At 31.7% G+C, this 120,980-nt stretch overlaps 4 protein-coding genes across 6 annotated transcripts; 2 read left to right on the top strand and 2 right to left on the bottom strand.

Moving 5' to 3' along the window:
- Nucleotides 1-10,224: 10,224 nt before the first annotated feature.
- LOC127735689 (allantoicase-like) lies at nucleotides 10,225-29,531 on the bottom strand. The gene is made up of 12 exons (XM_052245952.1): nucleotides 28,909-29,531; nucleotides 28,281-28,343; nucleotides 25,167-25,281; nucleotides 23,866-23,961; nucleotides 22,280-22,368; nucleotides 21,501-21,621; nucleotides 20,867-20,937; nucleotides 20,413-20,547; nucleotides 20,000-20,054; nucleotides 19,353-19,402; nucleotides 14,605-14,662; nucleotides 10,225-13,715 (listed from the first exon to the last, which is right to left on the bottom strand). Exons 1-12 carry the CDS (start codon nucleotides 28,981-28,983, stop codon nucleotides 13,477-13,479), a joined length of 1,167 nt encoding a protein of 388 aa, XP_052101912.1. The 5' UTR covers nucleotides 28,984-29,531; the 3' UTR covers nucleotides 10,225-13,476.
- A 1,483-nt stretch (nucleotides 29,532-31,014) lies between these two features.
- LOC127735687 (4-hydroxyphenylpyruvate dioxygenase-like protein) lies at nucleotides 31,015-40,579 on the top strand. Its single transcript, XM_052245951.1, has 5 exons — nucleotides 31,015-31,879; nucleotides 36,303-36,460; nucleotides 36,755-36,906; nucleotides 37,514-37,626; nucleotides 40,318-40,579. Exons 1-5 carry the CDS (start codon nucleotides 31,215-31,217, stop codon nucleotides 40,469-40,471), a joined length of 1,242 nt encoding a protein of 413 aa, XP_052101911.1. The 5' UTR covers nucleotides 31,015-31,214; the 3' UTR covers nucleotides 40,472-40,579.
- A 12,659-nt stretch (nucleotides 40,580-53,238) lies between these two features.
- LOC127735674 (poly [ADP-ribose] polymerase tankyrase-1-like) lies at nucleotides 53,239-92,729 on the bottom strand. 3 transcript variants are annotated; one of them, XR_007998554.1, is made up of 28 exons: nucleotides 92,507-92,729; nucleotides 91,908-92,132; nucleotides 87,758-87,853; nucleotides 84,983-85,095; nucleotides 84,298-84,392; nucleotides 83,725-83,791; nucleotides 82,998-83,184; nucleotides 82,136-82,251; nucleotides 78,577-78,668; nucleotides 76,558-76,636; nucleotides 75,344-75,515; nucleotides 69,421-69,500; nucleotides 68,860-69,011; nucleotides 68,518-68,584; nucleotides 67,515-67,613; nucleotides 66,757-66,976; nucleotides 66,266-66,375; nucleotides 64,542-64,664; nucleotides 63,969-64,034; nucleotides 62,863-62,984; nucleotides 61,832-62,157; nucleotides 61,234-61,325; nucleotides 60,652-60,720; nucleotides 59,989-60,172; nucleotides 59,431-59,539; nucleotides 57,822-57,978; nucleotides 54,582-57,268; nucleotides 53,239-54,421 (listed from the first exon to the last, which is right to left on the bottom strand). XR_007998554.1 is itself a non-coding variant. In XM_052245926.1 (27 exons), the coding sequence occupies exons 1-27, from the start codon at nucleotides 92,697-92,699 to the stop codon at nucleotides 57,194-57,196; spliced, it is 3,486 nt and encodes a 1,161-aa protein (XP_052101886.1). In that variant the 5' UTR covers nucleotides 92,700-92,729; the 3' UTR covers nucleotides 53,239-57,193. The 3 variants fall into 3 exon arrangements, 2 of the variants coding, with proteins under 2 accessions (XP_052101886.1, XP_052101887.1); XM_052245926.1 differs by having other exon boundaries at nucleotides 53,239-57,268; XM_052245927.1 differs by having other exon boundaries at nucleotides 53,239-57,268; nucleotides 69,430-69,500.
- Nucleotides 92,730-92,952: 223 nt separating this feature from the next.
- Nucleotides 92,953-119,958, top strand: LOC127735692 (trans-1,2-dihydrobenzene-1,2-diol dehydrogenase-like). Its single transcript, XM_052245955.1, has 8 exons — nucleotides 92,953-93,041; nucleotides 93,313-93,441; nucleotides 107,863-107,974; nucleotides 110,632-110,795; nucleotides 114,338-114,587; nucleotides 115,865-115,992; nucleotides 119,187-119,337; nucleotides 119,647-119,958. The coding sequence occupies exons 2-8, from the start codon at nucleotides 93,334-93,336 to the stop codon at nucleotides 119,739-119,741; spliced, it is 1,008 nt and encodes a 335-aa protein (XP_052101915.1). The 5' UTR covers nucleotides 92,953-93,041; nucleotides 93,313-93,333; the 3' UTR covers nucleotides 119,742-119,958.
- The last annotated feature ends 1,022 nt before the right edge of the window (nucleotides 119,959-120,980 follow it).

The following is a 120,980-nucleotide window of genomic DNA, read 5'->3' as shown; positions in this document are numbered from 1 at the left end:
AAAGGTGTTAAATAATTTCTCAGAGTGGCTTCTAGGAGGAGGTGCATAACGGTATCTTGTAAAAACAAATTGAAAGTAATTGACCAATAGCAAATTGTTTTATTCAGAAAAAGTGAAAAATATTTAATAAATCTGCATTTTTTCAAAATTTGAACATATTAGTTGGAAGCCATTCGGACTGAAAGCAATTGTTACTCAAAAACGTTTCTGTTACAAACAAATTTCTCAGATCATATAGGTAAGTTGTCTTTTTTATTTTTCTTTCTTACACTAATGCAGACTGTTGTGAAATAGCTATTCTTAAAAAATAACTAAAATAAAATATATTGAAATTTATTTACATACCTAAGTTGTTGATGACTGTTAGTTTGGGAGTGATACATATGCTTTTATAGCGAAAGTAAATAATGTCTTATAAATAATGTATCAGCAATTTATTAAACCTGTTAACATTTTACTGACAGCCCTTATAACAATGATAATGGTGTAATAACTCAAAATTTGTTTGCTGATTATTTAAAAAAATGGGAATTTTGATACAATCAAGGACTTATATTTGTTAGTTATACGTCCTAGATACAATGTATTACACTTTTTTAATTCAAGTTTTATATGGATAATATCATTTTGGAATAAAAACCACATATGGAAGCTCGACTACATACCAAATTTGATCTCGGAGGATGCGTGTTTAAAATGTCTACAATTTAATTCGGTTTCGTTTAAACTTATAACTCCATCGAAAACTCAAAAACATCTTATGGTAAGTATATTTGTATAGGCTTTCTTGAAATACATATTGGTTGTAATTTATTCTATTTGTTGTTTTTTTTTCAGATATGGAACTACCATACATGCCATTTTATTACCCGACATTTCCAGTCCAAGAACAAAGGTATGTGCATTAAAATACTTGGTACTGATCTAACAAACATCAACAAATACAAATTAAAATGTATGAACAAATCAAAAAGACCGTTCTGTGTGATAATCGGTGTCATATAAGAGTCGTTATACATGTATGCTATCTGTTTTGACTAAATTTCGCAAAATATAAAGAAAAAAAAACATTGATAATGTATAAGTTCCACAATTGCCTTTTAGTAACCTTAATGTGAACATTTTTTTTGTTCACCGTTGACTGAAACAAATGTGAATGGTATACGTCAATAAGAAAGCAATCTTACGACAAAAATAACCAAAAGACATCTAAAGGGCAACATACATATTCAACATTAAGCACGTGTCTATACAATACGTCAAGATCTAAATTGTTTAAGTCTACAAATGCCGTCGATAAACTTGGTGATGTGAAATAAGTTGAATTTATACCAACAATATTTTTAACTTGACAAATCATGACATTTATCAATTTGTCTAAATTTCATAAACATGCATGCGTTGTAACATTTATTTTATCCATTTTCAGACCAGCAGACATGTCCTCCCAGTATCTGCATCCAAGTGGAATGTTCTTTCCGTCACCAACCTACATACCATACGTTCAACCTACAATACTACCAAAGCCATTGACAGACGACAACAAACCACTATCATACAACAAGAATGAACTCAGGTCATCCATCTTTAGTCAGATTCTTGGTACCTTTCCAGAGCTCAGCAACATGATTGGCAACAACCAACAACAGAAACCACAACTCAGCTCTTGTTTGTACGATTCTAAAGCTATTAATAGTTACTCCGAACGTCAACCATACGAGACCAACATCGCTTCTGATATCATGCAAGAAGAATTTGACACCAGGTGTCCTTCATCATTGCAGCAACCCGTCTCTACACTTCATAACCCAGAACAGTCTCCATTGCAATGTTCATCTACACCAGTTGCTTATGACCGTGTGTCCGACTTACTGGAGCAAGCCTTGTCGTCTGCAGCTACACGTTCCAAGTCAACACAGAAACCAAAAGAGCCTATTGTATGTACCTACTGCAACAAGATTTTCAGCTCGAAACCAAACTTGAAAGTTCACCTTCAGTCTCACCAGGAGAACAAGCGTCCACATCAGTGCAATTACTGCGGAAAGCGTTTTACCCAGAAGTCAACACTCCGTACACACGTCCGTATCCATACTGGGGAGAAGCCATACAGTTGTACCTACTGTCCGAAAAGTTTTGCAGACTTCTCAACTTTCACCAAGCATTCCAGAATCCACACCGGTGAGCGTCCGTACGTCTGTTCGTTCTGTGGTAAATCCTTTGCACAGTCTGGTAACATGCTTCGTCACAAGGCATCGCACGGCTAGACTTTCATTCCTCTGATATTATTCGCTATACAGTGGCAATAAAAACTCATAAATATTGACAATATGATTGTAAACAGCTGAAAATATATGATAGTGCTACATTGTGTTTGTATAAAGCTAATTATTGTTAAATTGTTATGTCTGTAGAGTGAATGAAATATGCTTATAAAAGGTTTCATTCTAGTATTTTGATTTTGTTCAATTTCTTTGTACCCGTAGTTACTACATCTACACGAGATTATAAAACATGATTTGTATAATGTATGATAGTTAAAACAGTTTGACCAACATGACAGGTTTGGGATATACTTCGTTTTTTGATGCATTATGATATATGAATAAAAAGACAGGGTTTACGTCAATGATATAGCAACCCGACTATAAAAAAAACAAGAATGTGTCTATAGTACACGGATGCCCCACTCGCACTATCATTTTCTATGTTCAGTGGACCGTGAAATTGGGGTCAAAACTCTAATTTGGTATTAAAATTAGACAGATCATATCATAGGGAACATGTGTACCAAGTTTTAAGTTGATTGGATTTCAACTTCATTAAAAACTACCTTGACCAAAAACTTTAACCCATAGCGGGACAGACGAACGGACGTACAGACCGAAAAACATAATGGTCATAAATGGGGCATAAAAACATAGAGAGCACCATACAGTTTTCAACAATAAACATGTGTCCACACAATATGTCAAGCCCCAATCGTCCCGATTCTACATTTAAAAGTTATGAATAAAAACAGAAACAACCAAATATTTGCCATCAACACCCAAAAATATTGTTTCTCCATATTCCTCGTGTACGCTCAAGACATTTTATATCAAACAATACTAGAAAACTTTGACAGAGATCAATTCAAACAATGGTCAAAACACACATTACAAAATGATTTTTGGTGTTGTTATTGGTCAAAGTTCGGAAGCAAAGTTTGTGTTGCATCACAACTGCCACTGTCTGGTATCAACTATTCTACGTCTCCTATCCTCCATGTTGTAGTTATAGTAAAACTTCTTTCACATGTTTTTTTTTCTTTCTGTAATCAACACTTAGATAGCCTGAAATCATGACTCGGTGCTTACATGATATGATATGATATGATTATAACATGTACTTATTTAAAATAATCCGCTCATAAATGAAGAACTCCCTAAGGAAAAGTTGACCTTAAACGAATTTGGTCCTGTTTCCTCATAGCTCCTAACGTTGCAGCGTATTTACGCATCCCTGGCTTTCAAATGTTTTAACTGATCGTTCCCAATGAGGGTAAATACTAAATGCACTTGTGACGCACGGCATTTATAAAGTGTTAATTTCATTTTTCACACACTGACACATATTGAATTAGCATAAAATCCCTAACCCCACACGAGATAATAATCCCGACTAAAATAGATCACAATCTAATTGAAATATAGAACTCGGATTTCGTTATACTACATATATCCGAGTTCTATATTTTAATTAGATTGAATAGATCATATCCTTTCCGAATCCCTGTCTTTTAAAAATATGTTTGTGAATCATACTTCATGAGAACAATTATTTAAACTAACTGTTTAACGTATAACAATACAATCTAGGAAAACAAATATGATAGACCGAAAAACAAATATGACAGACATGAACCAACGACAACCACTGAATTATTGGCTTCTGACTTGGGACAGGTACACAATGAATGTGGAAGGGTTGACTTTGTTTGTGAGAGCACGACCATCCCCTAACCTCACTACAAAAGTCTAAAAGTCTGAAAAGACCAGTTTTTGTCTTAATTTGCATGAACTTTTACTCGACATTCTCCAAAAGTATGACTTGTGTCTTAATTTTTCTTGACAAATTCTCATTTATATTAAATTTGTATGAAATTTACTCGACATATTCTCGACATTCTGAATATGTTCTTAAAATTTCTTGACAAATTCTTGACATTTGAATACTGTCTTGAAATTTCTCGACATATTCTCGACATTCTTATTTTTTCTCAGTATGGCTTGACATATTCTGAACATTTTGAATCGTGTCTTAAATTTACTTGACAGTTCTGAGTTTTACAAATCATGACCAATATTCATGATATAACTTTAATCTTTATTTCTCTTTATATGATATACTGTTGTTTCAAGTTACACTTCTTTACAACAAAAATAAAAGTTGGGCATGTAAAATAATTGAAAATTTGGGTATATAAATATTTTTACAAATGCAAATATGGCTATGAAATCTAAAGTATAAAATAATTCAAATGTGGGTGTGTTGATATAAAACAATTTCAATGTGGGTTTTTAAATAATCACAAATTTTGATTCCTAAATCTTATAAATTAAATGATTCAAACCAATCATACTGTAGACATATTTCATTCTACATTCATAATATTCAATTGATATGGTAAATAATTATTATACCAAAATGTGGTTTATATAAATAGCAAATTATGATGATATACAAATCATTCATTTAACAGAAGAAAAATTTGTGTAATGTCATCTGTTGGAATATATTAAGTATTACACATGGACAGGATGTTCCCCATAAAATTAAGGTATTCCACACCCCAGAGTACACGCAACTGTCAAATAGAAGTTATTGCTTTACCTGTAATCAGCCATACAACTTCTAAGTTGACCGACCATGCCACTACAATTTAAAAAGTTTGTTGATAGATGAAAATGAAAATCATCATTTTGATGAAAAAAAATTTAATTGAAATGGATTTTCTTCATCAAAATTATGAAGTTAATTATTTTAACATAAAAACAAATTGAATAATTCCCAAAGATTAAAAGAAAATTATTATCTACTCAAGGAATAATAAAAAAAATGTATTTATAATGGGTCCCATCAATGATTTCTATAGAAATCATCAGTCTTATGAAATGGTTCTCAAACAGACATGCATAATATAGATCTTAACAATTTTTTCTTTTCAGGAAGGAGTTATCACAAATATTTATTTTTGATAAAAAATTATAAAATTCAACACTCAAATTTGAATAAAAAATGTTTTTGGGTTGTTCTAAAAAATGAATAAGGGTTTTGAATCAAGATGGGAACAAATTCTTTGACCTAAGCGAAAGCCCCCCCCCCCTCTTTTTTTAGCCACACAAACCCAAAAGATGAATTGTGGGGTCAAAAAGAGATACAAGACACCTATTTTAGTAAAGCCAATTTGACTGGCAGTTTTTTCAAACGGCAAAAATCTAAATGCTGTTTGTCAATACCTTCGACTTATATTCCAAGTGAAAACAATTACTTAAATGTTTAATAAAAATAAATCAAAATTAAACTACATGGGGGATTATTCAGGGTATTCCAACTTAGTTGCACCAAAAGGGTATCTTACTATACCAAATTACTCCTTGATTCTTCAAAGTTTAGTTTAGCCATAATAAAAAGGAGTATATAACAGCAATAGAATGTCATAAACAGTGCAGAATAAGTTCACATTTCAGGCGAAATTTATACTGTTGAGATAGTGTCAAGACATATTTAAGACTGTCAAGAATGTGTAGAGACATATTCAGACATTATTTAGAATGTCAAGAATATGTCGAGACATATTCAGACATTATTAAGAATGTCAAGAATATGTCAAGACAGATCGAGACAAATTTAAGACAGTCAAGAATTGGTCGAGACTAATCCAGACTCTTATCAGATGACACAGGAAGTGTCGAGAAATTTTAAGACAATGTTCATACTGTCAAGACACTTGTCAAGAAAAATCAAGAACCTTATTAGACAAATTCATACTATGTCAAGAATTTTTAAAAATTATTCAGACAAATTAAGAATGTCGAGTAAAAATTCATGCAAATTCAGACAAAAACTGGTCTTTTCAGACTTTTTGACTTTTGTAGTGCCTGCGACAGTGATGAACAGTACAACGCAAGAATAACAGTAAAAATCAGTTGCAAATGGCTTAACTCAATAGATCAATACGAAGCACCACCAAAAAAAAAACACCAAAAAAATAACTAACATAAAAACAAAATGCACAAAGAACCGATATAAGAATACTTGCAGTTAATAAAATCTAGCGCAAAGCCAATAACAACTAATAAACCATTTTCTCCTAGACTAAACGGTATCAATCAGTACACATCCAACGAATGTAAAGACGTCATAAACAGTCGGAGAAACACATGACCTTGTGTAAGTTTTGCTCCAGACTGGCCTTACAGTTTAAGAGAAAAAGATAAAAATGTGTATTGCAATAAAATGCAGCTGAATCTATAATTGATGCATGCTTTTCATAGCAAAAAAAGTAATGGGGGATTCCAACACGGTCCTATGGTAATCTATGCGAAATCATCGCTGCCACATATGTCACCTAATCAACATCAAATAGGGAATCTTTGTCGAATTTAGTATATTTTACTTAAAATGTCCACTATCTACAGAATTTTCGGACAAATTAGATACATTAACATCTTTTAATAAAACACTGTGTAGCAAAAATATCTTTTTGGGTAAGGCCTTTGTTCATGACATGAACTCAAAATGAGACTGTTTTTCAGGAGTAAATGCCACATAGTTTGAAGCCCTAATGCAAATAAATAAATACTGATATCCCACAGACTAATGTCTTGTAATATCTGAGGGACACTTCTTGGTAGATTAATGAAACTTGTTGATGTTTAAATTCAAGGGGGCAAACATGTGGCTTTATTATACCTGCATACCCTCTGTTTATATTAATAATGATTATCTTGGATGGCATGCATAAGAATTCTGACTAATTGCTTGCCATCAAGTGGCAAACAATAGCTTAAAAAGACCACAACTGTAGAGAAAACTATTATTATTTTGGATCTGATTTGGCTCTACAACTGTAGAGAAAACTATAATTATTTGGGATCTGATTTGGCTCTACAACTGTAGAGAAAACTATTATTATTTGGGATCTGATTTGGCTCTACAACTGTAGAGAAAACTATAATTATTTGGGATCTGATTTGGCTCTACAACTGTAGAGAAAACTATTATTATTTGGGATCTGATTTGGCTCTACAACTGTTTTGATAAGAGGACCACTGATGAGTCTTATGTAGATGACTGTGCATCTGGCATATCAACCATAAACCTGGTATCTTTGATGATTCTTATGTAGATGACTGTGCACCTGGCATATCAACCATAAACCTGGTATCTTTGATGATTCTTATGTAGATGACTGTGCATCTGGCATATCAACCATAAACCTGGTATCTTTGATGAGTCTTATGTAGATGACAGGCATCTGGCATATCAACCATAAACCTGGTATCTTTGATGAGTCTTATGTAGATGACAGGCATCTGGCATATCAACCATAAACCTGGTATCTTTGATGAGTCTTATGTAGATGACAGGCATCTGGCATATCAACCATAAACCTGGTATCTTTGATGAGTCTTATGTAGATGATTGTGCACCTGGCATATCAACCATAAACCTGGTATCTTTGATGAGTCTTATGTAGATGACTGTGCACCTGGCATATCAACCATAAACCTGGTATCTTTGATGAGTCTTATGTAGATGACTGTGCACCTGGCATATCAACCATAAACCTGGTATCTTTGATGAGTCTTATGTAGATGACTGTGCACCTGGCATATCAACCATAAACCTGGTATCTTTGATGAGTCTTATGTAGATGACTGTGCATCTGGCATATCAACCATAAACCTGGTATCTTTGATGAGTCTTATGTAGATGACTGTGCACCTGGCATATCAACCATAAACCTGGTATCTTTGATGAGTCTTATGTAGATGACTGTGCACCTGGCATATCAACCATAAACCTGGTATCTTTGATGAGTCTTATGTAGATGACTGTGCATCTGGCATATCAACCATAAACCTGGTATCTTTGATGAGTCTTATGTAGATGACTGTGCATCTGGCATATCAACCATAAACCTGGTATCTTTGATGAGTCTTATGTAGATGATTGTGCATCTGGCATATCAACCATAAACCTGGTATCTTTGATGATTCTTATGTAGATGACTGTGCATCTGGCATATCAACCATAAACTTGGTATCTTTGATGAGTCTTATGTAGATGACTGTGCATCTGGCATATCAACCATAAACCTGGTATCTTTGATGAGTCTTATGTAGATGACTGTGTATCTGGCATATCAACCATAAACCTGGTATCTTTGATGAGTCTTATGTAGATGACTGTGCACCTGGCATATCAACCATAAACCTGGTATCTTTGATGAGTCTTATGTAGATGACTGTGCATCTGGCATATCAACCATAAACCTGGTATCTTTGATGAGTCTTATGTAGATGACTGTGCACCTGGCATATCAACCATAAACCTGGTATCTTTGATGAGTCTTATGTAGATGACTGTGCACCTGGCATATCAACCATAAACCTGGTATCTTTGATGAGTCTTATGTAGATGACAGGCATCTGGCATATCAACCATAAACCTGGTATCTTTGATGAGTTTTTACCATGTTTTATTTAAGTGTTATGGCCATATGTTGTTTTGATATAATGTTGAAACTAAATACCAACTTTATTGGTTGTAAAAAAATCTGGTTCCAAGTGTCATAGTATTTTAAGAGGAAACGATTTTTTAAATAAATAACAAATTGTGAAGAAATGGCAAAAGTTCACACTGGTATTTCATGCCAGGTGATCAAACTAGTGGCTCCAAGGAGACAGTAAAGCTTGCCATTTTTTTTAATTTGTAATGGTGGCCATATTGATTTGTCATATGGAAGTATCCATAGCAATTCTGAAAGGGACTACCAAAGGGCTAACTAACTGTGACTCATAATCTACATAAGTTTCAGAAAATGTAGGGCAAGTTAAGCCTTATATATGTTTTATTTATAGTACATGCTGGTTGTTCAGCAACATCATGGAATATATTTATTTGAAGTAGATACCTTTAATATGGATGAAGTTGTTGAGTTTGGTTTGAATGGTTTGAACTGATTTTGTGACATCAGAAAGCTCACAAAATCTCCAACTCTTTTTTCAAATATTTTTCATTTCAACCTTTTTATACACATTTACAACAATATGTCATCAAGACACCATGCCCCACTCACACTTTCACATTACCAGCTTCTATGAAATCCAAATTCTAGGTCAAAACCTTAATCTGGCAGATATTTTAAAATGTTCACACTAAATTAAAATGATCATGTGTACTAAGTTTAAAGTTGATGTGATCAGGCCTTGACGTTTACTACCTTAACTAAAACTTTACCCGATACTTGATGGACAAACCAACAGACTAACAAACAGATTGATGGATGCAAAGACCAGAAAACATAATAACTTCATAATATTGGGGAAATAAAATGATACATGTATTACATATGTAATAATTGAATAGCAGAAAATTGAATAAGCAAGATCAAATACAAATTCATCCAATAACAGCAAATCAACTAATGTAACAGTTCTTAAATGTAATCAATTAGAATATACTCAGTTAATGTTATTTCAGTTTTATAAAATTTAGGGCAGAAATTTCACCCAAATCCTATTATCTTTTTTGGTTTTAAATGATAAATTTTCTTTCTGTCAAGTCTTCTGATATAAGAAATATTCATACCAAATAAATCCAAAGCAAGAACAAAATAAAATTTAGAATGGAAATGGGGAAAATGTCAAAGAGACAACAACCCGACCAAAGAGCAGACAACAGCCGAAGGCCACCAATGGGTCTTCAACGCAGCGAGAAAATCCCGCACCCGGAGGTGGTCCTCAGCTGGCCCCTAAATAAAAAAAGCTCATATTTGGCAAAAAGAGCTTAAGAATTTGGATGATTACAATGCAATCCTTCCGTTAATACTCTTTATAGACAAAAAAATGTCACTACCTGCAACCAAAATAAATATCAAGAAAAGTTTGAAAGGCATTGACAGATTTATGCAATAACATTGTGAATTGCCTCTATCTTTTCAATAAATACAATGAATATCTTTAGCAGATTTTATTATTGTTATTGAATAACAACTTCTATTTTTTTTTTGGTGAATCTATTAAATAAGAGTAACTCTTGTCTTCTTTAAATGAAAATTTTTAATCAATATGCCCTCATAAACAAGAAATAACAAATTAAAAATTATAAAAATAGTTTTATATTCATTTTCAAAACATTTTTCTATTAAAAAATTCAGAATCAGACAACAAGCACATATTTGAAGACATTTTTACATACTATTAGTATTATAGATCCATTAAAAAGTCAACAAATTCTCATTTATATATTCATTTTAACTTCTATTATGCACCCAATTACACACAGCACTGAAACTGAAAGAAATTTTACATAATTATGCATATTCAAAGATCTATGAATCCAAATGTGATAAGTGTTGTAAATGCTTGAACATATTTTTGTAAGAAAAGATGCCAAATGACTGAAATTAAATTTTGTAATAAACGTTTAGACTGTGGAGATAATGAAATTGATATCAAAATGCACTTAAAATATACTGTCTTGTAAACTTTGATTGTTTAGGGAATATACAGACAAAAAGGTTGATAAGTATTTGTTTAGGCTTACAATAACCCCATCCTGAGCCAATATTTTCGAACAAACATTTAAAAATTCTTTTTTTTTAGTAGCTTAATGTTTACATCTGAATATCAGTAAAAAGTGAATATCCTGACGTTACTAACATTATATCTGTTTCTCACAATTAAATAGAAGAAAAATTCATTAAAATTGAATTTTTACACACACATAAATGTAAAATTAGATAAATGAAGCAAAAACTATGCCTGCAATGACATCATTTGTAGAAATCCATTAAAGACCATACAGTGATATCTAGACATTTCAGTTTTTTGTTTCATTGTGATGTCTTCTTACCCATATTTCCCTTTATTTAAATTTGAAATGATACAACATATTCTTAGACATTTACATTGAAATCTCGATCAGCAAGCCTATAACAATGATACTGTTTGATTAAAGCTTTGTTTGAATAAAGTATATAAATACATGTGCATATATAAATTCAGATCTGGCAAATAAATAGAAATCCAAACATTAAATTCCAACTTACAAATGTGTTTACTTTGTCTTTCAACTGGTTAATTCCTAACTAAGAAGATCTGCATTTAAAAAAAAATTGCTCAAGTACTCAAGTAGAAATTCTTTAATAAAACTCCTGAATCACCTGAAACAAGCTATTTTACCATATATGAATATCAATGTTAATACCTGACATTTGTAAAAACTAAAATTTGACTGACCAATTGCAAGGATATCAGTAAACACCTGTATAATTTGGATGCAAGATATTCATTAAAATGATTAAACAAATAACATTAGTTACATAGTGCACTAGTGACCTATATCGTATTAGGTCACTAGAACACTATGTAACGAATTTATCTTACCGACTATCTTAACATGTGGTATTTAGACTAGTGGCCTATCAAAGTGATCAAGTCTTCAATACCGTTAGTATTCAGAACCTACTTCCATTGGCCTATACAAAAAACAAATGCCAGCAATAACAACTTGTTAGCTTTAAATGCGTCTTATGAATTTATTTCAATCGTTCATCCTCAATTTCTTCGTCTGTTGAAACCTATAAGATTGTCCCCAACACCGTGTTGTTTTTATAAAGGACGTAACACCACTACTAACCATATATTGAAATAAGCCCCGCCTACTAACCCAATATGGAATATACACAGTCTCTACAAGGTTGCTTTTAACCAATCATATTCCTAGAAATGTATAGGAGGTAAGATAATACTTCATAACAAAGGGATTGTCTTTATTTCAGTAAATGTCTAAATATTGGCAAGTTGAAAAAAGAGAGTCAAAGTAAAAAAAAAACTAAACTAAATGCCTCACAATATGAAATAAATATGAATTATAATTTATTAGACTATAATAAACAATTATTACAAATTAATAATAAGTAACAATAATTCAATAAAAAAACAAATAAATCCAGATCATAAAAGACTAGCAGATCATTTATTTGGTATAGATTATATAAAGCAACTGTATATATTATACACATGTAAAAAAAGCATCAAAGTTAATTTATAAATTGTGCATGTAATATCAATTATTCATATTAAACCAGGATTATGTCAATTAGGGACCAGCAATAACATAACTTTTTAGGAATCTATTTGAACAAAGAGCTACATCCCCTTCCCTTTTCCCTTTCACAAAAAAAACTAAAGATAAGTATATATAATGAATATAACAACGAATTCTCAATGCATTACCGTTTCCAACAAATGAAAATAACTCCATGTTCACATCTGAATGTTTTTGATACAGTTTTAGCTTTTAAAAAATCACAAAAGAATTTGGAGTTTTCCTTCAAATATCCACATTATCTTCTTTCACACTGTTCCTTGATGAGATGGATATGTGGGTAAAATATAAGTTGGAAAAGTAATAAACATTTCTTTTGTGTTTTTTTTTCCAATCTAAATATCCATAGAACAATGTAAATGAAATGACATAATTGTGTCCCATTCACCTGCAATACCATAACTAAGTTATTGTTGTAATGATAAGACAATTTTCTAAAACTTTTAAACTTAGTTCAATTTCACTCAATTAAAAAGAAAACTAAGTGTAGTATTTCTGCTATATTCAAATAAGTTCATTTTAGTTCAACAGAGAGAGGATAAAATGTAAGATTTCTATTTATATATTCAACTTGGTTCATTTAAGGTCAAAAGAAAAAGGGTAAAATATAGGATTTGTGTTTATATATTTAACTAAGTTTAATTCATTTTAACTATTACAGAATAAAATATAGTATTTATAAAAATAGATTGTTTCATTCTTTGTGATAAAATGTAAGATTTGTGTTTATATATCTAACTAAGTTTAATTCATTTTAACTATTATAGAATAAAATGTAGTATTTATAAAAATGGATTGATTCATTCTTTGGTAATAAAATGTAGAACATATAAATACAGATTGTTTCATCTTTGGTAAGTAGATATTATAGTAATGTAAAGAAGTTCACAATGAAGATAAAATTGAGCAAATATCCCCTTGTGTTATACAATTTGATCTTTGAGGAAGTTCTGAATCAGGGGAGGGGATGTGAAAACAAAACCTTGCGAGCAGGACGTACAGCAGATTCAGTCTTAGAAATTATGAATTTAAAACTCTGAGAAAATAATCACTTTACAGAAACGAGTTATCCTGACAATATGAGAAAACTGTGAATCACAACTTGGCTTGACGGTTGGATTGTTTATATCCCCATAGCCTCATCCTACTGATACCACCGTCTGGTGCCATTGAAAGTCGAACATGGGAGATTACTCCACAATTATTTAAATCTTTTCCTGAGAAAAACTGTCTATGGTGAGCTTTCAATTTTTTTGGTGCCAATAAAGTTTTCCAAGGCTGACTATTGAAAATTTGTTTTATTTCATTTTCTTTGTCATCATTTACATAACATGCTGAAATATAAAAAGAAAAATGATTAATTTCCTGTCCAGACTTAAAATGTTACATATTGTAAATGTTTTGTTGGAAGGATGACCGTTAAACATCCAGTAGCAACAATTTAAGAACATTGTAATGTAATATGAATATGAAGTAAGCTTTGTACTAGATACAGTAAATTCAGAAATTATTGCGATTTTGTCATTTTAGACTTAAATGCGATTTTAATTTTTTGCGGTATTGAGAAAAATCCTGTTTAATTCATATGAAAAATTTCAAAATGCGAGTTTAAATTATTGCGATTATAACCCTGTTGCATTTTTCGCAATAATAAAAACATCGCAATAATTTCTGAATTTACAGTATACATGTTCAATCTGACTTTTCATGAGCTAGTTCACAAGGTAACATAGAAAACATGTCACTCTCGCAAGATATATTAGTTGATCTCCAAGCCAAACAGTCTTTGCTCTTGTTCCTAATTGCCACATGCTTGGTTGAGAAACAGCAAATATCAATTTTCAATTCTTTTGTTTAAGTCAGCTTTGAGTCAACCCAACCCCTCTTGCACTCAAGGCAAGCACACAACCAAAAGACCTGTAAAATGTTTGTCATGAATTATAACTATTATTAGGATAATTCATCAACTCAATTTGAAAATTTGTCTAGTTGTCTTGTAAAAAGTTATTTGTTTGAACAAGTACACCAATATTTTTAACATTTTGACATCAGGCTGTTACTTTTCTCATAATTACAATTACATGATATAAACATTCTTAAAATGAAGAGTTGTTTTGTTAACATACGTTTATTTTTCAATATTAAAACGTTAAAGGCAGTTCCTCTTTATGAGCTTCAAAATAAAACATGAACTAACTACAGAAAAGGAAGGACAATTTTTACCTTCAATAGAGCAGGAGTCTGGATAATTTCCTTTGAAGTGGTTTGTGTCAATTTCAATCTGAAAAGAAACATCAAAGGGCCTTTATCTAATACATTAAAATACAAAGCATATATTGTGAAACATTCCTCTAGAAGATCACAGGTAAGAAATGGATTCCTTGCTCTCAACAGCTATGTTTTTAAAAATCAAAATTTTATCAATTTGAGAAAAGTAATCGACATTGAATGTTTTGTATTGATAGAAATATGTCAAAATAAATTATTATCTTATTTTATACATGTTTACTAATCCTTGAAATTGAATAAATATCTTACCAGCTATGATGAACATCTTCATTATGCAAATTTTAGCTATATAACATATAAGTAATGTCAAGAGGATTGCACTGATTTCAACTCACTAGACAATTCTAGTCGAAGTTTGTGTAAAAAGTTTTACTCTTATATTCAAAATGTTAATAACATACATGTCTTAACTGGAAGATCTGTATATATAATCAAAGCACCAAAGGCGCTATAGGCAGTTAATTAAAAAAATCAAAGGTAAACTTGGCAGAAGTTAAGATGAATATAGCGGAAGAATGGATGAAAATAATTTTCTCTAATTCTTCGTCAATTTATCCCTTTCTGCACCCATTGTATACAAAAAATTTAATCAACGTGTGGTTCGTTTGATGTCAGTTCTTCATTGGTTAAAATCCGATTATGACGTCGAATTTACTTGCTTTCCTCTGAATTTCCTATTGTGACGGCATGAAAAAAGGCGACCATGTCTGATGACGTCACATAGAAAGAACACATCTTTTTACAGATCATTCGAAAAAACGGAATAAGTTTGCCTGAATATTGTTTGAAAATCATTAGAGAAACAGATTCCACCACCAAATCTCGTGTAATACGATATTTATCCACTCTCGACAGTTAAATTTTAAATATTTAAAACGCTCGGCGAGCCTCGCGTTTTAAATTTGAAAATTTAACTGTCATTGACTGTCTCGAGTGGATAAATATCGTATCACACTCGATGCAGTGGTAGAATCTATATATCTCAGCTATTTCTCAAGTATCAAATAATGTTTGTACCGTAATGTTTCTGCTATCCAATCCTACCACTTTCAAAAGTTATTTCCAATTTATTTTTTAAAGATTCAATGTCTGAGATTAAGCACATACACTGTCCCATGTTAGGGGAGAGTTTTGTGCCAGCTAACATGTTTAACCCGCCACATTCTGTATGTACCTGTCCATAGTGAGGACCCAGTAATTTGGTGATTGTTGATTGTTGCTGTATATCATATTTATTTTTCATAATTGTTTTGTACATAAATCAGGCTGCTTTAGTTTTATTGTTTTACATTTGTCATTTCGTGGTCGTTTATATCTTACTATGCAGTATAGGTTTTGCTAATTGTTGCAGGCTGCATGGAGGAATATTCTTTTCAGAATAATAATTTCAATTATGGTGTCCAACAGTGGTGTATGGTTTAATTCCACTATGTTCTAGAGTTTGAATATGCCATATTAGCGCTTTTAGTTGGATCAGCTGGTGCCACTATGCACAATTATCAAATCATACCTGAAACTATCTGAAATGGTGTAATTTTCTTGTATACTAGTATTACAAGAAATGCTGATGTTGTTATAATGGCCTAGCAATGATGCAACATATATTTTTGAAGGCTGTACGGTTGCCTGTAATTGCTTACATCCACTTCATTTGAATTTTGGTGGATAGTTGTCTCATTGGCAATCATACCAATCTCCTTATTTTTATAATAATTACACATGTCTAATCTATAATAAGCTATTAACACAACGTAATGTTTTGCCTATTTGTTATTTTGATAATGCAAATGTTACACTTAAAATAGTAATACTTTAACATGTAAGTGATATTCAAAGTCAATGAACCATGACTGAAGGTACAAGGCTAAACAATCTCTATGGAAATGAAAGGTGCCAATGCTTGTTCAACTGCAAACCAAATACCATTGACTTTTCATAAGTCGTTCCCTTTAAACAAACCTTAACACAAATTCAATTTCTAAGTCAATGAACCATAATGAGGGGGTGGGGTTATATAATATCCATTGAAATGAAACTTTTGAATACCAATACGTTCGCATAACAAATAGCTTTGACTTAAGATTACTGGTAATTTTAAACTGACATAATCATAATAATCACAAACTCATTCATGTAAACTAAGTAAAAGTTTCAAAGTCAATAGATCATGCATATGACTGAGGGGTGAGGACCAAATATCCTCTATGGAAATGAGACGTACTAATGCTTCTACACCTACATGCCAATTATCATTGACCTACCACTATTGGTTTCCCTAATACTAACCTAATCGAAAACTAATAAATGAAATTTCAAAGTAACATAAGTTTTCAAGTAAAAAGAGCATGATTGAGGGGGCGGGGCCAAATAATCTCAATGGAAATTAGAAATGAAAAAGTTTATACAACTGCACACCAAATATCATTGACCTACCACTAGTGGTTCCCCCTAAACTGACCTAATCACAAACATATACATGTAAACTATGCAAAGTGTCAAAGTCAATAGACCATGACTCAGGGAGTGGGGCCAAATATTCTCTATGGTAATGAGATGTGCCTATGCTAACACAACTACTTACAAAATGTCATTGACCTACCAGAAACCAGACCTTACCACAAAATCACAAACTAATACATTGTTGATTCCGCCAAAACAGCATGCCTATATATATATATATGTCTCACTTTTTGACTCTGTCAAGGCAAGACAAAAATTGCAACAAAATTAATACAAATATTTTGTCCATCTTTTTTTAATATTCTTCATTTCTTAGATATATCAATGCTGCGTTCACACATAATTCGAATTCGATTCACATTATTAACTGATTTGAATTAGTTTAATACGCATTCGAAACGTTTAATGTCCAAAAGTAAATTCTACTTGGAATTGCAATACACGTCAAAATCGCTTTACTGTGAATGCAGGGGTTAAAATTAACATTTGGTACTGGACAGTCCAGGACCTTTGACACTCCAAACTGAAAGGTCCACAACCTAAATTCCAGGTCCTGCTTTTACTTGAAATAGTTCATAACTCAGTAAGATACTTTAATGTGCTTTTGGTGTTAAGTTAGCTTGTTTCATTGTCAGTGTCACTGTCGTTTAATTTGTTTAATAATAAATGTAATTGTCTTGTATATTAATTTATGAATTCAAATAATCTTTTTTTTTGTATTAGGAAGGCTGAGGGAGGCTGAGGGTATCACTGTGGGTGGATGTGTTGTCTCAACAATTGATTATTTATTACTAATTATACCATTATATTAAACAGTTCAAATTCAAAACTGTTTAAGTGTATCATATCTAGTTGCACTATATATTATATTAGCTAGTTCCTCTGTGAAAATAAAGTAAGAAACTTCCAGATTTTTATAGGCCCTTCAAAATTGAGAACAAATTACCTCATGGAATTGTAGTAATATGTTTAAACAATAAAAACATCTACATGTAATATCAATATTTATTAATGATAAGGAAAATACTGTCACATTTTATTGGTTTTTGACATGAAAATTTGTGAACTAAAAGTAATTTTGAGTTTCTGTATAAAATATTTCCTGCTTTTTCTTTCTTTTCAATATATCTTTGGTTTTCAATTCTAGAGTTTATATTTCATCATGATAGATGTATTTTGTCTCATGCCTGGAATTATTATATTTTTATTGTATTTGATCGGCAAACCCGGATTTTCCCTTATCCTCCCCCGGAATTAGATCCGGTATTATAATTGTCTTCATTTCCGGTTTATGGCATCCATTGTTTTTCGATGTTGTTTTTGTCAGTCAGATACGATTTACTCGGATTTACACATAACATGTTGGCGATTTTCGGTATAAAGCTAGCGGTTGAACAAAATGATTATTATCAGAAATCACCAAATTTAAAACGTCCTTGATTTACGTATTGTCGACGAAGTTAAAATTACCGCCAACTGAGACTTCAACTCCGTGTCATATTAGTCACAGCCGTTATACAATATTCCTGCGCTTTGTGCCATTTGGCAACTGTAAACGACTTGTAATTAGAGATTTTCGGCGATGAAATAATTCATGCAATTGTTCTTTGACATCTTGGCCAAAAGCACAGGGGATAATAAACTACATAAGGATTTCTATTGAGCACTACTTCCTATGTGCAACTTCAAAACTTTTGGGTGGTTCGACGATCATTTAAGGTTTTTCTAGTCATATTTTTTGTATTCCAGAATTAAAAGTATGAAAAAAGTGTTCAATTAGTTATAAATAACATAATAGCCAGCCAGATAATAACAATGGCACATATTTCAGCATTTATTGGGTAGAACACAAATCTAGGGTGCTCGCATAAAGCAGCTTAACTGCTTAAAAATTGTATGCTGCCATTTTGAATGTTTATACAAAATGAAAGCAAGTGATGATAAAATTTTAAACAGGAAGCACTTCTGCACTTCATCCAAAATGTAAAGTTTTTGAGAAAAATTGACAGAAAATAATTCTGTAGTAAACTTAAAAAGATGTTACCCTGTTAAACTTTTGTGATGGACAGTGCAAAACAATGTCCCCTCTCATACATTTGTTGAACACACAATATTCAAATCCTCAGACCTTACTTCACAAGTTACTGTTTTTTAAAGTATTTAATACTATATATTGATTGTGACTTATGAATATAAATTTTTACATGTGTGCTTTAACTGACCTTTGTGATTACTCCAGGATGTCCCAGTCGAAACATACTCCAATCCTGACCTAAAAGTAGCAAAATGACAGATAATTGATCATATACTTCAAATATTGAGAATGGAAATAAGAACATTCTATTTCTTTTCTTTTAAACTTAGCTTAAGCTTATATATTCAAAACTTTTTTTACAATATTGTTCTTCTGGAAACTATAACTGTTTCTGTACTTATACAATATTATGTTAATTCTTTATTTTTATCATTGACTGCTTACAGATTTCTTGTATTTTAACTATCTTTGATTTACAAGTAACATCAGATTCACAGAAAACAACTCATCAAACGATGATAGGAAACAAACATGTTGGTGAATATAAAAACCATAGGAGAGTTCAGAGTAATTGTTGGTTCAATTTAGAGGTTGAAAAAGTTGTATGATGTAACATTTTTCTATGCATCTTTCTAGTTTTCCAAAAGGTCAATTAAGCAAATGGATTCGACCCTCACTCTAATGAAAACCTACTGCACATATAAGTTGATGTTTTCATGAAAGACGACATTGTATTGATTTCTGACTTCATCACGTCACTTTTGTGTGAAAAATGAAATAAGACATGGCTAAACTGACTATCTCGGAACTAAAAGTATTGTATTTTGTACAGACCTGGAACCTGAAGAATTCCCTGAGAATCAGCCTCTAATATTGCTGGTCTTCCTGGCTGTAATATACAAAACCAAGAATCAAATGCAGATAAAGGACAATTATAATAAACACCCATTAAACAATTTCACAAGAAATCAAACTAGAGTGGAGGGAGGCAAATTTTTGACTAATTATGCTAAAAAATCATATATTTTCCAATTAAAGGGTGACTTACACCCTCTACGCCTCACCCTGAATGCACCACTAACAACAATGCATTTAATTTTTATTTGTCTGGAATTTGGTTTACCACTCTTTCTATAGTATGTTTTAAGATAATGAAATAATAAAATTGTCATATAAACCAGTTCAAATACAGGAAAAAATTAAGTATTCTTTCATCAATACTGTTGTAAAAATATAAATTATCCAACCTTTCTAGCAGTTTCCCATCCATCAGCCATGGTGTCTGCTCTTCCTGGTTGTATTAGATTTCTTGCATGGCCAAAATGAACATTGCTATAACCTACACAGATGCCACCATTCTCCATAGCAGCTAAGTCTACCATCTACAAAGAAAATAACTCATGTAAGGTTTTATGCTTTACCTTACACATACTTGTCAAATAAAGATAGTAAATCTGAAACTAAAATTGGTTCCTTAATCATTAAATCAATGTAGAAACATATCTTTCAGTGCAGTATCCGTGTTAACTGCAAATCAAATACCATAATGCATTTCAAAAATGTCCACCCTACGCTAAAAGTTAATTTTTCACATAAGCTCCATAATTCTGAAATATTTGTACCAGCCCTTACTTTTTTCTTCATTTGAAGGTTATTGGTCAGTTTTGTAGCTAATATTGACTGGAATTATGACAGTATTACCTGTTGATATGATATTTTTTTCCAGTCTGGAGATGCCCTTCCATAAACTCGTAATCTTGCTATTCCACCATCTGTAATAGAAGAATTAAAAGCTTATAGTGACCCAATGGCATAGCTTTTTTTTTGTTCCATTATACTGTCTTAAACAAATAAATTTTTAAACCAAGTAACCTCAAATATACAGGGATTTTTCTTTTATAAATATGTCCTTATATCCAAACAAGGTTGCAATAGCATATATGTTGCATTTCATTAAGCATTCTGAAACTTCAGTAACTTTGACCTTGACCTTGACATAAACATAGTAACCTAAAAATTGATATGGATCTTCCTCTCATTATATCTGACCATATATCCAAGAAAAGTTGCAATGGCATATGTAGTATTTGATTGGGCATCAGGAAACGACTTTTCTGCACAAACTTCAGTTTACCTTGAACTTTGACCTAATGAACTCAAAATCAATAGGGATCCTCCTCTCATTATATGTGACCATATATCCAGGTATAGCTACAATCCAATATAAAGTATTGGAGTAAGCATCCAAAAAAATTAAAATGACTGACATACTGACAAGTTAAAAACTATATACCCCCCCTTTACAACCTACCAAGCTAATTGGAAGTATAATTACCTGGAAACATATTTAGTCTGATATGAGTAATTCTTTTGTTGTATTTGATATCAAAGAAGTTATGACATGATGTTTTGTAGCCAGGTCTTAATGCTGTACTTGGTAGAATTTCATCCCAGTTCTGAAATAAAAATTCATCTAAAATGTATGATAAGTTCTCATAATTCAGTATTTCAATTTTATATAAGAACACATTAAACTATTATCTATTATCTTTTGAATTTCTAATTAAACATAATTCTTTTTGTATTTATTTTCCTATAAAAAGCATCTATTACCTATTTAGTATGTATTTATATTGATTTAGGGACTTGAGTAATGGGCCAATTTTTCTTCTTTAAGTTTAAAACCACTACAACCACTTTGTGTCAAAGTGGCGATAAACTATAGGGATTGCATAATCAACCATCAAAACCAACCACTATGGCCTAAGAGCATTTTTGTTCTCAGGGTGAGTCAATTGTGTGATATAACACATTAAGTCATGACATTTTCATTCATCATGGTTACTGTGCAGATATGCAAATAAATCAGGGAAGCCATAATAAACCATAGTTGTTACTAAAAAATTCCTCAACTGCTCCAATATTTTAAAAATTAATATAAAGTGATAAACAAAACTTATAGAAAGAGAAAAGAATTCATCAATCTAAATTTAGTTTGAAATGAGTACTGATGATAATGCATTACCCTTATCTTTTACCCTTCTGTTTATTTTAAAAAGAAAAACCATGTCTATATCATGAGTAAAACTTTTTTAACTGCATAAAAAAACATACCTGAGATCCCAGTCTACTAATCAGTTTAAGTTGACTTTCCGTTGCTGCAGTGCCCATCTTCCCCTTTCTGTCCGGCAATGATGGAAGATCTATACAGTGAGATAAAAATAGAACTGTGAGTGAACTCAAAAAAGGATACCCACCCTCCAATAACATTAGTATATTGAAGTAAGTAATTCGATTATCTCCCCTTTAACATGTTGGACTGGGATTATGTCCCTTTATGCACATCCTCAGGTAGTGTTCTATATTTTATAACTGTGTACAGTTTCAACAATATCCATCTAGCCTAATAACGCACATGGACCATGGGCAGATAGAGAGAACTTTTGGGTGGACAGGGTGATTACTATATATACATGTATATTCACCCTCTCCACTAAAAAAATAAATGGTTGCATGGGTATCATAATTAGATCAAAATACTCTTTGAAAGTTTTATATTTTATAACAAGATATTTTTTTCTCATACGCTGTGAACAATTGAGGCAAACTAACTTTATTACTACCTTGAAGGGACTATATATTTTGCACTCTGCCAAGAATTATAAAAGCTTAAAGACCTATATTTTTACCTTATAAATTAACAAATATCTTTTTCTTGAGTGTTCTTATCAAAATATATTTTGACCTTTGAGAGAAGGGGCTCATTGATCCCCCCTCCAATCCCTAATGTCATATGAGTAAAAATATCTTGTCATGTAGATTTGGTTAATTTTGCTTGCATGAAATTTCATTATTTGGAAGATTTAGAAGATACAACATATTTTAACATTTTTTAAAGCTTGCAAACATGTTTAAGTATTTTGTTTCCTAAAATACAATTACTAACAAGAGGCTCTCAAGAGCCTGAATCCTTACCTGAATTTTTTTGCTCAATTCATTCATCAATCATGATTTATATTGGTGTTTGCTTAAAAATGCCACTTAAAAATTCTTTGTTTTGGTCGTCTCCAATTGGCCTGAAAATTTCATAGCAGATAGATCTTGACCTATTCATCACTTTAACTCCCCTTCACATTTGCTGTAACTGCTTTAGTTTTTGAGATATCAGCCAAAAACTGCATTTGACCCCTATGTTCTAATTTTAGCAACAGTGGCCATGTTTGTTGATAGATCAAAACTTAAGATACAATTTATAAACTAGATACACTAAGGAACATTCAGTTAAAGTTTGAAGGTATTTTGCCCAGTAGTTTCAGAGGAGAAGATTTTTTAAATAGTTTACGACAGACAATGGACGCCAAGTGATGGCATAAGCTCACATGGCCCTTTGGGCCAGGTGAGCTGAAAAAGCATGTGTTATGTGTACTTAAAATGGTATCATACATTTGTTTAAAACAGAATCAGTCATTTTATCTCTTATTACTTAAATACATGTACCATCATAATTTTTACGATTATAAAAAACATTGCAAAAAAAATATTAATTTAACATAATGGAAAAAAAAAATTTAATGATTTTTGTTCCAAAGTTAAAATAGACATCTTAGGAAAATAGTTTGCTAAATGGTATTTTCATCATCAATAAATTTGTAGAAAGAATATCTAAAACAAACAACCTATTAAAGAACAAAATGACATACTTTCTAAACAAGCTGCCTGTATTGAGGCTTTTGGAGTGTAGTTCCCTGTAAAAAATGATGTGTCAATATCAACTCCTACTATTACACCAGGGACACCTGAAAGTATAAAAATACAATTTGATAATTACTGCAAATAATTTATTGTTATTTTTTACTATATTTAAATCTATAACAACTTTAAAGAAGGTTTTTTAAAATAAAATATAAAAGTAGTACCGGTAGTTGTTATTCTTATTGCATCAACAGCATTTACATCCAAATAGTTCATAGAGTAGAATTCCAATGATAGGAAGTAAAAATTCAACTTGAAGAAAGTCACTTGTCTTGATACTATAAATATTTCATAATCTTTTTTTGTATTTAATTCCACATCACATTTAAAAGATGAGTATCTGTATTACATTGTATTTATATGGTTTTTACATAAGAGACATGAGCTTTACAGATAAATAATGAGTAATTTTTTTTTAAATGGGCCAAAATATGAATACCGGTATAAAATGCTAGGGTGCTGAAATATAAAGAAAAGATAATAATGGGCGAAAAAATAAAGAAAAGAGAAAAATTAAAAATTAATGAACACAAAAACGAAGACCCCTTCCCCCATCCAGACCCTTATTTGTTGGAAAACAGGAACAATACTTTTATAACTGTTCCTTCATCTTGACAATTACTGATGAGCTTTAAGAAAAAACACCATACAAATAGATACAGACCACCTTTATAGTCAAGTTTAGCAAATTATTGTAACTTTATTGCTGATTTTTAAATTTGGAGTCATGCGACAGGTTTCACCAGTGGAGCAGGAACTATTAACACCTTTGGAGCATCTGAGTTCACTCAAGTTTTTATAGGGTTTGCATTGCTCAATCTTTAGCTGTCTGTGTAGGATTTTGATGACTGTTGTTTGTCTTTTTCTCTTATTTTGTTGGTCAATGGTGGTGTCTTACTTCCACTTTTAGTTTATTGCCCCTCTGTATCTTCTTTTATTTCTATGCAGTACACACTGATTACTGAGGCACACATTTTCTTGAAGGTACATGCCTATGTTTGTATACATGAAAATTAACATTAATTAATTGGTGAGGATTGTTTCTATGTAAATACCATGGCAGAAATTTTATATAAATCAACTTAAAAGGAGATTGAGGTTATTACAAGTTACAATGAAACAGAAATAGATGACACAAAATCTCAAAGGACATACCCTATACCTTTTTGAATTAATATGGATAAGTTTGCACCTTCCTCGGGACTGTGCATAACAACAAATTGTTATTTCTATAGTTTAAAAGACATACCAAGTTGTATAATGCACCAATCATGGCCTGGGATTCTCTTCCTTCTAGTTTCCCAACCATCCATCCATTTGCCATACTCTGTAAACACACCAACTTTGAATACCGGCTCATCTGCCTGTAAATAGATTGCATAACTAAAGGTAGGGAAAATCCCAAACTCACTTTCACGTTCTCTTAAAAAAGCAGAAAGCATGACGAGGTCAATTGTTGGCCCCTTGAATTGTGTAATCTAAATAAATGGAGAATGTGTCCATGGGACACAGATGATGCCACCGCTTGCATATAACGTTATAAAGGGCATAATTCCAGAACGGTATAAGTTACCCCACCCAAATTTGAACTTGACCTTAGTTTTGTGGTAAATTCATTGTGTATAAGTTTCATAACATTTGGGAGGGGCAAACTAAAGTTAGATAACAGAAACCAATTTCAGGACGTACATACGGACGGACGGACGAGACGAGACAAAGGGACATACAGACAAGGGTAAACCTTAATGCCCCCTCTGCTAAAGCGGGGGTAGTAAAATATCAAAATTCTATCAGACAGCACCTTTCAGAGGTTCACAAGAAATATACATGTATGGCTGTCAAATGTCAAAATTTATATTTCATATTTTGTTCAGTCCTTCAAAATTCGTATGTTAAGAAAAAACTGCCCAAGTAGCGATCTAGTTTAGCCCATTGCAATCATTGGGGGGTGGGGGGGGGGAAGAGTTTTAAAACTTTAAGGGGACTCTGAGTAGTTTATCTACAGTAATCACTAGCCTGTCACTGAGGTTGTCAGTTAGAACCTCATTTATGGCAGGGGCAGATTGCCAGTTTCCCTGCTTAAGGTCTACATTTCTAGTAATCTGGCTTCCTCAACCAAAAACAAAAAAGGCTTGTGATATAACCAATAGGGCTGAAAGTGGTGTTTAACTCCAACAATCAATCAATCTAAAACTTTATGTTTGCATCCTGTCTAACAGATTTTGACAGCTGAGTTAAGAAATTCGTAATTCATTTTTTCCATTAAACTAGATTTCTTTTGGTTGCTGTCTCATTGGTGTCTACCTCACATTCCCTTTTATTCATTTTAGTTGGATTTTTCCCTGAAGTTTCTATTTTAGTTTTCAGTTTCAGACCAATAATTAATAATGATATGTTATTAGAATGAAAAGGTTGAGTTTGTGAATTCTGATTAATAAGAACAGGGGCGTAGCTACCCGGAGGCATGGCAGCACGTGCATCCACGTCGTTTTCACAAAAAAAAAAAAAAAAAAAAACAGAGAGAGAGAGAGAGAGTGAGGGACAAAGTTAACATATAGGAATTGGTCTTTCTATGTATGCATTTTAAAAACTACACAAAGAATAAAAGCATGTTGCGGAATTTTTTAATCCTGTAAGACATGTATGTGTACGATAAATACATACAACTGGTGTAAACTTAGAGGAACTTTTTATATTACGGGTATTGTTTAGAAAATACCAGCTACATAGTTGTTGGTACCACAACCATACCGTATACTCGCTTTGAGTGCAAAAAAAAACATAATCCCTTTAAGGTTAACAAAAAAACTTGAAAATTATTATTTTCCTCTTCGCCCAAAAGCACACATCTTACTAGAATGAAGACTCTTCAACTCGTATTGATCCGGGAATAATGACTGTTACCTTGTGAACTAGTTCAATATTGACTAAGTATGTAGGTCTTGACAACACGAATACTGTAAATTCAGAAATTATTGCGATGTTTCTATTATTGCGAAAAATGCGACAGGGTAATAATCGCAATAATTTAAACTCGCATTTTGAAAATTTTATATGAATTAAACAGGATTTTTCTCAATATCGCAAAAATTAAAATCGCATTTTAGTCTAAAATAACAAAATTACAATAATAAATGCACGCAATAATTTCTGAATTTACAGTAGTTCATTTCCACATCACGTCAACGTATCTCGTCCTGTGTGCATGTAATATTTGCTACCGGACATTAATAACCATTCAATCAATCAATAGTTTCCGTATACTAGTAGATGAGAAGTTGGAACTGCTGTTATTATAAAAAAAAGTACACATTTTCCAGTACTTGTTTTACTTTTTTATTTATTTTACAAAAAAAATCTTTTATATAGATTCGATAATTCGAAGTCATTTCTATATGGACCAGCTATACGAATGGTTGATTGTAAAACCATTTAAATAAATTGTTAATTCTAACTCGTTTTACTGGACTATTAGGTCATTCAATTTTAAAAAGAACTGTCTGTCCTAGTAGGACACTAAACTGCTGATTCTTGTTCGAAAGATACACCAAACTTTTATTACACGTATCTTCACTGTTATCATCTAGATATTGCCATACAACTGGTCGAATGCATATGCATTTGTTAAGTAGCATAGCTGGCTAATTAAAAACGCAGATCATGAAAAAGATTGTGATCAAAGTACCATTTCCTCTGAAAAAGATCATTAATTTCAACTTCCAATATTCCTAACTACGTAAAAATTCAAAATTTCCATCTCTCTCTTGTAGAGTTTACCCACAAAAGTTTTAAACATATAAATACATATGTTAAGCAAAATATATGAGAATGTGTCCACCAAGTATTTGGTATCTATGATGTTTATGCTAACAGAAACTCCACATATAGTATTGTGTTTATGTTTATTGTGTGTTTTTTAAAATCTACTTTGCTCAATACAAATACTAGCATATGGAACAAATCTCCATGATTTTAAAAGCTTTCACGTAAAAAAAAAACGCAAGCGACAATGTTAAGTCTTCATTCGACTCGAAGTTAAACAAATAGTTGACCAAAAAACCACAACAAAAATGTCCAAGTTTTATTTCGGTTGTGATTGTTTTGAAACGCTATATATGTGGAGCTTCCGGGGGGCTTCGACCCCTGGCCCCCCTACCAGGGCTTTGCCCTGGACCTACTGGGGGCCTTACGCGGCCCCCAGACCCCTCGCCCTTTAGTTTGTGATTCCACTTCATTAAGAAGGTAGCTACGCCCCTGAAGAACATTGAATTCAATATGTAATACTAGCATCACAATTTATTTCCCAAGAAAGCATTCAGAAACAATAAAAATAAGCAAGGTTATCTCAGATATTTATATTTACTTTTAATAGATTTTCAGTTACAGCAAACCAATCATCTGTGGCAAATACGACTTTAGCACCAGTCTGAAAATAGAAAATAATTGATATGTGAACTAACATAAAATGCTGTAGAAGTTAATCTTCATGTATTTCAGGATAATAACAAATGTTTCATTATTGCAAAATGTTTGTCAGTTTTCCTGATGAAGGTCATGGTTCTCTCTCAAGACTCCACCTTCCTCCACCAATAAAAACTGACCACCAACTTATAGCCAATAGTGCTGAAAGTGGGGTTAAACACCAACAATCAATCAATCAATGTTATTCAAGACGTCATAGAAGACCATCTGTTGACCTCTTTGTGTTTTTTTTTGTCTTATTAATTTTTTTTTACTTTGACACTAGTCCACATCTCCTTTTATTCATATGTAATATCTATCAAGCCCCAAGATGCCAAAACTCATTTTATGAACAATTAAGCCTCATTATTTTAACTGTGTGGCACCATTCAGTCAATTCACTGAATTTGTGGATAAAAAATATAGACTGACATTAACTATTTGATATCTGATACTACTGGTAATTAATTGGATACCATTTCCGGATATGGAATTTTCAAATTAATAGATTAACATAAAATCAAAAATACCTGTTCTGCAACAAGATTGTTTAGATCTGTAAACTGTGGGAAATCCTGTAACTGGCTAGATGGTGGGTCAGCCATCTTTTAAAATCTGTAAGTAAATTTTTTTTGTAGGAATATACTGTTGTTTCTGTGGATAAGATTACTTTCATGGGTGTCAATTTTATCGATTAAGAAAAATTGTACTTTCATAGATAATTAATGTCATGGTTTGAAGAAATTCTGCATGCCAGTCTACTTGAAATTTGTTTTCGTCAAACACTTTAATCTGCGGTTGACCTTCACCTAATAAAACAAGTGGAACTATGAGCTATTTCTCAATAATGATACCCCTTTTTAAGCATGTTAAGTATTAGTTTGATAGGAAAGTGATAAATGATGAATGTAAAAACACATCACACAGTATACATATAGCATGTCACATGAAGGTTCTGTAATAGCACAATAGTGTTGAAAGTGGCGTTAAACACCAATCAATCAATCAATCACATGAAGGTTTTTCCAACTTTGAGAAAGCTTTGATTTGTTCCCGAGAAAAAGGTGACAAAAATTTCAAACATGGTCATTATGTGTTAAAATATAGAAGTATCGGTAAACAAGAACCAGATGAGCAATAGATCTAAAAATGCATTACACAGTATAACATGCTCACATGAAGCTTAATACAAAAATATCCGGAAGATCTGTTTGGAAGTTCCTTTGAAAAGAGTGACCAACATTTTATGGGACGGACTGCTGATAGACATATGGAGGGAAGGATGGACAGACGTAAACCAGTATACCCCCTCTCCTTTGAGAGCAGGAATATACATTTTTAATTAGTGCATTGTGCTCAATAATTATGAATCCATAGTATACTGTGGTTTCATTTATTTTCGTGGGTATCAATTTTCGAGGATTGAGGAAATATAGTATTTTCGTGGACATTTGATTTCGTGGTTTTGCCAAAGTCTGCATACAAGCCTTTAGGAATTTATACTTCGTCGAACCTTGAAATTCGTGGTTCACCTATACCCAAGAAATCAACGAAAATTGGTACCCCACGAATAATAATGAATCCACAGTATACATGTATGTATACAGATAAAGCTCATTTATGTTTTAGTAGATCACAAACATGACAAAGTGCTGTTGTACATGCATGAGGTATATATCGAAACAAATTGATTAACTGGTTACAGTTTTTTTTTTAATCACATCAATGTTATTCAATATCATACATATATCTGTCACATTATATGATACTGTAGAATGTATCATCAAATGCAGATCCAGGATTTTGAAAAAGGGGGCCTGGGACCCCAAACTAGGCATCGTTTGGAGTGGGATATGTAAAAATTCTATGCATTGACCATATATGTAGCTCCAAATGGAGGGGGGGCAGCCCCTCCCCTAAAAACGCCTCTGCTCATGTTTGTTGCTTATATTGTGTATGCATCTAATTACAATTGTTGCTTGTAAATGTCCACTGTTGGAATAATAAATATTTGATTTATATCACTTTCAACTTTGAAAAAATATCTTATATATAAAATGTATAACATTCTTTTTACAAATGAACTATTTAATTGTGCTTTAAGAGCATAAAATAACTTATTGAGTAAAAAGTGGCTACATATATATGATTTGCAATATGAAAAGTCAATAACATTAAGTTTTGTCAAAAGTTAAACAATGAAAAAAACTGTGCTTTTCTGGAAATTAATATCTTAAGTTTACATTGCAGCAGATTTCAATAGGGTCTGTGAAAATTATAACATAATTTAAACATATTGCAATATTAAATGTTAGTTCAATTATCTCCCCTGTAACATGAAGTGAAGGGATTATCTTTTAGAAAGTACTGTGCAAAGTTTATCAATGTCTGTCTAATCGTTACGCAAGGGTTGCACTTAATAGGCACATAGACAGATAGATAAAAAGACCAACAGACGGAGAGGACTGATCCTTAATATCACCCAAAACTTTATATTTGTGGTGGAGGGGAAAATGAAAAAAAAATAGCCTCCCAAAGTTTTATTTGTATTATCTTCATGTCCCCTCAAATCAGGTTACAAGTACAGAGACATATGTAATACGACATGAATAGAGATAAAAATAGTACTATTACATATATGGTGTAATAAATATTCGATTAATTTATGCAACAACCCCCTGGGCACAGTCTTGTTTACCTGAAAGCTTTGAAATGACAGAGATTTGATTATCAATGAAAACTCAATATTCTAAACATTCAAATGACTTAGAGATAGAAAAGAAGAGTACATCCGGTAGCAGCCGATATTTTATTTTCAGAAAAAAGCCGGCTTATAATGGATAGTTATAGCCTTCATCACGCAGAATTTTATGTCAGTGACGGCGAAAAATTAACTCGAGATCTTACAAGCAAATACAAATTTGCTTTGATTGCAAAACGTTCAATCAAATCGCATAATCAGTGGGTACTTTGTTCTGGAAATGCAAAATTTTTGATTACACAACCCAAGACATTTGACGTTTCTGATGCAATTACATGTACAGAAGATCACTTAGTAGATCCATATATTTCAAACCAGTATCTATCATTAGGCATAAACAGTGCTGTCAACATTGCAAATGCTCCAAAGACATTTGTGAACACAATTAGCAACATAGCCTTGAAGGTCAAAGATGTCAAGCATTGTGTACATAGAGTATGTCAGGCAGGTGGAGAGGTATTGAAGCCCCCAAATGTGATCTCAGACATTAACGGTTCAGTAGAAACAGCCATTATTAAGTCTTGTATCGGAAATGTTATACATACTATTGTTGATGACAGTAAATATAAGGGAAGCTTTTTACCAGGTTTTGAAGATGTGGACAATCCATGCAGTAGCTGTGAAAATCCTTTAGTCACTCATATTGATCATGTAACATTTGCATGTGCTCTTGGTGCTTCAGGAAAAGTATTAAAATGGTATGAGAACAATCTTGGAATGAACAGATTTTATATTAACAGGTAATTTTAGAATAACAATAAAAATCAAGGGGACTATGCTATACAAATCAAAGGTTGAAGAAAGCCAATCAACACAATTGCCAATAGAAAAAAGACAAACACAACACAGATAAGCATTAGAAAAGACAGATAACGCCATGCAAAAATATCTTGTATCGTAATAATTTATCAAAATATGTCAAACAAGTTTTTTTCAAGAATTTCAAAAATTTTTCTCCACACTGTGTGAATTGTCATGGCAAAAATTGTGAGTTCCTGGATTCCCCCTGGACAAAAATGGTGAGTCCCTGGACTTGCTGCCTACAAAAATCCTTGTGAGAACCCTAATTCTTCAGGGAGGTGTAAAATCAAAACATACAATGACACACATTTGTATAATTTACTGTCCAAGTCTTTAAAAGTACATTTTAAATCTTATAAACATGTATGTTATACATGTATTTGCCACCATGAAATTGTATGAGCCCCTCTGCAGTCAATATGGCAAGTTAAATGCCTTTTTCATTACACATGTTGCAAAAAAGAATAAATATGTGCTTTTCAAAGCTAGATGAAATGTTACAATACAGTTGTAATATAGAAGAACTTAGAATTTTAACTTATAATTAAGTTGAGTTACTAGATGGCTCACATACGTACATGACAGTTGAAATCATTGATTGATTGTTGCTTGCTGAAAAATATACGTTCAGAACAAGAACAATTTAAACAATTCATTAAGCTACAATGTAAGACTGGTAATTTGGAATACCACTGAGGCAATAGGGTATGTTGGATAGGAGCAGAAATTAAACCTTATAACAGGCAACCTGCAAATGTACAGATCTCTCTCAGAGTTTTTTCAAGGGTTCTTTAACATGCAGAGGGTATTGGACTCTCTCAACATACTATTTTTTTGTACATTATGTGGTGGAAAGTTGTCTTATTGGCAATTAAACCACATCTTCTTTTTTTCATATATAACAGATGCACTTTTATACCTATGCTCGACAGAATCAGGAGTATATAAGAATCATTGTATCCGTCTGTCCGTCCATCCATCACACTTTTCCAGATAATTAATAGAAAACCCATCTGAAATTAATTAATTAAAATCGAAGGTTTTTTACCACTAACTAAAGACAAGTTAAGTTTGATTTTTATTATTTTTACCTGTCCAGAGTTATGGAACTTGATTGTTAGAATTTTTTTTTTTATCCCAGATGATAAATTGAGAACCCCTTTTTCATGTTTTTATACGCCCGTTTACGGGACGTATTATGGTAAACCGTTGTCCGTCCGTCCGTCTGTCGTCAACATGTCGGACAATAACTCAAAAACGCTTTAACCAATTCGCATGAAACTTTAATGAAATGTTTATATCTATTGACATGAGCTCCCTTTCGTTTTTTGTAAATTTCGGTCTGTCCGTCCATCCATCACACTTTTCCAGATAATTAATAGAAAACCCATCTGAAATTAATTAATTAAAATGGAAGGTTTTTTACCACTAACTAAAGACAAGTTAAGTTTGATTTTTATTATTTTTACCTGTCCAGAGTTATGGAACTTGATTGTTGGAATTTTTTTTTTTATCCCAGATAATAAATTGAGAACCCCTTTTTCATGTTTTTATACGCCCGTTTACAGGACGTGTTATGGTATACCGTTGGCCATCCGTCCGTCTGTCGTCAACATGTCGGACAATAACTCAAAAATGCTTTAACCAATTCGCATGAAACTTTAATGAAATGTTTATATCTATTGACATGAGCTCCCTTTCGTTTTTTGTAAATTTCGGATTTATTGTTTCGGAGTTTTGGGGTTTTATTCATTAAAAAAGGGGTGATTTTCCAGTTTTCGGACAATAACTTAAAAACAATTTCACCAATTTGCAAGAAACTTTGGTGGATTGTTTATTTCTATTGACGTGAGCTCCCTTTCGTTTTTTATAAATTTCTGATGTACCGTTTCAGAGTTTTGGGGTTTTATTCATCAAAAAAGGGGGGATTTTCCAGTTTTCGGACAATAACTCAAAAACAATTTCACCAATTTGCAAGAAACTTTGGTGAATTGTTTATTTCTATCGACATGAGCTCCCTTTTGATTTTTATAAATTTTAGACTATAAGTTTACGATTTATGGGGTTTTATTCATTACAAAAAGGGGATTTATCAGTTTTTGGACAATATCCTTTAAGTGCTTAGAGCAGTTTTCATTAAACTTTGATGACTGATTTATATCTATTAAGATAACCTCCCTTTAGTTTTTTATAAATTTCTGATATAACATTGAGAAGTTATTAAACCTTATTTGTTTATAATATAGTCTGACAACAGATTTACTAAGTATTGAGCAACAGCACAGTGTATTGCACAAGAAGAAGAAATCTTAATTTGAATATAAACTCAATTCATATAACCAATTTCAAGTTCTTTGACTACATTTATTCAGAAACCTATAATATGTCAAGTATTTAATTACAATCCAAATTCAGACCTGTATCAAGCTTGAATATTGTGTCCATTTTTGCCCCAACTGTTCAGGGTTGGACCTCTGCGGGCGTATCCAGCTGCACTCAGCGAGGCAGTTTATTCAAAATTGAAATGAAATTTTAATGGAATGTTTTGGACCACTAAAGACAGGTTAATTATGATTTATGTCTTTTTAATTATTACTTTTCCAGAGTTATGGTATTTGATTGTTGGAAAAATTCAATTTTTTTGGTTTCTAGGTATTGAAATTGATTGAAAGAATTTGATTGCAATTTTAATAAAATATTTTGACCACTTAACAAAATCATGATCTCTGAGTTGCTGGGACGAGGTATCTGTGATCACTAAATCACCTTTCTAACTATTAATTGTAATACCTAATGAATTTGACAAAAAAAAAGTTTATCCACCATTAGATTATACTATATTTTTTTAGAAGAATAAGACATTAAGACACTGTATCTAAGTTTACATCATAAAGTGTGGATAAGTGGTAGATGTAAAAAAAATGAAATCAGAGCAAGCTGCTTTTGTAATTATATGCATTACATCATTTACATGTATGGGGTTTCTGAATATACAAATGTATTACATGTACAACCATATACATGTATACATGTATTAATCATTAATTTTTTTTTTTTTTTTTTTTTTGGAAAGCAGCATCTGTTATGATTGTTCACTGTGTATTTTAAATAGTACACATGGTAAATGTTTGCTTTGCATAAGTTATTGCCTTGGATAAGTTGATATACTTGTACTCATCAATTAAGGGAGATAAATGGTATGTGTTAATGAAACACATTACCAAATGACATACAGAGGGCAACATACAATCTACAACAATAGACAGGTGTGAGATGTAAATATAATACCACTTCAAATTTAAAAAGTTGTGAATAAATTAAACAGACTCGAAGATCTGCAATCAACACCTAATCCTCTAAATAAAAAAACATAAAACAACCATATCATTTTTTTTTTATTATAAGTTCAATTTCCTGGGCATATTGTTTCATAAAACGTATGTGATGTAAAATGAAAATCAATATTTTCCATTGAAATGAATTAATTGATTTAAGATCAAGAGATTGTCCGCATTTAGCAATATATGAATCAGGAATAAACGTTTAAATTAGAAAAAACCCTGTATTATTTCTCTTGTTTGCTTCATGTACACATGTTTTTTGTCCCCTACCGACGAAGTCGAAGGGGACTTTAGGTTTGCACTCTGTCCGTCTGTCTGTCCATCTGTCAGTCTGGCAAATCAGTTTTCCAGACGTTTTTTCTTCATGCTTGAAGATATTGATTTGATATTTGGTTTATAGATTTATCATGACAAGTTACAGGTCAAGTTCAATTTTCACGATTTTAGCTTTTCTCTTTGTTCAGTTAAAGCCCTTTCCCTAGAATTAAATTTTTGATAAAATACTTATTAATTAGAAGATTTCTGTTCAAAGGGAAATAACTAATTTTTTAAAAGACAAAATGACATTTTGGATTTTTTTCCTTTTCTTTGGTAAATTGTTTGAAGAATTTAGTGGTAGGTTTGTTTGTCATTCTTGAAGATATTGATTTGATAATTAGTATATAGTTTTATCATGACAAGTTACAGATCAAGTTGGAATTTTGTTCCAGTCTGATAATTTGTGCAAAGTTATGGTCTTTTGACATAGAAAATTCACTTAATTAATCAGTTTTCAACAGTTTTTTTCGTCATGATTGAAGATTTTGACTTGATATTTTTATGTAGTTTACACCATGACAAGTTATAGATTAAGTTAGAATTTCGTTCCATTACAATGAATTTATAACTGGTAGGGGACTATGTATTGCCATGCAATACTCACAGAATGCTTGTTATTTTAAGTTAAGATACATTTGTTTATTAGCAGTAAACATTTGTTGATACATGTTAACATCTTACTTGTACCGGTTTGTTTTTTTAGTGATGAAGATATAGATGACGGCTTTGTCATTGACACTGAGGATATTGGAATACGCTTGAAAGCCTTTGAGTACTGGAAATGTGCTGAAACAGGTCTATATTCGCAGGGTCCAGATAACAGTCTTAAATTTGTAATAGCTGAAGCACTTGAAGGACAAGGTAAAGTACAAATGTACAATGCAATAGTCAACGTACAAATGTACAATGCAATAGTCAACGTACAAATTCTTATTAGTACAAATGTACGATGCAATAGTCAATGTACAAATTCTCATTTAAAATATTCCAATATTTTTTGTCAAACTGCATGTATTTATGTATTATTTAGACATAAAATTTAGGATTTGTTTTTGGTCTCACAAGTAAAAAACATTCCATCCAACCCCTTTATCAATTGATTTCAGAAACTTTGGAAAATGGTTCACTCTAAATGAGTATTTTTAATATTTCTAGGGCCAAATCAGATTGACACTTTCTTAGAAGAACACAGGGGAGATGGTATACAACATATTGGTTTACATACAGAAAGTATTGTTAATGCTGTTTCAACATTACAAGAACAAGGTGTCAATTTTGTTGAACCACCATATACTTACTACACAGAGGTGAGATTTTGATAGAGTCATTATCTTGAACTCTTTTATTTTAGCTGAAAAGAGGGGGAGGGGTAAACTAAAGCTGCAGGTCTGTACCCCATCTCCTGGTGAAAATTCTATATGTAATTTGATTGTTTGATATTAAGATGGTTGGTCATCATTATCATTATTTGAAGAGTTATTGAGAAAAAAATTCTATAATTTATGTTGGTAAAGACTAACAATATCATTCTTCTTTTGTTAAAAATAGTCTATTTACAATATTCTAACATGCTTGCCAATACAAAAATTTAAATATTGGATTGTTCATTGATGAATATTTTACTCATTCTTCACAGCAATGATAACTGTGTCACAATACCTCTGAATATTTGATGAATATTGTATAGAACTAATACATATACATTTATTGCCATTTGATAATAGCCAGAACCTGGTCAAAATGCAAAGATAAAATAGTGAAATATTAGTATAATTGTATTTATTACATACTGACAACTTGTTGGTGAACATGGTGAACATATTATTCTTGTCAAAAACAGATTAAAGCATTAAAATAGATTAATAGATTTTAAACCAAATGTAGAACACCGTTTCTTTCCATTCATTAAAACAGGTTGGAAAACTGAAGGAAATGGAAGAAATAAATGAGGATGTAGAAGTACTTAAAAAGTATGGAATATTAGTTGACAATGAAGCTGATCCAGATACTGATTCCTCTGAACAAAGGTCAGTGTTTGTATGTAGCTGTATGCCCAGATATTTCAAAAATTTAATTTAGCCAGCCCTACATTTTTTCAACCCCTTTATATATAGATTCCCTAAACTGACATTTACTTGTATACTGACAGTGAATTATTTTATGTGAGGAATGTCAACGGATTAACATTTGCATAATACTCTTTACTATCGCAATAATAAACTGAGAAGAAAATTTACTTTTGTTTTAAAGCACATTTTCTGATATGGAATGTTGTCTTGATAGCCATAAAGCTTGGAACAGAAACGGATACCTGACTTGACAGAAATCCTTGTACTTTTGTCAAGCATCTTCAAGTTTAAGTAGTTTCTCAATTTTATTTCTTCAAGTATGAATGAATGAATGAATGAATGAAGATTTTATTGCTTAAGCAAACATAATGTTATAGCAAAACATAATATACAATGACAATAATGACAGAAGACAGAGAACAACACAATAAAGGCATAGCACAGAAATACAACTGTTATATAATTATAATTTTTGATCTTAGCATTCATGATGCATTTAGAATTTTAGATAAGTAAATACTTGAGATCAACACAAGATTATTGTTATAAATTATTTAGAATTATGATTTTTCGGCGACAGCGGCGTCGGCGTGGTCAACAATGTATTAGTTTGTGATTAGGTCTAGTTCATGGTGAACCACTAGTGGTAGGTCAATGATATTTGGTATGCAGTTGTATTAGCATTGGCACATCTCATTACCATGGAGGATATTTGGCCCTGTCCCCTCAGTCAAGGTCTATTGACTTTGAAACTTATCATAGTTTACATGTATTAGTTTGTGATTAGGTCAATTTATGGGGAACCACTAGTGGTAGGTCATTGATATTTGGTATGCAGTTGTATAAGCATTGGCATATCTCATTTCCATGGAGATTATTTGGCTCCGTCCCCTTAGTCATGGTCTATAGACTTTGAAAATTTTGCTAAGTTAACATGTATTAGTTTGTGATTAGGTCAGTTCAAGGGGAACCATTAGTGGTAGGCAAATGTTACTTGGTGTTCAGTTGTATAAGCATTAGCACATCTCATTTCCATGGAGAATATTTGGTCCCGCCCCCTCAGTCATGGTCTATCTACTTTGAAACTTTTGCTTAGTTTACATGTAGTAGTTTGTGATTATATCAGTTTAAGATGAACTGCTAATGTTAAGTCAATGATATTTGGTATGCAAATTTATTGGCATTTGCAATTTGGCTGGCAAGTATCGTTTCCATGGAAATTATATAGCCCCACCCCTGATCATGGTTCAATGACTTTGAAACTTTTACATAGTTTACAAGTTAATGTTTGTGTTAAGGTTTGTTTAAAGGGAACGACTTATAATAAGTCAATGGTATTTGGTATGCAGTTGTATTAGCATTGGCACATCTCATTTCCATGGAGATTTTTTAGCCATGTACCTTCAGTCATGGTTCATCGACTTTGAATATTTGCATAACTTACATGTGAAAGTATTGCCTTTTTTAATTTCAACATTTGCATTATCAAAATTACAAAAAGGCGAGACATATCTCTGTGATAACAGTTTATTTGATTTTACACCTGTGCACAATTTAAAATGAATACCATTTATCTTGGTATCTTTTTATTCATATTGCACCACATGAATATTTCTGATGTCATGAAGACAACTTCAGACATTGGTACCAGAATATATTAGATTTTTAATCAATTTGACTGACTGGACCTAATTTTTGATTATTAGTTACAGATCAAGTTCACATTTGTTTCCACTTCACCGATTTTTGTGGAAATTACGGGCTTTGGACTTTGAAAATTTCGTGAAAGTAACAGTTATACAGACTTTTTTTTCTAAACACCTTCACATATTGAGCTGATTTTTAGTATGTGAGTCTACTATGATGAGTTACAGATCAAGTTTATGTTTGGTTTCACTCAGCTAATTTTTGCCAAAATAATGGGCTTTGGACTTTGAAAATTTGCGAGCAGGGGCCATGTGTGTCATTTCAACACGTCTAGTTTAAAATAAAAACCCAACACAATGTGTATGTTGAAAATGAAAGTTTACTGATGAGTTCTTTTGAATTTTAAACATGTATTTTAATTATGATATTAAAACTTGTGTGTACAATGTACATTCTAAGTTCTGCAATAAGAAAATCAGCCTGGGTAGATTAATAACTCTTCAAAAAGTTAATGCTGATTGGTCTTTGATATTTAATGATTAATACAGAGTATAGAAAAATTACAGCTTAGCTCTATTGATTGGTTTTTAGTAATTGACTACAAAACTTGACAGGTAAAAGTACTTACAATGAAAAATCTACAGAAATACTGCTACAGTTAGTCCTGCTTCAAAATAAATTAAACGACTAGTTATGACATGTACATGTAAATGGTAGGTTTTAACACATTCTATCAATTACCCAAATGTATATATTTGAGTTAAGATGACACCGACATAAAAATCACATAAAACAAAGATAAGTCAGGTGAATGTTAAAAAATTTATAAATTGTTGACACAATGGGAGCTTGTAATCATTTGTCTCTAAATTACATGGATACTACTTTAAACATATTTTGATGTCAGAAAAAGAAAAATTAGAAAAGATAAGACATAAGTTTTCAACTTACAAAGTCTTCTCTACTTACATTGATTGACATACTAATTTTTTACTATTTCAGATATTTAATGCAAAAGTTTACACAGCCATTGTTTGATGAAAAGACATTTTTCCTTGAGATCATTCAAAGATTTGGAGCCAGAGGATTTGGATCAGGAAATATAACAGCATTATGGAGATCCATGCAAGCTTATTTATCTGAGGAAAAGAGTTGATGATGATCTAGTTTTAGGCTACTGGAATCTCAATCTTTTGTGATAAAAGTATTATAAATATTAAATGTTACCAGTGATTTTTGTAAAAAAATGTTTATTTTTACTAAAGTTTTGTTTCTTTATTTAAAGCTGAGGGATTCATACACATAATGAATCAGTCCTCTAGAAAAATACATTACAAAATCTTCTCTTCTAACATTACTGACCAAGTTACACAAAATTCAGCCACAATATTCTAAGTATATTTATATTTAACATGATGTCCAGTAGTGTGGCTGGTTGTCCAACATCACACAATTATTAGTTATTAGAACATGTTAAATCAACTTAAATGGGCTGTTTTTTTTAATTGTCAACTGACTCTTTTTCATACACCTATAAGCTGTATTGCTTCCGATCTGAAATAAACTTAAATAAAACAAACACTTTATAGCAGTTATTGACTCTAGTGGTAGGTCAATGATATTTGGTATGCAGTTGTATTAGCATTAAGTCATTTAACACATCTTATTTCCATGGAGAAAATTTGAACCAGCCCCCTTTGTCTTGGTCTATTGACTTTGAAACTTTTGCATAGTTGAGGGTGTGGATGGGGGTTTACATGATAGAGAATAATTGGCCAAAAATATAAAGAATAGAAAAAAATGGACTAAAAAATAAAGAATAGAGAATAATGAGGTGCAAAAATATAATGAATAGAAAATAATGGGCAAAAAGTATAAAGAATCGAGAAGAATGGCCAAAAAATTAAAGAATACAGAAATGAAGGACCCCATCCAGACCCTCATAGCTTACATGTTAAAAGTTTGAAATTAGGCAACTAAAGGTGAGGCAGTGATATTTGGAATGCAGTTGCATTAGCATTTGCAGGCTGATTTCTAGTTGAATTAAACAATAGAAATGGAACTCATTATTATAGAAAGAAAAATTGCCAAGTTGGTATATTTGAATTGTTTATATCTGTTTCTGTAGGCTTTAAAAATTTAACGTAGGTGCATAATTTAGGATTTTATGCATCTTATATGCTTGTTTATATGTAAATTATAGTATGGAGCTTCAAGATATTTGTTAACTTTTTAATTAAAAACAAATTTTGACAATATAATAGATTATGGTAGGTGCAAATACATGTGAATCTTTTTTTGTGCATAAGCATAAATTCCATTGAAAAAAATTCCAAAGAAAGATAAAAGATTGATCTTTTTAAAGCATTTATTTGCATCTCGGCCCCTGGCAACAGTTTCTTGGGAAAAAATCCTAAAAATTTGATGTTCGAGGCGAAAATATTTGTAAATCTAAATTTAGTACAAATGTTGAATTGCTAGTGTAACCGAAATTTTTATATTTTCTTTTTTATTAAATGGCAAAGGTGAAATTTGTCATATTTTGGACAGAATCTGTGTTTAATGGCCCCTTACATTTCCCAGATGCTTTAGTGGAGGCTTTATTCTTATGTTATTGTGCGGAAACCAACAACATAACCATTTTTCCTTTTAATTTCTCAAAGCAATTAATTCTAGATGGACAATAGGAAAATTTGTTGGAGTTTGGTCGATTGATATTTCAGCAGACAGCCTGTATTCCAAAGGGTACTATAATGTGCACCACTATATGCCGACTTGTTTGTGTATCCATATAAAGCAGATTTCATACAAAACCTTCTCGAACACAAAAAGAATAAAACTTACCAAAGGGTCAAGGCTTATGATTTTGTATGCCAGAATTGCGTATCGTCTACAAGACTCACCAGTGACGCTCGAATCAAAATAGTTAAAAGGCTAAATAAAGAACGAAGTTGAAGAGCATCTTGCAAAGTTCTTTTATTTCACTTTTAGATATATTGATGATGTTCTGTCACTTAGAACCCACATTTCAATGAGTTCTTACTTCTCATACAACTAAGTGAACTTGAGATAAAGGATACTACCGAAATTATGTCTGCTTCATATCTTGATCTTTCCTCCGATATTGACACAGATGAACGTCTTCAAACTAGAATCCATGACAAACGTGATGGTTTCAACTTTCAACTGTCAACTTTTCATTTCTCAGCAGTAACATACCTTGAATTCCATTGTATGGCGTTTACATATCTCGGACTTCATAAATTAACAAGGGTCTGTCCCACCAACAGCGTTATGAGGAAGAACGACTGAAATCGACACGACATAAGTTATACGGTCACCATCACGAATTGGTTGACCGATACTATGTGTAGATTTATCAACTCAGTAGCGACATGTTTTTGCGGTCTTAGATCTTTAGATACCAGTATACTAGTAGTCGTCTGATCTGTAATTTTACCAAATGTGTCTATTCACGATTTTGACGTTTTGGATGGGAGTGAATTTGTATGGCGTGTACAGGTGAAGCATGCATATCAAGAGATGCATGCTTGTTAACACATCCTGTCTTTTTTCCTTTTGGAGTTCATGCGATTCCTTTGGATTTGGTTTACCTTGATTTGTCAGGCTCTTCCTAATCGATTTACACGAGATTTGAACATCGATTAACGTAATATCGCCTTAATTAAGTGGTCCATAAATTACGACTATCCAAATTTCAAATGATTTAGTATAAGTGGGGTACTCAAGTTACTGTCTGGGTTCTTGGCACATTAATATTTATTTCTTTAGGGAGGGGCATTATTTATTTTTTAGCCTGATCATCAACGAAAGAAAGTCTGTCTATAGCAAGCTACATCTGAGACTACTATATGTGTTATAGTAGTCTCAGGCTACATCAATGAGACTGCTACATTCATTCGATCTAATTTGCATATAGGTTATCACTCAGTCTTCAATTAACGTTGCGAAAAAAAATGAACAAGTATATGTAGTTTCTACTACAGTGCAAATTCTGCTTCTATATGTAGAGCTGTATATCAAATGATCCTGCCAGGTATAAAAGCTAATAATATGATATGCACATCAAAAAAGGTTAAAGATTACTTGTTTTATTTTCGTGGTATTAAATTTTCTCTCTGGAAATCACTTTAGCTGCCATGGACTCTTGAGTAGCACCGTAATATCTTCTTGACTGATTATTGACAACTGCTATCAACTCGGTGAAAGGTTTATGAAGTCGAAATTCTAGGTGGTATCATTTCCTGGAAATAATCAGATTTCTGAAATTCGATTTCAGAGTCCTTGCATTAATATTTGCTTGGATAAGACTCATTCTGTTCGAAAGAGTTCTGTTTTTAACTGTTTGTTATTGAAGAGAATAATGAACGCTAACTTGCAAAACACGTGTGCAATATTATTCGTAGCCTTTGATGAAAATATGATATTATTATTTCAAATAGAAGTGGTCCTTACCTTTTTTGTTGAGTATATGAATTTGATCCAACACAAGTGAATAGATTACCACCAATACATAAGATGTATATATGTAACTGGCACATGGCATGTTATTTGAAAACAATGAATAATAATCAAGTAACTTTGAATTATGAGTCAAGTATACAAAGGTTAACTGTTCATACATGTATATACATGTATGCATAAAACAACTTGAAAATGAATAGAGGACTTATTTTCAAACTAGTATACTGAAGACATTAATCGAAAGAAACTTATGATATTTTGTACTTTGAATTAATCTTATCAGTATAGACAACAATAATCGTCTGTTCCTAGATTTAGAAATTTCAGTTTTACATGGGAAACTATACAAACAATTTCGACAAAACGGACATGTTTTCCCCTATTATTATTTTTTTTATTTTTGAAAGGTGATATAAAATAAGGAGATGTGGTATGAATGCCAATGCCAACAACTATCCAACAGGGTCCAAATAACGTGAATATAAGCAATTATAGGTGACCATACGGCCTTCAACAATGAGTGAAACCTATACCATATAGTCAGCTATTAAAGGCCCGATATGACGAAGTGTAAAACAATTGGAACGGGAAACATTATAAGGCCTGATAAAATGTGTCTAGCCAGGTTGGCAATGTTTTCTCGGGGTAACAATTTGCTCTGTCACCTTCTCAGCTGTGTGTTATGTATATAATGGCTAACTTGATAAAATTTTCGGTGAGTTTTTACTGCATTTGAAATATTTCCCCCTGAATATTGTAAAAATCTATTAAAATCAAATATATGTAAATGTCTCGAGAAATATTTTACCATTTTGTTAAAATGGTCATGGTGAGAAAAAGGGGTAATTTTTAGTAACAGTAAAGACATAAGTTCTTTTTTAAAGGAAAGGTTTTCAAGAATTATTGAACGATATTGAAATATATTTTGAGCTTGCATATACTTAATGTAATCAAGGATTTTAATAATAAAACTATACTATAAAAATCCTTGATGTTATTATATATATATATATCAGGTACTTAAAATCATACTTTTGAATGTGTGTCTATTAACCTCAGACGACAAACTAACTAAACAAACATTTCATCAAAATATGCATTTATCGTGTCTGAATAAGATATCTAAATCATACGGAGTATTATATATATCTCCTAGTTGATACGATATTCCAGAGTTCGCATTTACTATCGTGAGTTCCTTGATAGATGGTTGCTGCTTACATGGAAGCTATTATACCAAGATTTCCTAGTGGTGAAATTGAAATATCATCCCTTCGAAAATTTTACGGACGCCATCACAAGTTGGTTGAATATTTGTTTCACGTTGACGACGGACATGTTTCAAAATCAATCCCGTCCCATCTTTCTCGAATGTGACCTACCGAATTAGAATTATCACAGTCTTTAGCTTTCTATGTTCTGTTTTGTATACTGTTGTTTGTATTTTGGTCGTTTCAACCATGGATTGGTCAGTTTGTTTTTGATTTATGAGTGTGAGTATCACTTTGGTATCTTTCGCCTCTCTTCTACAGCAACTGATATTTTTGCGATATTTGGAAAGGCCTATCAGTATTTTATTAATCGGTTTTGTAATTATTTGAAATAAATGTAAGGTTTTGTACACCACCAATGTCATTTGCTGTTACAGTACAATAAACGTAAATTGTGTTGAACACAATCTCTTTGAAAAATAAAATGTGTAAGAAAATTTCACGAAATATGAAGTCACACTGTGATATTCTTATAAATTCATCTGAAAAAAACGAGAGTTGAATGTTTGGCCTGCGTTGCTGCGGATTATCTTACTCAAAATTTTCGGGTACACTGAGGTGCACAATGTTGTCAGTACAATACAAAATATTGTCTGTATGAAAATAAGAAGATGGAGTATGATTGCCAACGAGACAACTTTCCACAAACTTTGTTTGGTATTTGTTGACATAAAGAATTAAATCAACATACACAAGAAAAAAACAATTCCATAGCGTTAAACCCCATCAAATGAATATGGAAATGGAATGGTTTAAATTAATGAAAATTTTACCTTGCTTTGTACTATCTTTACCTCTTTGGTATCCAATTCCCGATACACTGGAGAGAATGAAAATTTAACTGGTTTTTAATTTCAAACATTTGTTATATTTTTATGTTAAAACCACCATTTATACACTAAGTTCTGCATTAACAATTCAGCCTGGTCAGACTAGTTACTTTCCAAAACGTTTATGCTGATACATACGGAATAAAGAAAAATATAGCTTAATTAGCTCTATTGCTTGTTTTTTCTTATTTAATTGAAAAAGTTACAAGCAAAAGTACTTCCAATGTAAAGTTTATTTAAATACTGATACAGTTCGTCCTTCTTAAGAATAAGTGATACCACTACTTATGATAGTTGAATTGTTGGTTTTTAACATATCCCATCAGTTATCCAAATGTATGTGTGTGGTAAAGGTGACACTGAGGTACAAATCTCATTAAAAAGACGAGTTACGTAATTGTTCAAATGTTTTAACATGTTGATAGAATGGTAGCGTTTAATCATTTGTCTCTAGATAACATGGATTGAAGTACTGTTTTTCTGCTTTTAATATTCAATGCTACAGTTTACACAACCTCTGTTTTATGAGAAGACATTTTTCGTGACGATAACTAAAAAAATGGAGCCAAGGATTAGGGTCAGAAAGAAATGTGAGCATTATGAAGATCTTTGTAAGCTCATTTATCTTTGGCAAATATTTTACAATCGACTTGTTTTGCTAAAAGAAAGTTTATTTCAAAATAAATAGTATTTCTTATTTAAGTTTGCGGAGGGATTATATGAAAAGTAGCTCCGTAACAAAAATATACACAACAAAATCTTCTCTAACACTACTGGCCCTATTTACACATAACACGCCGCCACAATCACTATTTATATTTTTATATTGCATTAATATGATGTGCAATAATGTGACTGACTGACCAACATATTACTTTAACTAAATATAAAACAGGGTAGAAAGTAAAATCACAAAAATACCGAACTCCTAGGAAAATTCTAAACGTTTGTAAAAATGTGATTGATGACGCCAATCATATTTAAAACTGCTGCTAAGAATTGATAAATAATTAAAAAATTACAATCATACTGAATGGAAATGATACTCTTAAAATCATTTTTAAGAGAAAAAAAATAATTGACGTTCCTTTTATTAATTAAATATCTACCATTCCTCAAACTAGAAAAGTTCACAAAAATTACGAAAATTCATATATAATGACTTTAAAAAAAATTATGGAAATGATAAAGTGTGATGACACGAACTACCATTAGACATTGGTTTTACTGTAACGCAAAAGAGAGAATTTAAAAAGTAAAATAACAAAAATACCGAACTCCAAGGAAATTTCAAAACGGAACATTTAAAAAGAAATCACAATAGACCATGCGACGATCCTATTGAAACCAAAGATATGACATCAAATGTGTTCAACACCACGGATATACATACTGAATATAACATTTATCTACGAAGTGATAAACAAAACTAAAAATGCTACAATAAAATGAATGGTTATCTTTTAAAATTGTTGTTGATAACCTTGACTGGTATAGATATGGCTTAAGCGAGGAAAATTTATCCAGTGTACATGTACTAACTTGAGCCAAAATGGTTGAGATCTTTCCTGTAAATTTCGCCAGCAAATATATATCTATCCTTCCAAATTCAAACTAACTGTCAAGGGGTCTGACTGACTAACACAATTAAAATTTATTTTCGAAATCATTAAACTAAAATTAACTTTAATTTTTTGGGGGGAATGTTCAGATTAATTGTACTATACCAAAACGGGCTTGAAGACATCACATGATTTTCAAAATACTAGTAGTTTAACTGCTTCTGTTGGCTAACACATTTCCAAATTGTGTACTGAAACTACGAGTTCACTTGAAAGCAACGCCATCAATCCTTTTAAAAATTCAATATGTTGTTTTTCGTGACAAAAGGAGGTAAGATTTTATTTTGACAACATCGACAATTTCCGTTTAGGGGTTTTAGATTAGTTCAGTAAAACTGGTTTGCTGTCAATTTGACAGAATAAAACTGGGGACCAAAATACTACGAATGGAATGTCCTTACTGCAGGTGGACGTTAATACTTCCAACATTAAATTGGCACTGGGTTCTGTTGCTTGAATGTCATTTTACACTATAACATGCACAATGGTGGGATGTTATTTTCAAAGAATCATATTAGGCTGATTTATCTAATTCCATGCAATATCTGTTTTCTCTCAATGAATAATACATGTTGATTAAAGGGTTATTTTCCCAATTATCAAGCATTTTCTATCCAGTCATTTCGGAAATCATATCATATTATAACTGTGTGACGAATTGAATGTTCCTGACAAGAATTCCGAAATGTTTTCCTGATACATAATTAATGACAAAAGAAACTTACTGAACATCTCATTCAAACAATTGGTATTGAAGAATACACAATGCGCCCGACCCCCCCCCCCCCCCCCCCAAAAAATAAAATAAAAACACACACACACACAGAATGTGTCCATGGGACTCAAATAATTATAATGAAGGTAGGAGCTACATCCGTACTTTCTTCAGTTTTTCTTAAACAAAAAAAAAAGAAAAAAAACTTTATGTGTGCATTACCATTCTCTGTATAAGCTACTATGGATTTGCAACTCCATCTCTGTAACCTGTAAACTATCAGCGAATTTTTTCACATTATCAAGTATTAGCCAAGAACAACAAGAAGGAAACCCGTCAAATTTGAAATTGATCAGTGTATAAGAAAACCCTCAAAACATTCCCAAATTTCAAATGATTTGGTCCATAATTTCCCCAGAAATTGTCGAAAACCAAAAAAGAAGCTTTTTTTCCTATTTATCAAGGGTCCTGATTATTGAAAACCTCAAATTGAAATCGGTCAATATCGAGCTGAATTTGAGTCTAGTGGTCCCAACATCAATTCCAAATTTTAAATGATTTGGAGAAGGTCTTTTAAAGATATTTTCTACTTTATGAAAGGACACAACTTTTGGAAGACAAGTGAAATGGATCATATTTGAACTGGATCTATGTTCAGTATTTCCTTACAACTTTTTTGGTGGAAGTTTAAACAGGTTGTCGTTCGGAATCCAAAAGGAAATGTGTTTTACTTCTTCTTTATCGAAGGCAAAACATAAGAAAGCCAAAATGAAATCACCACTTGGATGCGACATAAGTCTACCATCCAGACATCTGCTGTATGAAGTTGGTGCATAGCATGTTTTTGTTTTAGACAAGGGTACACAAAAATAATGAATGATACTCAAAAGATGAATGATCTCTGAATTTAAGTCAAGCATACCAAGGTTACCTTTACATACATGTATATGTGCATAAAACAAATTGTAAACAGATATAGGACTTATCCTTTTTAAACCAACCAACCAATTGATATGAGTAATCAAGATCATTTATACCAATGCAATGATCATATTGGGCCATTGATTCTTAATGATGAAGTTGAAGTCAATTCGAAAGTTTTACTGGTACTTTTATGTTTCGTTGATCTTTATGGAATATCATAGATGACCAGGAATATATGTTGCACTCGTCGTGTACACATTCCGATGTCTTTTTCGCGTTTGTGACATCACGGAATGCAACATCAAAAGAATTTTTACAATTGATCGCTAAATGTTTCATAAAAAAAGAATGGCCAATATCTTGTCTTTTGGAGTGATAAGTCGTATTTTGTAAAAGATTCCAACAAAAAATGCTCTGACAATGACACTATCAAGATGCTTGATTTTTTTTATTTATAATACGTTTGTTTCGCTTAGAGGACGTGTTTTTTCAACACAGTCGATATAGGATCCGACTGTACTTATCGTCTTGCCGACTTGTTCCTTTATTCGTACGAGGCTGAAATCATACAGGGGCTTCTTAGGAAGACCCAAAAGATAATAGAAGTATCCTTTAACTGCACGTTCCGCTATATTGATGATGTCCTCTCACTAAACAAATCAAAGTTTGGTTACTATGTTGAACGCATCTACCCAATCGCACTTGAAATTAAGGATACAATAGATACAGATAAGCCTGCCTCATATCTTGACTCACATCTAAAAATTGACAATAAGGGTCTATTGAGATCAAAACTTTACGACAAAAGAGATGACTTCAGCTTCCCAATTCTGAACTTTCCATGTCTATGTAGCAACATACCATCAGCGCCTGCATATGGAGTATATATCTCCCAGTTGATACTATATTCCAGAGATTGCATTTCCCTTTATGATTTCCTTGATAGAGTGTTGCTGCTTACAATGAAGCTTTTAAACCAAATTATTCCAAGTGTTGAAGTTGAAGTCATCCCTTTGAAAATTTTACGGACGCCATCACGAGTTGGTTTACCGTTATGGAATATCTGTTTCATAGATCGACCGACATGTTCTAATCTGGAATTCAGTTAAGTGTTTGCCTTTTTTCTTATAATCATGGTTTTCTCTGACTCTTTTTTTTTCTCTTTTGGTAGTTGATTGTCCCTTAAATTGTTGCATGTATATTTTGAATTTTGATTACGTCACAAGGCCAACGTTGGGTAAGAATCTCAGGTATTTGGTTTAGCAGTGTCAAGGAACCATTTGTGCATCGTATTGTAAACTTTATTGTCTCGCTTGCGACGAATGATACAGAAATAGATACATTAGGGATGTTAATATGGATGTAAACCATGTGTATATAGCTTTTATTCCAGAAGGTATGAAAGCTTGGTAATTCATATCTTGTATAAGGATGTCTTATGGTCTGAATTTTCCGTCTGGAGTATTACCTTTGTCCTTAACCTAATTTTCATGTTTAAACGACTGCTGAATAACAGGATAGGTTTTTTTTATCATGTGATAAATTCAGTTATTTTAGTACAGTAGTTTCATGGTTCCTAAACGTTAAGTTTTCGCAATTAGGTCTGTTTCTTAGATACTACTGGTAAACTATATTCGGTATTGAAGACTGCAATGTGTGCATGTCAGTCCGACAGGATTCATATCACCTTGACCTCATTGTGCTAAGACCTTGATTTAAAAGAGTTTCATAATCACAATGATCATTTAACCGTTTATTAAACATTGTGAAATGACTTTTTTATTACATTTTCAAACTTTAAAATTATAAGAATAACAAACAAGATGCACCCATTCTTGATACTTTTGGAGTTCATGTGGTTCCCTCGGTATGTGTTTGAATTTTCCTTGGAGTTCGGTATTTTTTGTTATTTTATTTTTTTCAAAACATTGAATTTTATCTTCGTAATCGGTTAATGAGATTTGAACATCGGTAAACTAATGTTGCCTCAATTTAAAAGACATTATAGTTACCGTTTAAATTTCTTAAGAACTATGTGACTGTTGACCATAACGTTACAAGAACATCATTCAGTGCAACTGTAAAATCGGGCAGTGGTTCACAAAGTTGAACTCATATCTACAACTGCTCTGGTATGAAACTTATAAAAAGAATCAGTACATGTATATGTAACGTTTTTAAAAGTCATAGAACATGTGTAGGACACAAGTTCCACCACTTAATCTGCAGATAACACTACATGTTTGGTTTAATTCAGGTGACAATGGAACAAATGAAAATGAGAGAGACAATGTCACATTCAAAAGATGCAACTTCATGAAAAGAGATGGACGTAGAATGTGAATGTAAGCTAAAAGCAATAGATATCTGTAAGCGATAACCAAATGAAAACAAAGATCAAGTCAGCCTTTTGAATATTAAAACTTATATAATATATACTGCTATTGAATGAGGCTTTTTGTACCGTTTTGCAGTGAACTGTCTATGGGAGATCTTCATCTGTTGCATTTCAATATTGAACTGTTTTTGAGTACTGTTTTGAATTAACTATTTATATGAGATCTTCATCAGTTGTATTTCTATATTATTGAACTGTTTTTTTTGTGTACCGTTTTCCATGAGCTGTCTATGCGAGATCTTCATTCGTTACATTTCTGTATTGAACTGTTTTGTGTACCGTTTTGCATTGAGCTGTTTAAGCAAGATCTTCATCCGTCACATTTCTATATTGAACCGGATTTTTGTGTACCATTTTGCATAAGAGATGTCTATGGGAGATCTTCATCTGTTACATTTCTATATTGAACTGTTTTTGTTTACCGTTTTGCATTGAGCTGTTTAAGCAAGATCTTCATCCATCACATTTCTATATTGAACCTATTTTTTGTGTACCATTTTGCATAGAGATGTCTATGGGAGATCTTCATCTGTTACACTTCTATATTAAAGTTTTTGTGTACCGTTTTGCATTGAGCTGCCTATGCAAGATCTTTATCCGTTGCATTTCTATATTGAACTGTTTTTTGTGTTCCGTTTGGCATTGAACTGTGTCCTGTGAGAGATCTAGATCTGCATCTTGTATTTTTACATTTAACCCTGCTTTGTGTACCTTGTGGCATTCAATTGTCGCATGCATGATCTTCATTTGAAAAAATTCTATATTGAACTGTGTTTTGTGTATTGTTTAGCTTTTAACTATGTCTAAGAGAGATCTTCATCTGTGATATTTCTACTTTGAATTTTGTTTTGTGTTATGTACCGTTTTACATTAAACTGTAATGTGTGTATTATTCTATTTATATTGTAGAAAATATTGTTTTATGGAAAAATGTGGCAAGTGTGTACTATGAAGAAATCTGTTAATGAAGCATAATAACAAGATATGAGTTTTAATCGGATTCACATTTAATGACAATAGATAATTTAGTTTACATTATATACAATGTATACAATTGTAACAAAGACTGGTTAACTAATATGTACAATTAAATACATGGCAAGCTCTAAAACATTAACCCAACAACTGGATAATTTGGTTTTCTATACATAAAAACATGGTTCAAGCAATATCTATGCTTGTCTGACATATCAAACTCACTTTTCAGAAGAAATGTTTGCTTTTTTAAACAAGTGAACTTTTAAGGTTTGATAGTATCATATCCACTCATTAGTATTATATGAGTAAAGCATTAAATAATTTTTTTTGTGACTGTTTAGTTTGTTTCAATTTCTTTTATTGTAGGCACATGAATTTTATCTGTTTTTAAAAATGGTTTCAATATATCTGAAAATAAAATGCTCCGCAGGGCGCAGCTTGATACGACCGCAGAGGTCGAACCCTGAACAGTTGGGCCAAGTATGGACACAACATTCAAGCTTGATACAGCTTTGCATTTGGATTGTGATTAAATATTTGACACAGCATAGGTTTCTAACACAGATTGAATGTGGTCTAAGAACTTAAAAATTTTAAATTGGACATTCACCTATTATGGTCCAATATCCAAAATCTAAATAATGGTTAGATTCAGCATATCAAAGAACCCCAAGAATTCAATTTTTGATGAAATCAAACAAAGTTTAATTTTGGACCCTTTTGACCTCAATGTGGACAAAGTTGATAACGGGGCCCAAAAATCAAAAATCTAAATACATGGTTAGATTCAGCATATCAAACAACCCCATATATTCAATTTTTGTTGAAATCAAACAAAGTTTAATTTTGGACCCCGATTTGGACCAGCTTGAAAACTGGGCCCATAATCAAAAATCTAAATACATTTTTAGATTCAGCATATCAAAGAACCCTAAGAATTCAATTTTTGTTAAAATCAAACTAAGTTTAATTTTGGACCCTTTGGACCTTAATGTAGACCAATTTGAAAATGGAACCAAAAATTAAGAATCTAAATACACGGTTAGATTCGGCATATCAAAGAACCCCAATAATTCAATTTTTGATGAAATCAAACAAAGTTTAATTTTGGACCCTTTGGACCTCAATGTGGACCAATTTAAAAACGGGGCCCAAAATCCAAAAACTAAATACACGGTTAGATTCAGCATATTATAGAACCCCAAGAATTCAAGAATAAAACCCCATTGAAATTGGTCAAGAAATAAGCAATTATACGAAGTTCTTTTGCACAATACTGTGCAATTAAATATTTCTTGCTATTGCGCAATACTGTACAATTGACAATTTCTTGCTATTGCGCAATATTGTGCTATTGAATATTTCTTGCTATTGCGCAATACTGTGCAATTGAAAATTTCTTGCTATTGCGCAATACTGTGCAATTGAAGATTTCTTGCTATTGTGCAATACTGTGCAATTGAAAATTTCTTGCTATTGCACAATACTTACTATATAATAATTTACACATCCTGTTTGGTGTGTATCTCCTACCATATTATTATTATTTGCTTTTAAATATAAATCAGAAATAACCAACTTTAAAGGAAAATTTTAAAAGAAAAAAAAAAGGAAAAAAAGAAAAAAAAGGAAAAAAAAAAAATCCCCCCCCCAAATTTTTTGAACCCCCTTATGATTCATCACCCCCAAACTCAATCCCAGCCTTCCCTTTGTGGTATGGTACCTTGCAGTACAATTTCAGAGAGATCCATACACTTGAACACAAGTTATTGTCTGGAATTTAGAAAAATGTGTTTTTTGGGCCCTTTTTGGCCCCAAATTCCTAAACATTTAGGGCAATTACCCCCAAACTCAAACCCAGCTTTCCCTTTGTGATATGGAACCTTGCAGTACAATTTCAGAAAGATCCATACACTTACACACAAGTTATTGTCCTGAAACTAGAAAAATGCTTATTTTTGGCCCCTTTTTGGCCCCCAATTCCTAAACGTTTCGGCAATTACCCCCAAACTCAATTCCAGCTTTCCTTTTGTGATATGGAACCTTGTAGTACAATTTCAGAAAGATCCATATACTTACACACAAGTTATTGTCATGAAACTAGAAAAATGCTTGTTTTTTGCCCCTTTTTTGGCCCCTAATTCCTAAAATGTTGAGGCAATTACCCCCAAAATCAATCCCAGCATTCCTTTTGTGATATGGAACCTTGTGGTACAATGTCAGAGAGATCCATACACTAACACACAAGTTATGTCTGGAAGTTACAAAAATGCTTATTTTTGGCCCCTTTTTGGCCCCTAATTCCTTTACTGTTAGTACCATAACCCCCAAAATCAATCCCAACCTTCCTTTTGTGGTATTGAACCTTGTGGTAAAATTTCATAGAGATCCATTCACTTAAACTAAAGTTAGAGTGCGAAAACCAATGTGTCTTCGGACGACGCCGGACGACGCCAGACGACGACGACGACGACGCCAACGTCATACCAATATACGACCACAAAAATTTTTTTGCGGTCGTATAAAAAAAACCAGCTGTCAAACTGATCATCTTTCAAAAGTGTTGTAATTTCTCTTCATCTTTAATTAAAATCTTTAATTTACGTTGAAAACTTATAAATTAAATAAATGACAAATAAAAAAAAAAAAAAATAACTGAGCTAAAACACATGTAAAACTTGATTCAACAGAAAATGAGTTAAAAACAGCCGTGTAGTTCTCTTATAACTTTTGTGTATTCAAACATTTTGTTAACACAACTAACCCATGAAATTGCCACTGAAGTTTTTGTTGTAAAATTATCTGTTTAAAATACAACCTTTTGCAGTAATAAGTTTTGTTTTTGTTGTTCTGTTTGAAATATCAAACAGCAAATCTCTTTATTCACTCTCAGTAAAAAAGGCAAGAAAATTTAATATTGATTGAAAATAAAAACCATTACTTAAAACAGTAACAAGAACAATTGTTTCCATTTCCAATCTGTATTTTTTGTAATATATATAATTGTTTTTCTAACTAAATGTTCAATTAGATCAACCAAGAAAACTAGTGAAAAATCTATGCATTATCTTACTGTTATTCTTAAAGTTTTCTTAAATTTGTCCTTATTTTAATTTTGTACCAAGGTTTTGACTCAAAGACAATGTAACACATTGTGCACACTTTATCATCATGAAATATTACAGATGGTTAATGGATATGTATAATAGTATTGCAAGTTGATATGAAATTTTTGAAAATGTTAAAATACTTTCTCTCATTTCAGTTTCACTCTTTTATTCAAACATGAAATACACAGATTAAACACAAAAAATATTGGGAATAACATTCAGAGCAAATAGGAAATAGAAAATAAGAGACAGAAATAAAGGCAAGATAATTATAAACAATGGATACAACACATATATTTTTGTTAAAACACCAAGACTTAGAGGGAAGTTAATAATACAATGTATCCCAAAACCAATATTTCAGCAATGTTATTTGGCATTTCTGAATAACCCATGAGAAACTGGTGTTGAACTTAAAATTCATACATTTTTTCACATGTTTGATATACAAAATAAATATGATGGTATGAAATTGCTAAAAAATATTGAAGATGAATTATATTTTTGTTATTTTTTTCACCATTTTTAGCAACAATGAAAACACCCCCTTAAATGTTGAAATATGGATTTGTAATCATGCATTAAGGCTTATGTGTCAGGGCTGTTGCAGAATTAAATGCATGGGGACACTTTTTTTTCGACACCCAAACATTCATAAAATAAAATTTTCATTTTACTTCAAATTCTTGCAAAATTATAAGAAAATGCAACCACCTACAAATTATTGATTTCAGTGTCCCCCATCCCTCCCACAACAACCAATTTTGGAACAGCTCTCAGGAACCATGACAGTTAATTTCCCTACATGATCAGAACTTTGGTATGTTTCCTATTTTTTTTTTGTCATGCATTTAATGGATTTCTAAATAAAATGTCACATAACACAATCTTTGATTTATTCAAAGTTAACTACGAACTCTACTTTTATAAAAACCATATTAGTACAGATTTATTCAATTTTTTGGACCCTTACTTTTATGGTCTTAAAAAATTTTGTTTCATTACATTGAGTTTAAAAAAAATCTTACAAAAAGGACAAATACTGCTTTTTTGTAGAGTTTCTTTTGATAGTTTGTTTATCCCTATTAACTCCATGAAAATGAATAGCTTTTGAACAAGAAACTTCCAGAATACCAATCTGATCTTTCACAAGTTATATTAAAATTAATATTAGACATGGCTTTCATATTTTTCCATTAAATTTCACACATATCTTATTTATAGCTGCTCAATGGCTTGGGAAAAATTAAAGATTGCAAAACAAAGATGATCCAGTATGAAGAACCCCCCCTTTAATAAGACAGTTATGAATAACATGGCCCAATGAATAAATGATCCACAGCCTAGGCAACAAAACTCATGAACCAATAGTATTAGACCCTCCTTATTTTAAGTGTGGGTACACAACAATGACTTACTAAAAATTTGATTTGGATAACAACCATAACATGAATGATAAAACAAATGGTTTGTCAATTAAAATACTGTTATGTCTAACAAATTAAAGCAGATCTACAAGGTTTTGTCAACAGTAAATGTCTCCTGCTATGACTTCTTGGCACTATCTTCTGTGTTGTCTGGCTTTACTATTTTAAATGTTATCAAATACTCTGGATAGGCCTGGAATGTAAAAAAAATACATGCATTTAAAAGCATTAAAATTGATAAAAAAGATAAAGGGTTTACATTTTCAATACATACATACATATTCCTTATATCTATACTGGAGAGACTGAATACAATTTTTCCACATACTTTGAGATATAGTTCAATATCATATTTTCCTATCTTCATCACAGAACTCATCTCTTAAAATAAAATTGCATTTTTTTTACAATGTACTCCAGAGATAGAGTTCATCATTACATTTTCAGTAATCAAAACAAAAATCAGAAACCTGGAACCACTTAAGAGTATAATAAAGGTAAAGGTAACCATATTTGAGTATAGATTTTTATTTTCAGAAAAGACATGTAAAAAGAGTATCATCCTACTATGACTGGTCATGGCTTATAACTTGATTTTAGTGCAAATGCTTATCATGACAAACATAGATGAATACAAAAAATATGAAGAACATAGATGAACACTAACATCATGACAAAAATAGATGAACAGGAGGACTTGTCCACTGTTACAAGATAATAAATTGACATGTCAATACTCTACACACCTGCTCTCCTCGGTATACAACATACTCTGGAAACATCAGACCTCCACTACTGGGTCGCCCTATAATGGAATGATGGCCTGGTGGTGAATGGGCCATCTTTATTGCACTAAACTGTAAGAAGGATTTTCCCAACGTCACTCGACACAGTAATAATTGTCTGAAAAAATAAAAAGTATTCAATCAACTCTTAAATCTACAGACTTACTTAACAGTCTCTTCCAATACATATGTTGCAGAATATATTTCATGGAGGCTTACTTGCCCAGGATATTTTCTATTTGGTTTGTGTTATTCATTTAATATCCATCCTTTATACCAAGTATATTTTATGTTTTAATATACAGTCTAACCTTGTTGTGTCGAAGTCGAAGGGACCTGACCAAAGTATTCGCAGAACGAAATAAGTTCTGAATGGTCTCTGATGAGGTCGTCTGCTTTACATTAAATTATTATGAATTTATCATAATTGTCTTAATCCTTTTATTTATTGTAATTAACAAGTTTTAATTCTGAGATTCATTTAATCTCGGCTTGGGTCATTTAAATTTGTTTCATTTTTATGTCAAGTCAAATATGTTCAACACACTACTTTACACTTGAATGATCAACTAATTAATTACCAGTCACCATAAACATGTCATTGTTAACTGTTATACAAACAAGTATGTTTACTCCGCTTTAATTTTTTTTGAAAATGATTAGGTTACATAAGAAATACTTCCGTCTTGAATTTTTATCATTAGATTATCTTTCGAAAATTCTTACTTTCGAACTTAGAGACATCCGGGTCAATTTACATTAATTTTAACATCAATATAAAATTTACTCAACTTAACCGAGTATATGAATCAACTGAGTTCGACTCATCAGAAGTAATTATGCATAGATTAAACAGGAATTTTATCGGGACTGAGCAATTACTTCGCCTCATCAAAGTTTTCGACACAATGAGGTTCGACTGTACTCCACATTTTGTCAGAACAGGGCTTTTTACAGCTGTAATGCGGTATGAGTTTTGCTCATTGTTGAAAGCAGTTCAGTGACCTACAGTTGTTTACATCCATATCATTTGGCATATGGTGGATAGCTGTCTCATTGGCAACCATACCAAATCTTATTTTATTTTAAATCATTTTGCAGCTCTGCATTAATTTCATATGTAAGGATATTTTGAAAATTCATCTAACTGATAAGTGACCATGCTCCTGTTCCATACATAGCCCAAACTACATAACATATTCGATTCTCAGGCCAATTACCAACTAAAATTTCAACTTCTATCATATAATTCATTTAAGTGTTATGTTCAAGTCCTCCATCCAGTAAGAAATCATTCTGAATATGCAGTCTCACTTCAGTGCACCAGCAGGTGTCTGAGAACACGAATGTTCCCAATCAAGCTCTGAAAATGGAACAGACGGAAAGACGGAAGGACGGAAGATCAAGGGTAGTGCCCCTAACGCCTACAGCAGAGGAAAAAAAAATTCAAATTTCCCAACCTATATGAATAAGAAGATGTGGTATGAGTACCAATGAGACAACTCTACCCTTCTTATATATCTTTGGTGACAATGTACTGAGTAAGTTCACTAGGCTTGTGTTTTCTTACCTCTGACATATATAACATGATCTGTCTTTATGAGCAGGACACCCTGTCCCCCCACCAATACCATACACATACTGATTACTTTTGGACGAATTTTCAGCAAAATAAATTCCTGAAATAAATAAAATAAGAGTATGATTAGAATGAATAGTAAGCTTTAACACCCCTATTAAAGCATTCTATATTTAATTTTCTTAAAATATATTCGATTGATTGTTTGTTCATTCACAGACGCGTCGCGTCCTCTTATAATACCTCTATCTGACTTCCTTTTGTTTGCTTTTTTCACATTTTTGAAACAATATTCATTTTGTTCAATCAATATCATAATTATTTTTTTTTTTGCTATTGCTGTCAATAAAGGAAAATAAAACTCAAGCAAATATTTCTAAAGAATGTAAAATATACCTAGTAAAATAGTAAAAAATAACCATTTAAATGTGCCATATTGTTAATCTAATTTCCAGAAATTTAATTCAAAGCCATTTTTTTTTAATCTAACAAGTTCATTGTCATCTATAAGAGGATTTAAGAAGGAATGGGTGCTGAATTAACACATACCTGCTCCAAACATTCCCCCAATGTAAGCATGTCTTTCGTCGAATCCTTTCTGAACTATCGCATTAAGGAATGGAGAACCATGAAACAAGAGCCTCTCATTTTCATGTCCATGATTCTCCTCAGCTACTTCCTTCCGTCTATGGCAGTATCTAGCCCATAATCTTTTATTACTGATCTTCTGTATCTGTTGGAATACAATGCATTGTTTAATATGAATGTCTACAATATCTCATACAAATATGTAGAAATTAATGAAAAGCCTTTAACAAAATTTGAGATTACACATTTAAAAATATATTTCCTTTAATTAATGTGCCTTTTAATTCTAATGTATTTATTTTGGTGTAAGATTGTAACTGCCTGTGTCACACCTATTCTACTGATATTTATTAATTTGTGTACATGTGTATGTGACTTTCCCTATGAAAAGGAGAAGGTCTGAATTTCATATTGATTGAAATCACTGTTTGTTTCACATGCATTCTGACAGCAAGACATGGGATTTTCTTATACAAAAAGATAATGTGAGACTATTTAAAGGCATTTGTTCCATGCAAGTAAGAAATGTATTGAGAATCTCTATGCAGAAGTGTCCTATCTTGTAAAATCTCATGGTACATTTTCTCAATCATATATACCTTTAAAAGGACAGAATTTACTTACTTTTAACATATTGTATTTGTTGTAAGTACCACCCACATTGTCTTTATGTTCTCTCAATGTACTCTCCATCTGTAATATATAATAATATATAGAATACCTTCAACATGTTAAAAATGAAATTTTCTTTACTCATACCAATGGTAAAACAAAGCTCAAATTTTCTTTCAATTAAAAAATTTACTCTTTTTGAATTCTGAAAAGCAGATAGCAGGGGATATTAATAGATGTGAAACTAAGTGCTTGTTCCTTTCAAGGCACAAAAATATGACTTTTCTCCAAGGGCTTTTCCAGAATTAATTGTATGGGTGGGTCTGGAGGCACTTTTATTAAAATCTGATGGGTGGTGGTTATTTAAGACAGATAGCCTTAACAATTATATGAAATAATCAATGAATATAAATGGCGGGTTAAATAAAAGTGCCATCTGACCCCCCCCCCCCCCCCCTTTTACATTTATTTCTGGAATAGCCCTATCAATTTTTTGGTGAACTTGATATTCTGAGTTAAAAATGACAATAATGTAATTAATAAATAACAGGAACGCATTATAAAGCTTAGCAATTAGATATTCAAAATCCTTACCTGTTCATCAACAGAAATATATTCAGGATCATCTGTAGTCAGATCTACAAGAACTGTACCTTGGTGTGGTACTGGTGTTAGAATGGAACTTCCTGAATTAAAAGGACAAAATCCTTAGTGATGGTTTATACATCAAACTTTTTTAGAAACACAAAAGAAGTTTTGCTTGTCTTTATGGATTCATAATCAAAATGCTATTTAGAACTTTTTTAAAAAACAATATATCTTTTAAAACTATGAAAAATACACAAATAGTATAACCAACTGTTTTATGTTTTTAGAAGGTATTTAAATATATAATACAACTGTTTGTACAGATTTTAAATTTACTTCCTGGTTCCACGACCTGCAGCAGACAATGTTTGCATTCAAAGCATGTGCCTTGGAAATGAAAATGTTTACATGAGCCTAACCATGCTAACATCTGTAACTAAATATCAACAAAATCTCAAAAACTTCAATTTTCTTTAATACATCATGTATAGTTTTAAGCATAAAATTTCACTGCAATTAAAAAATCATTTAAATTCAGTAATTTGCACTGCACTATTTTTTAAAAAGTGTTCGACATGCTGTATACAATTGATAGGATACCCACCTTTTCCTGACACCATTTTTTCTAATCCTTTTAGAATCTTATGTCGATGTCCATAAGCATTTATACCAATGTCTTTTAATTCATCATGTCCCATTTCAACTAAAATATCCATAGTAATTTGTTCTTTTTCAAAAATATCTCTTAACTGTTCCAGTCCAATACTAGTTAAGAATGACGAAACACTAATATTGTCCACAGTTCTTTCTCCTTCAGCCATTGTGCGTTCCATTTGGGCCCCATCCCCTCCTTGAGGACTAGATGGCATACCACCAGAGGCTACAGATGCCCCTGCAGCAGCTCCTAAATCTGTACTGGTAAACATTGTACTGAAATTAACAGAAAATCAAATTTTTTCAGCCCACTTTTATACCAACAAGAATTTTTTTGTTGAAAAAATATGCTACATTATTGAATATAAGCATACACTTAGTGAAAAAGATAAAAGTATGTTTGTTTGATTTCACACCTTTTTATTAAGTAAATTACCTTGGTGTACTACTGACGAACATCTTGGGTAGAACTACTTTTATCAATCATTGTTGTCCTCAGTCAAGTTTCTTGTAATGTTGGTTGTTTTGAGTGATTAATTGATAGAGGTCTACCATCGTTAGGCCAATATTACATGCATATTTAGGACAATAACATTTTAATGTGATATGATCATCAATGCTGCTTTGTACTAGATCCCAATGAAGGATTGATGTTGATCAATCTTGTTGTTAATGGTATTTGTACTGTATCGTGATTTCTATTCTTTTTCTTCTGACAATAGCTTTGTCTGATCCTTCTCCACTTATGACTTTTAAATGCACCTTTTTTGACAGATATTCAGAGTTGCTAATGTTTATTTAAAAGTAAAATACTGTCATTTTACAAGGTGATGAGCTGAAATTTCTATGTTGTTTAAAATTGTGAGAAAAAGGGTATCAGACATTTATTATTACTAAATGATATCATTAGTTAAAGTTTCTGTAATGTAACATGTTGTGAGTTTGAACAGTGGGTTGTGATAGAACAGAGTTAAGACTTACCTGTTACCAGACGATGAACTGGTATTATCAGCAACTGATGTCATTAACTGGGATTTTTGTAATGTTGGTGGTTGGGAGACAGGTGGCATGGCATCTTGTATTAAAGCTCTGACATCATCAGCCTGAAATGAAAACAGTCAGTGTTTATCTCAAAATTTTTGGTTTGTATTCACAATTTATTTTCTAAACATTATTGAATATATTTAATTAATATCTCTTGATATTAAATTTGTATCTTCAACAAATATTTATGAATTTAGAAACTTTCTATTCAACAGTGAAGAAAAGTAAATCAAATATATTTCTAAATTTCTACACTTTCAAAACAATCCTTTTTACAGGTTATAGACTTCAAATAATAGTATATACTGCAATACAATAAAATAACATTATATAAATAACACATAGCTGAGAGGGTGATAGAGCAGATTGCTACCCCGAGAAAACATTGTCAACTGAGGCGAAGTCAAGGTTGACAATGTCTTTTTGAGGGGTAAAAATCTGCGCTATCACTCTCTCAGATATGTGTTATTTAATTTATTATACTGAATGATCTGTTATTACTGTCGATTAAATTTCAAATTCAAAGTAATAAACTATGACGTCTTGTACATAACAACCATCAGTATTTAATAAAGCGCACACTTGATCAAGCGTCTCCGTGAAGGGTAATAAGAGTATTTACCATAGAATAGAGTAAATTGTCTCCCTCGTATTAACCAATCAAAATCTGGCATTTTGACATGAAGTATAATAATAAATAATGACATTTAGATTCACAGATGTAATGAAATAACTTCAAAATATTTGTTGTTCACAAAATGTCTGGATTGTTCAGGGTCTTATTTACATATACCAGACATCTCTTTTAATTCACACATCAAAACTCTTGAACAGTAAATGTTCATTGTCAATATTGAACATGACCTGTCTAGTACAGACCACAATATTGTGTTTTTAATTCAAAAAATTTCTGTCAAGTGGAACTGTTGCTATATTTCAGAATAAAAACCAACATTGTTTGTAAAGAAAACTAAGGCGCAATACATACCTCACTTTTTAAATAGCCTTAATGAGACTGGGGTATAATAAAACATAAAACTTACTGTTGCTAAGTCAAGTGGTGTCTGACCTTCCTGGTTCTTCATGGATGAATCTGCACCATGAGCCAGCTAAAAAAAAGTTAAAGTTGAATATTTATTTTAGATGTTAATTCAAAGATAACAAATGTATATTAAAGTTAAGAGTAATAAATTCTGATTTATAAAATTGACCAAGTGGATCAAATGCAAAAACCTTAATCACACAATTAAGTCACTCTGTTCATATCAAAAGTAACTTATCTTCTGTGATGTGATATTTTTCCACACTTGAGAGTTACAACTTTAAGCACTCTTCAAACCTATTTTAATTAAAAAATTGAACTGTCTTAAGGAGAGAGAAATATTGTATCAAACCCAATGCAGTGTAAGAATCTATATATTTATGTTCTGAACTTAATATATACATTAAAACTTGTCAACCCTGACAGGAAACTTGTCTGAACCAAACATGCTCCAATGTCTCTTTACACCAACTTCAATGCTTTTTAACTTGTATGAATCAAAACACCTGTCTAAAGAGAACAAATTCAAGAGTCCCCAAGGGTTTCGTCGTTGAGACAGGTTAACGATACATACCAATAAAGCACAGAGCTGAGTTCTTCCTTTTTGTGCTGCCTCGTGGAGAGGTGTAAATCCCCATCTATCTACAGCATTCACACAGGTATTAAACTTGATCAATAGGGCTGCTATATCTACATGCTATAAATAGATGAACCAGAATAAAATCATAATTCAATAGGAATTATAAATGTGCAGTATACATTCAACTTAATGAAATTCATGATGTAAAACATTGACTAGAATATCATTATTAACAAGATTGAAATTAACAAATAATCTTAACTGACCTAAAATATGACATACATTTAAGATGGAATGTGTAAGGATTGTACCATTTCTCACAAATATCAAAAAATAAAGATCACAAATGCAAAATTAAAGTTTTGTTTGCATCACTTCTTAGGCCATGAAAATCCACCATTTATTAAAACTTTGATGTTTTCTAAAGTATCTTTTTAAAGAAAAAAATCAAACTTTTCTGTGCCACAAGAGGTTGAACAAGTGAAACTGCGAGCTACTGCTCACTGATGATACCACCAGCCCAAATACTTGACAGTAAACAGGAAGTTGCTGAGTGATGAATCTGAAAACGCATCACATGGTATAGCTGACTTATATAAACACTGAAACCAAATTTCAGAAATCCTTGTATCAAATGTAGTTCCTGTGAAAAATGTGACGAAAATTTTCAACTTGGATGTCATGTGTAAAATGATATAAGTGTTCGGTAAACAGGAAGTTGTTAAGTGGTGAATCTGAAAACGCATCACATGGTATAGCTGACTCATATAACCCCTGAAACCAAATTTCAGAAATCCTTGTAATGTAGTTCCTGAGAAAGATGCGATGAAAAATATTCATGGGACGGACAGACGGACTGATGGATGGATGGAGGGACGGACAGACAGAAAGAGGTAAAACAGTATACCCCACCTTTTTTAAAGCGGGGGTATAAAAATGTTAAAAATGCTAAAATGAAATATTCTAGAATGCTAAAATAGCCATAAATCTTCTTGAATCAGTTGCTAAAATGAAGTTTAAATAGACACAAAGATGAAAATGTAGATCTTCAACGGAAAAAACTTTGGTGCTTGGCTTAATTACATAACATTTTTAAAGTAAATGAATGTCAGAGGTATTTATTGAAAATATCACTTTATTTACGATTTTAAAATCTGGAATATTTTAAGCTTAACGAAAAGATGCAGCCTGACAATTTGAATTCTGCAGTCAAACATACATACAATATTATTTTTAGTATATCCATCAACCAAAGTGTTGTTCTGTGTATGTTATTACTCAAAGGAAGATTGGCCTGAACAATGGAAGAATATAAGTTTGATGATGATGATGAATGGCTGCTTAATGTCCAGCGGCAAATTAATATGCATATTCAGGACGAGAAAAATTTAATGTAATATGAATATTAACCCTGCTTTGTACTAGACCGACACGCTAAGTCGGATTTTCAACATGCTAGTTCACAAGGTAACAGTCCGCAGGAAGACATGTCACCTTAACCGGACACATTATTCTGAATTTTGAGCCTACCAGTCTTTGCTCTCACTCCTAAATAATGCATGCTTAGCACAGATGCAGCAAATATCAATTTTTAAGTCTTTGGTTTGACCCGGCTGGGGTTCGAACCCATAACCTCCTCCGCACTCAAGGAGAACACTATACCACGAAACCACCGAGGCGGTATATAAGTTTGAAGAGCACTAGACATTGATACATACCCCATATGATGAAGCATTGTGTAGTGGTATTAATCCTCCTTTGTCTTGTGCATTTACATCTGCTCCGTTCTCTAATAAAAATTCTGCTACTTCAACATTGTTATATCCAGCTGAAATGAGAAAAAGAAGGTTAATCAAGGTTAATCAACACATTGTTTACTGTATTTGCTGATTCCATTTACTATTGCAAATCTTCAACAACACACATTATGATAAGAGGATAATTACTGTGATTCATGTACTTGTCGCAGTAGAATATTACTAACAAAATATAATATACAACTTTTGGTTATTGCTATCTACATTTTTTATTGCATAATTTTGTTTACATTAGTTCTGAATTTACAGTATTTTTTAAAGCATTTTTTAATCTGAATAAAGAAGAAGCAACTTTTTATATTTCTGGCCTGTAAAAAATCTTTTTAGTTTACTCTATTTACCAAAGATTCAAATATATAGATTTTTTTATGGTGCATTTTCCAGTAATTTACCTGCTAAATGCAGTGGAGTAGAATTTCTTCCTTGGTTATCTCTACAATTGATATTTTCTTGTGTTGACAATTTCTGTACTCGAGACAAGTTTCCTTTTTTGGCAGCTTCCAGCAATGCAGCATCACCTCTAAGTAAATCAGCAACATCATGATCACCTTCTTTGACAAGGTCTAATGGTGTGTTTCCATCCCTATTCTTTTTGGTTGCATCTGCACCATGCTGAAAGCAATAAATAAAACATGAAACTAAAGGTCTACTGTGGATTCATTTATTTTTGTGTATTAAGAAAACTTGTATTTTCCTTGAACTTGAAACAAATTTTCCATACAACACTAAAGATTTATTTTATTTCATTGTACATTTTAATTTGTGGTTTATAACAATTACCGACTAAATCCATAAAATTGATACCCGATAAATAATATTAAATCATTTTACTTTCTCCAAATAAATGTTTGAAATAATGGTATTCTTATTACTAGCCATTCCATTCAAACCATGCTCTCTCTTGTCAGAATGTGTTATTCTATGAACAACTTAGTCCCAAGAGGGTTAAATATTAAAAGTCTGATTACCCAAAAAGAAATTTTGAGGATTTGAAGTCTAAGCTGTTATATACTCAACAATTGCACCAATACTTTTTCCTCTAAACATTCAGCAGATTAAAATTCGAATTTGCCTTCTACGCAAATGTATGAAAAACAATTACCGGTACATATGACATTTTGACCCTTGCTGTATTGAATGTGAATCATACCTTCAGCAATAATTTACATATTTCAAATTTTCCTTTTGCAGCAGCTTCATGTAAAGGAGTAAACTTCCATAGATCTGCCACATTAACACATGCTCCATGCTGAAAATACAAAGAATCAATGCAATCATTTAAGGGCAATATCAGTGCATGAAAATAAAAGCTTAAATCTTTCCAAAAAACTTAAGCTTTAACTATCAGTTTTGAGTTAAAATTACTCGGTTAACATACTAATATATTAAAGGCTGTTTAGAAATAAATGTATGGGGGGATGAGAGTCAAATTTTACATTACTTTGCAATGTATACCATTTTAATTGATTATTTCCTTCAATTGTTCAGGCTATCTTTACAAAATAACAATCACCCACTAAATTTTAATTGAAGTGTACCTACACAATTATAATTCTGGAACAGTCATAAGAGAGGCTTTAATACAAACATATAACTTTACCCGTCCTAATGTCCCATTCATATAATATTTCATCAAGAAATTTCTTAAGTTTGCTAAATCCCACAAAAATTAGAGCTTTTATTCAAAAAAAAATTCTACCAAGGTTAGAGTACTTAATAACATGATGGATTTAGGAATTTCCACTATTATATCACGGCAGTATAATCCTTTACAAAAATTTGTCATAGTGGTGATTCATGATAAAATGTCAAGGCAAGTGTTAAATGTAATGATGGCACAAACAGAATGTTTAATGTATCAATATAAACTGACAAGAGATAAAGTGGCCAGCTACTACAATGCATCACACATGTGTTTGGCTTTTACCACATTAAACATTAAATAAAGTGTCAAATCCTTAATGCACTATGCTATACCTGTAGTTATATATATCTTATGTACACTAACATTATTTCTTATCTTGGTAACTTTCTAGTATTTCATAAGCTTTATGTCTCATGTACATCACCACATCACTTTTCTTCTCCAACTAAATTTCCTGAAGTAGGTCTCCCAATGCATCAAACAATTGATTAAAATATCTAAAACTTACCTTTATCAATAGTTCTGTAACTTCATAATGTCCATAACTACACGCATTGTGTAAAGGAACCAGTCCTCTGAAAGATAAAAAATAAGTTCAATTATACTTTAAAATATTGTAGAAAGCAAGTACTTAAAGAGTTTATAATTATTCAGTTTGTACTTATTTTCGTGAATGTTCAATTAGGTTAACAACTAATTTTGGAGTTCAACAAATTACAAATTTTCTATAGAAACTCAAACCATCATTCAGTCTAATGTATGTCAGGTCCTTTTGACAATGACTTCATGATAGCATACTTAACTTTCTGTTGCACAGCAATACTCTCTATATTGGTGTAAATATAATTACCCTTTATCTTTAGCATGCACATCTGCACCATGCTGTAGTAAATATTCAACGACAGTAACTCTGTTATATCCAGCAGCAAAATGTAAAGGTGTTGAATGTCTTCCATCCAGGTCGCGACAGTTCACAGAGTGTGGGTTAGCTGATATTAATTTCTGAAAATGTATGTTGTGTGTGAAGTAACGTCTAATACTTAAATACTGACTATCTTTGCAAAGGAGTTCATTATTCTTCTAAAGAAATAAATAATTTTTAAAAAGACACTGAGTGATCTATGGATTTTTTAAAACTGTGAACAAAACAAGCTATAAACAGGTTATTAACAATCAATAGCATTTAAAGCATTACCCAGGATCCAAAGAACCAAATCATTACTAATAAGAAATATTTCAAAATCATGAAAATTTTCCAAACTATCAAATAACCCAATAAAAACAGGTTTTTGTGACAATAATTCCCCCCAAAAGACATAAAATAACTTCATTGTAAATAAACCTAAACCTTTATTTGATGACATTGTTTTACTTATTCCTTTTCATGTCAACATATGTTGAGTAAACCTACTTTAACTACCTCCATATCCCCAGCCTTTGCTGCTTCCAGTAACTGTATATCTACATCTGTACCTCCTACAGGGGGGTCTTCTGTAATAAACGAAAAATATAATTAATGATGATTTGTGGTAAACTTTATGAAAAAGCAAAAAAAATTTGCCTTCAAAACATTTACATGCTTGAATGGAGTACACTTTCTAATTTGATGTCTTCTATTTAAAGTCAATGAAAAAAAAAAAATGCCATCATAACATCGGAGGTTCATTTATATTGCTGCTATGGTTGTAAATAAAACATATGTGCTTTGTTATGAAGTGAATTTGATGTGTTGTGATTTGAACACACGTCTTGTTGTAAATGGAACATGTGTGTTTTGCTGTGAATTGAACATATGTGTTTTGTTGTAAATTGAACAAAAGTGTTTTGTTGTGAATTGAACAAATGTGTTTTTGTTGTGAATTGAACATACAGTCAAACCTGATAAATAAAAAGGTCACATCTACATTTAGCTAATAATAAAATGCTTCGCTGGGGCGCAGCTTGATACGACCGCAGAGGTCGAACCCTGAACAGTTGGGGCAAGTATGGACACAACATTCAAGCTTGATACAGCTCAGAATTTGGATTGTTATTAAATATTTGACACAGCATAGGTTTCTGACACAGAAAGAATATGGTCTAAGAACTTGAATTTTTTTAATTTACCTATTATGGTCCAATGTCCAAAATCAAAATACATGGTTAGATTCAGCATATCAAAGAACCCCATATATTCAATTTTTGTTAAAATCAAACAAAGTTTAATTTTGGAACCCAACTTGGACAAACCTGAAAACTGGGCCCATAATCAAAAATCTAAACACATGTTTAGATTCAGCATATCAAAGAACCCCAAGAATTCAATTTTTGCTAAAATCAAACTAAGTTTAATTTTGGACCCTTTGGACCTTAATGTAGACCAATTTAAAAAACGGGACATAAAATTAAAAATCTAAATATACGGTTAGATTTGGAATATCAAAGAACCCCAATAATTCAATTTTTGATGAAATCAAACAAAGTTTAATTTTGGACCCTTTTGACCTCAATATGAACCAATTTGATAGCGGGGCCCACAAATAAAAAATCTAAATTCATGGTTAGATTCAGCATAACAAAGAACCCCATATATTCAATTTTTGTTGAAATCAAAAAAAGTATAATTTTGGACCCCAACTTGGACCAACTTGAAAACTGGGCCCATAATCAAAAATCTAAACACATGTTTAGATTCAGCATATCAAAGAACCCCAAGAATTCAATTTTTGTTAAAATCAAACTAAGTTTAATTTTGGACCCTTTGGACCTCAATGAAGACCAATTTAAAAAACGGGACCCAAATTAAAAATCTAAAAACACGGTTAGATTTGGCATATCAAAGAACCCCAATAATTCAATTTTCGATGAAATCAAACAAAGTTTAATTTTGGACCCTTTTGACCTCAATATGAACCAATTTGATAGCGGGGCCTACAAATAAAAAATCTAAATACATGGTTAGATTCAGCATATCAAAGAACCTCATATTTTCAATTTTTGTTGAAATCAAACAAAGTTTAATTTTGGACCCCAATTTGGACCAACTTGAAAACTGGGCCCATAATCAAAAATCTAAATACATGTTTAGATTCAGCATATCAAAGAACCCCATATATTCAATTTTTGTTGAAATCAAACAAAGTTTAAATACTGGACCCTATCTTGGACCAACTTGAAAACTGGGCCCATAATCAATAAAATGCTTCGCTGGGCGCAGCTTGATACGACCGCAGAGGTCGAACCCTGAACAGTTGGGGCAAGTATGGACACAACATTCAAGCTTGATACAGCTCTGAATTTGGATTGTGATTAAATATTTGACACAGCATAGGTTTCTGACACAGAAAGAATGTGGTCTAAGAACTTCAATTTTTTTAATTTACCTATTATGGTCCAATGTCCAAAATCAAAATACATGGTTAGATTCAGCATATCAAAGAACCCCATATATTCAATTTTTGTTGAAATCAAACAAAGTTTAATTTTGGACCCCAACTTGGACCAACTTGAAAACTGGTCCCATAATCAAAAATCTAAACACATGTTTAGATTCAGCATATCAAAGTACCCGAAGAATTCAATTTTTGTTAAAATCAAACTAAGTTTAATTTTGGACCCTTTGGACCTTAATGTAGACAAATTTAAAAAACGGGACCCAAAATTAAAAATCTAAAAACACGGTTAGATTTGGCATATCAAAGAACCCCAATAATTAAATTTTTGATGAAATCAAACAAAGTTTAAATTTGGACCCTTTTGACCTCAATATGAACCAATTTGATAGCGGGCCCACAAATAAAAAATCTAAATACATGGTAAGATTCAGCATATCAAAGAACCCCATATATTCAATTTTTGTTGAAATCAAACAAAGTTTAATTTTGGACCCCAATTTGGACCAACTTGAAAACTGGGCCAAAAATCTAAAATCTAAATACATGGTTAGATTCAGCATATCAAAGAACCCCATATATTCAATTTTTGTTGAAATCAAACAAAGTTTAATTTTGGACCCCAACTTGGACCAACTTGAAAACTGGTCCCATAATCAAAAATCTAAACACATGTTTAGATTCAGCATATCAAAGAACCCCAAGAATTCAATTTTTGTTAAAATCAAACTAAGTTTAATTTTGGACCCTTTGGACCTTAATGTAGACCAATTTAAAAAACGGGACCCAAAATTAAAAATCTAAATACACGGTTAGATTCGGCATATCAAAGAACCCCAATAATTCAATTTTTGATGAAATCAAACAAAGTTAAATTTTGGATCTTTTGGACCTCAATGTGGATCAATTTAAAAACGGGGCCCAAAATCCAAAAACTTAATACACGGTTAGATTCAGCATATTAAAGAACCCCAAGAATTCAAGAATAAAACCCCATTGAAATTGATCAAGAAATAAGCAATTTATACGAAGTATCTTCTTTTGCACAATACTGTGCAATAGAATATTTCTTGCTATTGCGCAATACTGTACAATTGACAATTTCTTGCTATTGCGCAATATTGTGCTATTGGATATTTCTTGCTATTGCGCAATACTGTGCAATTGAAGATTTCTTGCTATTGCGCAATACTGTGCAATTGAAGATTTCTTGCTATTGTGCAATACTGTGCAATTGAAAATTTCTTGCTATTGCACAATACTTATTATATAATAATTTACACATCCTGTTTGGTGTGTATCTCCTACCATATCATTATTATTTGCTTTTAAATATAAATCAGAAATAACCAACTTAAAATGGAAAATTTTAAAAGAAAAAAAAAAGGAAAAAAAGAAAAAAAAAAAAAAAAAAAATCCCCCCCCAAATTTTTTGAACCCCCTTATGATTCATCACCCCCAAACTCAATCCCAGCCTTCCCTTTGTGGTATGGTACCTTGCAGTACAATTTCAGAGAGATCCATACACTTGAACACAAGTTATTGTCTGGAAACTAGAAAAATGCTTATTTTTGGCCCCTTTTTGGCCCCCAATTCCTAAACGTTTCGGGCAATTACCCCCAAACTCAATTCCAGCTTTCCCTTTGTGATATGAAACCTTGTAGTACAATTTCAGAAATATCCAAACACTTACACACAAGTTATTGTCATGAAACTAGAAAAATGCTTGTTTTTTGCCCCTTTTTTGGCCCCTAATTCCGAAAATTTTGAGGCAATTACCCCCAAAATCAATTACAGCCTTCCCTTTGTGATATGGAACCTTGTGGTACAATGTCAGAGAGATCCATACACTTACACACAAATTATTGTCTGAAAGTTACAAAAATGCTTATTTTTGGCCCCTAATTCCTTAACTGTTGGTACCATAACCCCCAAAATCAATCCCAACCTTCCTTTTGTGGTATTGAACCTTATGGTGAAATTTCATGGAGATCCATTCACTTAAACTAAAGTTAGAGTGCGAAAACCAATGTGTCTTCGGACGACGCCGGACGACGCCGACGACGACGACGACGACGACGCCAACGTCATACCAATATACGACCAAAAAATTTTTAATTTTTGCGGTCGTATAAAAATCTAAACACATGTTTAGATTCAGCAAATCAAAGAACCCCAAGAATTCAATTTTTGTTAAAATCAAACTAAGTTTAATTTGGACCCTTTGGACCTCAATGTAGACCAATTTAAAAAACAGGACCCAAAATTAAAAACCTAAATACACGGTTAGATTTGGAATATCAAAGAACCCCAATAATTCAATTTTAGATGAAATCAAACAAAGTTTAATTTTGGACCCTTTTGACCTCAATATGAACCAATTAGATAACGGGGTCCACAAATAAAAAATCTAAATACATGGTTAGATTCAGCATATCAAAGAACCCCATATATTCAATTTTTGTTGAAATCAAACAAAGTTTAATTTTGGACCCCAATTTGAACCAACTTGAAAACTGGGCCAAAAATCAAAAATCTAAATACATGTTTAGATTCAGCATATCAAAGAACCTCATATATTCAATTTTTGCTAAAATCAAACAAAGTTTAATTTTGGACCCTTTGGACATTAATGTAGACCAATTTGAAAACTGGACCCAAAATTAAAAATCTAAATACACTGTTAGATTCGGCATAACAAATAAATAAATGTGATCAAAGATTTTACAAATCTAATGCGCCATACTGTGCAATTAAAGATTACTTCTTGAAATTTTTCAATATTTGAAATTTGAAAAAAAAAAATAATATTTGAAGAATAATTCTTTTTAATTTCTGAAATCTGAAATGAGAAAAAATTGGCCCCCCACAATTTCTTTTTATCCCCCCCCCCCCCCCTTTTTCCCCCCAAAAAATTCTTTCCCTCAAGATATGGTCATAATCTCAATTCAAATTTCCAATGGAGTTGGCAACCATAATTACCCATTTAAATTTACCATAGTGCTAACTTAATCTATTTTATAATAGAATTAATAAAAATATAGTGTCAAATCTTTCATATGGATTTTTTTGTAAAAAAAAAAGATGAAAACATTTGCAGATATTTTTACTGGTCTTCCTTTATAAATATACATTTCTTTAAACATAATTTAAAAGCAGTGTAAGGGAAGTAACCAAAACGTTGTATTTGGATTACCTCCCTTACACTGTTTTAGATTATCTTTATTGTTCATTAACCATTACTTTATACATAATTTAAAAGCAGTGTAAGGGAGATAATTTCAATGATGTATTTGATTTATCTCCCTTACACTGCTTTAAATTATGTTTTGTACTAAAGTATTTGTCCATTAACCAGGACAACCTTGTTTTTCCCCCTTTTTTGCCCCTAATTCCTAAACGGTTTGAGCCATAAACCCCCAAAGCAAATCCTAACCATCCCTTTGTGGTTTGGAAACTTGTAGTATAATTTCAGAGAGATCCATACACCGTTCCACAGTTATTGTCTGGAAACTAGAAAATGCTCATTTTTGGCCCCTAATTCCTTAACTGTTGGTACCATAACCCCCAAAATCAATCCCAACCTTCCTTTTGTGGTATTTAACCTTATGGTCAAATTTCAAAAAGATCCATTAACTTAAACTAAAGTTAGAGTGCGAAAACCAATATGTATTCGGACGACGACGACGCCGGACAACAACGACGCCAACGTCATACCAATATACGACCACAAAATTTTTTTGCGGTCGTATAAAAACCTGCCTTGGCAGTTTACCTTCTTTTCCACACTGAAGTAATACCTATTCATTTTGAACCTCAACTCAAAGGTCAAGTCTCTTGTACGATCATGTCCCCATGGGTGACCTTTATATAACAGTTTGACTGAATGTATTTTGATAGTAGGAGAAAAACTATTCATTCAGTTGTCAGAAGCTATCAAATTCTTAAACTTTTGAAACAAACCTTTCAACATTTTCTGTATGTTTTCTGTAGCTAATTGTGCAGCAGTGTAACCATGTAAAGAGACAATGGAAGCATCAACACCGTACGACATCAGGAGTCGACATGCTTGCATGTTACCCTGCTGAGCTACACGATGCAATGCTGTCTGACCAAGTCCATCTATTGCATTTACCTGAAAGCAGAAACAAATATGAAAATTCAGCTTCTGATAATGAATGTGATAGAAAACCTTTTTTTTATTGCAACATTACCTGTAATTACCTAATTTTTCATAAAATTCAAATTTTATCCATTGGTTAGGTATTGAAATCAATATTGCTACAGTAAAACAGTTTGATTTAGGTGACCTTTACTTATATATAACCTTAACTCATAAATAAAAAAGTTCAATCCTAGAAACTTTTGTTTCATCACCTGACATTTTTTTGTATCTATAGACCACCACAAAATTACATTACAATTTACCACTTGTAAGATACAAGGTAATCATATGAACAGTACATGCTTTAACACATCACTCTTACATTTGAATTTTTTCATTTAACACAATCACTTACAATATTCCCCAACCAAAAAAAAAACAACATAAGCCATTTATGTCTCCTGTACAATACAATTTGTTATACCTATTCAATATTAACTAATATACTGTATTGTGTACAATATTGGGATATTTCAGAAGTAATAAAATCATATTTGAAGACACTTTTTAAAGTGAAAGGGCAGCAGTTTTTTTACAAGAAAAAATATATTGATTGCCTACTTAAATCAGACTGGTGATAAACATCTCACCAGTGTTATGCTGACTGCCTGCTTGTGTCTGATTGGACATTAAAGTCACTCTCACTAACACTGGGTTTTAAGAAAACAGTAATAGACTGAGTTGTAACAACATTTTTTTTGTTAGTCCCAATGACTTAATTCATTGGGTTAAAAAACAGCTGTTGTTGCCTTTTCCATATGAGTGTGTTTGTGTGTGTGTGTATTAAATTTAATTCTGTAAAACTGAATTCAAGACAGCACAAAAAATTATAACTGCTTCAACATCTATCTAACATAATAATTAGATATCTTGTAAGTGACCTGATAGATGGCAATCTGGAAATGCAATTTTAATATTTTTTTCAGAGCTTGCCATTCAAATATATATCATTCTACAACATTCTGTATCAATGAAATCCTACATTCATATGCCATTTTATAATAAAACTTACTTTAGCACCATGTTTTAGTAATACATCCATCACATCGTAATGAGCTTTATCTGCCGCTACGTGCAGGGGAGATAATAACCTGAAAATTTCAAATTCAAATTAATAAACTTGCATGGTATATCTTAAGCTAATTTTCAAGCAATCATAACAATAAAAGAATTGTAAAATGACCATAGGAACCATGTGTCTTGCCTTGGATTGCTTCTGTCAGTGTAAAAGTGTAATGTTGACAAAAATTAAAGAACCTTAGTGAGCGCGCTCACATACCCCACGTCCCCACATTGTCATTGGAGAAATAAAATAAGTGTAAGAAAAAAAAATTGTATAAGAAAAATAAATTGAATCATAATTTCCTGTCAATATGCAAATCTACATAGTATGTCCTTATTATCTACAAAGTTTCATGAAATTCTGTTGTGTGGTTTCAGAGGAGTTGCGATGACAAATTGTTGCAAAAGTACATTGAAGCAAATAAGTTCAAAGGGGCGTAACTCCTAGAAAAAAAATTGAATCATAATTTCCTGTCGATATGCACATCTACGTAGTATGTCCTTATTATCTACAAAGTATCATGAAATTCTGTTGTGTGGTTTCAGAAGAGTTGCAATGACAAACTGTTGCAGTAGTACATTGAAGCAAATAAGTTCAAAGGGGCGTAACACTAAGAAAAAAAAATGAATCGTAATTTCCTGTCGATATGCACAACTACATAGTATGTCCTTATTATCTAAAAAGGTTTCATGAAATTCTGTTGTGTGGTTTCAGAGGAGTCGCAATGACAAACTGTTGCAGTAGTACATTAAAGCAAATAAGTTCAAAGGGGCGTAACTCCTGGAAAAAAAATTGAATCTTAATTTCCTGTCGATATGCACATCTACGTAGAATGTCCTTATTATTTGAAAAGGTTTCATGAAATTCTGTTGTGTGGTTTGAGAGGAGTTGCGATGACAAAAGGTTGCAGTAGTATATTGGGCAAATAAGTTCAAAGGGGCGCAACTCCTGGGAAAAAAATGAATCGTAATTTCCTGTCGATATGCACATCTACGTAGTATGTCCTTATTATCTGAAAAGGTTTCATGAAATTCTGTTGTGTGGTTTGAGAGGAGTTGCGATGACAAAAGGTTGCAGTAGTATATTTGGCAAATAAGTTCAAAGGGGCGTAACTCCTGGAAAAAAATTTGAATCGTAATTTCCTGTCGATATGCACATCTACGTTGTATGTCCTTATTATCTGAAAAGGTTTCATGAAATTCTGTTGTGTGGTTTGAGAGGAGTTGCGATGACAAACTGTTGCAGTAGTACATTAAAGTAAATAAGTTTAAAGGGGCGTAACTCCTAGAAAAAAAATTGAATGGTAATTTCCTGTCGATATGCACAACTACATAGTATGTCATTATCTAAAAAGGTTTTCGTGAAATTCTGTTGTGTGGTTTGAGAGGAGTTGCGATGACAAGAAATAGGACTGATGGACTGACGGACGGACGGACGGACAGACGGGTCAAAAACATTATACCCTCCGCAACTCGTTGCGTGGGGTATAATAAGTACATTTACCAGTAAAACACAGAATCCAAAAAATAAATAAAAATTTTTAGATACTATTTCTTGATTATGAAGAAGCTTCATTCTAAGTTTCATAACATGACAAAGTTATAGATGTCTTAAAACACTTTCATTAGACTGTATCTAAATGCTGATGATCCTGAATATGAAATAAAGGATTGCTATGTCTTCTTTTCCACCTGAATTTTGTTTTAGGCAAGACAATAAAACAATCTGTTGTGTGTTTCTTACTTTATCAACATAACTTTGTACAGTTTGGTGGATAAATAAAAATCTTTCAACACCTTCTCATTTTAAATGTTTTGGATTGTTCTTAAATATTTAAGAAAAACATGATCTAAAACAACAAGACAAAGTATTTTTTTAAAGATGCTGTTACTTCATTTTCAGAAAGACAACTACAAGAAATGATTTTTTAAATGAGTCATAATCTCTCAAGTTATAAATAAAACTTACTCTTTGTTTTTATCGTTTAAGTTGGCACCTTTCCTTATCAATGCCTCCATAACTTGTTTCCTCTTAGGAAAAGGTGAAGCTGCAGTACAATGCTGTGGAATAAATAAAACTTGTAAGGCCATATGAATTAAATCTTATGTTCTTTGCAAACATTTAAATATTAAATGATACATGTAGGATTTTTTTTTTCTGAACTGGAACCAACAAACCTAATTTTCTACATGAATGTTTTTCTTTTATAATAAAAGGAAATGTTAGGCAGGTTTTGATTGATTTGTTTTTGCTTGCTTAACATCCAGTTTTGAATGTACTAGTAAGTGTAAATGCTCTTTTGTTCCGACGTTGGAAAGTTCCAGGCGGAAAGAACTAACTAGCCGAAAAGTTCCGGAGGAACTTATTAACTAGTTACTTTGTTCTTCCTCTGGTTTAAAAGTTCCACCGGAACAAAGTGACTAGTTGAAAAGTTCCAACAGAACATATCAACTAGTTATAAAGTTCCTTTTTGCCAAATTAGTCAAAACCGGAACTAACAAACTAGCCCAAAAGTTCCAAGGGAACTTATCAACCAGTCACAAAGTTCCATTTGGAGAAGTGATGCAAAGTAAAAGCGCAACATATTATATTTGAACATTTCAAAGGGAAACCAATATACTGATTACAAAAGTCAAAAAGGAACTTATCAACTAGCCACAAAGTCCCTCTTTGACAAATAAGTCAAAACCGGAACTAACAAACTAGCCCAAAAGTTCCAACGGAACTTATCAACCAGTCACAAAGTTCCATTTGGAGAATTGATGCAAAGTAAAAGCGCAACATATTATCTTTGAACCTTTTCAAAGGGGAACAAAAGTGTCTTATATACTGATCCTCATTCTTCCCCCACTTCATTATTATGGTACTTAATTCAGTCAGAATGTTACCTTCATAACGGATTAAGTTCTAATTTATTGTTATACATTAATCTGAAATTGATATTTTTAAAAGTACCAACATGAGGAGGGGGTATTCTTCCCTCTCTTGAGGGTACTATGAATACTAAATTTGCATGATAATGCAACTTATTCCGTTTGCTACATTGTTCTGGGACTTTTCAACTAGCTACTTTTTTCCGGAACTTTTCGACTGCACTCGGAATAAAACAACTAGTTGAAAAGTTCCGCCGGAACAAAGTAACTGACGGAACATAGTGGCTGTTACATAAGTACCTGAACTATAAATAAACTGTTATCACAGAGATATGACTCGCCTTTTTGTAATTTTGATAATGCAAATGTTGAAATTAAAATAGCAATACTTTAACATGTAAGTTATGCAAATATTCAAAGTCGATGAACCATGAGTGAAGGTACATGGCTTATCAATCCCCATGAAATGAGATGTGCCAATGCTAATACAACTGCATACCAAATACCACTGACTTATTATAAGTCGTTCCCTTTAAACAAACCTAAACACAAACATTAACTTGTAAACTATGTAAAATTTTCAAAGTCAATGAACCATGATCAGGGGTGGGGCTATATAATCTCCATGGAAATGATAATTGCAAATGCTAATACATTTGCATACCAAATATCATTGACTCAACATTAGCGGTTCATCTTAAACTGATCTAATCACAAACTAATACATGTAAACTAAGCAAAAGTTTCAAAGTCAATAGACTGACTGAGGGGGCGGGGCCAAATATTATACATGGAAATGAGATGTGCTAATGCTTATACAACTGAACACCAATTAACATTGGCCTACCACTAATGGTTCCCCTTGAACTGACCTAATCACAAACTAATACATGTTAACTTAGCAAAATTTTCAAAGTCTATAGACCATGACTAAGGGGGCAGAGCCAAATAATCTCCATGGAAATGAGATATGCCAATGCTTATACAACTGCATATCAAATATCATTGACCTACCACTAGTGGTTCCCCATAAATTGACCTAATCACAAACTAATACATGTAAACTATGAAAAGTTTCAAAGTCAATAGACCTTGACTGAGGGGGCGGGGCCAAATAATCTCCATGGTAATGAGATGTGCCAATGCTAATACAACTGCATACCAAATATCATTGACCTACCACTAGTGGTTCACCATGAACTAGACGTAATCACAAACTAATACATTGTTGACGCCGCCGCCGGAAACAGCACACCTATGTCTCGCTTTTTGACTCCGTCAAGGCGAGACAAAAAACCATTTAACTTCTGTTTATAACTCGTATTACCTATGTCTCATCTTAATTTTCTGTTTTTTTTAAATATTGATTTAACTGGATAATTTATCATTTTATTTCAAAATTTGTGTAAATTTTCTTAATGTTTTTTTTTTTTTAAAGATTAAAGATCTTATTCTCATGATTTCATATTTGAATCAATAAATTGCATGACACTTTGTGAGCTAAACCTTAGAACATGTTTAAATCTTCTATCACCAAATTTAATTATACTGTCTTAGTTTTTATAAAGAAATATTTTCCTCAAAACTTCAGTGGACAAAACAAAATTAATCATAAATAATTCGTAAGGGTTCCGCGGAACCCAGTGTCTCGCCTACTTTTTCTGTTAATCGCAGGCTCAACAAAAATGAGGAAGTAAATCAATAAAAATATTCCTCTTGATACTATCTTTTGATTGTAAGAAGCTTCTGTCCAAGTTTGGTAAAAATCCAGGATAACTTATGAATCTAATAAATGTTTAAAAATTTTAACTGCAGACTGAATGTAATGTTAACTGGAAGAAAACAAAAATTTCCTTCTAGATACTAGCATTTGATCATAAACAAGCTTCTGTCCAAGTTTGGTACAAATCCAAAATAGTATAAGAAAGTTATTAAAAGTTTTAAAAACTTTAACCACAGAGTGAATGTGTTGTTTCCTGGCAGAAAATCTAAGTCCATTTAAAAGTAAAATACGGAAAAAATGGATTTATTTTTTTACAAAATTTCCTTCTAGATACTACCTTTTGATCATAAACAAGCTTCTGTTCAAGTTTGGTACAAATCCAAAATAGTATAAGAAAGTTATTAAAATTTTAAAAACTTTAACCACAGAGTGAATGTGTTGTTTCCTGGCAGAAAATCTAAGTCCATTTAAAAGTAAAATAAGGAAAAAATGGATTTTTTTTTTTACAAAATTTACTTATGGATACTATCTTATGATCATAAACAAGCTTCTGTCCAAGTTTGGTAGAAACCCAGGATAGTTTAAGAAAGTTATTAAAATTTTAAAAACTTTAACCACAGAGTGAATGTAATATTTCCCGGCAGAAAAACTAAGTCCATTTATAAGTAAAATACGGAAAAAATGGAATTTTATTTTTACAAAATTTCCTTCTAGATACTATCTTATGATCATAAACAAGCTTCTGTCCAAGTTTGGTAGAAATCCAGGATAGTTTAAGAAAGTTATTAAAATTTCAAAAACTTTAACCACAGAGTGAATATTTGTGGACGCCGCCGCCGACGACGCCGACGGAATGTAGGATCGCTATGTCTCGCTTTTTCGACTAAAGTCGAAGGCTCGACAAAAATGTTTCTGTCTTTACTAAACATACCAATGCAGTTTCTCCTGTATAAGGATGCTTGAAGTTCACAACTTCTAAATATTTCTTCACTCGAGCAAGATCAGCTTGTCTACAACCTTCCAGTAATGAATGTCCTTTGAATTCATCTGTAAATATATTGTTAATGTCTAATAATAGTAATGTAAAATATATATCGTTAATTCCTTAGAATAAGGAGAGTAGGATATGAATTGCACTTATTCAGGGATAATCCAGAAATGTATTTTGGGGGTAGAAACTTTTTATATTTAATTCCCATCCATGTTTGAAATGTTAAATGTTATATCCTATACTTCTAAAGAAACATAACTCCAAACTAATTCTAGAGGAGGTGCTTACTCCTTTCCAAACCCAATAATATTTCTAAATACAAAACCTCATTCATTCGGGAACCTAAATCTTTTGTTTTCTGTGTAAAAATTGTGTGGACTAAAAAAATTATAAATACTTCTTTAACTTACATTTTAATCTTTCTTGAAGTTCTCTTGTAGGAGAAACATCTATAGCACTTTTAGATTTACAATTAACTAAGGTAGGATCAGATACTTCTGTAACTTACATTGTAATCTTTCTTGAAGTTCTCTTGTAGGAGAAACATCTATAGCACTTTTAGAATGACAATTAACTAAGGTAGGATCAGATACTTCTGTAACTTACATTGTAATCTTTCTTGAAGTTCTCTGGTAGGAGAAACATCGATAGCACTTTTAGAATGACAATTAACTAAGGTAGGATCAGATACTTCTGTAACTTACATTGTAATCTTTCTTGAAGTTCTCTGGTAGGAGAAACATCTATAGCACTTTCAGAATGACAATTAACTAAGGTAGGATCAGATACTTCTGTAACTTACATTGTAATCTTTCTTGAAGTTCTCTGGTAGGAGAAACATCTATAGCACTTTTAGAATGACAATTAACTAAGGTAGGATCAGCTCCATGAGCCAGCAGTAACGAACAAACTTCTACACGCGATTTAGATGCAGCTTCATGTAGTGGTGTAAACTGCCACAAGTCCATAGCATTAACACTTGCACCAGCCTGAAATATGACATTAATTGACCTGTTTAATGTTTAACATTGACATGTGATAGCATTTAAATTAGCAAAAGGTTGATATATTAATGGAATAACTAGTGATGAAAACTGACTGTAAAAGTCATGACATATACAAATACATCAACCAAATCTTGAAATCTACATGATCTAAGGCAATTCAGTTCAATGAAGTGCAATGTTTTACATTTTTACTTATATCTATTACAGCTGATTTAAAGCCAATTCAGATCTCTAATACATATTTTTTTTCTTTTGACACAAGTCAGGTGTATGTAATTAATAGTTTTTATTTACATTTACAGTTAGTCGTGTAATTATTGACAACAGACTGAACAACTGTAATGGTAATACCATTTTCATCTTGTTTCAGTTTATATTTTATATTTTAATATTTTGAATTTTTGCAATCAAACAAAAAATATCTGTCATTACATTACCAATAAACTTGGCATTAGAGGACGATATAAATAATGTTTCTATTGACTTTTATTCTACTTTTTGAACACCCCAAATATTACTTACTTTAAGCAGCATTTCTGTAACTTCAAAATGACCATAGGAACATGCATTGTGTAAAGGCACCAGTCCACTAAAAGACAAAAGTAACTAACATAAAGTTCTCATATTAGCATGTGAACATTGCATTATTTTCTGTGTTGGTAACATTTATTGATAACTTGATGTGTTTCTTCACTGACACATTGGTATGAAGGATAAGGAGATTCACTGTTGATCATATGACAAATCATTTGCTACTGAGTATGAATGTTTGAACTGCCAAGAATATTTTAATGTTCTGTTCATCATGTTAATAACTGAGTTTCTTTTAAACATTGAAATCTGACAAAAAAAATGGTGGTTTCTGTCAGATGTTATAAAATGTTGTTCCATCATGAGATAAAATTAGGGACAGTGTGACAAATAATGTGACATGGTTCTGCATCTGAAGTCTTGATGATAAATTTGACTTCAGCACTTACCAATGTAATAATACAGGGATTTAGTTACCTGAGGATAGACAAAAGTTTTGAGAGATCAAAATGAAATACTAGATTTGGTTTTTCCTTTATATTTGTCGTGATAAGATATTCTCACCCTTTGTCTTTAGCATGTACATCAGCTCCATGTTGGATCAATAACTGTACAATTCTCGTTCTGTTGTACCCAGCTGCAAGGTGTAATGGGGTTGACTGAAAATGTTTATTGAAAAAGTTTAACTATAAAATATTAAATCCATTTCATCATGTAAATAAGTACAGCTATTTCTAGAAAATTCATTTCTTTGCTTTGATAGTCAACTACATGATAGCAAACAGTTCTGTAGTTTTCCCTTTTGCTAAAATATTATCATGAAATGTTTTACAATGTTTCTGCTTTTTGTTCAATCCGAAATACATGTATTTTTAATGACAGACAGAATTGACCTTCAGGAAATAGATTAAGAAACATCAAAAACTGCTACTAGCTAAAGATATTATCAGTCTCTTAAACAGCATGAACAATAGATTCAACACACACTTCAAGGCAAAAATTCTTTTAACATGTACTAAAAGGTTGATTGATTGGAGCAATATCATCCAATAAAAAAACATATTTACAAACACAGTTTGCAAAAAAGACAGAATAGAGTCAATTTGTTCTTTATTTTTTTATTTATGTTGTTACATTTTTTTGCTTTTAATTTTTTAGTCTTGTGATCTGTTTCTTAATCTATGTCTATTTCCCTTTATTTGTTGAAATGCATTTTCAACTTAATTTTGTAGTAAGTTCTATAACAAACCTTCCTTCCATCACTAGCATGACAATTAACATTCAATGGGGTCAGTAAGGACATCAATTTTTCTTCATTTCCACTCCTAGCAGCTTCCAGTAGCTCATCTTTTTTGTACTCTCCTGAAAATTATCATTTCCTTTTAATTTAGCATCAACAGTATAAAGAAACTGTCATGTGTTTTGAATTTGCATATCTTTTATTCTTTTAATTATTAAAACACCATGCAATGTCTTGGACAGCTTTTTATTCAATAAATAAATGGAGAATGTGGCCCCATGGACACAGATGATGCCTCCTCTTGCATACAACATTATAAAGGGACATAACTCAAGAACAATAAAAGTGATGCTACCCAAATTTGTACTTGATCTTAGTTTTGTGGTAATAAGTATAGTGTATAGGTTTCATGTTTGGTTGGGGCAAACTTAAGTTACTGAACTGAAACTAAAAATTTTGCAATTTTTCGATTTATAAAGGGGCAGAACTCAATAATGGTTAAATTGACACTACTCTAATTCAATTTGATCTGTATTTTATCAGTGGAAGGCAAAATTAAACATTGCATTGTATAAAGCATTGATTGTGGTTGATTCAATTTTAATCATGGACAAAGGAAGATAACTCTAATTTTAATAAAATGCTCTGCTGGGCGCAGCTTGATACGACCGCAGAGGTCGAACCCTGAACAGTTGGGGCAAGTAAAGACACACCATTCAAGCTTGATACAGCACTGAATTTGGATTGTGATTAAATATTTGACACATCATAGGTTTCTGACACAGAATGAATGTGGTCTAAGAACTTAAAAATTTTTAATTTACCTATTCAAACCATATCATTATTATTTGCTTTTATATTAAAATCAGAAATAACCAATTTAAAACGGAAAATTTTAAAGCAAAAAAAAGTCCCTACCCCAAATTTTTTGAACCCCCTTATAAATCATCACCCCAAACTCAATCCCAGCCTTCCCTTTGTGGTATGGTACCTTGCAGTACAATTTCAGAGAGATCCATACACTTGAACACAAGTTATTGTCTGGAAACTAGAAAAATGCTTGTTTTTAGGCCCCAAATTCCTAAACGTTTAGGGCAATTACCCCCAAACTCAAACCCAGCTTTCCCTTTGAGATATGGAACCTTGTAGTACAATTTCATAAAAATCCATACACTTAAACACAAGTTATTGTCATGAAACTAGAAAAATGCTTTTTTTTTTTCCTTTTTGGCCCCTAATTCCTAAAATTTTGAGGCAATTACCCCCAAAATCAATCCAAGCCTTCCCTTTGTGGTATGGTACCTTGCAGTACAATTTCAGAGAGATCCATACACTTGAAAACAAGTTATTGTCTGGAAACTAGAACAATGCTTATTTTTGGCCCCTTATTCCTAAACGTTTTGGGCAATTACCCCCAAACTCAATGCCAGCTTTCCCTTTGAGATATGGAACCTTGAAGTACAATTTCAGAAAGATCCATACACTTACACACAAGTTATTATCATGAAACTAGAAAAATGCTTGTTTTTTGCCCCTTTTTTGGCCACATAAAATTTTTTGCGATCGTATAAAAATTACTTGAACAATGACATCATTGATATTTTTAGAAAAAAAAATGAAAAATTTAGCAATTTTTCCATTTGTAAAGGGGCATAACTCTAAACAGTAAAAGTGACGCCACCAAATTTCTGCAAACTAGATCTGTGTATTGTGGTAATAAGCATTGTGTATAAGTTTCATAACATTTGGTTGAGGCAAACTTGTTAGAGAACGGAAACCAATTTTGGGACGCAAGGATGTACGTACTACGGACAGACAGACAAGGTAAAACTTAATGCCCCCTATGCTTCGGCGGGGCATAAAAATGGTTTTATTTGTTTCAGTCACATGTACTATATATTTTGGGCATTCTAAAACATTTCATTGGTATTCATATATTGAAAAAATTGCTTACTTTAGAACAACACAACATAATACATATTCATGTCTTCATACATTTTTGTAATTTAAACTTTTTGTGTTTTTTTTTCCATCTAAATTTAGTGGTTGTGTCTTCAAACTGTTCTTTATATTTATGCTGATAATTTAAATAAGTAATTAATGCAGAGGATGTGATCATTCTGTACATCTGTAAATGTTACCATAAAAAGAACATGGCAGAATTTTATACGTTTCCATATATATTTTCAATTAAGATGAATTATTCACTATCTGTCTTGTATATCATTACTGACAGAACTTTATGATATAAGAAACAGATTTCTTCTATTAAATCAAGATAATGGACGATTATAAGAACCATTAGTTATGACACCCTTATCAATAATATCAGATAATAGTAGATAAACACCTATGTTTATTTACTTTACTTCCTCAGTGTATTGTTGGTCTTCATACAACTGTTGTCCAGCAAACATCTCTGATTAGGATGTTTGATAGACATCCTGTATGAAATCTTGTTGTATACATTCCACAAATGAATTTTCACTTTCCCTTTGAACCTCCTGTCATGTATTCTATCAATAAGCATGATAAGAGGGGATCATTTCTGAATTCTTTCCCTTATTTTTAATGAGGAAATTAATATTGCAGTGTTTTGCTCAATGTTTGAACTCTGTGAATGACAGGCTACACAGACCTGAAAAGAATTTTACAAACCTGGGCTGCTGGGCTTGTGGTTAAGCGTGAAGACTGCAGGTTACAGAAGATGCATACATACGATAATTTAATCCTTCCAAATTTGTTCAACCATAAATATTTGTCCCATTTAAGTACTTTTCATACCTGTTAATACAGCTTTTGCAGAAGGATCAGCCAGGTCCAGTGCTGTTTTTCCATCTGTATTTCTGATGTTGGCATCAGCACAATGTTGTAACAAAACTGAAGGAGAAGGTGGACAATTTACAGAATTATCTGGATAAATACTAGAAATGTCAGATAAATTAAAGTCATACATGCTATAACCCTGTGTACCAGGCCGTAGTTTCCCCTTCACTTTCATTTTCGATTTCACAGTTTCAATGATGAATAAGGTTACAAATTAATTTTCCATTTAAAATAAGGACAGTGAATACTAAATAAATCCATAAATATATTCGATACAAATATCACTTTTAATTCCTCTTTACAGAACACACTATGGAAAGATATTCACAGTACAAATAAATTCCATTTTTGCATGTATTTACTGCAGTTTAACACTGTCATAATCTACTTTACATCTTGAAATTCACTCATAATTTGTCTTGTTCAAAATCTGACCACTGGTCAAACACTGAACACCTTGAAGTGACAAACACCACTCAAAGACATTGGGTGACATGTGTCAGCAGGGCCATAAAACTGATCTGACATGCTTCAATGAACATGAATTGATTAATTCTTATCACCTTATATAACTCAATTATTAACCAATGATTGCAATAAAAACAACTGGTCTGTGACAAGTGAAATAAACGTTTAACTACTGATTTATAAATAGATGTCTTGCTGTCATCCCTTTCATTAACTAGCTGTTAGCATATGGTTTTATTTTGACAATTATTACTATTATTTTACCTTCTTAAGAAATGCCATTCACTATTATTTCTCTTAAAAATATTGAATCATTTCAGTTTAAAATACTCACTAAACTATTATTTTTTAAAACCATTTTAAAACAAATTATTTCTATGACAGATTTAATTGTTATATTTATTGGGAGACACAGGTCATTTCATTTATTATTTAATAAAACTTGTATTTTAAATTTCTATCATTAATATTTAATATAAAATTGTTTGGCCTCTTAAACATTTTCAATATTTTTATTTGAAGGATTTTATGTAAATGATATTCAAATAAAAATTAAACTTTGTCTAGTTGTTTGTTACTGATTTCATTAAACTTTTTGAAAAATGCAATTAATTAATAAATAAATGTACAAATTCAATGTAACATTGAAAAATAAAGTTTATTTTTTTTGTTTTATATATGATCATGTCAACTTTTAAGGCAATAATTTTGTATTGATGACAATTGTATTATTTAATTCAGAAACCTAGCCAGAGGGAAATCATGTATGACACTACTGTTGCCACTCACTATGTGTTAATCCAATAAAACATCTTCACAATCCAGACATTAATCAAATGAATGGACTGCTGGCATCCAAACATGTATATACTTGTATTTAAATTTTGGATTGTAACTCAATATATATTTCATATTTGTTTTAAGCAGATTTAAAATTCACTTTGAAACCAAAAAGTCTGCTATAAGTTTCATTAAAAACTTCCAACTAACTGAAAATGAAATTCCTTTTTGTCGAACCTGCGACTTTTGTCGCAAAGGCCAGACATAGCGATCCTACATTCCGTTGGCGGCGGCGGCCACAAATATTCACTCTGTGGTTAAAGTTTTTTTAAATTTTGATAACTTTCTTAAACTATCCTGCATTTCAACCAAACTTGGACTGAAGCTTGTTTATGATCATAAGATAGTATCTAGAAATAAATTTTGTAAAAAAAAAATCCTGTTTATCCGTATTTTACTCATAAATGGACTTAGTTTTTCTGCCAGTTAACATTACATTCACTCTGTGGTTAAAGTTTTTCAAATTTTAATAACTTTCTTAAACTATCCTGGATTTGTACCAAACTTGGACAGAAGCTTGTTTATGATCAAAAGCTAGTATCTAGAAGGAAATTTAGTAAAAATTTATTTCTTGTTTTTTCATATATTACTAATAAATGGACTTAAAATTACGTACAGTCTGCAGTTAAAGTTTTTAAAACATTTATTAGATTCATAAATTTTCTTGGATTTTTACCAAACTTGAACAGAACTTCTTACAATCAAAATATAGTATCTAGAGGAAAATTTTTAAGAATTTTTTTCCCCATTTTTGTTGAGCCTGCGACTAACAGCAAAAGTAGGCGAGACACTGGGTTCCGGGGAACCCTTACGAATTTATAGTCAAAGAAAAGGAATGAGGGAGATTTAAGGAATAAAGGTACTTTATTTGAAGATACAAATTTTACATGGACTGCGATTACGCAATGTTCTTGCCCATGACTTCAACAGTGGAATTGATATAAGACGCCATCCAATCAAAATTGGTGTTACATGCTTAATTGCATTAGAATATAAAATATCACATAAATTTCAAGAAAACAGATATTCTTTAAACCCATTTGACAATGTATTCCCATGAATTTTTCGAGATAAATAAGGGCATAACTCTTGAAAAGTGAATACCAAAGCCATCAAAAACAAACTTCGCTAGCATTTTTTGGTTTTCCTTGAGAGAGGTTCTGATTTAACTTAATGAATCTGGTATACCGTATTTAGTGCATACAAGGCAGAATAAACACAAAATGTTTTTAAGAATTTCTTATTTTTTAATGTATAAATAGCAGTCAATTGTTAATTTTAACAAAAAAATTAGTGGGTACAACATTTATGGATTAATTATATGATGTTGGCACCAAAAATCATACTGAAATAAGTTTTTATTTCTATTTTGGCACCTGAAATTATCTGGGGCAGACATTTGGACCATGAATGCCAAAATATTTGTCTGATCCACAGTATATTTGTTGGATTTGTCGGACAATCCAGGCATATTATGAGTTCAAAAAATTGTCAAATGGTACTTTAATACTTAAAAGATGCTATTCCAAAGATTTTTTAACTAAGGGACATCACTCTTTAACAGTAAACAGTGGCGTAGATAGGCCATTTTTAAGTGTTTGCCTGAACCTCGGCAAGGGGTCTGAGGGTCCCAGCAGGTCGAGGTCAAAACACCTCCTGGTAGTGGGTTTCGAGGGGGCTAAGCCCCTGGAAGCTAACAAGTTATCGAGAATGAGATACCATTTCGGTCATCAAAAGCAACATACTTTAGACTCTTAAGAGTCTTATTTGTTTATTTTTTATGTTTAATTTATTCATTGTGTTGATTTGGAATCAAATGGTCATTGGTTTTAGTAAAACATATACATGTTCAAATCTTTTACTGTAAAATGTGTTAAAATGGAGCTGTTGGGTAAAGCAATCAATCGACAAAAAATCTAAAACTTTAGAAATAGTAAAAAACTCCTTTTAACAGTAAAATATGGGGAAATTAAAAATATATTTTCATCTTTATGCTCTGGATACTCTTTTGATCATAAAAAGCCTCAGTCCAACTTCTGAAAAATTTTATGAAGGTTTGACAAAGTTATTGATATTTAAAAAAAAACTTTAACCACATTATGAACCTAAATGTTGATGTCGCCGTTGAATCTAGGATCGCTATGTCTCGCTTTTGCGGGCTCAACAAAAAATACAAACAACATATTGAAACTAAATAAAAGGAAAGTGAGTAGAATCCACAGTAGATTCAGACTTTGACAAAAAATGAACAAATATATAGTATGATACCATTTGACTGAAAAGTAAAGTTTGTCACTTAAACTGCAATTACAAGCCATTGAACTGTTGAAGAAAGAATTACAAGGCCGATGTGCTTTTAACCAGTTCTTTTTATTTTTACAAAAGTTCAAGTGCACGCCTGAGCGTTTAGACCAGACGTAGCTATGCTTCTGCTAAATGCTAAAAACATCAAAACTTGACCTATATTAAATAATTATAAATATGGTCCATGATATTGTGTTTAAACTAGGACCAATAGATAATTCAATGTTTTAGTCCTAGGTTTAAATTTCAAAAACATTTGGGCAAGCTGTACTTTAATTACCATTAAGAAAAGAATAAAAAAAAATGCTGTTTATAAAAGAAGAGGACATTTTGGTGTTGGTCATCAACTGAAAATTATTACTCACATAAAAAGTTTGAAACTTTACATTTGTATTTAAATAATTGAAATTAAGGATAAATAATTAAGAAAAGAGCTTGCTGCTAAAATAAAAGCCATTAGAAAAATGTATAAAAAATATCAGAAATAACAACTCACCTATACAAACATCAATTTTCCCTTTGATAGCAGCTTCATGAAGAGGTGTGTAATTCCAATTGTCTCTTGCATTAGCATCTCCGCCACTTCTTAGCAATAGCTGAACAACCTCAGCATGTCCAAAGGAGCAGGCGTTATGAAGGGGAATCAATCCACCATCATCTTTAGCATGGACACTAGCACCACATTCAAGAAGATGCTCTACTACATCCTTTCTACCAAACCCTGTAATGTATAAAAATGATAATTTTTATCTACATGTACTCATTCTAAAATAATTATTTATAATATTGCATGTGACTGGTAAAGTGGTAAATTCAAAGGTTTACTGAATACAGTTTTGTTATTTGATTGTTTTAGAAAGAGGGAGGGGTCTTTTACCATCAAACAAAACAAGTGGCCTGTGATATGCAAAATTATATTAGAACACATTTAGTTGGTTTTCAATATTTTCAGTTTTCTACCATTTTTTAAGGAGAAAGTCTGTTTTTAACTCCAGTATTAAATTTAAGTCTTATTACTGTAAGGAGCTTGAAAAGGGTATGGTGGTTAAAGGTGGGGGCGATTTCCAAAATTCAAATGTTGAAACGAAAACAAACCTGCAGCGAAATGGAGAGGAGACGACTTCCGCCCTGCTGTATCTTTTGAGTTCACATTGTGACAATTGACTAGCTTCTTTACTTTGTTCAAATCTCCATTTCTGCAAGCTTCGAAAAGTTCTCTTCCAGGATCATTATGAGACGGAGAACCTCCTATTTCACTCTGAAGAAGCGAGCGACGGGTTGTCGCCATCTCCAATTTTCATAATTCTCGCAAGCTATCGCCAGATGCGAGACAAATTGAATAAAGGAGAGATTTCATTTATCATAAAAATTCCCTACATTTCACTAATTTCAGATTTGAAAATACGATATTGTTAAATATAAATCAATATTTATTTAAAATTAAACATTTTCAAACGTTTTACATCAATGGATTTATCTGAAAATAAAAATTGATCCTTACATATTCAAAATGAAATCTTACTGATGTTCCAATTTACTGATTGATAACACATAACAGGTGCAAGTGCATTATCCAGGAGCTCTTATCCAGCCACTGTGAATACATAGCTATATTTCTTTGTTATTACAGGTCTGATGAAAAAAAAACTGGAATGTGTACGAAACAAAAACACTTGATAAGCAACCAAACTTTTCGTGAATGACATTGTGTATTATAAATCTTGTCACCTCTTGGCCTTGGAATAACCATTTGTTTATCTAAAGGTTTATTACTATTAGTCAAGTGCAGGTGTAAAAAAACAGTGAACCTCTAGAAATTTTGTATAATATGTTAGTTGAACCCAATGTCATATTAAATTTGCGCTGTGGTATAGATAAGTAAAGAGACATTTATTTTTAAGATTTATTTTTGGCGTGAAAGTATGGCTGAAGACAAGGTTTTAAATTGGGGTATATGTGGTGCTGGGAAAATCAGCAACGATTTCTGTTCTGCAATGATGACATTGAGCAGATACGAAAGGGAACATAAGGTATTGTATTAATGTTTCATAACATACATGTTATACAAGTGCAACTTGAACATCAGATGTTTGCTTGATTGACTTAATATACCATATGATTTTTATACGACCGCAAAAATTAAAAATTTTTTGGTCGTATATTGGTATGATGTTGGCGTCGTCGTCGTCCGGCGTCGTCCGAAGACACATTGGTTTTCGCACTCTAACTTTAGTTTAAGTGAATGGATCTCCATGAAATTTCACCTTAAGGTTCAATACCACGAAAGGAAGGTTGGGATTGATTTTGGGGGTTATGGTACCAACAGTTAAGGAATAAGGGGCCAAAAAGGGGCCAAAAATAAGCATTTTTGTAACTTTCAGACAATAACTTGTGTGTAAGTGTATGGATCTCTCTGACATTGTACCACAAGGTTCCATATCACAAAGGGAAGGCTGTAATTGATTTTGGGGGTAATTGCCTCAAAATTTTAGGAATTAGGGGCCAAAAAAGGGGCAAAAAACAAGCATTTTTCTAGTTTCATGACAATAACTTGTGTGTAAGTGTTTGGATATTTCTGAAATTGTACTACACGGTTCCATATCACAAAGGGAAAGCTGGAATTGAGTTTGGGGGTAATTGCCCGAAACGATTAGGAATTGGGGGCCAAAAAGGGGCCAAAAATAAGCATTTTTCTAGTTTCCAGACAATAACTTGTGTTCAAGTGTATGGATCTCTCTGAAATTGTACTGCAAGGTACCATACCACAAAGGGAAGGCTGGGATTGAGTTTGGGGGTGATGAATCATAAGGGGGTTCAAAAAATTTGGGGGGGGGGGATTTTTTTTTTTTTTTTTTTTTCTTTTAAAATTTTCCATTTTAAGTTGGTTATTTCTGATTTATATTTAAAAGCAAATAATAATGATATGGTAGGAGATACACACCAAACAGGATGTTTAAATTATTATATAATAAGTATTGTGCAATAGCAAGAAATTTTCAATTGCACAGTATTGCACAATAGCAAGAAATCTTCAATTGCACAGTATTGCGCAATAGCAAGAAATCTTCAATTGCACAGTATTGCGCAATAGCAAGAAATATCCAATAGCACAATATTGCGCAATAGCAAGAAATTGTCAATTGTACAGTATTGCGCAATAGCAAGAAATATTCAATCGCACAGTATTGTGCAAAAGAAGATACTTCGTATAAATTGCTTATTTCTTGATCAATTTCAATGGGGTTTTATTCTTGAATTCTTGGGGTTCTTTAATATGCTGAATCTAACCGTGTATTAAGTTTTTGGATTTTGGGCCCCGTTTTTAAATTGGTCCACATTGAGGTCCAAAGGGTCCAAAATTTAACTTTGTTTGATTTCATCAAAAATTGAATTATTGGGGTTCTTTGATATGCCGAATCTAACCGTGTATTTAGATTTTTAATTTTGGGTCCTGTTTTTTAAATTGGTCTACATTAAGGTCCAAAGGGTCCAAAATTAAACTTAGTTTGATTTTAACAAAAATTGAATTCTTGGGGTTCTTTGATATGCTGAATCTAAACATGTATTTAGATTTTAGATTTTTGGCCCAGTTTTCAAGTTGGTCCAAATTGGGGTCCAAAATTAAACTTTGTTTGATTTCAACAAAAATTGAATATATGGGGTTCTTTGATATGCTGAATCTTACCATGTATTTAGATTTTTTATTTGTGGGCCCGCTATCAAATTGGTTCATATTGAGGTCAAAAGGGTCCAAAATTAAACTTTGTTTGATTTCATCAAAAATTGAATTATTGGGATTCTTTGATATGCCAAATCTAACTGTGTATTTAGATTTTTAATTTTGGGTCCTGTTTTTTAAATTGGTCTACATTAAGGTCCAAAGGGTCCAAAATTAAACTTAGTTTAATTTTAACAAAAATTGAATTTTTGGGGTTCTTTGATATGCTGAATCTAAACATGAATTTAGATTTTAGATTTTTGGCCCAGTTTTCAAGTTGGTCCAAATTGGGGTCCAAAATTAAACTTTGTTTGGTTTCAACAAAAATTGAATATATGGGGTTCTTTGATATGCTGAATCTTACCATGTATTTAGATTTTTTATTTGTGGGCCCGCTATCAAATTGGTTCATATTGAGGTCAAAAGGGTCCAAAATTAAACTTTGTTTGATTTCATCAAAAATTGAATAATTGGGGTTCTTTGATATGCCAAATCTAACCGTGTTTTTAGATTTTTAATTTTGGGTCCCGTTTTTTAAATTTGTCTACATTAAGGTCCAAAGGGTCCAAAATTAAACTTAGTTTGATTTTAACAAAAATTGAATTCTTCGGGTACTTTGATATGCTGAATCTAAACATGTGTTTAGATTTTTGATTATGGGACCAGTTTTCAAGTTTGTCCAAGTTGGGGTCCAAAATTAAACTTTGTTTGATTTCAACAAAAATTGAATATATGGGGTTCTTTGATATGCTGAATCTAACCATGTATTTTGATTTTGGACATTGGACCATAATAGGTAAATTAAAAAAATTGAAGTTCTTAGACCACATTCTTTCTGTGTCAGAAACCTATGCTGTGTCAAATATTTAATCACAATCCAAATTCAGAGCTGTATCAAGCTTGAATGTTGTGTCCATACTTGCCCCAACTGTTCAGGGTTCGACCTCTGCGGTCGTATCAAGCTGCGCCCAGCGAAGCATTTTATTAATAATTGTTAAGGAAAATACAGTGTTCTTATTGGACATATACATGAGTGAATCCAAGTTTGACATATACATGGGTGAATCCAAGTCTATATTTCAAAATTTTGGTGAGTCGATGAGTGTTTAAAACAGTAAATTTGAATTTACCAAATCCACTTTTTTCTTCAATCTTGGTAAATAAACCATCAGGTATAGTTGAGACCAAAAGTTTGGAAAACCGATAAACCCTTTTGAGAGCTTAAAAAACAACTCATTCTAAGGTTAACAGTTGGGGGAATTACTTAAATGAATGATTTCTAAATCACTGATTCAAGTAACATTTTGTCCAGAAATGTTCGAAGTAAGAGTTGTCTTTCTTTAATAATCGGGAGCGTCTTTTTACCACAGAACACCACAGAATACCACAGAACACCAAAAATATACCACAGAACTTCGAAATATAAATACTTCAGACATTATACTATTGTTATTGTTAATTCTTTTTATAATTCGACATTTATTATTCAAATAAATTTTATTTTTCTATTTAGGGTCGACTCACTATCGTTACGCCCCCAACTGAATTAACCTATTATTGGGTCTATACCAAAAACACCTACCGGTATTAAAACCAAAATATACAAAAAATATTTAAAGTCACAAGTCACCAATTCTGGGGTATATTTGTGACATTTACTTTTTTTAAAATACATTTTAATTTTTTCTTATTATTTTTTCTTCCATTTTTATACGACCGCAAAAAAATTTTGAGGTCGTATATTGGTATGACGTTGGCGTCGTCGGCGTCGTCGTCCGAATACACAATGGTTTTCGCACTCTAACTTTAGTTTAAGTGAATGGATCTCTATGAAGTCGTTGTCGTCGTCGTCCGGCGTCATCGTCCGAATACACAATGGTTTTCGCACTCTAACTTTAGTTTAAGTGAATGGATCTCTATGAAATTTTACCATAAGGTTCAATACCACAATAGGAAGGTGGGGATTGATTTTGGGGGTTATGGTACCAACAGTTAAGGAATAAGGGGGCCAAAAAGGGGCCGAAAATAAGCATTTTTATACGACCGCAAAAAAATTTTGTGGTCGTATATTGTTATGACGTTGGCGTCGTTGTCGTCGTCGTCGTCGTCCGGCATCGTCGTCCGAAGACACATTGGTTTTCGCACTCTAACTTTAGTTTAAGTGAATCGATCTTTTTGAAATTTGACCATAAGGTTAAATACCACAAAAGGAAGGTTGGGATTGATTTTAGGGGTTATGGTACCAACAGTTAAGGAATTTAGGGGCCAAAAAGGGGCCAAAAATAAGCATTTTCTAGTTTCCAGACTATAACTGTGGAACGGTGTATGGATCTCTCTGAAATTATACTACAAGTTTCCATACCACAAAGGGATGGTTAGGATTTGCTTTGGGGGGTTATGGCTCAAACCGTTTAGGAATTAGGGGCAAAAAAGGGGGAAAAACAAGGTTGTCCTGGTTAATGGACAAATACTTTAGTACAAAACATAATTTAAAGCAGTGTAAGGGAGATAAATCAAATACATCATTGAAATTATCTCCCTTACACTGCTTTTAAATTATGTATAAAGTAATGGTTAATGAACAATAAAGATAATTTAAAACAGTGTAAGGGAGGTAATCCAAATACAACGATTTGGTTACTTCCCTTACACTGCTTTTAAATTATGTTTAAAGAAATGCATATTTATAAAGGAAAACCAGTAAAAATATCTGCAAATGTTGCATCTTTTTTTTTTACAAAAAAATCCATATGAAAGATTTGACACTATATTTTTAATTCTATTATAAAATAGATTAAGTTAGCACTATGGTAAATTTAATTGGGTAATTATGGTTGCCAACTCCATTGGAAATTTGAATTGAGATTATGACCATATCTTGAGGGAAAGAATTTTTTGGGGGAAAAAAAGAAATTGTGGGGGGTCAATTTTTTCTCATTTCAGATTTCAGAAATTAAAAAGAATTATTCTTCAAATATTTTTTTTTTTTCAAATTTCAAATATTGAAAAATTTCAAGAAGTAATCTTTAATTGCACAGTATGGCGCATTAGATTTGTAAAATCTTTGATCACATTTATTTATTTGTTATGCCAAATCTAACAGTGTATTCAGATTTTTAATTTTGGGTCCAGTTTTCAAATTGGTCTACATTAAGGTCCAAAGGGTCCAAAATTAAACTTTGTTTGATTTTAGCAAAAATTGAATATATGAGGTTCTTTGATATGCTGAATCTAAACATGCATTTAGATTTTTTATTTTTGGCCCAGTTTTCAAGTTGGTCCAAATTGGGGTCCAAAATTAAACTTTGTTTGATTTCAACAAAAATTGAATATATGGGGTTCTTTGATATGCTGAATCTAACCATGTATTTAGATTTTTTATTTGTGGACCCCGTTATCAAATTGGTTCATATTGAGGTCAAAAGGGTCCAAAATTAAACTTTGTTTGATTTCATCAAAAATTTAATTATTGGGGTTCTTCGATATGCCAAATCTAACGGTGTTTTTAGATTTATAATTTGGGTCCCGTTTTTTAAATTGGTCTTCATAGAGGTCCAAAGGGTCCAAAATTAAACTTAGTTTGATTTTAACAAAAATTGAATTCTTGGGGTTCTTTGATATGCTGAATCTAAACATGTGTTTAGATTTTTGATTATGGGCCCAGTTTTCAAGTTGGTCCAAGTTGGGGTCCAAAATTAAACTTTTTTTGATTTCAACAAAAATTGAATATATGGGGTTCTTTGATATGCTGAATCTAACCATGAATTTAGATTTTTTATTTGTGGGCCCCGCTATCAAATTGGTTCATATTGAGGTCAAAAGGGTCCAAAATTAAACTTTGTTTGATTTCATCTAAAATTGAATTATTGGGGTTCTTTGATATTCCAAATCTAACCGTGTATTTAGATTTTTAATTTTGGGTCCTGTTTTTTAAATTGGTCTACATTAAGGTACAAAGGGTCCAAAATTAAACTTAGTTTGATTTTAACAAAAATTGAATTCTTGGGTTTCTTTGATATGCTGAATCTAAACATGTGTTTAGATTTTTGATTATGGGCCCAGTTTTCAAGTTGGTCCAAGATAGGGTCCAGTATTTAAACTTTGTTTGATTTCAACAAAAATTGAATATATGGGGTTCTTTGATATGCTGAATCTAAACATGAATTTAGATTTTTGATTATGGGCCCAGTTTTCAAGTTGGTCCAAATTGGGGTCCAAAATTAAACTTTGTTTGATTTCAACAAAAATTGAATATATGAGGTTCTTTGATATGCTGAATCTAACCATGTATTTAGATTTTTTATTTGTGGGCCCCGCTATCAAATTGGTTCATATTGAGGTCAAAAGGGTCCAAAATTAAACTTTGTTTGATTTCATCAAAAATTTAATTATTGGGGTTCTTCGATATGCCAAATCTAACGGTGTTTTTAGATTTATAATTTGGGTCCCGTTTTTTAAATTGGTCTTCATTGAGGTCCAAAGGGTCAAAAATTAAACTTAGTTTGATTTTAACAAAAATTGAATTCTTGGGGTTCTTTGATATGCTGAATCTAAACATGTGTTTAGATTTTTGATTATGGGCCCAGTTTTCAAGTTGGTCCAAGTTGGGGTCCAAAATTAACCTTTTTTTGATTTCAACAAAAATTGAATATATGGGGTTCTTTGATATGCTGATCCTAACCATGAATTTAGATTTTTTATTTGTGGGCCCCGCTATCAAATTGGTTCATATTGAGGTCAAAAGGGTCCAAAATTAAACTTTGTTTGATTTCATCCAAAATTGAATTATTGGGGTTCTTTGATATTCCAAATCTAACCGTGTATTTAGATTTTTAATTTTAAGTCCCGTTTTTTAAATTGGTCTACATTAAGGTCCAAAGGGTCCAAAATTAAACTTAGTTTGATTTTAGCAAAAATTGAATTCTTGGGGTTCTTTGATATGCTGAATCTAAACATGTGTTTAGATTTTTGATTATGGGCCCAGTTTTCAAGTTTGTCCAAGTTGGGGTCCAAAATTAAACTTTGTTTGATTTTAACAAAAATTGAATATATGGGGTTCTTTGATATGCTGAATCTAACCATGTATTTTGATTTTGGACATTGGACCATAATAGGTAAATTAAAAAAAATCAAGTTCTTAGACCACATTCTTTCTGTGTCAGAAACCTATGCTGTGTCAAATATTTAATAACAATCCAAATTCAGAGCTGTATCAAGCTTGAATGTTGTGTCCATACTTGCCCCAACTGTTCAGGGTTCGACCTCTGCGGTCGTATCAAGCTGCGCCCCAGCGAAGCATTTTATTGTAACTTCCAGACATAACTTGTGTGTTAGCATATGGATCTCTTTGACATTGTACCACAAGATTCCATATCACAAAGGGTCAATGCTGGGATTGATTTTGGGGTTATTTGCCTCAAAATTTTAGGAATAAGGGGCCAAAAGGGGGCAAAAAACAAGCATTTTTCTAGTTTCATGACAATAACTTGTGTGTAAGTGTATGGATCTTTCTGAAATTTTACTACAAGGTTCCATTTTACAAAGGGAAAGCTGGAATTGAGTGTTGTGGTAATTGCCCAAAACGTTTAGTAATAAGGGGCCTAAAAAGGGGTTTAATATAAGCATTTTTTAGTTTCTAGACAATAACTTGTGTTCAAGTGTATGGATCTCTCTAAAATTGTATTACAAGGTACCATACCACAAAGGCAAGGCTGTTATTGAGCTTGGTTTGGGGGGAAAGGGGGGTGGGGGTGATGAATCATAAGGGGGGCGGGGGTAAAAAAAGGGGTAATTTTTTTTTTTCCTTTTTTTTTTGTTTAAAATTTACATTTTAAGTTAGTTATTTTTTATCACGAAGGGAAAGTAGGAATTGAGTTTAGGGGTTAATTGCTCAAACATTTATGAATAAGGGGCCAAATATTGGTCGAAAATAAGGAATTTTTTTAGTTTGCAACAAAAACTTGTGTTCAAGTGTATGGATCTCTGTGAAATTGTATTGCAATGTACCATACCACAAATTGAAGGTTGTGATTGAGGTGGGGGATGATGAATCAAAAGGGGGTTGAAAAAATGTGTGGGGGGTAGGATTTTTTTTTTTTCCTTTTTTTTTCTTTAAAATTTTCCATTTAAAGATGGTTGTTTCAGATTTATATATGAAAGAAAATAATAATGATACGGTTATATATCATGAGGAATTGAAATTTAAAATTATGTATATTGGAAATTTAGGTTACATTGGAAAGTAATAATTGGCTTTGGGGGGGGGGTTATGGCTCTAATGTTTAAAGAATAAGGGGGGAAAAGGTTAAAAAACAAGGGTTTCCATTTTAATAGACAAATAATTGAGTAAAGAACATTATTTAAAAGCAGTGTAAGGTTGGTAATTCAAACTCATTTAAATATCTCATCTACACTGCTTTTAAATTATGTAAATTGGAAATTTGCCAATAACTTTATTGTTAATAAATGCATTGGAAATTTGCCAACAATTTTAGTGTAATAAACTTCATTGGAAATTTGCCAATATAAAATTTTGCTGATGAAGGTTTTTTGTTTACCTTTAGCCTTGACTATGAAGTCATTTTCTATTTTTATAGCCTTATGATGTAGTTGAATTATTTAATACTTTTATGATGTGTTTAAATGGGGTTTTATCATGTTTATGGTTGCAAATTTATTGTTTTAGTATAATAAACTCCATTTAAAATTTGCCAATAAAAAAAATTTTTGTTTATTTCTAGCTATGATTATGATGTCATTTTCTATTTTACTTTTATGGTTGCAAAGAAATTTTTATTTTTAGATATTACTGATAAATGATGCTGATTAAGGTTTTTGCTATGTTTAGCCATGACTATGATGTCATTTTCTATTTTAATATCTGTTATGATGTATTTAAATGGGCTTTTATGGTTACAAAGGAATTTTATTTTTAGATATTACTATAAAATGTTGCTGATGCTGATTAAGGATTTTGTTTATTTTTAGCCATGACTATGATGTCATTTTCTATTTTAATACCTTTATGATGTAATTTCCATTTTTAGATATTACTGTTAAATGATGCTGATTAAGGGTTTTTTGCTATGTTTAGCCATGACTATGATGTCATTTTCTATTTTAATATCTTTATGATGTATTTAAATGGGCTTTTATGGTTACAAAGGAATTTTATTTTTAGATATTACTTTAAATGTTGCTGATGAAGGATTTTTGTTTATTTTTAGCCATGACTATGATGTCACTTTCTATTTTAATACCTTTATGATGTATTTAAATGGGCTCTCATGTATTTAGATTTTTGATTATTTATACATGTTACCAAATTGGTCCACATTGAACAAAAACGGTCCAAATTTCAACTTTATTACATTACATCAAACATTGAATTCTACATATTCTTTGATATATTGAAATTAACGAACAATTTAGTTTATGGATATTCCACCATAATAGGTAAATTAAATTTTTTCCAGTTCTTACACCACATTCATCCTGTGTCAGAAACCTATGCTGTGTCAAATATTTAATGACAATCCAAAGTCATAGCTGTATCAAGCAAGCTTGAATTTTGTGTCCATACTTGCCCCAACTGTTCAGGGTTCGACCTCTGCGGTCGTATCAAGCTGCGCCCCAGCGAAGCATTTTATTTAGAATGTTTAGATGCATAACGTAATTATATCTTAAATCTATTTTGTATATACCAGAATTTATCGTTTTTGTAGTAGTCATTTTTGTTTAATTTCATGTTAAGAGTTGTTACAATAAGTACATGTATATTATTAAATATTGAATAATATATAAAGCAGTCCTTTAAGGGCTACCAAATACTTTCAAAAAGATATTTGAAGTAGTTGTTGGACAGTTATTTGAGTTGACTAATAAAATATTATAAGTGTGTCTTTATAATAGTCAAAAATTTCAAATTTGATGATTTGGGACTTTTCTTTTGATGTGTGTGTATCTTCTCCAATTTATGTATAGAATTTATGCAGGGCCTTAAATTGTGTAGAGGCATGTTGGTGTTTTGTCTCCAGCATGGTCCAGGGAAAAGTTCTCTGACAACACTAGCGGCAACTCAGATGGACATCACAAACTAGTACATTGGTTTGGCTTTTGAAACACTGAATAGATTCTTGATACACTTGATGCAGTTCAAAACCAAATACTGTCGGCAAGTCAGATGATACATTGTATACACATACTTTACTTGAGATGAAATAAAAGTCATTGGACAATATTTCAGATTTTTACGAAATTTTGTATGCATTTAGAAATAGTTGAACTGCATCTAAATAATTGAAAACTGGCATATGTAGCATTACTATATAGATTCTATATTTTGAGTCCAAAATGATGATCTGAGCGAGTTCACCGGCACATTAAAAATACCAAAATTTAATAAGATTATCTAATTTTAACACTCGTCGTAATCACCAATTCATCAAGCCAATTAACATGTCATTTAAGTTTTCACACCTGAGACATCAAATACATTTAATTTGGTGTCTTCCTGCTATTCCTACATTTTGAAAATAAATATTCCTTCTATTCCTATCTTTCAAAAACAATGGCAATGCTTAATTCGACTATGGTGCCGTTTGAACAATATGATTTCTAATCGGTTATCCAGAAAAGTTTTCATATGGGCAGACATTATGAGTAAAAAACACAACTGTATAAAAATTGGATTTTTTATGAAACGAAAATATTTTCAAAAATTTGAATATGAAGAATATCTGAATATTTTAAGTGATAAAGATAGAATAACATATTGTAGATTTAGAACGGGAAACCACAAGTTACCCATCAAAACTGGTAGATGGAATAAAATTGAACGTAACTATAGATATTGTAATTTATGTCATTGTAACGAGATTGGGGATGAATTTCATTACATTTTGCAGTGTAGTTCTTTGACAAACTTTCGAGCACAATATTTGGATACTTTTTTCTTGCACATTAGTAATATACTAAAATTTGGAAAACTATTTCAGTTAAAATTAAAAAATAAGTTTAAAAAGCTGTGCAAATTTATCAGGGTTATAACTTTTCAAGCAAGTCTTCCTGGTAAATCACCACTCTTCGCCACTACTGTGTTATTTTGTGTTTTTTTTTATAGAAAAAAGCTCTTTTTTTTTACAGAAAAACTTTTTTTTTTATAGAAAAAACATTTTTTTTTATAGAAAAAGCATTTCTTTTATAGAAAAAACAATTTTTATAGAAAAACATTTATTTATAGAAAATATTTTTTTTTATAGAAAAAACATTCATTTATGGAAAATAATTTTTATACGCCCGTTTACGGGACGTATTATGGTATACCTCTGTCCGTCCGTCCGTCTGTCCGTCCGTCTGTCCGTCGTCAACATGTCGGACATAAACTAAAAAATGCTTTCACCAATTTTTATAAAACTTTGGTGAATTGTTTATATCTATTGACGTGAGCTCCCTTTCATTTTTTATAAAATTTAGATTTTAAGTTTCCGAGTTATGGGGTTTTATTCATTAAAAAAAGGGGGATTTTCCAGTTTTCGGACAATAAGTCAAGAATGCTTTCACCAACTTGCAAGAAATTGTGGTGAATTGTTTATATCTATTGACATGAGCTCCCTTTTGATTTTTATAAATTTTAGATTTTTACGTTTCCGAGTTACAGGGTTTTATTCATAAAAAAAAGGGGGGATTTTCCAGTTTACGGACAAAATCAAAAATGCTTTTAGCAATTCTTATGAAACTTTGGTGAATTGTTTGTATGTATTGATGTAAGCTCCCTTTAGATTTTTATAAATTTTACATTTTATATTTCTGAGTTATGGGGTTTTATTCATTAAAAAAAGGGGTGATTTTCCAGTTTTCTGACAATAACTCAAAAATGCTGTCACCAATTCTCATGAAACTTTGGTGAATTGTTTATATCTATTGATGTAAGCTCCCTTAATATTTTCATAAATTTCTGATATGACATTGAGAATTAATTGAACTTTATTTGTTTATAGTCTGACAACAAATATACTAAGTATTGCACAACAGCAAGAAATATTTAATTGAATATAAATTCAATTCATATAACCAATTTCAAGTTCTTTGACTACATTTATTCAGAAACCTATAATATGTCAAATATTTAATTACAATCCAAATTCATACCTGAATCAAGCTTGAATATTGTGTCCATTTTTGCCCCAACTGTTCAGGGTTGGACCTCTGCGGGCGTATCTAGCTGTGCTCAGCGAAGCAGTTTATTTTTTTTTATAGAAAAACTTTTTTTTTTAAATAAATTGTTCTTAATAAAAGATTTTTATAAAATAAAGTTAGTATTTCAAAGGTCTCCAAATATGAAAAAAATCTACCAAATAACAAAAAAGTTATGATCATTAAAGAAATTTATATCTCATCCGGTCAATCGTCCTATCATTATTGTAGCCCGAATTATAAAAAATAATATAATTCTGAATGATTAGTTTTGCATTTTGTAAAGTAATTTAATGTTCTATGGTATATTTTAGTAGTTTTATTGTATTTTGTGTAGTTCTGTGGTATATTTTGGGTGTTCTGTGGTATTCTGTGGTGTTCTGTGGTAAAAAGACGTTCCGTTAATAATCACCTATTTAAGTAGTACAAATAAATCACTAGACTAAGTGATTTAATTTTATTGTAGCTTTAAATATACAATACTATAAATGATCCAGGGACTAATTATGTTGCTAAAATTATCAGAACAAACATCTGTGTTCAGAGGATGACCGGTCATGTCAGGTGATGACCTTGTACTGAATCTGGGATAATGATATGAAAATCACTTGTTTAAGTATCATACCTCTATTTTCTTCCAAAAAATTACTTCTTTAAGTATTATTATTTTAATTACCCCCACTAATTTCAACACCCCGGAACAGTGAAATTTTGATAGCGAACAGTAAAATTTTATTACATAATCTGTAAGATGAAACCTTGAATTTTACAGTTAAAATACTCCCACTGCTGGGAAAAATCTGTTAAGAAAGTATTAGTTTATTATGTAAAGCCTTCATTATAGCATTTTTTCAACAAATATAGAATTTACAGATGAATGATTGCATCAAAGGCACAAACCTTGCTACTTAAAAGAAGCAAAAGGTTAATTTTTTTCAATTTTACTAATTAATAAGATATAATCTAAACCTGTATGTTTAAAATTTTGGTAAAACAACAAAATCATAGAATTTCTAATTTGCTAATTAAATAAGTGATTTTAGAAATCACTTATTTCAGTAATTCCCCTGACTGGTTAACTTTGCCTGAATTTTAACTTTTCTTTCAGTACAAATACAGGGCTCACGCAAGCAAGTGACTGGGGTGACAAAGTCGCTTTCCCATCCATCACTTCGCTTTGCCTGACCGTCAAAAGCGATATCTAGTCGCCCTGGTGTTCACAATAGTCGCTTGCAGTCGCTTTCGTCATCGACGATTTCCCATTTTTACCAAGTCAATGATACAGCATATTTTTCATTTAAAAGTGAAGAAATTAAAAGACATAAAAATGTATTTCTTTAGAAAAGATGTGAAAGTATTGACTTAACAGATCGGTCGTATGTTATTTCAAAGAAACAACTTTTATGAAGTACTATCTTTCACTTCCGGTACTTGTTACTTGAGATCGTATATCCAAACATTCTGATTTCCGCAAAATAAGTTTGTTACTTCTTTAGGAATTTATAAAAATTGCCTTTAGTTAATGTTTGATCCATTTATTGCATTAAAAGCGTCATATTCCTTTCCGAATCGCTTGTCAAACATTGTTTATTTTGGTAAATTTTCTTCGTCCACCATTGAAATATTTGTACGAACCACGGATTGGAGGAAGGATTCATCGGAAGCGGACCAGCTATGACCGAAATCTGTATTCTTATGATAATAACTACAGACACCTGAATTGAACAGCTGACAAAAGAATAATGATCCCAAAAGTGAAAATTACTTATTCCACACGCATTAACAGACTTTTGGTTAGATCTCCTTGCTAAATGTATATATTTTCATGTAAATACACTGTTTCAATTTATTGATTAAAGTTGCTTCACGTTGTTTAATTTATATATCTTTTTAATGAGAAGCAATGAATTTTATTAACATGATAAACAGAATAGTTTTTTAATTGCATTTTAATTGATATAATATTATGATACTTTCTTTTCCTTTTTGATATGAAAAAGTTCTTTTTAGTGCTAGATATTTAGTTGGTAGATTCTGACAACTATTCTAACTGTAAATGACTATTTAAGACATAAATTGAAACAACTGTTACTTTAATTGACTCAGGTATGGATTGATAAAAAAAGAAATAGGTAACATATAGCCCTTTATATTATTGTAAAAACCAAACATTGAAGTGCAGCGAGTGAACGAGCACTTCTCTTTCAAATCTCACCACTTCTCCCTACCAGTTTCAAAAAGAGAAGTCACTTCTCCCTATGATTTTCAAGTAGTGTGGGACCTGCAAGTACATACTTTGATTGACAAAAAAATTACAGACAAAAAATATAATTAAAATCATGCCAATACTCAAAATACTGCATGCTTCTGTGCAGATGATACTCTCAGGGTATGATAGTCCACTAGCAGCAGTGCTATTTTTTTTTCATCATATAATCATTTATAAAACTTTATGCTACATCAGCAGATTTTTTGTGTTTTGTTAGTTTTATGCACAGTATCCCTGCATCTTTTTCAGTTGGTTATTTTTAATTTTTAGATAACTGCTATTGCTGCCAGGTCCCAAGAAAAAGCCAAAAAGTTTGCAGATATATTTGAAGCACCAAAAGCTTATGGTTCTTATAAAGATGTAGCTAATGACCCAGATATTGGTTTGTATTTATAACACTTAAATATTCAATTTAATTGTAGTATTTAATCTTTCACAGTGTTAAAGTATAAGATAAGATGATCATAGAAAATTTATTGATTCAGTGTATCAGAGGGTTTATGTATTATGTCTAGATTTGGAATCTTTTGCCATTATTGTCATATTTTGATGGGATAAAAAGAGCTGAGTGGGACGGAACTACAAACTTACCATGCATTTCTCCTCTGTAAACTACATTGTCAAGTGTTTTGATACTTGAGAATTGTTGAGGATATATTTGAAGCTTAGGTAGCTTCAGAGAAGTTGGCTAAAAAGCAGTGAACAAGTACAAAATAACACAAAATGAAAATAATACTTTGTAAATTTTGTGCGTCCTATGCGCCTTTATGGATTTACCTTCATTAAGATAGCCCAAACCCCAACATTTGACAGCCAGGGATGTATAAATACCTAAATATGTGAGGAGCTATATGACCAAAAGGGACATAAAAAAGAATCCCTTTTTATACGACTGCAAAATTTGCGGCCGTATAATGGTTGGCGATATTGTTGTCTGAAGATATTTGGTTTCCAGACAATAACTTGAGTATAAGTTTATGGATCTCTATGAAATTGTACCACAAGGTTCCATACCACAAAAGGAAGGTTGAGATTGATTTTTGGGGTTGAGGCCCTAACTTTTTAAGAATTTTGGGCCCAAAAGGGTCCAAAAGTAAACATTTTTCTGGTTTCGAGTCAATAACTTGAGTTTAAGTGTTTAGATTTGTATGAAATTTTACCACAAGATTCCATACCACATAAGGAAGGTTGGATTGAATTTTGGGGTTATGGTCGTATCGGCTTAGGAATAAGTGGCCAAAAAGGGATAAAAAACAAGCAATGTTTTAAACTTTATTTGAATTGCTTATTTCTGACTAATTTCAATGGCGTTTAAATAATCTTGAAATATTGGGGTTGTTTGATATGCTTTAACTTGTCGTGTATTTAGAATTTTGATTTTGGGTCGTGATTTCAAGTGGGTCCAAATTAGGGTGCTAAACATTTCCCACATATACTTTAATAAAAACAATGTCCTCCAAATTGACCATTCTGTTCAAAGGGAAATATCTCAAACCACAATTTAATGATAATCCACTAAAACACGCAACTTTAATGTCACGTTTTGATATCACTTTTCAGAACAATTCTAACCACAAATTCACAAATCTGATTAAAATAACATCCCAACCACTTAGAATTACAATCCCATAAACCACAATTACCAATTCATACTCAATTTAATGCCACATTTTTATCCCATGTTATTATCCTATTTTTGTCTCGCCTTGACGGAGTCAAAAAACGAGACATAGGTATGCTGTTTCCGGAGGCGGCGACTTTGAAACTTTTGCTAAGTTTACATGTACTAGTTTGTGATTAGGTCAGTTTATGGGGAACCACTAGTGGTAGGTCAATGATATTTAGTATGCAGTTGTATAAGCATTGGCATATCTTATTTCCATGGAGATTATTTGGCCCCATCCCCTCAGTCATGGTCTATTGACTTTTAAACTTTTACTTAGTTTACATGTATTAGTTTCTGATCAGATCAGTTTAAGATGAACCGCTAATGTTAAGTCAATGATATTTAGTATGCAACTGTATTGGCATTTGCAAGTCTCGTTTCCATGGAGATTATATAGCCCCACCCCCTCATCATGGTTCATTGACTTTGAAACTTTTACATAGTTTACAAGTCAATTTATGCACACAAAAAAAATAAAATTTTCAGTTCATTATAATATAATTCTATTATCCTTTTAACTTAGATATAATTACATTCTGCATTTCATTTCCACTACATCATTCATTCCTAAAATTGATAAATTATGAATATTATTTTCTAAATGCTAACAGTTTAACAATGCCAAGAAAAATGAATTTCCTCCCCTTTCCCATTACACAAAGTCACAATATGTTTAAAAACTTCAATCATTGCCTGATGACAAATAAACCTCAACTACCATACACATCCATCTGTACCCCACTTGTAGCAATATTCAAACACCAAACAATAGTTAATTAATTTAATAAAAGGTTTCCTACCAATTACAGCTTAACTAAATTCCTTTATGGAACATTTTAAAAACTTTGCTTATATTGTCCATTAATAAATAAATGAATTAAATTCTTATTGTACTTGGATATGCTGAATAAAACCGTGTATTTAGATTTTGGATATTGGACAATAATAGGTAAAAGTCCAATTTCATATTTTTCAGTTATTTGACCACATTTATTCTGTGTCAGAAACCTATGCTGTGTCAAATATTTAATCACAATCCAAATTCAGAGCTGAATCAAGCTTGAATGTAGTGTCCATACTTGCCCTAACTGTTTGGGGTTCGACCTCTGCGGTCATATCAAGCTGTGCCCATTTTGTTTAGTACTGACAAAATATTCTTAGAACTGTTCCAAAATTAAACACATGGGGGCATGGGAGGCACTTTTTTAGACCCCAATCAGCAATAATATAAAATTTTCAGTTTACAGTACTTTTAATTCTTACAAAATTTTAAGGAAAAAGCAACCACCCACATTGTCACAATTAATCAATTTGAGGGCCCCCATCAGGATAAATTTTGGAACAGCTCTTACTGTTTGATAATTTATTTACAGAAATTGTTTACATTGGAGTGATACATACAGAACATGTCAGATTGAGCATGATGATGTTAGAGGCTGGAAAACATGTGGTATGTGAGAAACCATTGGCAGCAACCTGGCAAGAATGTAAAAAGGTCCTAGATTATGCAAAAGAGAAAAAATTACTGTTCCTTGAGGTATACTTATTGAGCTAGTTGTAAAGTATATGTATATGTACACAATAATTAAATCAGACGATGTGGTATGAGTGCCAATGAGACAACTCTCCATCCAAGTCACAATGTGTAAAAAGTAAACAATTATAGGTTAAAGTACGGCCTTCAACACGAAGCCTTGGCTCATACCGAACAGCAAGCTATAAAGGGCCCCAAAATGACTAGTGTAAAACAATTTCAAACAGGAAAACCAACTGTCTAATCTAAATAAAAAACAAGAAACACTTATGAACCACATCAACAAACGACAACCACTGAACAACAGGCTGACTTCGGACAGGTGCATACAAATGCAGCAGGTTTAAACCTTTTAACAGGCGCCAACCTTCACCCTAACCTGAAACAGTAGTGTAACATTACAACATAAAAAGACATACTCTATTAATCATTAGAAAGTTGTGCATGATAAAGGCCAATGCAAAGTGCAAATGATAAATCCATTTCAATTTATTATATGATTACCATATTTAGGATATAACAGATCCAATGATTTCAGCTGAAATGGTTATTATAATGTCACAGTATATTTGCAACCTCATTTTTCCTAGTTTTTGGGATACGATTGCTGTCAAGCAATCTGTAGACTTTTAGGATTGACTCCTTTCCAAGGCTCTCACGTCAACCGTTGTGTGCTTTATATTAAGGAATAACTCAGATTCTTAAGATTATTCTGTTTTAAAGAGTAAAACAAACAAACAGATTGAATTTAAAAAACTTTCCGTTAATGTTCTTCTCATAATCCTCATGTTTTGATATCTCCCTTTTTTATTTGCGTTTATTTTACAATACGGAAAATCAGTATTAAGCAGTATCTATATTTAGGGTTTTATATATTTAGCAACATGTCAGAGTGGGAATTCTGCTGTTGTTGTTTTCTTAAAATGTGAAAGTGGTTCCGAAATAAAACTATTTCCGTCAGACAAGTACTGAAGTGGTGTTGTTCCTATTATGTTACCTTTATGAAACTTTGATATTGAACTTCCATAAAGAAACGGAGAACCACAATTGGCATGTTTTCCTCAATCAAAACATAATTCTAACGGTTTGTTTATGCAATTAGGCGCATGCGTAGTTTTCTTGACCTTGAGAGGCATCAGAATAAATGGTTGCTCTGGATTCTTCATGTCATTGATTGATTTTCAACTCAAGAGATCCTTGTCTGCTATTTAGGGTTATTGCTGTTGCATTATTAACTCAAAACATGTAGTTAACAGCGTAATGATAGAAGTAGAAGTAGAACACCCCCCTCAGCCCAAATGGAGTCTTCCATATTATCAACGCTATTAAGAAACTTACATGCCACTTGTTGCTCACTGTTGATCAAAAGTTTTTTAAAAAAAAGTCAAACTCATTTAACATGTTTTAATAAACAAGTTATCAGGTAACTATTCGCTGTTATTTCTGTTTTGTTAAAAATTGGGGTAGATCAACAATGAACTCAGCCATCAATAGATTACCTGTGGATAGACTATTCCATTCAAGTCAGGGGTATACTTGTTGATAGACTATTCCATTTAAGTCAAGGGTTAAAATCTGTTAAAACTTCATGAAACAGAAGACTTGTAATAATCAAAAGACAGTGTCCAGAGCAAAATTTATGCATTTGTCTGTGTATTACTAGTAATTGGACTAGTTGGTGTTTTTTTACTGTTAACTTTTAGATATTTTGGCAATTTTCTAAAGTGAAAAACTATATTCAGATTGAATCAAATAGGGAATACATGTCATTGTGCAGTTGAATTATTTTTGAGAAAGAATACTAATATCAATGGAGACAATGGCAATCATATCCCTCAGAGCGATCAAGCTCTTTGATTATAATTTTGCTGCCAACGTCCCATTATAAGATTGTTTTGTTTTGTATTGTTAAAGTAAATGTAACAAATGAAAGGGGTCATTTTGTGAAAAAATTCAATTTTGGAAACAAAATTCCATAAAATATCAATTTTGAAATGATGATAACCATTTTAATGGAAATATATATAAAAATATCTGACAAATATAAATTCACAAGCTGGATTTACATACAGGAGAAGGCACAATAAGGCCACTTTTTTGGTCCTTTGACTTCCAAAACAGTAAAAGTATTATCAATCCTCCAGACAGTGCTTGACAATAACGCTTGTCCGATTGTCCGGTACCAGAGGAAAAAAAGGTCGGACAAGTAAAAGCCATATCAAGCTTGTCCGACAGGACAAGTTAAATCATTCTGTAGAAAATAAATTAAATCCAACTTTGATGATCTAACTAATAAACAAAAAATAAGAAAAGAAGATAAAAACAAATATCAATTTGACATGTTTTACTTGTGATCGATAATTACTGGTTCTTTGTCAGATGCTTTATAACAGATAAAACACATACTATTCTCAGAAACCAGTCTTACTGATCGGAATCAGCAATGCCCTTTGTAGGTAACAAGGCAGTTAGGCACCGGCACGAAAACGAATCGGCTCCATGTTTAATAGACAGTTTGGCTCCGTAGGAGACATTTTGGGCCCAAGACAAACCAGTACCTCGTTTCCCTACCTTATTCTGTTGCTTTAAAATGAATAATATAAATTTTATTTAACAAAAATATTTTAAAAATAAAGATGAAGAAATAATTGACCATAAAATTCATAAAATCATATTTGATCATATGTAGACAAAACAATACTTAATTGCGTTTGAATAAACATTTTAATATATTAAAAACAAAGGCTTAAGCTGATTGTAGTAAGGCATTAATCATAATAATCAATATTTTATCAACATAAAAGACCAGGATACATACCAAATGATTGAGACTGACAGGCCTACCAGATTGTGCCTAATGTGCAGAGTCTGATGAGCCTTTGGCATTGATGAAAACTAGAAATGAAGTCCTGTGTCATGACTAGATTTAGTTGTTCTCGACCCATATTTTGGAAAAGGATATCAAGAGTTATATAGTAAATCCTGTTCTATTGTTTTTTATTCTCTTTGTTCATTGAATTAACTTAAAATGCAAAAAAGGTTAATATAAAGTTGTTTTTTTGGACAAGTTACAATTCCATTTGGACAAGTAAGTTTTGGTATGTACTTGTCCTATTGGACAAGTTAAAATAAAAGTTATTGTAGAGGCCTGCCAGATAACATCCTTCAGATGTTGATAAGACATAATTTTGACAGATATAAGCATTTAAAGTATTGATTTTTGTCTTACATATTTGCATTAAAGCTCCAAACTTTTTAGTGCAAAACTTATGAAATAGTCTCATTTTGAGATCATATTATTAATATTTAGATATGAGCCAAGGCTTTACCCAAAAAGATATTTTACAGCAAAATGAATTTTTTAAAGATGTTAATGTGTGTAAAATATCTTTTTGGGTAAGGTCTTGGCTCTTGTCTATTTTGTCCGAAATCTATGTGTGAAATTCATTTTGGTCAAATATGTCAATTTCAACATGTTTATGATGTCATAGTGACATCACAGGTAATATCATGATGTTTTCAGTGTTATGTCTTCCCTATTTAAGGCAGCTTGGAGTAGATTTTTCCCAGTCTATGATGCAATCAAGGAAGAAGCAAATTCTGGGAATCTTGGAGACATTTCTATGGTAACCACACAGTTTTGTATACCTATCATGTCAGTAGAACGTTTACACAGGAAGGATTTAATGGGTGGTGTACTTCTAGATATAGGAATCTACTGTATACAGTTTGCATGTCATGTATATGGAGAGATGCCAGAAAAGATTATTGCAACTGGTAGCCTAAATGAGGAAGGTAATCACATGAGTCTCGAACTACTTTATTTTGTTCAATATTCTGCTGTAGAGTGTGGATTATATATTTAGTTTATTTTCTGTAATGTTTATCACAGAGAAGCTTATTCTTGTTAACATATATGACATAAAGCACAACAGAAATAGTCTTTAAAGACCGCATTATTTCTAGAGAGGTACAAGAGTTGCATTAAAGAATTGAATGTAAGAGAAAATGTAAATGGCCTAGCTAATTAGTCCCCTACCGATGAAGTCGTGGGGACTTTAGGTTTGCACTCTGTCTGTCTGTCCGTCTGTCCATCCGTCAGTCCGGCAATTCATTTTTTCAGACTTTTTTCTTCATGCTTGAAGATATTGATTTGATATTTGGTGTATTGTTTTATCATGACAAGTTACAGGTCAAGTTCGATTTTCACGATTTTAGCTTTTCTCCTTGTTCAGTTAAAGCCCTTTCCCTAGAATTAAATTTTTGATGAAATACTTATTAATTACTAGATTTCTGTTCAAAGGGAGATAACTCATTTTTTTTAACTTTCCCTAGAATTAAATTTTTGATGAAATACTTATTAGATTTCTGGTCAAAGGGAAATAACTCATTTGTTTAAAAAATTTGTAAAGGACATTGTATTAAGATAAATGACATTTTGGATTTTTTTTCCTTTTCTTTAGTAAATTGTTTGAAGAATTTAGTGGTAGGTTTGTTTTTTGGTTATGACAAGTTATAGATCAAGTTAGAATTTCGTTCCATTACAATGAATTTTTAACCGGTAAGGGACTATGTATTGCCATGCAATACTCACAGAATGCTTGTTTTAATGAACTTTTGAAGATTCTTTAACATTGCTTTCTTATTAAGAAAACCTAAAATAAATTAAAACACTATGAGTTATCTCCCCTTATAGGGTAAATTTAATAATTTTAAATCGATCAAAAAATATTCTGCATTTATAGAAAAGTGTTACAAATTTAACTGCATTTCTGCCTTAAATTTGCTTTTTCATTTAAAAGTTTAGACGGATTGTGTTCTGCTATTTTATTTTCCAAGATGGTGGAAGACCCACATACTACCGTTAGCTCTTATCCCATGTGAATTATGTCAAACAGAAATACCGGTAGAAAAAAAATATGAATTATCAAGTATGAGGAAAATTCTCTTTTTTTCCCGTTTTCCAGAGGAATTTAGGGAGAAAAAATTGGCTTGATAAATCTGTCTTAAAATAGAAATATTGCAAGTATGAGTAAATTACAACCAAAGCTTCTTGAATATTTCATTTACAGGTGTGGATGAAGATGGATGTGTAATATTATTATACAGTGGTAATAGGAAAGCTAGTTTGGTATATAGTGGTAAAACTGCCTCTGGAAACAATACAGCTACTATCATGGGATCAAAAGGTCAAATTTTTGTAAGTTTTTATGGCAACTGTGTTACTGTGTACATCTCCAGATAATTGGTTTCAGAGTTCTAATAGAATTTTAATTGTAAAAATCTATGAAATATTTATATTCTATGTTGTTAGTTGATTGTTTATTTTTAGCTCACCTGCCTCAAAGGGCCAAGTGAGCTTTTCTCATCACTTGGCGTCCGTGGTCCGTCGTCTGTTAACTTTTACAAAAATCTTCTCCTCTGAAACTACTTGGCCAAATTTAACCAGACATGGCCACAATCATCATTGGGGTATCTAGTTTTAAAAATGAATCTGATGACCAACCAAGATGGCTGACATGGCTAAAAATAGAACATAGGGGTAAAATGCAAGTTTTGTCTATTATTTTCAAATCGTTATAAATAGAGAAAATCTGACAGGTCAAAAATGTTCAGTATGTTGAGCTCTACCAATTGTTCATTGGCGTCAAAACTGTCAGGCGACTTCTTATAGGAGTTATTGGCCTTAAATGACAAATTTAACCATGTGTTTTCATTTTTTCCTTTGATCTTGAAAACTATAATAGATAGAGAGAAACTTTAAGTTGCAAAAATGATCAGCAAGACAAGTTCTACAAAAAAGTCGACTCCTTATTATAGTTATTGCCCTTTAATGACAATTTTTACCAATTTTTTGCGTTTTTATATGCCCGTTTACGGAACGTATTATGGTATACCGTTGTCCGTCCGTCCGTCCGTCCGTCCGTCCGTCAATTTGTCGGACATTTATTCAAAAACGCTTTAACCAATATGCATGAAACTTTGGTGAATTGTTTATATCTATTGACGTGAGCTCCCTTTCGTTTTTTTTATAAATTTCGGATTTACCGTTTCCGAGTTTTGGGATTTTATTCATTAAAAAAGGGGGGATTTTCCAGTTTTCAGACAATAACTCCAAAACAATTTCACCAATTTGCAAGAAACTTTGGTGAATTGTTTATGTCTATCGACATGAGCTCCCTTTTGATTTTTATAAATTTCAGACTATACGTTTCCGATTTATGGGGTTTTATTCATCACAAAAATGGGGATTTTCCAGTTTTTGGACAATAACTCAAAAATGCTTTTAGCATTTTTTATGAAACTTTGGTAAATTGTTTATATCTATTTTTGTAAGTTCCCTTTTGATTTTTATAAATTTTAGATTTTATGTTTCCGAGTTATAAGATTTTATTTGTTTATAGTCATAAGATTTTATTTGTTTATAGTCATAAGATTTTATTTGTTTATAGTCTGACAACAGATTTACTAAGTATTACACAACAGCACAGTGTATTGCACAACAGCAAGAAATCTTTCATATAACCAATTTCAAGTTCTTTTACTACATTTATTCAGAAACCTATAATATATCAAATATTTAATTACAATCCAAATTCAGACCTGTATCTAGCTTTAATATTGTGTCCATTTTTGCCCCAACTGTTCAGGGTTGGACCTCTGCGGGCGTATCCAGCTGCGCTCAAGCGAAGCAGTTTATTGCCTTATATCTTAAAAATTATAATAGATAGATAGAAACTTGAATAAGCAAAAATGATCTACAATTAAGAAAATATGGAGGAAATCTTCTGACGACTCCTTATTGGAGTTGTTGCCCTTTAATGACGATTTTTACCATTTTTTTGCATTTTGCCTTATTTGATAAAAATTATAATAGATAAATAGACACTTTAAATAACAAAAAGCAAGGCAAGATCTATTAACAAGTCAAATTTTGTTGATATTGTTAGTAGACTGTCACTATTTATTGGAGTGTTTGCCCTTAAATGAGGATTTGTTTTACCCTCTTTTGTGTTTTGAGCAAAAACTTAAGAAGATAGAGAGAAACTAAACAGACTAAATGATTAGCAATATAAGATAAAAAAAAACGAGATTTTTGTCATGAATTCTATTCTTGTCTACAATGTTGGAGAGTGGCCTTTGTGGAATATGCTCATAGACCAAGTTGAGCGACACAGGCTCTTTAGAGCCTCTAGTTCTTAAATTTTATGTGTAGAGGCTATTTAACATGAATTATGTACATAGTGAATTATAAATTTATAGTTTCATGGATAGAAGAAGATTGTTAAACCATGACATAAATCACTCTTTTAAGAGGATTGTTTTGCTAACCTATGGCGTGAAAATATGTAACCATAAAGTTAAATTGTTGAAGCATTCAAAATAAATGCAGTGCAAAAGGGATCTTGACAGCAAATTATTTAAACATGGTGCAACAATATTCTGGTATACAGTTCATCCTTGTATCTTTTGCTGAAGCATCAGAAAAAGAAATAAAAACTAAAATTTTATATTTGAAATAAAATTAATATAAAAAAGATAGATGCAATTTAGACAGCTTTACTCAAACACAAAAGATAATGGAAAAATTAAATAAAAGAGGTGCAAAAGGGCTGCCTAACATAGTAAAGGTTTTATGTGTACAGTTACACTGATCTTAGCACTAAAAGATTATCTGATATCCCTAAAAGTAAAGCAAAAGTTAATAAAAATAAAACGTAAAATTGGCAGGAAACCAGTTGAATTCTTTATTTAAGGTAGATCATAGGTATATATTTCTTGAGATAGAATTTTCTTATACTTTGCCAAAATGAAGATTTTACTATGCTTTTTTCAAAAATATAATGAAAAGTATGGGTCACCGTGCTTTTTTCCAAGCTATGAGTCGTTGAAAATAGCCTAAATTTGGTTAGATTGTTCATGAAAAAACACATATGTGTGCATAAAAAAAAATCTATGAGATAGAATTTTGAAATAAATTGTGAGAAGATAGGTTTTATAATATGCTTTAAGAAAACAAAAAGAAAAAATGGTGTCACCGAATTTGTTTTCTTGCTACAAGTAAAAATTAAAAATTTCCCTATCTGTCCAGTATATATTTTTTACTAAAAGAGTTATCTTCCCTGAAATGGTTTATTTGAAAAAATTTATTCGAAAAACACAAAATTTGATATTTGTTTAAATATTTTGAGTTATACAATAAATCACTAATTTTTATTTACATAAATAAACAGTCTAACCAATAAATTGTAAATCTGTTTCCAAATTGGCAGATTTAGGCGAATAAATAGACCGATTTTGTACTGGGATTGTACAATCCAAGATGGCGGTATACCATGAATCTACCTTAAATAATGTGACAGAAAATCAGAAAAAGTTTTTATTATTTCACAGATTGATGATTGTTTCTGGTGTCCAAAGTCTGTAAAGCTGACAGATACAACTGTGGAAAATAAAATACCTGAAGGTCCCTCACCATATAACTTTATGAACAGTGGTGGACTACGATATGAAGCTGACCATGCATTTAAATTAATCAGAAGTGGTAAGGTTAACTATACACAAGTTTAAATTAGCATTTAAATGTGAAACTTTTCTTTCATTTTGTAAAGCTATGTTCAAATTCCGGCAAAACATGAGCTACACTTGCTTGAGGTAACATTTGAATTTGCAATGTCATTTAAATTTGAACAAAACCAGAGATGAAAATTTTTTTTTTCAAGGTTCTGTGATCAATGTTTAATTTATTCATTAGTCATTTACTCCTGTTACAGTATGTAATAAGTGAACACTAATTGGTCTTTAAAATATAGCATACTTTTTATGAAGTATACACTTGTTGATTTTATTGTAGGTGAACTAGATAGTCCTAAGTACGGATACAAAGATGTTGAGATGGTTCACACAATAATTGATGAGATATCCAAGCAGATTGGATTAAAATATTGAAGAGACCTGAAGGATTAAAGGCAGACAATGGAATTGGAAATATTTGATTGTTTGAAGGTAAACTTGACCTTTTCTGAAGTTTATGGTTTTTAAAATATATGACATTTTTGTTAATTTCAAAGAGAAAATAAGTTTTTCAAAAGGTATTATGAATTTATATGCAAGAGTTTTTAAAGACATTGAATGAATTAAAATTTTTAATTGTAAATGGTTTAATCAAAGAAAATTCATACACAGCATATGTTCAGTTTTCATTAAACTTAAAGTTACAATTTATAGTCTTTCTGTCATAGGTGGAATAAGTGGGTCAATAAAAAAAAAAAAATCAGAATTTGTATAAAATGGTTGATGAGAAACATTGAAGAGCTATTAGTTCCTGAATGGTAAATAAGCATTAAATGTATAAAGGTTGTTCAATAGTTTTTATACGCTCATCAATTAATTTAAATGTTGATCTGCATACTTTTCAACAATTTTCACTTTGTCATTCCAGAGTTATGGGACTTTAATCTTCATGTATCATGCATTAAAACAGTAATGCCTTGAGCAATTTACTTCAAACGTTTTCAAATAATTTAGATTGGTCATTTGAGGGTCTAGATTTTTTGATGTTATCTTTTATTTTTCAAATTCTTCACAATACTTTTTATAATGATTGCTTGTGAAAGCATTATACATGGTTCACCAGTTAATTTCATGACATTTTATAATTGTTTTAATTGTTTTATTTGTCACACAATTAAGGCTGATTATTGCTTGTAATTTATATTACTTTTTCTAGTACTTTTTTAGAATTTTAGTATAGGAATAGTATCCAAGAATTCCATTTTGTTATAATTTATTGTAATTGCATGAAAAAGAAAGATAGATACCTTTTAAAACAGCATAATACTGTTGAAAAACAGACTGCTTTCGAGCAAAGATTTCAAATACTTTTTGTTAAACTTTTGTTATGTCTGTATACCAATATACACATGTACTAACAAAATTCATCTTGAATCTAAAACTATATTGATGAAAATAGCCTGAATTATGCACATCTTACAACCAGTCTATTACTGTTCTTGAGTATCCGTTTGATAGTGCTTGTCTAAAGTGTAAATAAAAAAACATGTTTTCTCTTTTTTGACATTATTGAGAACATATAAGAGTGTGCCATATTCGTTTTTTTGTAAAAATAAGGTTTTCATTTAAGACAAGATATATCACTTTCATTAATGATTGAACAAAAGAAATCAT

Source organism: Mytilus californianus, unplaced genomic scaffold, assembly GCF_021869535.1.
Source record: "Mytilus californianus isolate M0D057914Y unplaced genomic scaffold, xbMytCali1.0.p SCAF_3, whole genome shotgun sequence".
Taxonomy (NCBI): Eukaryota; Metazoa; Mollusca; class Bivalvia; order Mytilida; family Mytilidae; genus Mytilus; species Mytilus californianus.
The sequence above is the reverse complement of the archived record's forward strand: the minus strand, read 5'-3'. Positions and strand labels throughout refer to the sequence as shown.

Bases quoted from the DNA above. Each gene is read 5' to 3' on its own strand.
- LOC127735689 (XM_052245952.1), bottom strand. From the start codon at position 28,983: ATGGCTGACCCACCATCTAGCCAGTTACAGGATTTCCCACAGTTTACA. The intron at 25,282-28,280 runs GTAAATATAAAT...ATCTATTTACAG, and splicing joins TAACTGAAAATCTATTAAAA to GCAGATGAGCCGGTATTCAA. The intron at 20,548-20,866 runs GTAATACTGTCA...TTTTCTTTGTAG, and splicing joins AAAAAATATCATATCAACAG to ATGGTAGACTTAGCTGCTAT.
- LOC127735687 (XM_052245951.1), top strand. From the start codon at position 31,215: ATGGATAGTTATAGCCTTCATCACGCAGAATTTTATGTCAGTGACGGC. The intron at 36,907-37,513 runs GTGAGATTTTGA...TCATTAAAACAG, and splicing joins CATATACTTACTACACAGAG to GTTGGAAAACTGAAGGAAAT. The intron at 37,627-40,317 runs GTCAGTGTTTGT...TTACTATTTCAG, and splicing joins ACTGATTCCTCTGAACAAAG to ATATTTAATGCAAAAGTTTA.
- LOC127735674 (XM_052245926.1), bottom strand. From the start codon at position 92,699: ATGGCGACAACCCGTCGCTCGCTTCTTCAGAGTGAAATAGGAGGTTCT. The intron at 82,252-82,997 runs GTAAGTTACAGA...ATATATTTACAG, and splicing joins ACTTCAAGAAAGATTACAAT to ATGAATTCAAAGGACATTCA. The intron at 60,173-60,651 runs GTAAGTAAATTC...GTATTCCAACAG, and splicing joins ACAAATACAATATGTTAAAA to ATACAGAAGATCAGTAATAA.
- LOC127735692 (XM_052245955.1), top strand. From the start codon at position 93,334: ATGGCTGAAGACAAGGTTTTAAATTGGGGTATATGTGGTGCTGGGAAA. The intron at 107,975-110,631 runs GTTTGTATTTAT...ATTTATTTACAG, and splicing joins AGCTAATGACCCAGATATTG to AAATTGTTTACATTGGAGTG. The intron at 115,993-119,186 runs GTAAGTTTTTAT...ATTATTTCACAG, and splicing joins GATCAAAAGGTCAAATTTTT to ATTGATGATTGTTTCTGGTG.